This window comes from Lissotriton helveticus, chromosome 9, assembly GCF_964261635.1.
Source record: "Lissotriton helveticus chromosome 9, aLisHel1.1, whole genome shotgun sequence".
NCBI lineage: Eukaryota > Metazoa > Chordata > Amphibia > Caudata > Salamandridae > Lissotriton > Lissotriton helveticus.
Genome location: NC_136070.1, coordinates 359,424,923 through 359,569,101, shown reverse-complemented (window position 1 = coordinate 359,569,101; position 144,179 = coordinate 359,424,923). Strand labels below are relative to the sequence as shown.

The 144,179-nt window shown below is 41.8% G+C and overlaps 1 protein-coding gene across 1 annotated transcript; it reads left to right on the top strand.

The window, feature by feature from the left end:
- The first annotated feature begins 74,463 nt into the window (after positions 1 to 74,463).
- LOC144781328 (alpha-1-antiproteinase-like) lies at positions 74,464 to 125,854 on the top strand. The gene is made up of 5 exons (XM_078660103.1): positions 74,464 to 74,597; positions 107,842 to 108,675; positions 110,017 to 110,287; positions 112,126 to 112,273; positions 125,600 to 125,854. Exons 2-5 carry the CDS (start codon positions 107,859 to 107,861, stop codon positions 125,789 to 125,791), a joined length of 1,428 nt encoding a protein of 475 aa, XP_078516229.1. The 5' UTR covers positions 74,464 to 74,597; positions 107,842 to 107,858; the 3' UTR covers positions 125,792 to 125,854.
- The last annotated feature ends 18,325 nt before the right edge of the window (positions 125,855 to 144,179 follow it).

Sequence of the window (144,179 nt, the reverse complement as noted above, 5' to 3'; positions counted from 1 at the left end):
ATCATTAAAGCCTCACCCTGTACCCCTACAAACCCAACAATCTGCATATAAAATATAACTTAAAAATGTACATATTTAATTATCAATTGAATATTTGATATTAATTATGATTAAATAACTTCCCAACCTGTACTGCTATAAACTTCACAACACGCTACAACACTATAAATTACTGTTAACAATTACATTAAAATTTTAAATAACTTACAATTACAAACTATATTTAAAAACATTAACAACTATAAGATTATAAAAATATTAACAGCGCTAGTCTTAGAAATGATGATTCTTACCTTGAAAAATTGATATTTTTATCAATGATATTACTGCATCACAACATATCTGTGACACGATATTAAAAACTCAATATGAGTATCACTCGATATTTATATCTCATAATTAAAATCCCCAAACTATATAAAACTGAGGAAATGTAATCAACCTATGCCGAAATGCATTACCAACCTGTTCTGGTGATGATTCTGTCCTAATATAGATTTATGAGGTCAAAACGTTGACATTCTGCTACCGACAGCTTTTTATCTTCAAAATATGGGCCAGATTTATCATTTTTTCACACAACACCGAGCAGCAAGACAAGTTGCTGCACTGCGATGCAATGTAATGCACTGCGTGGAAAGGAGAGGGCAAGAATGTGCCATATATTACCGATATATGGAGTATTTCTGCTCCCTGCCTGCATTGGTGCACAATATGCTGCCTAGCGCCATTGTAGGCACAATTGCACCACGATGCAAGGGTGCCTCCTGCAGCACACTCAGAAAGAGGAAAAAAGGGAGAAATAAAGATATTTCTCCTCGTTGCACATCCATTTTTCCATTCTTTGTAAATCTGGTAATTTGCCATTATTCATGTGTGCATGCGTGAGAACACCCATGCTCCAACCAGGGAACACCTTCCCTGGGCAGAGTAACACAAGGTAGTGACTTGTACTGCCTTGCGCTACTCAAAATTTACTAAGCAACGTAGGGCCACTCGTGGTGGCCTTGTGTTGCTTGGTAAGTCAGATTACCCAGTATTGCATTGCCCTTGCAACACCATGTGTGACGCAAGGGCCACACAATACAATAAATCTGGCCCTAAATGTTCTCATTTTTAAAATATTTTGGGTGTTTTAAGCATTTTGATACCTAGGACCTGATTCATTAGGGAAAACTTACACTTTTGTGTAAGTTTACTGTTGTTTTGCTATAAACAAACCATAATTTAATAGTAGGATTCGGAATGCAAAGACTATCTTGTTATGTACATTGTTCTCTGCCCCGACTGCGGAATCTCCGCAGTCATAACCTATCTATTTTCTCATAATGTTATGATTAGCAAAACATATTAAATGTACACATCAGTTTAAGTTTAACTTAGTGAATTAAGCCCCCAATGTGTGTCCTTTCACCACCTATATGTATCAGTGAGCACCATGCAGTCAACACATGCTGTCTTGTAACAATGTCGAAAAAATAGTTTTGAGCTTTAAACACAATTGCCTTCCTTTAATATAAGTGGCTTTTGTATTACACACATAGGTCTTACTAAAGATTTACTCTATCATTACTGCTGTGGTTGTACAATAATACAAGTGATTCCAAGTTTCTTCTAAAATGACACCACTGAGAATTTCATATTTGTGCACATCTTTACACTTTCAATCAGCCATAAATCTATGCACTCTGACTTCCATCCATACACCCTTTCTCACATATTGATTCACCAATATAAACCCTCATTTATCTATTCATCCAACTTTTAAAATGTTTTTGATCCACTCAACCCTACATGTCCATCCAGGTATACATTTGCACCCACCCAACCATCTGAGAAACGATTATTTGTACCTTCCATTAACCCTTATCAAGATTTGCAATCCGTGTGTATATGTTGTTTGCCTCCTAATGGGAGGATAAGTATGCATTCTGTAGCGTTCTCCCCAGACCGATAGTATGCAAATGACCACACCACACACAGAGCTCTTCAGTGTATGTCTTTATTCTTCGGAGTGCAACCGTTACCTAGCTGTACACGTTGTACCATCAACTTTATTAGTCATACCCAGACTCACCCAAACAATTACATCATTCTTCTACGGATGACATCAGGGACTAGAAGGGTCCCGCTATTCATATTTACAAGACAGTACTTCTCACTCTCTGTTAAAAAAAGGACAGAAATTACACATATTCATCATAGTTCCTCAATGAGTCATTGAGGTGCTTGAACCAATCTCCCAGGTCTAGTCATGTGAGGTTGATTAAGCAGAGGAGCAGGGCTTTCCTCAGGCCCTGGGGATGCAGTGAAAGGTGTAGGAGGTGGGCTTTTTGGACTTTCAGGTGGGCAGGTCTCACTTCTGACATCTGTAGCAAACAAACATTGAGGTAGGTGGTTGAAGTGCAATAAAACTCTTGTGATGGCCTTTCCGGCATGCAGAGCCCATGATCATGTGTCCTTTGCTAGTCACAACTTTCAGGGGTTCAGCATCAAATAGAGCATCAGACTTGTGTTTTTGTTTTTGCATGAACAGGTAACACAAAGAGGGTACAAAGTTCCCAGGGAAGAGTGATAGAGAAGAAGTGCGTGTACTAGAAAGAGGGGGGAATCCCCTTGTTGGAACTAAAACCCTCACACACCCAGCAAGTTAGGTGTCATGCTTCATCATATGGGTTCTGCTCCTCGTCAGACTGGCGCTGCAATGTCTGACGGGCTCCCGAAACCGGGGCTCTTTATCGGAGATCTTTTGTTCCGGCCATATGGTGCATGCGTGTGAGAGGGCGGGGAGGTGTGGTCGTGACGTGAAAAGGTGAAGTTAAAAAAGGTAGGTCAGTCCACAATCTAATTTATTCACGTGGTAGACTCCCTTGATTAAAAGGTGGGAGGGGAGCTAAATGCCCTGAAACTATCCGAGCATGTTAACTACTACCCTCTAATTAGGTCGACATGTTTCTTGCCGTGATGGCAATTCCTCAGGACCTCAGTGAATAGTACCACACAGTGAAAAGATTATTAAAACTTGCAATTTGGTATACAACCTTCTTTGGTTAGTAATACAGGAGCGCAGGCCGATTGGTCCTGCTGAAGTAATGCGACCTGTAAGAATAAAGACAATTCACAGAACAGCAAAGTGAATGCAATATTCCCATATGGACGGTTCGCACAAGTCCAATCAAAGTACACACACAAAAAAAGGTGAAGGGTTAAAAGCGAACAGATATCATAGTGAGGCGATAATTGTCTCAAACAATCATCTCACTTATGCAGAATCATACAACAGTAAAATTGGAAGAAGCAAAAGTTACTGCACAAGTGGAGAAGACCGGGTTGAGTTGCTTACCCCAGAGAAATCCCTAAGGTGGGACCGGCTGTTAAGGTATGGTACCTGGTAAGGGGAAATTTAATGGGCGATGTGTAACATCATCATGGTTGAATGGTCAAAGTTGGGAAAGGGGGGGGGTCGGGAAGACCCAACCGGGGCAACACTTGGAGGCAGACAGTCAACCTCGTACCCGGAGTAGCGGTTGTTTCGATAAGGCCTATGTCCCGTAACTTAGTAGGGGCCAGCAGCTGGAGTATGCCCAGGGTGTGCGCGAAAACCAGGCAACATACGCGGCCCGCACCACGCCTCTGCCGGGGTATCAACAGAGAACAGCTGCGCGACACCGCGCAGCGGCCCGGCACTCCGCAGACACCCAGGCAGCCAACCAGTCCCGCAGACGGTACCGTGGCACGTAAACAACTGGTTACCACAAAACCTGGACTCTAGGGTAGACGATAGTCAGAACTGCACAACTCGCCGGTGTCATGATATCAACCGAAGGTGGTTGCAGGATGGGAGGCTTACCTTCGGCGGCGCACGGTCCTGGCCGTTGAACCTACCCCACGAACAGCGTCCGATCAAGGCGCAGAGCAGCTGGTAACAAGACTCGGGGAGAACCGTAGTATAAGTAGCCATCCTTGATGCGCCCAGTCGGCGCTGCAGCGAGAGTAACGCCCCCGTCACCAGCCGCGCATGTGCGATTACTACTAGGGCCGGGATTAGTCCGAATATGGAGATAGAGGCTGTACGGTAAAGGTGGCGGCCATCTTGGAAAGGGAAAAGTGGCATACAATGTACTGCAATGATAGGGAACCATGGTTCGGCTATGGAGTGTTGTCGGTCGCAAATAAAGAAGTTTGCCAATAACGAAGTTTGATTAACCAACAAAAGTAGGAGATAGAAAATGATGGTTATAGACAACTGAGTATTGTTATGATAGACGGATCTGGCCGATAGGTTGATAGGTCCCTTAAGCTGTGAGGGGAATTGCAGGAAAACAAAGGGATTATAGTGGCATATTACCCCACGGTGTGCTCAGTGGAATAGAGAGGGGTAGAAGGTACCTGAATTTCTGAATAACGAGACAGTGGGTTCAACGACCCAAGGATGCCCAAGGGACAGAGTCTTTTAGCCCCACCGAGTCCAGTTTAAGACGATGGACCCATCTCTGTTCAATCCTGAACAGGGCCTGTTTGGAAATGGCCGGGTGGGATTCCAGGACCAGCCATGTAAGACTGTCCTCAGGATGGTTGTGTTGAGAGTAGTGTTCATACAGTTTTGTGTGTGTTTTGCAGCACCTGATGTTGCTTTTGTGCTCCATAATCCTTATTTTGATGTGCCTCATCGTCATCCCTATGTAGTTTTTTCCACAGGGGCAGGTAATCATGTAAACACATCTGGTACTGTTAAAATGTGTGTGCTTGCGGAGCTGCCACACAAATGTATCGGAGATTCTAACCTCCTTACACTGCAGTGTCTGTGGACATAACACACATGCAGCACATGGAAAATGTCCAACCACGGGGGGGAGTCCCCACAGAGTGCTTTGGTTGTCAATGGTGTGTTTCTTTGGACGTGTGTGGATGAGGGCGTCTTTTAAGTTAGAAGTTCTTTTAAAAGCGAACCTGGGGCGTGGGATTTCTAGGCCACCTGAATTCACTATGGACCAGTGTTTATTTATGGTTCTCTTTAGAAATGACGAGTTTTGAGTAAAGCAAGTTACACAAGTTATTTGATCGTCTTCGGCTTGGGGGTGTGACTCTAACAAGCTCTCTCTTTGGTTGTTCAGAGCTCTTTTGCGGGACTTGTTAAGTAGTCTGGTAGGATATCCTCTATCCTGTAGCTTGTGTTGCAGCAGGTTTGCTTCTTTTTGAAAATCAGCCTTGGCTGTACAGTTTCTCCGGATCCTGAGGAATTGCCCAAAGGGAAGATTATCCCTCAGGGCCCATGGGTGGTAGCTTTGGTACAGTAAGAGACTGTGCCTGTCAGTACTCTTGCGATATAGAGTCGTACTAAGGCCAGTAGGATTGAGATTGATGCACAGGTCTAGAAAGGGGATGGTAGTTTCAGAGAGGGTACCTGTGAATTTCAAGAACTGGTTCTGGAGATTAATCCAAGAGCAAAAGGCTTCGCAGGTTGTACGATCACCCTTCCAAAGAATGAGAATATCATCAATGTACCTGCGCCACAGAGTGATATTAAGAAAGTAGGGATTAAGTGCAGATCTGATAGTGCTTTCTTCAAAAGTCGCCATGTAAATGCAAGCCAAACTGGGAGCAAATGTAGAACCCATGGAAGTCCCCTGGATCTGATGGTACAGTTTTGTCCCATATTGAAAGAAATTTTCAGTCAATGCCAGAGAAGCACAAGCCATGATAAATGACACAGGTGTGGGGAGGACCATTCCTCTTGTAGGAGGGTAGACTCAACTGCTTCCAGTGTGGCCTGTTGCGGGATGTTGGTATATAGCGCCTTGACATCCATGGTGAGGAGGAGGTCTACACCATCCCTCCCCTCAATGGATTTGATGAGGCGGAGGACATCCCTAGTGTCTTGTAGGAAGGATGGGATCTTTCTGACCACAGGTTGGAGAAATGAATCACAAAATTTAGACAATGGCTCAAGCAGTGAGCCAATGCCAGAGACAATCGGCCTCCCAGGGACTGGTGACACCCCTTTGTGAATCTTGGGGAGGGTGTAAAAGTATGGGATAACCGGATCTGTAGTAATCAAAAATGCTGCTTCATTTTTGGAGATCCATTCATTCGTTTTACCCTCATAAATAAGACTCGTGATCGTGGTACTGAGTCTCTTTGTGGGATCTATAGCAAGTGGTCTGTAGTGAGTGACATTGGATAGTTGGCGTTTGCATTCAATATCATAATCACTGCTATTTTGGATAACGGTGGCCCCACCCTTATCTGCCTGTTTAATTACAATACTGGTGTCATTGCTCAGTGATAGAACAGCTTGTTTCTCGGCTGAGCTCATATTTTTGTAAGAGGAGGGAGTGGGTTTGTTATCCAGACTCCTGAGCACCGCCCTCTCAAATGTTAATATCTCAGGGGGAACCATTGAGTCTGTGGGGGTGAAAGTGGAGGGTTTCCGTAACCCTGTGTCATGAACAGGACCTGGCCTCCTTCCCTGAAAACTGTGTCCCAAGCACATTGAAGTTTATCAGCATAGGGCTTCATTCTGGAGTTCTGCAGAATCTGTTTTACAGATCTTGTACACATCTGTTGACCTTTGAGTGGTCCATTGCAGCAATTTGGTTCCCATGGCTCTCCCAAACATTAAGGTGGCAGGGGTTTCAATGATAGTGGAATGGGGAGTTGATCGCTAGGTATGAAGGGCTGAACATAGGGCCAATTCGAGATCACTTCCTTTTAGTGCAGCATGCTGAACTACTCTTGTTGGGGTTCCCTTGAAGCGTTCGACAATGCTGATGTCCTGTGGCCAGAAAAGAGTACTTTTCTGATGTGGGAGAGGTGTGGCACAGCAACCAGGGCAAATGACTATGGGGCACTGAGCTCCCAGTTAAATTCCCGGTGCCGGCGGCAGCTCAGCCCAGCACCCTGTCACTCTGGGCAATAGCTTGCTTAATCTCCACGATGGCACCCAGCACCTTGAGACCCTTAGGGGTGATTAGTTTGCGCTTTACAAATACAGGATTGTTGTTATATGTTTGACATTCATGTTAGTGAGAAATATAAATTCTTGACTGTTGAATGGTCGGCCAATGTCAGACTTAAGGAAGGAGGGGACACCACATGTTGCAAAAATGTAGGTTTTTTTTGCCCAATTTGTTTACCGCTTGTTGTTAATGATATGTTTTACACCAAGGAAAATCGAGAGTACTCTTTAAAAACTATTATTAGATGATGTCCGTTGTTAAGGGGCCCAAAGAAACCAACTGCAAACCTCTTTCACACCTGCTTCAGGAGATCAGACATAACCACTGAGTGCTGCATTGTTTTGGGTGACAAGCAGTTGCACAAATGAAGGGCTTTAATTCTCTTCCAACTCTATCATCAAGGCAAGGAAACCACACATGGTCGCAAAGAGCTCTCTTGGTGGCCCTCATGGACTAGTTCAAAGCCTTGTTGCTGCAGGCTCTCTGGAATGACAATTCTAGAACATTGTAAAATAATGCCTTCTTGTATGACAGAGAGTTCCTCGTTCACATTTTTAAACTATTGGTGTTCATCCATAATTTGAGCGTGCTTCTTCCAGGATTGATGGGCAATAATGTTTTGAGAACACAGATCTTGTTCTGTATTTGTAGCAACAAGGATTTGATCCAATGAAAGAGCTGCAGGCATGCTTGGCTTGACTATGAAACTAGCATAGGCCTCCGCCGCTTTAGACGTTGTACTGTGACACTGTGCTGGCACTCATGAAAAGTAATCAGCAGGATTTTTCTCTTTCCCTGGCCTATGCACAATAGTGTAATCATACTCTTTCAATTGTAACCCCCACCTCTCGATGCGACGGGGTATCTTGGCTTTTGGATTCCCAAAAATGGTAAGTAAACCTTGGTGATCAGTAACAAGGGTGAAGTGTTTTCCATATAGAAACAAATGGAAGTTTTCACAAGTCACACGTAGGCTTTCTTTCCCAGGTTCAGAATAAGCAGATCCGTTCTGCGAAAGGCTCCGGATCGCATAACCGATAATGTGCCTTTGAGCATTGTAGTGTCCACTGTGCTGGGCAAGGATCACACCCAACCCCACTGGGCTGGCTTCTACTACATTCTTAGTATGAAGTTTTGGATAAATATTTGCCATTTCAATAGAGTTCTCAATTGCATGTATGATTTTGCTAAAGCTTTAGTGTCACATTCAGGTGACCACTTGAACACAACATTCTTTTTGTCAAGTCTCTCAACGGGGGACTGACTGTGACAAAATCATCAATTCACCTGTAATAGTAAGTGGCCATGCCAAGGAAGGAATCCAAAATGGTTACATCTTACGGTGATGTAGTGGATGATAAGGCTTGTACTTTAGCCAGGTCTGGTTTCATCGCTTCTCAAGAGAAAATATGCTCAAGAATTTGACTTTTTTGTGTTCAAAGTGAGATCAGCATCAGACAGCAAGCAGCATTCTCATGCAAGTGCTTTGTCTTGTTCTTTCATTGAGTCAGCCTAAAGTCCAGTATATCATCACTATAATTAAAAACCTGTGTGACAGGCTGTATCATGCGGTGAATAGCATCCTAGTAAGGTACTGCAGCTGACTATGCCCCAAAACGTAGTCTTTTATATCTGAACGAGCCAATATGGGTCGAAAAGGTGGTAATGCACCTGCAATTTCCCTCAAATTAAAGATACCCCTTGTTCAGATTGAGAAGAGAAAAGACTATGGCACCATTCAACTGGGTAAGCCTATCTGCAATGTGTGGACCAGGATGTTCTCTTTCAATTGCCTTGTTAGTTTGCTACATGTCAACACAGATACGCATGGCACCTCCACTGTCCTTTTTGGGCAATACAACTGTGGGTGACACCCAAGGTGTAGGGCCAGTAAAGCGTTCAATGATATCATGTTTTAGAAGTTTAAACATTTCTTTCTCAGAAGCTTCCTCAATGAAAGCAACTCAAAGATGTCATTTAGCAACAGGGTGAATGTCCTCATTGATGTGAAATTGCACTGTTATGGTCTTAAACTGTCCTAATCCATGAAACAATGGTGGGAAATGAATTACTATGTCTGCATGTGCATTTATGGTATAGTCAATAGAAATGCCACCCATGTCTGCAGCAGTTCTGAAACATGCACTTGACAAAGTACAAAGAACATGAATTGGTGCTTGCACTTTTGGCTTCTTGTGTCACATGGCTGCTAGAGCTGATCCTTAACTTTGCAATGGTGTGGAGGCAGCCTACATGTATACCTTTAACTTTGAAGGTGACAGGGCACAGGTGGCAGTTCTTGTACTTCTCTGCTAGCATGATGTTTATTGATGCACCACTATTGATGAAAAAAGATATGGAACAACCAATCACGTTTAATGTGATCCTGGGACAATTTTCAAAGGAAAGTGGTTGGTTTATGTCGCGATCTCGCACAGACTTGGATTCTTCTCTACATGAGGCTAAACCCACATGCTCACGTCATTCATCAGTCAACACCATCATCACACATCCATCTTCTGCACTGTCGCTCAATAATGACGTTGAAGAACCTTTGGAAGATGAATTTGATGAAAACCGACTTTGTTTAGTTTCCACTTGTCTCAGTTGGTATTGTGGACATGGCTAGATGATTTCTGGTACTTTCTGCCATCCATTTTCTCTTCTTGACATGACGCAGTCATTTTCTCTTTCACTTTGCAAACCGTTACAAAATGTTCTTCTTTCCCGCAAATCATGCACGTTTGTCCAATGGTGGGACATTTACATTCATGCCGAAAGGAGAATCCGCATCGGAAACACAATTTAATTTTCCTTGGAAACATCACATTATGGCCCTTGCCCTTGTATTCTGCTTACCTTTCATGTTCAATGCTGATTCACTCTGGGCTACTCCAGCTTCCACATCAGCCGCTTGCTGATCTGCACGTTCTTCTGCTCTCACATCCATGAGCACTCTCTCCAGAATGAGAGTCTTGCGCAGCCTACGTCATCTCAATGAGTCAGAAAGGCAACCTTTGATGATTCACAGATGTATGGCCTCTTCATCATTGAATTAATTGAACTTGCAATGTCTGATGAGGGTCTACAGTCTTTCAGCAAACACATCCATCATTTCTCCAGCATACTGTCTGACTTGGTTGAAGAAGCACCTTTCATAGTAGGGTTTGGCTTTGGACTGAACTTGATTCCTAATGCCGCCTTAATCTGATGGAAAGTATTTCAACAGCTCGTGATTTTTTCTTTATCACCTTTTACACCATCACCTACAAAGTTCTTTGAGTATTTGATTATCTTTTTGTCATTTGATTCTTCTATCACATTGATGAGTTCGTCAAATGTTTCGATCCAGGCAGTCTATCTGGTGCCAATATTCAGTTTTGGGCTGTATCGAATGGAAGCTGTGGTGCACCAAACATGGGGGCAACATAAACACCTGTGAGACATCCTGCTGTCAAGAGCAGGGCTTGCTCTGGTGCTGTCAGCTGCCCATTTGGACCTGGTCCATTCGTACCATCTCTAAGTCCAAGCTGTATGCTTGCATCAGTGTCATCACGGCCGATGTGCCTCTTTTTCCTCTTTGGCTGTGAGCAACAGTTTTGTCTCCTGATCATGGCTGTCACCACTCTCAATCTTCTGCATTGTACTTGGTCTTCACTGCCATTGGCGTTTCATGGCACCTGGATGATTCTGATTTTGGTGCCCTTTTCCGCACCTGACTCTCACAGCCCTATGTGATTCTCTGTTCCTGGCTGTTGCATCCTTTAATGCATGCTGGCACTGTGTTATGTTGCAGAGCAGTACCTCTTCTTTTTTCCTTACCAGTAGGTTCTGGGCCAACTGTGACTGAACAATCAGTAGGGCCTTCCCCTTCTTTGACAGCTTAGTATTGTATGGAGTGGCACTTTGAATCCACATGCTCCAACCCTCAACCACTTCACTTTTACTGGGGCACGGGTAGCATGCATAAGCAGGTTGCTGGACCCCAGCAGACACTCAGGGCGGGCACTCTTGTTACTTTAGGTTGCAGATCACCTAACTGGTCACAGTTGTGGCGTCCTCTTCAGCCTGGTAGCATCCAAATGACCACACCACACAGGGAGCTTTGTAGTGCATGACTTTCTTCATCACAGAGTGCAACCGTTAATTAACTGTACACTTTGCTTCATGAACTATATTAACCACACCCAGACACAGTTAAACAATTATGTCATTCTTCTACGGAGTCCATCAGGGACCAGATGGGTCCCGCTATACAGATTTACAAAACACTTTGCATGGGTGTCCATATTCATGCTATCCTGTGTCTATGTATACCATTGTGTGTGTTGTCTGTGTATGCCTTTGTGCTTCTCCCTCTGTATGTGGTATTTGTGTGTGTCTATAGATGCCTGTCTGTTCATGTGTGCCTACTTGGCTATTTGTATGCTTGGTTGCTGTAGGCAGGTGTGTTAGTACATTGCAGTGCCTACATGTGAGTTTATAAGTGTTAAGTGTACATGTGTGCTTGGATGAATCCTATTTGTCTCTGTTGTGTATGCAGAGTTCAAAAGGTAAACAGCTTACTTTTTGTTTGCAGGACTGTTTAAATAGGCCCTGCCCTCAATGTAAACATTTGAAATGGACATGTGCTTACTTCTGACGTTTTTAAAATGTCTGCATGTGTTCAGTTCCGGTAATTTGTTGCTGAATGTAATTGTCTATGGCCGCAGTGATTGCGTAACTTGTCAAAACGTGGATGTCACTCACAATTCACCCCAGTAGATCACTTAGTTTCCAGGAATGCATTTGTGCTAGTCACATATTTGAACTAAGAGGTCACGAGGCTGGGGCTTGCAATCGCAAACAAAATAATGCGATATCAGCTCTCATGATTTCATCATTACTTATTCTGTCCTTTGAGGTTCTGAATGCTTAGCTGACTTTTAGCCATAGATTGGCAGCAGTCTACTGCCACAAATGGATTATCGCATATAAAAGAATAATTTTCTCAGCCTCTTGACTATCTTCACTAGAGGGCCTAACTTTACATACTTATTTTAAAGAAAATCTTCAGTAAACATTGTTCCAGGTTCATATAAAAAATATTGTGGTAGAACAAATAAATTACTTTAAGAAATATTGCAGAAAGGAAGTGGAGAAAAAGAGAGGGAGACGCCCTTAAATATGAAGATGGCCAAAAAAAGGTGGGGTGGAGTGTAGGAAAGATTTAACAGAATGGAGATGCCCTTCATTGAAAATGAAATTCTGTATTTGACATACTTTCTCTGAAGAACGGCACCCTCCAAAGTTATCTCAATGTACATTTCACAATATAGATAATTTGGGGTAAATGATTTTACAGTGTGGCACATTATGCAAATGATGATGTGAGTATATAATCTGTGGGGTTGTGTGGTGTTGTATTGTGTGCAGCCTTTAAGTAACACTTTGTACCTCTGAAGGTGTTCCTGGTCGATTTTTTGGAGTGCCTGGATTAAAAAGGTGTTGTTTGCAGATAAGCCGGTAAAGGAGGCGTTGATTGCTGAGCCTGGAGTGTGAAGATGTGCACAAAATATGGTGCAGCGGGATTGCAGCAGATAGTCTCAGGTGCAACCACGCTCTGGGAACAGCCAGCGGTTTAACCCTCCCTTGTAATTGAAGATGTTACTAAATTATTCCTATTCTGCTGCAGAGAGCCACAGTTTGGTATTTGCTGGAAGTATTTAAAAGTCTGAGGGTAATGTAGATCGAAGAGCTCTGGCTGGTGGTAAGTACCAAAGGAAGAGGCCAGGTGCCAGTGTAGGCACGATGATGCATGCACAGTCTGAAGGGAATATGAAATGTGAGTCTGGCAATGAAGACTAAGAAGTTATCTTGCAGCTGTGTCCTGGATTCACAGTAGTTTCAGATTCACATGGAGGGAGGTTTTGAGGTACGTATCATTGGTATAATATAGGAAGGAGAGTACTACGCTTATGGTTCATTCTACGCTTTGAGTAAAATCTAGATAAGAAAATTCGACACAGGCATCTCATTACATACTAATTGCATTTACAGTAGCCTTTATACTTTGAGAAAAATAGAGATTCATGATGGAAGAGCAATACATTATGTGTTCAGAGCAATAACAGTTTGAGTGATCTTAAACATTTGTGATGGGAATACAACTATATATAAAATTGGTTACATAAGAGTAATTCTATGCCTTTTAAGCTAAAGTTCTTCAAAATAGCTCTAACATATAATGGATCAAAACTGAGAGAAAGGAGGGAAAGGCGGATAAGTGGAGATAACGCTGGGCAGAAAAAGAAATGACATGCCCACATTTTTATGTCTGGCTTGACAGCGTTCTGTCCATACTTTTATAAGGATGAGAATGCTGGTGGATGATAAAGAACAACATCACAAAACTGTCAGCCTTCCACATCAGTAACCTGAGAAGGATCTTGCACATTTTCTGGCCGGAAAACCACCTCCAACCAGTAACTTGTAATCAGATGCAAGCAAGAGAGCATGGACACCATCATTATGAGAATAAGATGGAAAAGGATCGGACACAGCGTCATACAAAAACAAGACCCCATCAGCAGAACAGCTCTCCACAGGCCACCAGAAGGCACCTGTAATACAGGCAGGCCGAAGAACACCTAGAAGCGAATTGTGGAAACAGAATTGAAGACTCTGAACCACAGCTGGGGTAGTATACAGAAACATGTCTAAGACAGACAAAAATGGATGTCTTTTGTTGTTGCTCTACATGTCAGTCATCATCAAGGCCAGTAAGTAAGTCATAACTCAAATGGGAAATAGTTGTGCAATTCATTTTTATGCTGAGTTTAGGAATGTATTCATTTGTACACATTGTCAGTGGGGCAGGTTGGGGGTCCACACTGAGATATTGCTATGGAGAAATATATCCTCAAACAAATAATTTACAGTAATTGCCTCTCTCTGCTTTCAAGCTGTGCTGTCTGGAGATCATTACCTTAGAGAAATTCAGAGTTAAATATGTGCATATTAAGCAGTCACTTAAAAATAGTCACCCAGCTCTACTCTGAGCTAGCGCACCTGTTCATGATATGAAATGTTTTCATTGTGGTAAGTTTTGGGCTATGGTATTGCTGTTCAAACATGTCACAACAATAGATGCCCACAGGAGTAACTCAGTCAAAACTGTAGTTGGATTAGGAATGTTCCCTTTGGACGGGCTCTGAGTTCCCGATAGTACAATGGGAATGCTGAGTCTGCCACTTTTCATTCTAATACACTCAGGAAATTCCTGGCTCCTGCGTTAAGAGAAAGATATTTGACCAAGTTTGTCAATTCTCTAAATTAAACTTGTGCCAACCAAGTTGGATGACAGCCTGGATGGACAGATAAAGTTTCATCTCCACTTATGGGGAAATCGTCTATTTGTAGTTAATAATGGATTTTTTTGTAAACAAATCGAGTGGGACCCTCTAATGTCAAAGGACTAGGGTTCAATCAAAACTGAAAAAACAGTGTGTCCTTTGACCTACCAATCTGATAAATCTTCTTCACTCAAACAGTACGTCCATCATTCTGACCCAGTTCTAATTGCAAAAGAAGCATACCATCACACAAATAAAGTGCAATTATTATATATCGATTTATTAAAATAATTAATTGAAGGCTGAGTACTGGAGGGCTGATGGAGGACCACGCCTCCATGTAGCCAGGTGATCCGCGATCCCACCCCCCGGCAATGGCGGTAGCTGTGAGCTACGAGCTGAGCTGGATTCTCGGCGCTGAGCTCGGTGTTTGGCACACCGCTTCTGGAAGAGCTCATTTCCAGCGCTTTCCTTTTCTTTTTCCCCCGGAATTCACGAGGTGAAGAACGCAAGGAGCAACAACAAAGTGTGACCGTGTGGTGTTTTTTTCGGCAGACAAACAGTGGGAGTCAGCGGGAGCCTGCGGAGAAAGAATTTTGTCGTGATTAGCCATGATTAGCCCGGATATACAAGGCTCTATCGGTCCACTGCAAGCTCCTTCCCCCCACTTCTGTGTCGCGGAGCGGCATTGTGTCTGGATCCCTGCTGTTGCTTTTTTTTTTTTTTTTTTTGTTTTACAATGGCTTGAGCTTGCTTCCTGACTGACTGACTGCACCAAACTCAAGTGCCGACTTTAGAAGAAAGTAGGCAGCCAGCTGGAAGTGATGTTGTCAAAGACAGAGGTCAGAGCCAGAGCTAAGGAGACAGGAGAGGAAAGGAGGAGGTGAGGAGGAGATGTGAGGTTTGTGATTGTGCAAGACTGTGGTGGTGCTATTGTATAAGCCTGAGCTGAAAACAAAAACCGGAGAAAAAGCGTAAAGTGGTAGAGAGAAGCAACATTAATATAGAATCAACAACATATTGAAATATATAGCGAAAATGAAGAGGGGGCAAAATGGGAAAGCCCCAGAAAGATGTGAACACCGTGAACAAACCCAGTAAGGCAGAGGTTGCGGCTCACCTTAAAGTAAAAACTAGCCAAGCAGGGGCTAAAAAACGTCACTCCGGGCCATAAAGGACAAGGATAAGGAAATCAATTCCACTTCCCCGGGCCACAATAGCACCTTTGAGAGTTCACAGGATGAGGAACTCTCCCCCACCGCCATTATCACCATCTCTCCACGGGGTGAGGAGCAATTGGGGGTAGCAATATTAATGTCTGATCAGATTATGGCAACATCGGAGCGAGCAGATGCAGATGCTGTCGTGGTTTCAACTGAGCCGACTAGCCCCCTGCAAGACGGCCCAAGTAAAAAACTAAAGGGAATAAAGGAATTCCCACTGTTTATAAAGAAGACTGTCTCGCAACTTTCACACCCACAATCTTCCCCATAATTTTCTGTCTCTGTTGAAATACCTCTTAACACCTCCAACACCATTCCGGTAGCGCCAGGACTGGCTACACCTGATTTACAAGTCACTGAAGCTATTGAAGTTATTGAAGATCAGGTAGCGACATATCACAATCTGGAAAAAGCTTGCCTAGAAGTTCAGCCGGAGCCAAATTCAACTCAAGTACATGTCTTGGTGACGCCCCATGCACCTTCAACCTCCCTATCAGTGGAAGGGAAGGTGCTGTTCGGGCTCTATCCTTCCCAAGATTTGGCTCAAGATTCTGCACAAACCAAGGCTTTGAAGCAGCTTCAAGCCCTTCCACAAATGCTGGTTCCCTTGACTGACCCGAAGTCTCCTGTAGGGATTAAGGTAAGGGATCTCCCTCCCACTGCGGACATACCTCTCGTTTTCTCTAGTCCAAGTAGGGAGCCAGCCGGTGAATTCCAGATGAATATTAAAGATATGTTGAATCTGATCCTGGAGGAAGTCCGTGAGCTGAAAAAAATTCAAAAGGCTAAGCTCGCCGCTCTTAATCAACGATTAGAGAAATTCGTAAAGGCAATGTCAAGCTTTCCAATCAGACTCCAGGAGGCAGAAGCAAGGATTTCGGTCCTGGAAGATCAGATGACTACCGTAATGGAAGATGCTAAAGCGATGGCCAAAAGTAAGAACCTCCTTGAGAGCAAACTGGAGGAACTAGAAAATCATTCCGGGAGATCTAACCTCCGGATCGTGGGAATTCCGGAAGGTATTGGAGCTCCCAAACACTGCTAGGTCAACTCATTCATTAAACAAAAAGTAATCCCAGAGTTTGAAGGTGCTCTTACCATCACAAGGGCTCATCGTGTTCCGGCTCGCCCGTTTCCCAACTCTACGTTGCCAAGGACTATCTTGCTAAACTTTGCGGACTATCGAGTAAAAGAGAGAATACTGACTAAAGCTATTCAACAGAGACAGTTCGCTGTGAATGACTCTGTAAAACGTTGTATCTTCTCTGATATGACTGCTGCGGCGGCTCGTAGGAGAAAGGAATTTGTGAAGATCCTCCACTTATTCAAAGCCAGCAGTCTAAATTGAAAGTCTTAGTTAAGGGCAAATTTATCATGTTCTCTGATCTTGATGAAGCCCAGGATTTGTTAAAAGAGATCTCGCATGGCTCCAGGGCTTAGAAGGAAGTAGTCTGGGTTTAGGGTTATATTCCGTCCACTGTTATTGTTATAATTTTATAATTTGAAGAGTCCCATCGCCTCACACCATGGAAGGTCTAGTTGAAGATTTAGTTGTGTGTTAAATTGTTATTCTATCATAATTGGGGCTATACCCTTAAATTGAACGCATGCTTATATGCTTCATCAAGATTGGATAATATTGAGAATTGCTGGGGGGGTGGGGTAGGATCACACGGGTGTAATCACATGACACCCACGTCAGAGTGGGGGGGTGAAATGTGGTCAGCATGGCAGGTTGGGGGTCCACATTTCAGGGGGGGCTTTCTTTTTAGGGGGGTTGGGAGGGCAGGGAGGTGGGGAAGGAAAAAAAAGAGTAAGAGCAGAAGATATCGAGAATATACAATAGAAAATGTTGCAAGAAAAATTTAATGGAAACCGGTAAATGTAAGATCCTATCAGTGAATGTAAATGGAATTTTAAACAAAAAGAAATATGGTGCTTTGATAAGATGGTTGACATCCTTTAACCCCCAAGTCCTGTTTCTTCTGGAGATACACTTAAAATCTAATTCTCCCAAACTATTTGTTCCCGGGGTCTTCTCTAATGTCTTTTTTGCAACTGCAGGTCTGGCTATGAAAGGAGTTGCCATCTATTTCTCGAAACAACTCCCTTGGGAATTTTTACAAACACATAGGGACATACATGGTAGATGGATTTGGGTGGTACTAAAGCTGCAAGGGAAAATTAAAAATTTCATTAATTACTATGGTCCTGTGTCAGACGATATCTCAGCACTGGTCGAGATTAAAGAGCTTATGTTACGGGTCCCAGGGCAGTTTATTTTTGGAGGGGATTTTAACTTCATACGGGATCTGAGAAAGGATACCTCTGATAAAATTAAAAAACAATTGAAACCTATTACCAAAAAGATAGTGGATGTTATTAGAACAGAATATCAATTGATAGATCTATGGCGAGAAATTAATTTCGATAAAGAATATTATACTTGTTATTCACATTGTTTTCGAACAGCGTCACGGATTGATTTTTTCTTATGTCTAGATCTCTTCAAGTTCTTAAGGCTGATATCGGGTGTAATACTTTTTCAGATCATGCATATGTTGGGTTGGAGATGGTGTTTAGGAGAGCATGTAGGGAGCGGCCTAGGTGGCAGCTGGACCGACTCCTTTTGCAGGATCAGGACTGGGTGAAAGAATTCAGAAAATGGATAACTGAATATTTTAATATTAATTAGAACACAGCAGAGCCCTTTGCAGTTTGGGCGGGGGTTCAAAAGGACTGCACGCGGTCAAATAATCACCTTCACGGCTGCGCAAGTACATACCCAGAGGTCTAAAATAGCCGAACTACAAGCAAAGGTGGAAAAGGAATATGCTCTCCAACTTCGGTCGCTTCCTAATCTTCTAGATCCGGCAAGAATAGCATTGAGGGATTTTTTTGTTCTGGAAGGAGATTTGTAGTTCGCAAATGTTCCAACAAAAGGTTTACGAGGAAAGCCAGTTAGCAGGTAAATTCCTGGCTAACTCAACCAGAAAAAGACAAGAAGCCGCCATAATAACAAAAGTATTCGATCCCCTGACAGGTCTGGATGTAACCGATAGCAGCGAGATTCCCCAGATATTCTTGAAACACTTTCACCGACTCTACTCTACTAAGTATTTGGTGGAGGAGGAGAAGATCCAGCAGTATTTTTTGAATATGGATACTCCCAAATTATCAGAGAATAGGATCAGATTTGTAGGATCAGACGTGGAAGCAGATGAGATCTCGGCAGTCATTAAAGCAACAGCTGGGGCTAAATCATGTGGACAAGATGGATTCCCTATTGAATTTTATACGGTTTTCTTAGGGGATCTGACCTCTCCTTTGAAGAAATTGTTTAATTACGTAAAAGCAGGTGGCCTAGTTCCAACACGTTTTAAAGAATCGATAATTGTATCTTTTGTTAAAAAGATAAAAATCCGGCAGACGTAGATTCATTCAGGCCCATTAGTCTTCTGAATTCAGATTATAAAATGCTACTGAAAATGTGTGCTAAGTGCTTTTTATTTGCAGGAGACTATTGGTAATGATCAGACCGGGTTCATAGCGGGCAGAATAATGACGGCTAATACCCAGTTTTTAATACATGCCTTGGATTTTTTTACTATGAACTCTATCCCGGCCAGTGTTGTTATTGTCGATGCAGAGAAAGCGTTTGAACTCGTGAACTGGAGAACCTTGTTTTTTGCCCTTGATCGATTTGGTTTTCCAGTTCAGGTGGCCAATATGCTTCGTAATATATATCAGGGGGCTACGGCCCAGGTAGACTTTAATTCGGAACAAGCAGGGACTATAAAAATAAATCGTGGGACCAGGCAGAGCTTCCCGACTTTGCCTTTACTTTTTACTTTATCTATCGAGCCACTTGCAATTAAAATAAGTAATAATGTGGTGATTAAACCTCCTGTTCCTGGTATGGCAAAGCTGAAACTCTTTGCAGACAATATGATCTTATATTTGACCCCAGATAAAGAGAATTTTGAAATGGTTCTAAGGGAATTTAAATGTTTTGAGTTCATTGGTGGAAACGCAAACAAAACGGAAGTTCTTGCCCTTAATGCAGATTTAAATTCTTCTCCACCTTGCTTGAGGACGCAAGCAATTAAACCAGACCCAATTAGATATCTCAGGATATATGTATCTAGCCAATACCATCAGCTATTTAAATTGAACTACTTAAGGATGAAGGTGAAAATCAAGAAACTCTGGGAACAATGGCTTTTACTCCCTCTAGCGATAGTAGGAAGAGTTTCGCTAATTAAAATGTCTACACTACCGTTACTTATATTTCTTTTTACTAACGTCCCAATAAGGATAAACATGTCATTTTTTAAAGAACTAGAAAGTTTATTTAGAGAATTTGTCTGGGGAAAGAAAGTACTAAGGGTTAAAATGGCAGTGGTTCAACTACCTATCGCACAAGGGGGCTTAGCGTTGCCCCATTTAAGAACCTACTACGAGGAATGATGGGATCTAAAAGCATTAAAGATAGCTTTTTTTTTAGATAAAATGATTCAAGAAAGCGACTTGCAAACCCCAGTGTTTTTAAAAATGTCCAAACTTCCAAAGAAAACCAGGTAAAAGACCTTGAAGGACGTGGCTTTTAGACTTCAGTCATTTTTTTAAAAAATGGGCTTCTCGGGTCTCCAATATTTAAAATTGAGAGAAATTTCCAGCTGTGGTCTCCAGCTTCAATCTAGTCATATTAGGAATTGGGAAAGCTGTGGTCTACTTGAGTTAAGACATTTTATAATTCAAAATAGGGTGATTTCTTGGCAAGAAGTAGTGGCCCGAGCAGAAAGCCTTCGGTAACCTTCTTTTTTTGATTATTTACAAATCGTCCACTTTTTTAAAAAAAAGAATGGTGTTTTGGACACCCCAGATCAATTGATGGTAGGTCTTTATGGGGCCAGAGTGAGCGGTGTGGGGAACTCGTACCGGTTACTATGTAAGCAGGGCCAAATGTTTGTGTTGGAGAGCCATTTAGCTAAAATAGATCGTGAGACAGGGTGTACCCTCTCGCCGAATGACTGGGAGGCCATATGCCTTCTACGAAGCAAATCTTTGCGTGCAGCAAATTTTAAAAGGATGGCCGTGCTTTCACGATGGCTCTCTTATTTAACCCTGGCCACTCTAGAAAAAAGATTTCCGGGAGTCCAGAATAAACGCTTCTGTTGCCAGGCAGATGGGGAATGTGGTTGGCAACATATTTTTTGAAGTGTTCTCGGCTGAGACCCTTCTGGGAGGCAATTTTTACTGATATTGAGGCAACAATTGGCAAGCACATTCCTCTCGAGGCAGAGGGCACGCTATTGGGATTCTGTCGAGATAGAACGATCTTATCGGAGAAAGAGAAAACATTTGTATTCTTTTCTTGTGCTGTAGCCCGTTCATTAATTCTCCAGAATTGGAAATCTAGCGAAGTCCCCTCGCATTTGAAATGGTTTAATAAAATGAAAAGGACCCGAGAATTTGAAAAAGTTTATGCTAGACAGGTCGGGGCAACCAGGATATTCGAAAAGAATTTGAAGTTTTTTATTGATTTAGAAAGGTTGAAGGAGGGATTATAGTATTCACTTTTTATATCAATGCTGTGGATGTATTGTATTGCACTGCAGAAGCATTTGCACTTTATATAATTGTACTTTATTGGTATTTTAGGAATATTTGAAATGTCATTGTTTATTGCACTTTAGAAAAGTCTTAAGAGGGACTGCAGTACTCTCTTTGCATATTAATGCGCTAGTCGCTCTGTATTCACTGTTTATATCGATGCTGCAGCTGTATTATATTGAACTTTAGAAGCATTTGCACTTTTTTATTCTTGTACTTTATTGGTATTCCAGGAACATTTGCAATTTTCATTAGTTATTGCACTTTTGAAACCTCTTAAGAGTGACTGCAGTATTTACTTTTTATATTAATATGCTAGCTGTCTTGTACTGCACTTTAGAACTATTTCGATTTTACACTGTTGCACTTTATTTAAGCTTGGAACCGCACTGGTTATTGCACTTTATTTTACATCATTTTCACAAGATTATTACTGGAAGATGATGATATATGCTCCTACAGTTGAATAACTTGCTTTCTCGTTTTTTAAAGTTTTATCTTGAAAATGGAAGCTATCAAATTGATTATGCATTACTGGTTTTGTTCATTGATGTCTTTTAAATAGATCATGCATCTATGAATGTATGTATCCAAAGCTCTGCTCAATAAAAAAAAAGACTTAAAAAAAAAAGATTTATTAAAATAATTAAAAAACGTGACAAGTCAACAACACCAAAACATTTAGTCATATGCAATGCATCTATCCATATAGCAAATGATTACACAATAGATCAAGAGATAAAAAGAAAAGAAAAAAGGGTCAGAGTGATGGGCGTACTGTTTGAGTGAAGAAGATGTATCCGATTGGAAGGCCAAAGGACATTCTGCTTTTCCTATGTTAATAATAGATAATCCAAACCCTAGGTGATGTCTTTTTGTAAACAAAGTTTATGCCCCATTGTTTTTCTGATTGAATATTTCTGTATAAGATATTCTGACATGCACCTTCTAGTAGAACACACCAAGACAAGGCTTGGCTGCTCACAGTTGCATTTGAATGAGTTCTCATCAGCCCATTGGTACAGCGCGTTAACCCATAAGGTGCGCAAATGTTTAATATTTTACTTAGGCTAGTGGTGCAAGATTCAATACTAAGAGCCTGAATGATAGTTCAGGGGCTGATTCATAGCACAGCTCATCAGGGTAGCAGAGAACATTACCTATCCCACCCTGAAGGACTGCCCTATCACCAAATGTAAAGATGACCACTGGTCCAGATGTAATCTTTCTATATATTGAAAGGAACTACTGGCAAAGTGTGTTTTAATGCATACAAATGTTTGGTGTAAGTCTCCATAATGGCTGTCCACCAAACTTTTACAAAATGTTTGTTTTTAAGAAACAACTTCCAAATTGAGAGTTTGTTTAAAGAAACAAAACGAATGACCCTAGTCCCTGGGAACTTTCTCCACATTTGTGGCAGTAATTTGTATCCTATCCCTCACCACCATGTTTTTCCTGGTCGTGGCAGACAGGAAAAATAAAGATATTACACAATCCATCTTATGTAGTGCTGGCGGTGTAATGTCATTCCTCCAATCGCACCTACTTTGTCAAATTTAGAAACTTTGCATCATTATGCACCATTTGTAGGAAATATTTACAGCTAAACATGCCACCAGAAAACTCAGATCCTCGGATGCTGGTTGCATTTTCACTCCTAGGATTCGCAAAGCCAGATGGGGACGCAGAAGTCTGTCCCACTGTGCAGCCAAACTCTGGAACCAGCTGCTGTTTTCCTTGAGATTATTGTCCAACAGGTTTCAATTCAGGAAGGCACTAAAAACACAGCTGTTTCCATCTCCTTAAACGTAGTCATGGCCGTAAAATTCCCTTATCTCACCTATCAGCGCCAAGACGCGTTGGCATTTGATCGCTCTATAAAACCAAACCCTATCCTATCATATTCATGGTTAATATTTACAGTGACAGTACGTGAACAACAGAATATGAACGGCTGTTGTTCACAGTGCTCTGTTTAACTGCATTCTTGCACAAACAGATTCACATTTCACATGATCACATGTAACTTTGGCAGAGTTTTGAATAATTACGCAAAAGAAAATTTTACGAAATTAACACAATCCTAGTAGATTTAGGGTTTTTATCGGATTCACAAACAATCACAAGAGTATATATTTTTTTTGTTTAATAAAGTTTTATTGAAGATTTTTGCAAATAAAACAGAGTACATGCCATGAAATGAAAACATTATAAACATGAATAGGGAAATACAATCAGGCATAGTAGTATACGATTAAATATATTAAAAAGGATAGGCAGGGGATAGGGCAGGAGAAAAGAGAGGGAGAGAAAGGAAGAAAGAAAGGAAAGAAAGAAGAAGAAGGAGAAAAAAGGAAGAGGAGAGAAGAGGAGAGAAAAAAAAGCAGATAAGACTCAGGTAGCTAGAGTAGTAGAGGAAAGATAAGAAGTAAAGGGGAGCCATAAAAGATCGGATTTTATTTTTTGAGGAATGGAGGAAGAGGAGACAGTAGCAATCCTATGTTCATCACAAATAAAGTTCCACCACATGGGTAATGATAATTTGGAATTATCTTTCCATGACGATAGAATGACCTTAAAAGCTAGAGCGATAAAAAGGTCAAACAGTCTAGATTCAGATGAGGCTATATCAATATCAGGCGATAAGGATCCTAGAAAAACATGTATAAATGATATAGCAGTATTAAACTTAAAAATTGACATGCAAACCTTCCAAACTGAATTCCAAAAGGAAGAAACAGCAGCGCATTCATATAATAAATTAATTAATGTTCCTGTAGCATTAGAACAAGACCAACATAGGGGAGAGGAATTAGGAGAAAATTTGCAAATGCTAACAGGAGTAATAATCGCTCTATGATAGACAAAATATAAAGATTGAGTTATACGTGCAGCTGCAGAAACTTTAAATAACTTAGACCAAAGTTTTTCCCACATAATAATAGAAAAAGAAACAGATAAATAATTTTCCTAAGTAACTTCAATATTAGATTTGGAACAAATTTGAGCATTAGATAACAATATGGTATAAACAAGAGCAGCCTTAGGTCTGTGGGTAGAGAATAAAGGATATAAAGAGGTCGAAGGAGTTATGGAGGGAACGTCAGTTAAGTAGGATTGGATAGCTGTAGCAATAATAGTGTATTCACCAAAAAGAGCGTCAGGTATGTGGTAACGGAGTTGCAAATCTTGGAAGGGAATAATAGTGAAGTTATGGAGGAATTGGTAAACAAAAGATACATCCTTCTCCTTCCAATATTTGTAGTAAAAAGATTTACCCTTATATTTGAGAAATTTACTATACCAAATAATGGAAGATAAAAAAAAATGCAAGGGGTTTACATCTTTAGAGAAGGTATTGGAGATGAGAGTTTGTGAATATTTCAAAATGGGGTAATGGGATAAAAAGGAACAGTGGACATAAAAGCAACATGTTTGAAAGGGAAATCCTTCAAAAGTGAACGTTCAAAAAGAACCTATTTGGGGACCGGTATGTTTAGAAAGTCATAAGCTAACGAAAACGATTGTTTAAGCAGAAAAGCTGAATGGTAAGCTTTAAAATGAGGGAGTCGGACACCACCTTCAGTTTTAGGACGAGTAAGTTTAAGCAAAGCAATGCGGGGGTGTTTATTATTCCAAAGGAATTTTGTACATATAGAGTTTATTCAGGAAAAATAAACATTGGGAATTTTGAAGGGAAGCATAGAAACTGTATATAACACATGGGGAGTAATCATCATTTTAATAGTGTCCAGCCTACCCCACCAGGAAAGAAAAAGTGGGGAGCACAAGAGGAGAAGGGCTTGTAGTTTCTGAATCAAATTATTAAAAGTAAATTTAAGAGTGTCGGGTAGGGTTGAAGAAAACCAAATGCCCAAATATTTAGTTTTGGAGGGGCACCAGGTAAATTCTGTATCACTGAACATAAATTGGGAGCAAATAGAGTTTAAGGGCAGAACTTCAGTTTTAGATAAATTGAGTTTATAGCCAGAGATAGAGGAGTAGAGTTGGACTCCATTCATAAAATATGGCAACGAATCAATAGGATTGGACATGTAAACTAAGATATCATCCGCATATGCAGAAATTTTTATGTCAACAGAGGAAGATTTAAAGCCAGTAATCAGGTGATTATTGCGGATGCGTTCTAGGAAAGGTTCAAGGCATAGGATAAATAATAAGGGAGAGAGGGGGCAACCTTGCCTTGTACCACGGGATAAAGAAAAGTATTTGGAAAACTGATTATTGACAAAAATACTAGCACGGGGGCAGGAATATAATAATTTAACATAGGAAATAAAGGAGGGTCCAAAACCAAACCATTGGAGAGTCTGAAACATAAATTGCCAATTGATTCGATCAAATGCTTTTTCTGCATCCAGAAAAAGAGCAGCAAGGGGTCTTTAAATTTCTTACTAAGGGAAATGATGTTAGCAAGTATACGTGCATTGTCCGATGCTAGCCGACCCTTCAGAAAGCCAACCTGATCCGTTTTAATCAAAAGGGGAATAATGTGTTCAAGGCGGGAAGCAAGGATCTTAGCAAACATTTTGCAATCATAGTTGATTAGGGAAATAGGACGGAAATTTTTACAATGAGAGTGGTCCTTATCAGGTTTGGAGATAATAATGATTAACACGTCCATGAAGGACCCTGAAGCTTTGGCCTCAGCAATAAAAAAATTGAAGAGTTGCAAAAGTTTAGGGGCAAAAATCGAGGAGAAAGTAGAATAAAATTCGACAGGAAGGCCATCAGGACCAGGAGCTTTAGATCTTTTCAAAGCATGGATGCCAGTGATGACTTCCTGAAGGGTGATGTCTTTCTCTAACGTAGCAAATTCATCAGGGAGGGTTGGAGGGGAAGGAAGACCTGAAAAAAAGGAATCAAGGTTCTGGGTAGATGGGAAAGTGTCATCTGTATAAAGGGACCGATAATAGTCATGGAAGACATCCGCAATATCCTCATCAGATGACACTAATTTGTTGGTGGATTCATTAAGAATGGGCCCAATGGTCTTGCGTTCAGATTTGATTTTCAAATATTTAGCCAACATCTTGCCAGCCTTGTTTTGCCCCCCGTGGTATTTAGATTTGATTTTAAGCAAAATGTTACAAGCTTCAATAGTCACCAATTTATTAAGTTCCGTTTTTGCAGCAATTAGGGCATGAAGGGCAGTAGGAGCTTTAGAAGTAAAATAAGTGTGTTCTAGTTGTTTATTAGTTTGCAATTGAACCTCATATTTCGCTTTAGCAACTTTTTTTCTTCTTTGAGACAAAAGATATGACAAAGGCACGCAAAGCAGCCTTGAAAGCATCCCATGTGTTAGGAATAGATGTATCCGAGGGATCATTAAAAGCAAAAAATTCAGTAATGAAGGTGGTGACATTTTTAATAAAAAGGGGGTCAGATAAAAGGAAGGTATTAAATTTCCAATGGCTAAATATGGAGGTGGTAAGTGTAAAATCAAGGGTAGCATAAACAGGTGCGTGATCTGATATAAAAATCGAACCAATTTCCGATTTCTGAATAGAGAGGAGCAAGGATTTACTAACTGAAATGTAGTCAATTCTAGACCTGGTATGATGCATGTTAGAAAAAAAAGTATATTCAAAAGAGTCAGGGTTACACGTTTTCCATACATCATAAAGTGGAAGAGAGGCAATGGCGGATTGAAAGGATTTGTGAGTTTTGTCAGGTTGGAATTTACATTTGGATAGTCTATCGGAGTAAGGATCCAACCATTGGTTAAAGTCCCCAGCCACAACAATATTAGGGCAATCGATAGAAGATAGGAGAATTTTAATATCCGACCAAAATTTGGGATCTGGGCGAACAGGGCCATAAATATTTATTAGAACTAACGTCTTGTTCTGGACCACAATCTTAGCCATCACCCATCGTCCATCATCATCATGTGCAGTAGAAATAATATGAACAGACAAAGCTTTGTGGAATAATATAGCGACACCAGCTTTCTTATTAGAAGCAGGGGAAAAAACAACTTGACCCACCCAATGACGTTTTAACTTTAACGACTCCACATCAGAAAAATGAGTCTCTTGAAGGAACGCAATTTGAGATTGAAGTTTAGATAAATGGGACAATACCTTTTGACGTTTGACAGGGTTTCCAAGACCACGGACGTTCCACGAGACAAGATTACACATAATGGAGGATCGGATGGACGGAAGACATATGAAGGGAAGACACTTCAGGAAGGAGACTACAAAGTAAAACACAACAAACAAAAATGTTACAAAAGGGCAAATCAGCATGAGGAACTACATAAGTAGAACATGTGAACCCCGACAAAAGCATCAATATTAATAAAGGAGAAATGGAAAAACAAAATTACCAAGAAGAGAGAATGAAGGAAGAAGCAGAGATAGAATGCGAAGAGAAGAGGATGTAGCAAGTGGGAAAAGATAGGGGAAGAAACAGATCAAGGCAACAGAGTCAGATCTGTAGAAAAACGAAAATACAATGGAGATGGAGCATGGTGACGAACGGCAAGGAAGACCACTGGCATAGAGAAAGAGAGAGAAAGAAATATACCAGACACAGAAAGAAGGAAAGAGCAACTCAAGTAGGAATAAGCCAGGATAAAAAGTTATATAAGAGAAAAGACAGCAAAACAAGAGAATTGAAAAGAAGGAATGGTTAGGGAAATACTAGGAAGATGTCTAAGAAAAGAGGGAATAAAAGCGAAAGAGAAAGAAAACCACTTAAACACGTGTATCCATTCCGGTGGAAGGAAAACTTTGTAAGAATAACTTCAGTTTTACAGGATCATCAAAAGTATGTGAGGCCCATCATGAGTAACCTTGCAGAGGCAAGGATGTAGGATGCCATACTGAAGATGAAGATGTCTCATTTGAGGACGTAACTCCAGGAACTCCTTACGGCGAGCATTCGTTGCATTGGAAACATCCTGCGAGATATAGATGGTATATCCCGACCAAATAAGATGACGTTTAAGCTTAGCAGCTTTCAGGACAGACATTAGTTCGGTGAATTCCAGGAATAGCATGATGATGCCTCTAGGTCTAGTAGAATTAGTAGCGGGTCGACCCAATCGGTGTGCTCTTTGAATGTTTAGAGGAGGAGAGGAGGGCGAAAGACCTAAGAGCTCTGGCAGAAATGTTTGTAGAAACACAACCATATTAGGCCCCTCAACATTTTCCAGCAGGCCATAAAGGCATAGGTTATTTCTACGATTTTTATTTTCAAGGTCCTCCGTCTGCAGTTTCAGCTTGTGAATTTCCTGCTTAAGCATCGGTATTTTAGTAGAGACATCTTGAATATTACTGACACGCTGTTCGAGTTCCAGCACCTTACCTTCCATAGTTATCCATCTCTCCTCCATTTGCTTCAATTTCTCGTTGGTTGAAGACATAAAAGGTTGAAGACCACGGACTTCATCCAGGATTGAGCCCAAGACTGGGTTAAGAGAAGCGTGGATAGGGGAAGGAGGATCATTTTTCTGTCTCTTTGGCTTGGTACCGGTGACAGAGGAGTGAACTGAGTGAGAGTCATTAGCCATTGTAAATGGTGGGGACAATACACCAAAAGTAGAGAAGAAGGTGTAGCAACACAAAAGAACCCAACGTGGAGCAATACTCAATAGGGTTGCACTGCGCAAAAGAAGGAAAACATGTGCTCAGCGGCTTAAAAGAAAAGCGGCCGCACACATTCCCAATCGAAGAGGAGTTGGCATCAAAAGATAAGGTGACGAAAATTATCCATCATTATCCAACCGATGAGAGGGAAATCCTTCAATTCAAGAGGCACAGTAGAAGGAGGTTGCAATGAGCATGGCCAGTGGTAGGGAGCAGGAGGCATCGAAATAGAGGGAAAAAAGTCTGGAAAGACTGCAGGTACAAACAGGAGGCGTTGAGAGAAAAGGGCGCGAGATTCAAGGAAACGCCAGAGGAGTAGCGGTAAAATGCACTGTTCAGGAAAGCAAGGGCAAAAAAAGAATAGTGAGCGTTAAGAAAATAGCGTTGCTAGAAGGACATATGAAGCCATGTGGAGTACAGCATTATTATTTCCATCGAAGTTGTGCAGGCGGTAAAAAAGGCTTACCACAGGACGAGGCAGCCTAAAATGGCGGCCGCCCGCACCCGTTCTGAGGAGAGCGCGTCAAAGACGGGAACTATCGCTCCAGCGATGTACAGTAGATGGAAATGCTGCCTATCGGCTCACCGCATGTTCCGGTTGCGGTATCCGTCCTTTATAGTGCAAAACGGGGTGGAGAAACGGCAGGAATCTAAAGGAGAGCCCCGCCGACTTGCGGAGCTCACGCCGGGTCCGCCATCTTGCCGTGGCGTCCATGCCACGCCCCCCCATCACAGGAGTATTAGCGAAAATCATTAATTTACTAATCTACATTTTTCACTGGATGAAAGGTGTCCTTAAATAAATTATGCATAAGTATTCATTGCAACGCATAATTCTCCCCCTGAGGAGAAATACTTTTCCCATCACCTCTATTATGGGCCCCATTACGAATCATAGCAAAGTAGTGTCCCCTGAGGAGAAGTCGTCCCATCCAATTACGATTCTGTGTTCACCTTTTCCAGTAGAAAGCAGGAGGAAAACAGGAAACCTCTATGAAAGTAAATAATATTGAACCCCATAAAGTATATTCCTGCTTGTTTTCATTGATTCTGGCTCTGAACACTCATAATGCCCAGTAATGTGAGAAAGATACACGCCAGAATCTATAACTCTGTCCCCTGTATGCTTCTCTCAAATCACTGGGCTTTCATGGAATACGGAACTGAATGGGCTGTTTACTTAACTTTACCATTTGGAAAAAGTACTTGCACCTTCTTTGCATAGGAGTAATTTTGAGAGGATATAGCCCCTCGAAAACTATCTACAAAAAATATATGAGCACATACAAACCTACAAGTGTGTGGACACTCAACTACTTCTTTAGGAATACATGTTTTTAATCCACCTGGACATCATTCCAAACAGGGTACTTAGGATGGTTCTAATCCATCATATTTGACTTTCGATCAGCCTCTGAGGTGGACTTCATGACAATAAATTATTCTGTGACTCCGGATGTGAAACCTAAGATAGAAAATTGCTTTTCTATGCACTCATATATTGCTCAGATTTACAAAGAGATGTGTTAATAGAGTGTCTGTGGCCGTGGCCGTGGCCTAGGCAAGTTACCTTCTTATAAATATTAGAACTTTATGCCGGGCAGTTATCGTGGGAAAATAAAGCTATGAATTCCTAAGCAGGATCAACTAATACACCAGTAAACCAGTAGATATTTAGGATTAGAAATGTATAACAGAGATTTTTCAACCATTAAATAAATAGGTGGTGAAAAACGTCTGTAAAGATTCTGTCTGGGGACATACTTACCTGATCAAAGTTCTGTAGTTGAGGTTTGCTGAAAGGTGACCTGGCATCCAGCTGAGAATTTCCACAAATGGGAGCAGAGTATCAGGCTGGTACAGAAGAAGGGTGAGTGAGGTACATTGACAGAAAAATGTGGGATACCGGACAGGAGAACAGCAGAGCAGGCAGACGCCAGAAAAAGGGTAAACAGGCAGGAGACATATAAGATCAGGGGTAAAGCCCAGGCAAGGCCAGGGATAGATCAGAGTCTGAAAGTAGAAAGATACAAAAGTTCATCAATCCCAAAAGGTCACTAAACGAAGGAAGGGGTAGGAACACAGGAAATGTGATTAGCTGTGGTGAAGGAGGCCGAATGAAAAGCAAGACAAGCCATGGACAAGACAGATCAGTGGATTTAGGGGACAAATGGACATTCAAAAAGGAAGGGGGAGCAGTGAACGACAAGAGGAAAGAAACAGTGTTCACAGAAGACTACTTATGTGCTGAAGGGTCAATGAAAAGAATGGGACTTCAAGAGAACCCAACAAGACCCAAAAACCCAAGCAGTACAAACCTATCAATGCAGATTAAAATGCAATCATCAATTTTCTCATTAGTGATTTAAGAAATAATTTGTGAAGATTAATTTGTGAGGATGGAATTTAACAATTGTGTCTTATGTTCTCTTCTATAATGTCATGTGTGTTTGTGTTCACCTTTGCAAGACAACATGATGTGATCTTTTCCATTACCTGCACCTGTCTACTATAGGAATCCTATGGGTGGCATTGGGTCACTGTGTCAGAACAGGAGTTGGAATTGACTCCAACCTGAGTTAAGCTGATGCCAACGTTGCTGGTACAAGGAGCTGACAATCAACAACTTAGGTTGGGCAATCCTCCCAATTACATAAAACACATAACCCTTTTTCTTAGGTGATGTTCCTCTTTCCTCCCTAAATATGGGTAGAATCAATCAGACATACTAGACTGAGCACTGCAATGACACTGCATTTAATTTGAAATATGATACACCAGTCATCCCATTCAAGCAATTCTAGAGATATGTTGGTGTCATATTGGGATTTTGTAGCCTGTAAAGAACAGTTTGAAGAATTTATAGTATTTAATAATTTGTTTAAAAATATATCTGTCAAATCATGACAATTGAAAGTGAGACCCACCTTAAAAACCAGCCCTCATTGAATTTCCGCCCAATTATACAATTATCTCCTGGTGTATTGAAACACAATCGGGTGCATTCACTAACATAATTTCACACGAGTAAACCTACACATTTAAGATAACTTTTGTACTTCACTACTTTTGGCTATTCACCATTTCTGAGTGTAAAGCTACTGAAAGGTGTACACGTATCTGCCCCACCTCCTGAAACAGTGTGTGGAGTCACTGAAAATGTAAGGTTACTACTAGTTGTAGATCTCTTTATTCAAAGTGTGGGGAAACCCGGAAAAGTTAATTAAAGTTTAATAAACTATTTAAAATATTTGTACGTTGAATATTATTGTAAATTCATTTGACATGTATTTTAAATTTAGATTAATGCTTAAAATGCTACCTCACTTCTAAATACTTTTTAATTTTAAGGATAGTCAATTAAAATAATTTATTTTTAAAGATTTATATTAAAAAAATCCATAAATCTAAAGTAAAATATTTATATTGATTTATCATGCATTAAAAGTTACTAAAAGTTATATCAAGAATGAATTAAAAATTAATTTAATGTATTTTAGTTAAGAAAGTTATATTTAGTTTTAAATTCAAAAAGGTTATTAATATTTATATTATGTATGATTATATTTTCAACTTTAAAATAAATATATATATATATATATATATATATATGTAAAACACAGATAAAATATATTACATCATCCTACATCGTGTTTAAAACAAGTAAACATATTCAGAGCATGCTAGACAATGTTTCTCTAACATCATATAGTACTGAATAAAGAGCAAGAGAAAACCATAGTCAAAAATCTATCTCGGTCTGCGTGCCCTATAAAGTCTAAATAAGTTCATCAGACCATAATTTACCATTCTAAAGAGAGAAAAGTTAAGCCAATTCCCGTTCTGAAGGTTCACAATATGATACTGCCAATCGTTATTTAAAAACATATCCATAAATCTAAAGTAAAATATTTATATTGATTTATCATGCATTAAAAGTTACTAAAAGTTATATGAAGAATGAATCAAAAATTAATTTAATGTATTTTAGTTAAGAAAGTTATATTTAGTTTTAAATTCAAAAAAGTTATTAATATTTATATTATGTATGTTTATATTTTCAACTTTAAAATAAATATATATATATATATATATATATATATATATATATATATATATATATGTAAAACACAGATAAAATATATTACATCATCCTACATCGTGTTTAAAACAAGTAAACATATTCAGAGCATGCTAGACAATGTTTCTCTAACATCATATAGTACTGAATAAAGAGCAAGAGAAAACCATAGTCAAAAATCTATCTCGGTCTGCGTGCCCTATAAAGTCTAAATAAGTTCATCAGACCATAATTTACCATTCTAAAGAGAGAAAAGTTAAGCCAATTCCCGTTCTGAAGGTTCACAATATGATACTGCCAATCATTATTTAAAAACATATACATGTGATTTCCGGTGATTTCCATTGTTAAAATCATGCAAAGGGGAAATCAATCACTGCAAACACTGTCATATAAAAAAACAAGGAGAGAGGATGTGGCTTAACTGCTATAGTGGTTGATTTCAAATTTTATCCCAAATCTGCGGAACCGGGGACAAGTCTCGGCAATAAATCTCAACATCCTCTGATTCTTGGCAAATCACGTAATCTCCCCTGCCTAACAAAAATGAAAGTGTCCTTCTGAAACGCAACTCGTGCTCATGTAAAGCGCTCTGATACCTAATACCTTCGGGTCAAGTTTGCGCTATGTAAAACTCCTGAAAAAAAACATTTGCCAGTTTTGGTGTGTATTAACAAGCAAACTATAGTAATATGAAGGCTACCCAAACGGGAAGGGGGGGGTGCTACAAATGCCCTATGCTTATAATCTCTGTGCTTTACTCGGCTAATTCACCATCGCTCCTACCCATCAACAATTTGGGAGAGAAACCTGTTTAGACACTTAACATTTAAAACCTGCTGGTCTAAAACATCTGCAATTCAAGAGAGGCATCAGATGAGTTACACTTTAGGATAGTGGAGATAAGAACAGCAAGAACTGTGTGAGGCTTTTCAGGAGGGATACCAGAGAGTGTTTCATTCCAGGGTAGGCAATGAACCCCAACCTGGCAATCAGCCCTTCCCAGTCTCCAGACCCAGAGGATGAACCTAGAGGTAGCGTACATAATCTTCTCATTTGTATTACATCTTAAGGGCCTGGAGCCCTCCTAGTAGTGCGTTGTACCCATGTTCTTGCACACTGGCTTAATCCACCTTCTATGTGGCTGGTAGTAGCCTGGGCACATGAAGAGAAAGTGCTCTGTCGACTCAGGAATCATCGAGCAGAAGGAGCAATTATGGAATGGCCATGTACTTTTGTCCCATCTGCCTATTCAATTTTAATGTTTAGTTTTTTAACTTTAGAGAGTTTGATCCTATCCAGGTATGGCTCAAAAATAGGTCCCTCCTTTCCATCATTCCAGAGGCTAACCAATGTTCTTTCCCCAAAAAGATCCTTTATTTTGGTGGCAGTGGTCTTGCTCATTTAAGTTGGGGAGTGCCGTATACCATCCATTTTGATGGCTATACATAAATGCTTGATCTTCCAGAGCATGGAGTGCATACGTTTTTATCTATGGAAATTAATTTAGCTAATGTGTCCGTATAGTATGCCAGATCCACTGTAGTCCAAAGTCATATCCTATATAGGAGGGGTTTCAGAAGAGCCGACAGATCCACCTTTTTCATTGCCAGGGCAATGCGTAGGGGTAGGAAGGGAGTGCTTGACGATAGGCCATGTACTGAATGAATAAACCTATTTTTAGTTTGCACTAAAGGGGTCATATCCGCGTAACCCAAAATCTCTCCACCTCCATCCTACGAGTAGTAAATGCCATTTGTGAATACCAAAAGTCGTAAAGTTAGACTTTCATCTCATTTTATCTTTGTGAATCTGGCTCGAATATATACTTTTTTATTGTTCATTCGACTTCAAAACTCCCTTGCCTCTACACTGTGCCAGCGGCCTCGGTCATTGGGAAGTGAAGGGGGTGCAAAGATAGAATCTTAGTACTAAGAGCTGGAATGTCATCAGCTGCATTTGACAAGGTCAGTTTCACTGCAGCATTTCCTGTCTCAAAATCTAATAGTTCTCGGTTTTGCAGCTGCATGTCTATGGCGATATCCATAGTAGGAGTCATAGTGCCCCTACTGAAACAGTTACATTGGCATCACAACCTATCATGGAATGGATACTGAGCTGAGTTCCTGAGTCTAATTTTTGCCTAATTGAGGATTAGGCGCTCCCTCAAATAATCACTTTGGTTTTCAAAATGACACAGAATATGATAGGAGCATGGAATCTGCAAGAAGGAATCCCAGGTTAGGAGGAAAAAGCCACAAGGCCTAAAAAAGATGCCGGCAATTGAAGAGCAGCTACTGGAAAGAATGTCTAAATAAGAGGATCAATAAACTGCAACAGTAAATTTGGGCAATAAAACCATCAAGAGTTAAGTACACAACTGAATTGTGATGCAGAGACCAATGGTCCTGAGTCTCTTCATACACTAATGGCCTTATTCCACCACTGTGGTGGTCCTCCCAGGATAGTATGAGTGTGACAGGACCCAAGTGTTTGCCAAGGATCCAGGATCCCGCAGCAGTCGCACAGCGGAAAGGGGCAGCAATACACTGGCGATGCCGCTGCGACACGGCCAAGCATATTACGAGTTGCCTGTCCACCGCCCTTTTCATGGTGGTGGGCCCGCCATGAAAAGGGTGATGGAGAGAAAATGGGCCCCCTGCTGCTCCTGGGCCTGGGTATGCATGTGGGGGGCACGTTTCGTGCCCCACTGGAATTGCACCCCAGTTCTTGCATGGTGTGGCATGCATACCACACCATGCAGGAACAAGCAGTAACCACTGTCACAGTGGCGGTCTGCTGTGAAAGCTCTTCTATGAGCCTAGCATAGCCGTCATCATGAGACAGCTGCAGCATTGCTTGCCTTACCTGGATTCAATTCTGAATCCAGTGGGCAGGTGCACCATGGCCTTGGCAGTCCTCCTGTGTACAGAGCAATGGGTGTTCCACAGGAGGACCACAAAAGTCGTAATAGAGCTCTAATTAAACAAGAAATAGGAAACAGGAAGGGTCAAACAGGAAGTGCTACTAGGTTGTGTTAGAACTGGCTATTTCTGGTAGGCTAAGGCTGACGCCAAAGCCAGGAAGAAACCACCATTCTAGTCAGGGCAAGGGAGTCACACGCAAAGATAACCCCTGCTCACCCCCTTGGTAGCTTGGCACGAGCAGTAAGGCTAAACTCGGAGGCAATGTGTAAAGCATTTGCGCCAGCACACAACAGCAACAACATCCTAGGCACACCACAAAAGGAACTCCACACAAGGTTATATGAAAATAACTTCTGTATTGTCAAAAACACATCAGATAGAAATCACACATGTACATTGTGCCAACTGGCACGGGCAATATTCACCAGGGATTATTTACAAAACAGGGCCACATGGGCCACTGTCAGAATCAACACTTTTAGAAATAGAAATACTGTCAGAAATTAGAATAAAAGGATATAAAATCACTGTAGCACAAATTAGCAAGAATAGCACACAACCAGTAACTACTGGTAACAGGTAAGTACCACCTACGCAACCCTAACCACCTTAGGAGAATATCATGCAGGGGACCAGGACCTCCCTAGGACCACCTGTACTGGAAAGAACAACCACCTAAGAATAAAATACATTTAGGGGTACCAGCAAGAACACATTACACATGATGCATCAAACATTCAGAGGTGTAGGGAAGGAAAAACACATGATGCATCAACCAACACATTCAGAGGTGTAAAATCAAGGAAGACACATGATGCATAAAAACATTCAGAGGTGCCAGACCATAACTCAATAGCGCAAAAACACATGATGCCCAAAAACATTCAGAGGTGTAAGATCAAGGTGCGTAATCATATTAAATGCATTACATTTCCTAGCACCACATCATATTGCGCAAAACTCACATTAGGCAATTACCATCACATAGATAATCACATTGCACCTAAATAAAATCACATACCAGCCCCCATCTAATAAAGGGACTAAAGAGCCCTGTGTCCAGAATGTCAGGGCGCGCTGCCATGCAGCGCCAGTCAGGGGTGCGCCACAGGCACAAAACCTAAACGTTGCAGGTGCCCACTACTTGCTGGGCACCTGGGAACATCACAAGACCTAAACGGTGCAGCTGCCCACTAATTGCTGGGCAGCTGGGAGTCAAAACTGTGACAGGGTCCTCACTAACCCTAGAACAGAACTGCGCCAACTGTTGGAGCCACACAGGCTCTGAAAACACTTGTGTCACATTGAGCAGAACGTTGGAGCCACACAGGCTCTGGACATCACACATGGCCCTAAACGTTGGAGCCCTCAGGCTCTACAAATAACATTGCCCCCAAGAGCCTCTCTGGGCTAGCAAAACAGCAATGTGGGCAGGGAGCATCTCTGGGCTCTAAAACAATCATGTGGGCAGGGAGCCTCTCAGGGCTCTCCGGAACAAAGAACGCCCCCAGAGCCTCTCGTGGCTCTAAACGAAGAAATGCCCCCCTCGAGCCTCTCTGGGCTCGCAAAACCAGGATGCAGCCTCACTGGGCGGTGGGTTCCCTCACGGGGGACCCGGGAACACGTGGGGCACCTCGAGCCTCTCTCAAGGATCTAAATCAGTAAAAATTCCCCATAAGCCCTCGTGGGCTTCACAAGCACAAGGCGCACGAGATCGCGCTACTGGGGGGGGCGGACACCGGCAATGTGTCCCGACGCCCCCCCTCTCCTCACAGAAACATCCCTGACTCACCGGGACTTCGCCTCCACTTGGCGCTCTCTCCTCCCCCGCCCTCCCCTCGGCAGCGCTACTCACCAGCTGCTTCTCCAGGGTGGGGGTGCACCAAGCTTCCTCCGGTCCCTTCCTGATCGGCGCGGGGCTCCCTCCTCGCAGGCTGCATTTCCGGTCTCCCTCCCCACACGGGAGACCGGCAACGAACAAAAAGCAGGCTTCCCCCAGGCAGAGGGAAGCGGAAATGACCGCCTCGAGGCCCCGCCCACGTCGCGCATCTGCTTGCCTGGCTTCCTGTGCTGAGGGCCGCCAATGGCAGCGCGGCCCTTGGCAGAGAGGCGGGCGCAGCACCTCTGCATCGATCTCCGGGCCAGCAGCGGTGATTCAAAGGGGCACAACGAGGGGTGGGCACCCTCGGTTGCAAAATTAAAAGTAGAAACGGGGTGAGCACTAATTGAACAAGTAAATAAATGGGGTGGCACCCATCAATAAAAATAATTAAATAACGGCGCCGGGTGGGCACCGGCACTCTCACATAAAGCGCTCCCAAGCGCTAAAGGACAATCCACAGCGCTCCTAGCGCTAGAACAGCAAACAAAGCGCTTCCAGGCGCTTTAGGCTATAATAAGCCCTGGCAAAAGCAAGAAAAAGTTCCCAGGAGTCTGCAAGCAGGGGACCACAGGCAAAGGTCCCTAGGGAAAGTCCATCAGTCTCCAAGTCCCTCAGGTGTCCAGGACCTCAGCAGTCCAGGACATAAGGTGGAGCACAGCAGCTCCCAGAAAAGAAGGGTCCATCAGGTATCCAGGGGCTGGGCAGGGCCCAGGGAGGCAAGCCTTCCCCTGAGCCCAAGCAGCAGCACGCCCCTGGCAGGATTCAAGTTTGGAAGGGGACACAGCCCCTTTTTATACTGAGAAGTCCTTTGTCTAGCAGGGTGCAGGCAGTGTGAGAACCAGCTAGAACTGGTTATAGGGAATTCCTTTCACTGACCAGGCTAGGGACATCAGACGCACCCCAGGGGGTGGAGCCAGCATTGTGTGGGGAAAACCCAGCCTCACTCACGACCCTCAAACCAGACGGTCAATCCACAAGCAGGCCCAGGCTCACTCCTCCCCTCACATCAGCATGCTAAACACTCCATTCACCACCGGGGCAGAAACAAGCATCCTGGGACCGGTTTCAGAACATCACCCTTCATCAGCCAGGCTAGCTTTAATCCAGCGGTGTAGTGAGCACAGGACCCACGTCTAGGCATACAGTTGCCACTTAGGGCAACATATGCAAAAGGAACAATTGATGGACGGAATGCTGGACAATGCAAACATTCACCCCAGTCACAAGGATATGAGTTTAATCCTTCATTCTTTTGCTCAGCACAACACCCCAGTTTGGATCCAGCCATATGCAAATCAGTCTTGACCCTGTTCCTTTTGGGAACAGTCCAGCCCGAACTGCCAAGCCAGGTCCTCCCTGGACCTGAAACAAGCATCCTGGCACCAGTTTCAGGGCATCACCCTTCATCAGCCAGGCTAACTTGAATCCAGTGGTGTAGTGAGCACGGGACCCACGTCTGGGCATACCCTTCCCACTTAGGGAAACATATGCAAAAGAAACAATTGATGAACAGAATGCTGGACACTGCAAACATTCACCCCCAGTCACAAGTATCTGGGTTTAATCCATCATTCTTTTGCTCACCACACCACCCCAGTTTGGATCCAGCCATATGCAAATCAGTCTTGACCCTGTTCCTTGTGGGAAGATCCAGCCCGAGCTGCCAAACCAGGTCCTCCCTGGACTGGAAACAAGCATCCTGGGACCGGTTTCAGGGCATCACCCTTCATCAGACAGGCTAGCTTGAATCCAGCAGATCAAGGTAACTGCCAGACCCCGGGCAGGGAGAGGCACCTGCCACCACACCTTAAACAGAAAGGAGAGGTGTGCAGAGACACCGAGCCAGTGGGCATCTTCTTGAAGGTCAGAGCTTGGCGCATTGAGAAAGCAAGACGTGTGTTAAACCCGTGCTCACCCTTTGTGCATCTGCTCTAAAGCCCCCCGTCATCTTATTCGCTAAAAGCATGACAGGTGGCCACACAGACACCATTCAAACAATCAAGGTTTGATGTCCCAAGCCTAACCACAAATTGGATAATAAAAGTGGGTGCAACTGGAAAAACCCTTAGCTGTAAATGTTCTAATATAAAAGGCATACATAAACGCTATATATACTACTTTTAAATTGAGTAGTATGTTGCAGCAAGGCCATAAACAATAAACTCCTCTTTCCAGATGGGGCTGTAGCAAATGTTATTGACTATTTCACTGCAGACCCGACCTTGTTCTAAATCGAAGTACTGAAAACTCTAAAACCCATTTCTAGCTACACCTTGTAACCCTTAGTTAGAGCAAAGCATTTTGGAATGGTAAATCCTGCGCTTTTTTATTTTCTAGTTGATTAAAACAAATATTTTTTCAATGTTGTCTTTCAATAAATGTATCATGTACCTTTCATTATTTCAAAAATGTATAGTTCAGGTACTGCTTGTAAAGGATACAAACAGTCCCCAAATGTTATCATGTTTATCCAGCAAATGAATTCTTTTGTTATACTTTCTTTCCTTCACACTTGTATTTTTCGTATTAATAATCCACTTATTGAACTGAGAATTGTCTTTTGCCATCCAATGTTCAGTAATGATAGCCCGTGCAATCATCATAGAAATAAAAAGCCATGGCCTCTGAATTTTCAATGTAATATAGCAATTTCCAGAGCATCTCAGTAGCATTTGCATTGAGTCTGGAGCTATAGCTAATCTAGGCACCTTGTTGATATAGGTTGATATTGAATTCCACAATTGTTGCAGATATTTACAAAGTGTCCATGTCCATGTACCAAATGCTCAAACATCTAGGGTAATGATTCCAAATATTTGCATCTGTTTATGTAGGAATTTTTTAATTGTGTAACATCATCAAGTAAACCATTGATACTAGAAAGATATATTGCCCCTTGTTCAATACCTGCATATTTTGCTTTTGTTGAAAACAAAATCTCTACAATGCTGTGAGATTTCTCAATCTCTTTATTTAGTAGATCGGGAACATTGTAAACATTTGTATATAGGAAAACCTAAACTACTGCCCCTGGGTTTCTAGTATATTGGCTATTTGATCCCATTGGAAGAATATATATATAACTGCATGTTAGACTTGGGGCTCTCTACAGGGTCACACCCAAACCTTTTTTTTCTGAATTCAATTTTGTTGTTGTTCACTCCGTAACATATGGTAAAATTGAATTACATCTGACTGGCATATTACATTTTCTTATGACTCCCTAGTAAAGTAGTATACCATGTACCTAGGGCTGGTAAATGAAATGCTACTAGTCGGCCTGTGGCACTTATTGTGACAACCTCTTAATTTGTGAAGTAGCCCCTTAAATCATGTTTCAGGCATACTATTGCAGCCTGCCAGCAGTTTTAAACTACCAATTCGACTTGGCACTATAAACCCCTTTCCCAAGTACAAAACTCCCTTTTATTAGATATAAGTCACCCTTACGGTAGGCCGCAGACAGCCCATTGGTCTGGGTGCTTTGTAATTAAAAAGTCGGACATGTATATTTAACTCCTTTACCGCGGCACAAATTCCGCAACGGCGGGGGGGTTCTGAAGAGTGGGCAGGGCCGCATCAGTCAACGTACATGCACAGCACTACCGAGGTAGTGCTCGCGACGGCCGTTGGCTGACGCGCACACGCAAGGGGTTACGTTTAATATGCCCTGGTAGTGAAAATCTCCCAAATGTGTTTCTCACTGCTGTGAGACCTACCTCTCCATATGATAACATAGGGTTAAATTCATTACATTTAATATGTGCTAACCTTTTATTGAGAGCCGAAAATAGCTCTTTTAGAAAGTTGCCATTTTCTTCCCCTAACCATTTGGTGCCTGCAACATGTCCTTCGGTTACATGACTAGGTGTGAATGGCATTTAGCCTTTTTATATTCCCCTTATGCAGCCTCCAGAAGTGTATTCCACTTAAAAGAAGGTATCAGGGTTTAAGGGGACCCTCAGAACCACTCATCAGTTCATTCCTGTATCTGTAGAAGGACAACCAGAGGACTGCCTACTGCTTTGGACTGCTGTGTACTTCAGAGAAATGGCTTTTATGCACCAATAAGCACTGTTCTGTTGCCAGAAGCCTGCTCTGAGCCGCAGAGGTCTGCCCTACTGCTTGAGACTTTCTCTACTCCTTGATAGCAGCACTTCCAGAAGTGACTCCAAAGGCTACTTGGCTGGCCTGCTCATCAGAGTTACAGGGACAGAAACGTCTCTAATCCTTTTGGAACTGAGACCTGGGCCCTACCTGATCGAATCCTCTTTCTCCAAGTGGTGCGTCTCCAGTGCTAGTCTCTTGGAAGTATTGCTAAAGGTGCCCAGATGGCCAAAATCTAAAACCTGGGACGTATCCTATATTTTATGGCTGTAAAGTGCTCCGAGAACTGAGAGGAGATGTGAAGGTGAATTGCCATTCAGCTTGACTTCACATCAGCTCCCGCTATGTTTTTCTCTGTATCTGCAAATCCTATTCGAAGACTGCTCGCAGAATTGTTATCTGGCCTCGTAAAGCCCTCGTTGGCTACAGCCTGGTAAGTGGAGACCGGACCCACTCTACTTTTGTGTATCTGAACCATGCTTCGTCATAGTCGGTCATAAATTTCAACTTAGCACCCGTCAAAAAAACAAGTAGATGTCCGTGGTTGCCTCTTTGATCTTTTAGGCGATATTTTTTGCTTTAAACTTTCAAAATTCATAACTCTAGTTCTACTGATAGGATATTTGTTGTTTTGTTATCAAATCATGTATTAAAATGTATTCTATTTATCTAAATTGGGGTAGGATTTCTCTGGTGTTGTGTTTTTAATGTATTACTATTTATGCGCTACATAAATACTTTGTGCATTACCTCTATGTTAAACCTGACTGCTTTTTTGTCAAGCTACCAGAGGGTTCTGCAAAGATGAATCTAGGGACTTTAGTGAGTCACCCTAAAGGGAGATTGTGGTTGTTGCTTGAGAAGTGTGCTCACCCTCCTCAAGCAACAACCCATTTTCTCACACTACTTATCTGCATAAGTAGCGTGTATTCAAGCATTTCAATGTGTGATATTGCACTGGTGTTGAACTAAGGTTTTTTTTTAAATATCAGATGTGTAAGTTTTTTTTCATCCATGGTTGGGTTCAAAAAGATAATTCTCATTATAACTTCTTTCTAAGAGTCTAGTCAGATGTATTCTAACAATTGCCAGATAATGGTTTCATCAATCCACAAGTGCTAATCCACCTTATCCTTAGGTCCACATGCAGGCTTAGCTTCCAAATACTCATTCTTAACTGTTTTTGTTCCAAAAAAGAGCTAACTAGACTCTATAATTTTGTAGGGAAAAATTGTATAGCATACAATGTCAACGTAGAGAAGAGAAACAAACATAGCGGTTATATATTCATCTTTATCCGTGCGTCCTGTGAATTTAATTGGAAGAAGGTGCCATTTTTCTAATAAATCTTCATGTTTCTGTTAATAAAGGCGTGTTGTTAATCCCTTTGGCACTGCACACATTTTCACCCAGTGCGGGCAAATTAAATAGTGGGTGCGATTCAGACAGCCCCCGGCCGTCCACCGCACACGCCCACCGTGACGCATGATGGCCCGGGGCAGTCATGCGCACCGAAGGGGTTAAACTCATAAAGATCTCATAAATTTCAGGTATCCATATCACCCAAAATCACTCAGGTCTTTATAACAAATACTTTGAAAGTGAATCAGTAATACTTCCTGCTTATCTTAAAACGAAAATACATCAGTTTTGATTGTATGTATTTCATTGCCCTTTTCCTCAGTAAATTCTTCTATTATATTTAATATAAAAACTGTATGTTATGCTGTTGAGCTTGTAGCGTCAGCAGCATATCATCCGCATATAATTAAATTATAGGTGCAGGATGGATTGACACTAAGTTAGATTCTTTTCTGCAGTCAATGGCCAATGGTTCAATAAACATAGCAAAAATAATTGGTGATATGGGACAACCCTGTTGTGTCGCATGAGCAATGGTTTTACATTTTACTAATTGATTTTTGACCATTAGACTGGCTGCAGAGTCCTTACATACTGAGATGGGAAATCCCTTCTTGTTAGCACTTTGGGCAAACATGTGCATCAAACAAGCTTGAAAGCTTTTTCTGCATTCTAATATGATAGCAGCAGGAATCTGCATCAGTAAACGATATTCAATTGCTTTTGTTATAAAATGAGTATTGGTAAATACTTATCCGTGGAGGATAAAATTATTTTGATCCCTATGAATTAGTATTGGGGCTTGAGCTATAATGTGCTAAGTTTAAGACTTTAGTAAAAATCTCATATTGTTTTATTAAATCATGTGATAGGTCAATGGGAATTGGGATCTAGAGAGTTGTTTCACAATGCATATTGGAATGCTCTTATGAAGCGAATCAGGAATTATTCCACCTGCCAAAATATAAATAAACAGCTTGGTTAATGTTTTTTTGAGTTCCTTAACAAAGGTTATATACATCTTTGTGGGGAAATCATCCTCTGTTAAAAATGTACTGGGTGGCATGCTGCTCACTGCTGTCTCCAATTTCTCCTGTGTGAATTATAGTAGTAACATTTAGTGAATCTTCCTTGATGAGTACAAGAATTCTTAATTTGTGTAAATATGGTCAATTATTTGCAGATTGGGTAATATTTAAAGACATATATATATATGTTTCAATGGACCTTTACGATCTGGCATAGGTAATTGGATTATTATTGGTTCTTGTATTGATAAAATTGTATTTTGGTAAAAAACTGTTTAGTACACAACACCATTATTCTGCCTGCTAGCTCTGAGAAGTCTGGCTCAATGGTTAGAGCGGCAGACCCTGATGCAGAAGTCTAGCCCGGGACCAGGGTTCAATTCCCTGCCTGGGTGGGTCTTGAGCTCAAAAAATTCCACGGACCTGATAATTCTCGCGTCGGTGCCTATTCCAATCATTGAGTCCCACTCTGCAACTCTGGGCAATAGCTTGCTTAATCTCCACAACGGCCCCCACCTTGGGGGTGCCCAGGAGTGGACACCTCACAGGGAAAGCCAGCATGGGTTCCACAGCAGTATTCGTACAAGCGCCTTGGGACCCTTGCGGGTGAGTAGTGCGCTATACAAGTATCAATTTACCATTTTTACTTCTACTTGCAGCTTCTAGCCCACTGTTTTAAAATTAGTTATTTTTTTTTCTAAAAAATAAACACATAACTCTCTTTTTGCCTCTTTCCATTAGAGAGATTGTGCTTAATTCAATCAGGCAAACGCTAATTTTCTAAATGTTAATTGTCCTTAATATTTATTGTTGTAATACTTTATTCGATAGCAAAGTATCATAAAAGTAAGTACATTTCATCATTTTATGAGATAAAATTTTTGTTAAAAAGCAGAATTCAAAATACAAAAAGCAAGGCACAGAATAAAAATTAAAATACACAATCGCATTAAAAAGCAGATCCAATCTGTTTGCTCTAAAATATTTTAAGTAACAGTTGCTAAAATGATTAAAAAAATGTGTGGCTCTATTCCCTAACCCCACTCTAGGTTGTGCAAGCTTTGTGCGTATCTGCCATGCCTTCCCCAGACATTTCGCTATGCCACAGATGACCATCATGGATTTGAATTTGAATTTGAATTTTTGAAAATTTGTAAAGCGCACGTACACAATGCAGTTTCATGGCGCTAGTGGAGGAACCTGGGCATAAGGAAAGGGGAGGATTATAGGCCGAAAGCCTGCTGAAACAGAAAGGTCTTGAGGGCTCTGCGAAACTCCATGTAGGAGGAAGAGAGTCTGATGTGGGGCGGAAGGGTCTTCCAGAAAGTGTAGTGTCCGTTGTCAAGATTCGGAGAGCCGCTGAGTGGTGCCTTGTTCCCACAGCTCTACAGACTGGTGTTAGCCATCTTCTCCTGGGCCCACTATAGGCCCTGCAGGCAAACAAGAAGTGGGCTAGGGACTCAGTAGGATTTGCACACCCCGGGCAGGTGGCATAATGGTACGAAGAATCTCTCCAGAGTCTGGTAAAAACATTCAGGGGGAGAGTCCCGTACCTTAATTGTAAGAACAAAGTTCTGTCTCTCGGTGATCTAATAAAATCAAGGAAGGGTTCTAACTTCCTCACTGGTTTATGGTCCAGAAATTGATCAGTTAAAACACCCCATTTTGAGCTTTCAAGGTCCCTGGCTTGGATCCACTCCCAATAAATGTTCTTAATAGTTTCTCTTGGGGGGGTGACTGTGACAACCATTCTTCACTTAAGCCCAAGTTGGTCATCAGTACCCTTAGCATATTCAACCAAACAATCTTCCTTGGGCTGTTGAGGGTAATGATTTCATCTAGGACTGCAGCATAGTGTGCCAGCTCCGGAGTCCTTCTGAGGCGCACCCAGTAGAGTAATGGGCGCAAGCCAACTATATCTTTAAGGGAGCGGCGACCCATATCGTGGAGTAATGGTTTTAAGGGGGTAGAACCCGGGAGACCCTCTAGCTCTCTCAACAACTTGTTCTCAGTTTTGACTAGCCTTAATATTTATTAAAAAATCCAATGAATCATTCAATTGGATTTTTATTTAACAATAAAAATAGTGGTTTTAATATTTTTCCAGCTTGTCCCATTTCTGTGATAGCAATATCAGTATTTAATCTATATTATGGTAGTCTTTATTGGACAGCTAGTCCTGCCACATTGAAAAATGCATTTAGGGTTGTGTCATTGTAGAGACAGTGTAACATGATTTTTCTACATGTCTCACTTTTAAATGCTATGCACCCTACCTTGTTATCTACAAGACTTACAGAGGGATGAGTTGCTAATAATTAAAAGTACGTTTTTTATACCTATTAAAAAATAAATTGCGCTGAAGGCTTTCTGCTGCAGCAGTTAAGCTACAATGGTAGGCCTGAAGCCATGTTTTCCTTTGTCACACTAGTGATTGGCACAATAAGCACTGCATTAAACAGGTGACATTCAGCTTTTTATTCTGCGGGTGTATTTCCACACACTATATTAAGCCTCATAGAAAACTTAACTAAGCCAATTGGGGATTAGGCAATTTCTACATGTTTTAAAGGGTCAGAGCACATTGACTGGGAATTTTTTTTTATGATTCTTTGCTTATTCGATTAACGATTACATTATCTGTAAAACCGATTTTGTCCATAGTCCATTTGTCTGTATGCTCTTTCTTGTATGAATTCTATGCTGACTGATAACATGTCTAGTGTTTAGGGTTTTCTGTTTGCAATGAGTCCTGCCATACTTTGTAGTAATCAAACGGTTCGCTGACATAATATCGAAACCTAAAATGATGTGGCCTATTCCAATGGTGGTCGGTCAGACGACCGACAACCATCGCATTGGGAATGGACCGTCCAACAAGGTGTCAGAGGTCCCTCCCACCGAATTACAATGGCACTGCCAGAACAATGGTCAGAAAACTGCTCAATAGCAGTGAGGCCCTGGAAAAGGACCGCAGCACAAGCCGCAGTGTTATTGAGCACTTTGTGCTCATTGATGTGGTGACTGGCACACGGTACCTGAATGTGCGTGAAGGGACCCCCATGTGCCCCAAGGGCCACATTCCAGTGGCCCAAGGGGAACTGGGGCCATGCTTGGGTCCCACAAAGTCCCTTACCAACAGCCTGTCTATGGCAGTGGGAATGCCAAGAAAAGGCTGTCAGAATGGGACATCGTAATCCCTTTGGTGGTGGATGTTTGATACTTAGAGGCCCATTAGGATGGCGGGCAGATCGCCCCCGCCAGGCCGGCGGTAGCCACTGCCAGCCTGGCGGGGGTGATCCGCCCGCCATCCGTCCCGGAATGACCCCCCGCCATATTAGTATGGCTGGGGGGATCCGCGGCGGACGGAAAGACCGTCCACCACTTTTCTGCCCTGGTCGCCTTGCGACCGGGGCGGAAAGGGGTTTCTATGATGCCGGTGTCTATCAGACACCGCCAGCCATATTAGGAGGGGACATTTTAGATGCCTTTCCGTGGTGGCAATGCCGCCTTTGAAAGGCATGCGGAGTCTGCATTGGGGGCCCGATGCGGGCCCCCATGGAATCCGGGGGAGTGGGGGGTGAACATGGGGGGTACCTATGGTACCCCCCAGCAGTTCCATGCACAGCATGGCAGGCACCGTGCGGTGCCTGCCATGCTGTGCAAGGAAGTGCACTGCATGCCTTCCTGCGATTGTGGCGGGCGGTGCTGAGTGCACCGCCCGCCACAATGGTAGGAATGCAGGATGCGCCCGCCACTGTGGCGGGTGCATCCTAATGCCAGGCATGGGACCCCCGCCCTTATGGCGGGCGGTCCCTGGTACCGTGAGGATGGCGGGCGGGCAAAGTCCACCCGCCATCCTAATGGGGGCCTTTGTTTGCATGTGTAACAATGTGTGTGAGTAACTCTATGGATGAGTGTCGGTGTGTAATAGGAAATATAGGTGTATGAGTACATATGATGAGTGAGTACATTTATGAGTGACTGTATAGGACTGTTGGTGAATGAGTGGATATGTGTGTGTAGATCTTGGAATTACTGAATAGGTGTGTTGTAAGTGGTATTGGTATGTCCATTGTTTTGAAAATGTTAGTTTCTACTTTTTTTGAGTGTGTGTATCAAAGGTTATATTAGGGTGAGAGGAGGTCTGCCACTCTATCACAGTGGAGAAGCGTGGATCAATGGCTAGAGCGGCAGACACTGATGCAGAGGTCTGGCCCGGGACCAGGGTTCAATTCCCGCCTCAGCGGCTCTTGGACTCAATTTTCCCGGACCTGATAATTCTCGCCTCGGTGCCTAGTCTAATCATGGGTCCCACTCTGTGACTCTGGACAATAGCTTGCTTAATCTCCACAACGGCCCCAGCAGCGCTTGGATGCCTGGCTTCACCTTGGGGGTGCCCAGGAGTGGACATTTCACAGGAAAGCCAGGATGGGTTCCACAGCGGTAGGAATACAGCGCTACGAGACCTCTTGGTAGAAGTGCGCTATATAAATACAAACACATTTACATTTACAAGGATGATGTCATCAGTGATGTCATTTGAGATCTCATGAGTGATGTCATGAGTGATGTCACTGACCATGCCATGAGTGATGTAATATGTGACGTCATCAGCAGTGCATTGCGGGCGGCGCAAGTTATAGTTAGCTGAACTAACTATAACAGGGGAATTTCTATGGTTTTGTACGAGTAAAATGTCCAACTAACTATAACGCCCCTGAAACCTAAGGTTTTTTTCAGTGAATTTCCAAGTATTTTAAATGTTAATTTCTAACTATAACGTGCCCGAAACCTATAGTTTTTTAAGTCAATTTCAAAGGTTTTATAAATGCTAGTTTCTAACTATGCCTACAGAGATAGGACATGTGAAGAAAGAAGAAAAAACGCACAGAAAGAAAAAAAAGAAATGCAGAAAGAAGCAACAGAAGTCCTCAAAGACAAAGAAAAGTGCAGGAAGAAGGAAGGCATGCAGAAAGAACAAACAAAGGAGCAGAAAGCGGCCTTGTTGAAAAAGCATGCTGTACCCTCAAGTTTTTAAGATGGGTACTGGTGGTAACTGACTCTGACTAGCCAGTCCTAGAGCCAGTGCTATGTTAAAAGACACTTAGAATACAGTGAAAACACCAACATACACTATGGAACACTATGCGCTGGGGTATCCCTGTGATTACCATGGCCTCCTCTGCAAGACCCTAGTTCATAATAGGGCAGGGGGATTAAAACTACCTCTTAAAACGTGCCATGTCACCTCAGGCCCCGCCCCTCTCTTCACCACTGTGCAAACGCACCCCGTGGCATGTTTTAAGTTGGGGGATTAACTCCCCTTAAATCCTGAGGGTCCCTGGGGTGCAGCTAGCCCACCAGGTACCTCCATTAAGCTCCACAGAGCTGCATTGCAGAGAGGTGTAAAAAGGGCCTCAGATTACCTCTCTGCAAAGCAGCTCCCTGTCGCATACTGGAGTTTCCTGGTGGGCTAGTTGGCCCCCAGGGACCCCCAGTATTCAAGGGTAATTATTTCCCCAGCTGCAAACGCGCCAGGGGGCGTGTTTGCAGAGTGCTGCAGGGAGGGGGCGAGGCCTCCTGCGCAATGCCGGTCAATTTTTTTATTTTATTTTTAAGAAGGGGGGGCTGTGTGGCCCCCCTTCTTTTCCTAATTTATTGGCCCTGGGGACCTCATCCCCCAGGGCCTGACCCCAATTTTATGTTTAAAAAAAAATAAAATTGGAATGGGGCTGTGGCACCCCTCCCAAGGCCATAATCGGCCCCGGGACCCCATCCCCTGGGGCATGGCCATTTTTAAAATTTGATTTACATATTATAGGGGGGCTGCGTGGCCCCCCTCCTCAGGCCATTTATGGCCCCAAGGACCCCATCCCCCAGTGGCCCTGTTGGTAGGGGATCGTGGGGGGTCCCCAATCCTCCCACGTCCCGTCTGCTCCCTGCCTCCTGCGGGAGCCGGCATTGCTTTACCACACGGGGAGCTGCTAAGATGCAGCTCCCCGTGTGGAAAAGTAATCTGCTTTGGTATTTGGAAGAGAGAGCAGGTTGCTATGGCAGAGCGGGGGCCACGAGGCTCCCGCCCTGCCATAGCAAACAGCAGCAAACAGCAGTGTCCCGGGGTAGGCACCCCGGGACACTGCAGGAGTCAACCCTGGGGGGTGGCTGTCCCCAGGGCCATCACAGGCTCCAGGAGGGGACTGCACGGCCCCCCTCCCCACATTAGCAAAGGTCCAGGGATGTGGTGGCCCCCAGGGCTGGGGGGTCCGTAACGGCCCCCCCAATTTCCATAATTAGTGCCCTGGGTGGCTGTCCCCGGGGCTTGGGGGGGCCTTTGAGCCCCCACCCATTTAATTCAGAAGCCCCGGGGGTAGCGGTCCCCGAGGCTGGGGGGGCTGTGAACCCCCCACAAATATGAAGCCCCGGGGGTGGTGGTCCCAAGGGCTGGGGGGGCAACAATATAAAGATTGCCCCCAGGACTTGGCCCACCTGGGGGCTAAATATTAACAAAGCGCAGGAGTCCGCTCTTCGTTTTTTTTTCCGCACCCGGATCCGCGGATCCCCATGCATCCTGAGGATTAAAAAATATATATATATATTTTTTGGGCCTTGGGGGACCCCCTGAGCAGACCTAGGGGGTCGTGGTGTTTCTACCCTGCCCCCTTTTTGTGTTTTGCGCGTTTGTTTTTCTCTTTTCTTGTGCACAAGATGGCTGCTAACATTTCCTGGTTTGGAGTGTTGACAGCCAATTAGCATGTAGCTCGTGATCAGGAGGGTGTGCGGATCCTGCGCGCCTCTAGATATCAATATTTTTTCATTTTCATTTTCCCAGCAACTACTTAACGGATTCCACCAAAGGTCGTCAGGAGGATTTAGCGAGACCAGGAAAATCATATCAACAATGCCAAGCCCCCATGCTCATATGACGGAGGAAGCATGAACACCGATCTTGAAAATATGTTCATGGAACATAAACGGACTGGGTGGCAAAATAAACGACGCAGACTTACTACAATTCTTAAAAAAATTTGACATCATTCTACTCCAAGAAACCTGGTCAATTACATCTGATCATATGGACGGTTTCCAAGAAATCCAACAACACGCCACTAAAAGAGGCCTTTTAGGCAGGGCCGCCGGAGGCCTATCGATTTATTTGAACACCAGCATCCCCTGGTCCTACGTCACCATCGACACAGGACAAACATGGATTCAGTACATCAGAATCAAGCCACCACTAGACTCAAATCCAGGACCACAGGGTGCACAAGAGGCACGGTCATTGATCATCTGCAACATCTATTTACATCCGGACCGTAAGAACAAATCAGAGAAAATCCTGACCCTGAAAGCACTTCTTAAATGCATACAACTCATTTACCCATTGGCAGGACTGATTGGGTCAGGTGACCTGAATATGTTTTTACTTCAAAAGGACAACGCACAGAACATTATACAAAACAAACAGACGGGCAAATCTATTCCTCCATTAATAACTAACCATCAAAAAAAGGACAAGCACGGCCTGACGTGTGCTCAAATGTTCGCCGACATTGAAATGATCCCTTTGAACAGCCGATTTCCGCAAGACCAACCAGCATCCTCTACCAGAATCACCAAACAGGCGCAAGTGGTCCTAGGTTACACCATAGTGGACCTAGAGGTACTACAATCAATCACTGCCTTTAGTATAATCCACAAATTGGAGAGCGACCACATCCTGCAGTCAATCGAGTTCAGCTATCAACACACAAGGGCACCAACATGCAAAGCTTTGACTGAACCTCCGAGCCTCTACAATCTCAAACGACTGCAATGTAATGGAAAGAATGTCGACGAAATTATGAAACATGCAAAAAAAGTGCACGAAGAAACCATGGGGATAAGTCCCTCAGAATACCAGCGCATCTGGGAAAAGATGATCTTAAGCTTATCGGGAGAAGATAAGGTAAAGTGCGACGACACCAAGCGACAAATTCACAACTTAAGGCAAAAATACAAAAAAGACGTTTGGTCAGAAAAGTCAAAACACCACACACAAATTTGGCAAAAACTATTAGAATCCAGTAATTCGAATAATAACAGGAAATTTTGGGCAGAAATTAACAAAGTGGCAAATGGAGCGGCCCAGGCATTCAACGCAAACATATTACAAGAAGACTGGACCCGGCACCTAGAGCAAACCCAAAAGAACAATTTCCAAGCATGGAATTTAGACCATCTGTCCAATAAACACCATGAAAAGCAAGAAGCGGACCAAAACCTTGACGAAAATTGGATCACGACATTCCAGGTACAAATGGTCCTAAAAAAATTGAGGCCTAAAGGCGCACCAGGCCCAAACGGTTTACCAAACGGGCTGTTCAAACATGATCAATCATTCTGGGCAGAATATCTAACCCCAGTATTCAACAACGCCTTTCAAACAGGAAGTATACCTCCGTCATGGAGAGGGAGCATTCTGCATCCAATCTTCAAAGCAGGAGCAAGAACTGACCTATCTAACTACAGGATGATAGCTCTCATTGATGTGGAAGCCAAAATATACGCATCAAATCTCCTGAGAGCACTGGAAGACTGAGTCACTTTGAATAAGATTCTTCCAATCACCCAGGCAGGGTTTAGGCTCGGAACCAACACCTCATGCAATCTGCTTACATTAAACCTCCTTGTCGACAGAGCTAAGGCAAAGTCAACAAAACTGTATACCTGTTTTGTCGACCTAAAAGCGGCGTTCAACACAGTCCCAATGGAGATCTTATGGCAAAAGATGGCCAATTGGGGGATACCATCGAAGCTGCTAAGGGCCATTATAAACTTATACACATCAACCTGGGTCAAAATAAAAATAGGCAATGGTGACAGAACAACAGCAAAAATCCCCACCCACGTGGCACTCAAGCAGGGATGTGTACTGGCCCGACTCTTTTTAACATGTTCACTGCCGACCTTCATAAGTATATCTCCGAGACAGAAACTGATCCTCCGAAGTTAGCGTATATACAAAATAAGGAGTATACAGTACACAGATGACATCGCACTTTGCAGCCAGACCCCAGTGGGTGTTCAACGTTCCATCCTAAGGCTGCACGAATACATCAGCGCGCATGGATTGTTATTTAACTATAACAAAACGAAGATCGTCTGCTTTGGATCTCGGTCAGGGCAGCAATCATTTAAATGGCACATAGCAGGCAAGACCATACAGCAAAGCCTCTCTTACAAGTACCTGGGAGTAGTTGTTGACTCAAGGTGGACACTAAATGAACATCAACAGCATAGGAAAGCCCAGTCTAATAAACTACGGTTCGCCCTAAATTTATTAAAAACAAATCTGAAATATCCATCCAACTCACACCTACTGAAGGTGAAAACGGCGAAGTTTTTACCATTCCTTACGTATGGCTCTGAATTATATAGAGGCAAAGACGAAAACTTCCTGAACATACAACAGTCAGAGCTGTTTAAATACATCTTTCAGATCCCGAGGTTTGCATCTCAAGCGCAAGTACGACTCGAATTTGGGTTACTAAATCAGCAACAAGTCAGACAAGCTGCCTTACTGAAAACGAGTTGGATACTAAGAGCAGCACAAAAGGACACGTTGATGGCTCTTTGCTGGTCTGAAATAAACCACCAAAAAAATGCAAGAAAAGCTTGGAAATTAGCACATGAAGAAGCACTGATAAATCTCAATATGCAAGAGGCATGGAACACCAACCACACATTTGCGGCTTTTAAAAAAGTACTCAACAGCGCAGCAAAATTAAAATCCTGGACGATAGATAAAGCCGCCTTAGCAAAGAAAAAACATGGCTGGACGGTGCTCGGTTCGTATGAGAGATGTGCTCCGCAACCTTATTTCGTCACCCACATAACTGCAGCCGTCCAACAAAAGCTCCTAAGAGTCCGGATGGGAACTTACATTTCAAAAAATCAAATCCCTGCATGGAAGCAAACATGGCCGACATCACTCTGTAGACTATGTGGCCAATCAGATGAATCATTGACTCACATATTGTGCATTTGCCCATCTTTGACTAACTTGTGACGTCATTACTTATTGTACATATTTCGTTTATTCCAAATCAGATCATGTCGGCCTGCAGTCATGTTAGCATTGAACAGTGAGCAGCTGCAGACAGCTTGCAGGGCCACCAGATTTTTACAGAAGGCGAGCATTCTAATATTGAAAACTGAACAAATAGTGACCAATGGCACAAAACAGAAGGCATGAACAACAATTAATGGCCAAGAATACAGACTAAGCAATACTGCTTCTTATTTTTTTCTTTTTTCTTTTCTTTTTCTTTCAAAGTTTAAGGACATTATAGAATGTAACCGCATTTTTAATTTTAATCTAAGTTTGAACTCATTTTAATTCTTGTAATATTGTAAAGGTATTGATTAACCATACACAATAAATTTGTTTACCTGTTACCTGTTACTTAACGGATTGACACCATTTTTAAAAAAAGGTAACTTTCTGAACCAAGCACTACCTTTTTGCCAAATTTGGTGTAATTCCGTTCAGCAGTTCGGGCTGTAGCCGTGTCAAAGTTTCCAATGGGAAATTGCATGGGGAAAACATGTTTTGGGACCCCCCTTTTTTTCTCGGCCCCCCATTGATGAATCACCTTGAAACTTTAAAGATAGGAGCGTACCGGAGCAGGCCACAAGTTTTGAAAATTTTGCAAAGATTCGTAAATCGGCCCCAAAGTTATTGGGAATAGAATGTTGCGATGTTCCTATAGTAACTAGGTCCTAACTGATATAGCAACAATTGAGGTGGCAATTCCAGAGCATCAGTGGATAGAGCACTTCTCCACTCTGTATGATGAGCTATCTTTAGGGTCACATGATAGTACAGTTGTTGAGTCGAAGCAAGGCACTTTTTTCAGGGACCAAGGAAAATCGCTACATTTCGAGTTAAATGAGGTAAATCTGGCCATTGCTGCAAGTACGGGTGGAAAGGCAGCAGGGCCGGATGGTGTCCCTGTTGACATCTTTAAAGCCAATATTTCCCTATGGGGCCCAATGTTGACACAAGTGTTTAATGCTTGCATTTTAGCCGGCCTCGTCTCGACATGGCATGAGTCTATTCTGGTGCCAATATTTAAAAAAGGGCACAGGTCTGAGCCGGCCTGCTATCGACTTATATCGATGTTGGACTCATCAGGGAAAATTGTGGGTCAGGTCATATTGAATAGACTCCAGGATTGGGCGGAGGACCGGTCTTTGATAAGTGATTTGCAGTTTGGTTTTCGTAAGAAGTTAGGCACAATTGAGCAGGGCCTTAATTTCAATATTTTATTACATTAATACGTCAAAGCAAAAAAGGGAGCCCTGTATTTGGCCTTCGTCGATTTATCTTCGGCGTTTGATTGCATAAGACGTAACAAATTATGGTTGATTTTAGAGGAGTTGGGTGTCGAGCCAGTTTTAATTTCCTTTTTAAGAGAGGTATATTTAGGGGCAAAGGCAAGGGTACGATTCGGGGCGGGTGGGGAATGTACTGGCCAATTTAAAGTGAGACTTGGCGTGAGGCAAGGCTGCGTCCTTGCCCCGTTTCGTTTTACCTTATACATAAATGATCTTGAAAAGCAGTGCTTAATTTGTGCCGGTACTTTCCGGTGCTGAGCACCTGCATTTATTTCTCGGGCCGGGTCTATTGACAAACTTACATGGTGGCAATGTGTGTTTCATGATGTCAGCACTTCACACTGTCTCCCGGTGAATAGCTGATATCACGCGGTAAATCCATGCCTTGGTTCAGTCAGTATTGCAGTGTGGGTCACTGATTGGACTGGACTTGGTTCTGTGTGAGGCAGCGTAATGTTTTTTAAATTCCATGGGGCCCACCTTATCATGCCCTGGCAGTTTCTGGGACACACCCAGAAACTGCCCGGGTCCCTGTTGCAGCATAACAGGTACATGAATCAGCGTAGCTCTACCAATGACCAGACAAAATACATTATTATCCCGCCCCATCCCTCTTTGGCATTGAATCGTCAATTGTCCTGAGTCGGACTCGGACCAATGTGAATCAGTCTCCTAACTTTTCACCCGCCCCACTGCGCTGCGCTAGTCAGTCAGTTGAAGAAGCAAACAGCATAACGTGCGGTTGCAGGCCTCTGAATCAGGTAGTTAGAAGGCTGTAAATAATGCTGCTTTTATTTGAGCCTGGAATTGTGGCGTGTGGAAGATGGAGACACGTGTGAGCTGAGCTGCTTGCTTTATAGTTCACTCACCATTTCAGTTCAGCATGAGACATCATGTGTGAGGTGACGCAGCGGGTCACACTCACACAGTAACATGAGTAATGGGTATTTGAATCGCTGGTGGTAGAATTTCTGTACAGCTAGCAGGATGGCTCGCGATTTACTGTGCAGACGTAAACACGAGGAGTGAGCATTTTGTATTTTTTCAGCGAATGCTTCGCAAGGGGGAAGATGGGCATATAAATAACCGTCACGTAGGCTTACATTGTAATGCTTGAAAAGATGGTTGGTGAGTAAGCCTGTCAATGGCTATGTGCCTCTAGCACACACAGTCCGGCCTGGTTATTTCAGTGCATTATTGCTAGCGTGTGGTGATTATGAAAGTGATTTAACACACACAATAAAAAGTTTAAGTACCAAGGCCACGTCATAACATCGCTATCTATGAAAGACTCAAGGCTTTTTTTGTTGAAGCACGACCTCTATTTAATAAAATTAGATGCAGACAGGGAGCTTGAAATCGCTAATACTGACAATTTATATCCCGCAGACCAACACCCTATGTTCCTCTTCGAAGGCCCTGATTAGTTTCTATGGGCTTGGGCCTGGGGCTTTGTAGATAGACATTGTGTTGTAACTTATGGTCACCCGGCCGCGCTCAATCCAGGGCTTGGGAAAAGATATAAAGTGTGTATATATGCGACTAATTAGGGATGCTATTGGCTGCAATATCGGCAGGATTGTAAATAATCTCCTGACAGATCTGAACATCTTACTCAAAACTTGACCTGTGTACATGAGCAAATAAAGTGAGTGTGGTAATTTGTCCCAAAGATGCTGAGAGGGCACAGGCCATTAGGCCGAAGATCACACAATTGGATGACTGCAATGTGAAGTTGAGACCTCATATACGAGCCCCTGCACTGCCCCCCACCTACCTGTGCAGCAGGTACTCTTGCAGTAACTGCAGCTTAGTTTGAAGGGTGCCACGTGCTCACCAGGGCAATGTTTTATTTTCAGGAAGTGGGCCTTCTTGTGAGAGAGCATTCAGTGGTTTGTTGATTTAAGTCCCTATTAGCCTTTAGCACAGGCTTCGATGTGATTGGTTCATTGCATGCCCAGTGATGGCAGCAGGGAGCTGTCCGCCACGTTCACAAAATAAAGCATTTACCACATTAAAATCGCTACACGTCGAATCACATTTTTATGTGCATTTACTAAAGGAAAACAACATTGTGCTTGAGATTCGGGCACACCAAAGGAGTTCTAATCTCACAGCAAGGAGACTGCTAGCAGAAGCATGTGGGAACTCCAAATAATGTCTGACCTGCAATGACTCCTGCAAAGTGCTGCCACAGATTCCACACTCATATGTCAAAGATCAAGCCGATTAAAAGTTGTGTGCTACTTATTCCCATAGTGAGCATGCAGAAATACGTCCATTCTGCAGGTCGGTTGACAGTTCAGACATACACTCGATTTCTGAAGTGCCTCTGTTAATTTTAATTTAAGTCAGACCTTATGTAAAGAAAATTGTGCAAAGCTGTATACTTCATTGGTGCAGCATTATGCTGCAAGACGGCAACGAAGTGTTCAGTCTTTCTCTTTCGTGAAGAGCTCCTATGCCTGTCACAAAGAAAATTAATTCTGCCTGTAACGTTCGCAATAATCTCCTTTCAGGACAAAATGTTACCCTTTGAAGTCAGAAAACATGCCCAGTTGGTGGCTGAATTGAGGTGAACATCAAAAACCTGGAATCACTACTGGCTTCCCTGCTTAGCCAATTTGTGTGATCTTAGGCTGATATTTTCTTTCATTGACTCACCCTTTTATTCCTTGGTGTAAACAAGGAGAAAGCTAAAGCAGAGATAGTCTCAGATGTGTGTCCCATTTATACCTCTCCGCACCTCTTCCAGACAAAGATGAAGGTGCAACATGAACTTATCGCTGCTTAGCTCTACTCTATTTTAATAGCTTACACAAAGAAGCACAGTGAATATGTTTATTTTTTGCACTCCATAGTGAAAGAAAAGCTAGAATCTCTTTCTGTATGTTTCCACTTTCTATGTGTTTCAAGCTACTGCAGCTTATTATTTTTTAAACTGACATATTGAAGTGTTTCTAATATCTGTTTGTAACACATATCCAGCAGGTTTTTTATGCATATAGTTTTGCAGCACTAGAGATTTTATTTGTATTCTTCATGTTTGCAAACATGCTCGCTTTATCATATGAAAGAGCTAAGCACCAAGGTTTTAAATGGTTTGTGGGAAAGGTGATGGTGTGATCAGGTATTAAATGGGATAAAGACGTACAACCTGGTGTACATGTTTGACTTTGTTCCCTTTTCATTCATAATTTTTTCCAATTTATTCCAAAATTGTGCTTTGAATGCACTGTTGGTTTCATTTTGAAAATTTTTTTGGGTGGGTGGAGGGAACCTCCTATCCTTTCTTGTGAAAGGCTCTATTGCTAAAATTCAGATCGAGTATTACATCTGGCTTTTAGCGGTGCCAGTTGAGGACGTGGGTGGAGCAAATACAGTAAGTGGGTGGAGCCAGTGGAGGAAGTGGGTGGAGCCGATTGAGTGGGTGTGTCCTCCTACAAAACCTTAGCACTTGGACCTAATATTTTACAAATTAAGCACTGTTGAAAAGGTTTTAGTTCACGAATGTAAGGACCTACCAGAGGCGGGTAAACGCCAAATTTCCACATTTTTATACGCTGACGATGCGGTCCTAATGGGCCGTACACCATTGGGACTGCAAAGAGTGGTAACTAGTTTTGTGAACTTTATGTCAGAATGGGGCTTTACTATTAATTCAACCAAAACTTTTACTATGAATTGTGGAGAAGGATGCATAAAGACGAGATACATTTTTATTGATGGAAAACGGATAGAAAGCACACATATATTTTCCTAATTAGGTATTTTAGTTGACCGTACGGGGTCATGGGTATAGGCAGTAAAAACAAGGAGATTGTTGTATATAAAAAACATTATCTGCACTCTCAAATTTCAGTAGAAATCAGGCAGACGTCCCACGGTGGAAATATTAAACATCTATGAAGCGAAATGTGTCAATGTAGCATCATATGGAGCTGGTATATGGGGGTATGCGGATGTAAGCTCCCTTCAGGTGGCCGAAAACATGTTTCTGAGATTTCTGCTAATGGTCCCCAATGGTACCTCCTCCTTTATATGCCACACATAACTAGGTTTGATATATTTGGAAAACATTATAAAAATTCAACCTGTTCTGTTGTGGCATAGGATATGGACAACAGAGGTAACACAGTTTAGCCATAGGATCTTAGAAGATTGCATGGGCCTGGATAGGCTAGTATATATTGGATGGCTGTCTTATGTTAAACTGTTTTTATGTAATTTAGGCCATCAAGAATTTTATGATGATCCGCTCACCATGGCCAGGTCGTCCAGGAAAAATCTCAAGAATGAATGTCTGAGCTATCTGAGTGAACAGAGACTTTGTGCTGAAATGAACAAAATCATGGTACAAGCACATAATCTCACACTAACAACCTTCAAAATGCAGCCATACCTATGACTGATAACGAATGACTGCCATAGATTTTTATTGATGCGTTTCCGCTTGGGTACTCTGTATAGATCAATAAGTTTTCCAATTGTCAATGACTGGTCAAAACAGTTATGTAAATGGCCGTGCGATGACATTTCTTACCAGTCCACTATACATGTGATATTTTTTTGTAAATTTTACTCCGTACAGAGAAAAATGTGGATCATCCCAGTTTTAAAAACATTTGGTATGAGGTCTTGTCGACCAGCACTTGTGCAGGGCCGAACTGGGAACCAAAACCGGCCCTGGCAGAGTGCTCGGGCGGCCCCCACATCCCCCCGGGGTGCCGCCGAGCTCTTTACCAGGGCCGGTTTTCGGCCGATTTTGTTACAGGGCCGATTTTGCAGCTATGCTGCAAAAATGGCCCTGTAACAAATTCGGCCCCCAGTGGTCCAAAACCGGCCCCCACCCGTGCGGCGCACCGGGGGATTGCCCGGTGCCCGTTACGGCCAGTCCGGGCCTGCACTTGTGGCGTTCCAACAATTAGAAACTGAATTTGTGGTAACATCTTTCATTGCCTTTTTAAAAAATATTTTTAAATGCAGGAAAACGATTGCGATGTGATAAATAAGTTAATGAAATTTGATTAGGTATGTTGTGCTATGTCTATCAGTGTACATATTAATATTCACTGTATATATTTTAACAATGTTTTTTAATATGTGCTTTTACGGTTATATATATGCAACCGAATAAAGTACTATTGAATTGAACTTAATAAATATATTAATTACACAATTGGCATATTTAGTTATCAACAAATAATAATTAATTTGTAATTAATTATTTCATAATTAACTTCCTGCCCTATACCCCTACAACCTCAACAATCTTCAACTAAAATATAACCTTAAAAATATTTGCATAATTAATTATCAATTAAATATTTAACATTAATTAAAAATCTATATTAATTAGTTATACGTAATTAACTTCCATCCTGTACCGCTATAAACCTGACAACATGCTAAAACACTATAAATTACTATTAACAATTACATTAAAATTATAAATACCTTAAAATTACCAACTATATTTAAAAACATTAACAACTATATGATTGTAAACGATATTAACAACAATATTCTTGAAAATGATATTACTTACCTTGAAAAATCGATTTTTTTTGTCAATGATATTCCTGCATCACAATATTTCTGTGACATGATATTAAAAAATCAATATTAGTGTCACTCGATATTTATGACTCATAATTAAAGACCCCCATCTATATATAACAGAGGAAATGTAATTGACCTATGCCAAAATGCATTACCAACCAGTTCTGGTGATGATTCGGTCCTAATAAAGATTTATGAGGTCAAAACGCTGACATACTGCTACAGACAGCTTTTATCTTCAAAATAGGGGCCAGATTTATCAATTTTTCACGCCACACCAAGCAGCAAGACAACTTGCTCACTGCGATGCAACGTCATGCGCTGAGCTGCGTGAAAAGGAGAGGGCAAGAATGTGCCATATTTACCCATATATGGAGTATTCCTGCTCTCTGTCTACATTGGCACACAATATGCTGCCTAGTGCCAGCATAGGCACTATTGCACCACGATGCAAGGGTGACTGCTGCAGCACACTCAGATAGAGGAAACAAGGAGAAATAAAGATATTTCCCCTCATTGCACCTCCATTTTACCAGTCTTTGTAAATCTGAGAATTTGCTAACATTCATGGGTGGATGCATGAGAACACCTATGCTCCACCCATGGAACTCCTTCCCTGGTCAGAATAACCAAGATAGTGACTTGTACTGCCTTGCGTTACTCCAACTTTACTAAGCAACGTAGGGCCACTTGAGGTGGCATTGTGTTGCTTGGTAAATCAGCTTTAGGTAGTGCATTGCCCTTGCAACACCATGTGTGACGCAAGGGCCAAGCAATACAATAAATCTGGACCTAAGTGTATAAATAACATGACTGTACTGCAAGTTCTCATTTCTAAAAATAAAGGAAAACCTACACTTTTGTGTAAGTTTACTATTGTTTTGCTGTACACAAATAACGATTTAATAGTAGGATTCTGAATGCAAAGACTATCTTTTTATGTGCATTGCTCACTGCCCCGACTGCGGAATCTCCACAGTCATAAACTTACTATTATCTTGTAGATTCATGAATAGCAATAAATATTAAATGTACACAACAGTGTAAGTTTACCTTTTGAATTAAGCCCCCAGTGCTTGTTCTTTCACCACCTGTAAGTATCCGTGACCACTATGCAGTTAACACGTGCTGCATATTTGTAAAAAGCACTAAATCATCATCACTTTTCACTATCTTGTATCAATGTCGAAAAAATTGTTTTGAGCTTTAACTACAATTGCCTTCCTTTAATAAAAGTGGATGTTGTATTACACACATAGGTCTTACTAAAGATTTGCTCTATCGTTATTGCTGTGGTTGTACAATAATAAAAGTGATTCCAAGTTTCTTCTAAAATGACACCACTGAGAATTGAATATTTGTGCAAATCCTTGCACTTTCAATTAGCCATAAATCTATGCACTCTTTCATCCATCCATGCACCCATTCTCTCTCATTCATTCACCAATATAATCCCTCATTTACCATTCATCCAACTTTTATAATATTTTTTCTGTTGATCCACTCAACCATCTGAGAAACAATTATTTGTACCTTCCATTAACCCATATCAAGAGTTGCAGTCAGTGTGTATGTGTTACTTGCCTCTTCATGGGAGCATAACTATGCATTGTGTGGCGTCCTCCAAAGCCCGGAAGCATGCAAATGACCACACCACACACAAAGCTCTTCAGTGCATGTCTTTATTCAGAGTGCGACCTTTAACTAACTGGACACATTGTGTCATGAACTTTATTAGACACACCCAAACGATTACATCATTCTTCTACGGAGGACATCAGGGACTAGAAGGGTCCCACTATTCATATTTACAAGACACTACACCTCCCCCTCCAAAGGTACAAATATTAAACATATTCACCATAGTTCCCCAATGAGTCATCGAGGTGCTTGGACTAGTAAATGTAAATGTGGGTGTACTTGTAAAGCGCACTGCGACTCCAAGGAGTATCCTGGCGCTGTAGACCGCTGGGGAACCCGTCCTGGTTTTCCCTGTGAGATGGTCCCTTTCTGGGTATCTCCAAGGTGAAACCAGGCATCCCCAGCGTCTGTGGGGGGCCGTTGTAGGGATGAGGCAAGCTTAATGCCCAGAGTTGCCGAGTGTGTTTCTTGGTTAGAGTAGGCACCGAGGCGAGAATGATCGAGTCTGTTTTGACCCTGGTCCACGACCCTGCCGCATCGGGAATTGAACCCTGGTCCCAGGCCCTTCTCTGCTTACGGGTCTGCCGCCTCTAACCAGTGAGCCACACCACTCCACTAGTTTTCCAGACCTAGTCGTGTGAGGTTGATGAAAAGGAGGAGCAGGGTCTGCCTCAGGCCCTGGGGAAGCAGAAGTAGGAGATGGGCTCTTTGGACTTTCAGGTGGGCAAGTCTTACTTCTGACATCTGGAGCCAACGGACATTGAGGTAGGTGCTTGAAGTGCAACAGAACTCTTGTGATGGCCTTTCTGGGATGCTGAGCCCATGACCATGTGTCCTTTGCTTGTCACAATCCTCAGGGGTCCAGCATCAAATAGAGCATCAGACTTGCGTTTTTGTTTTTGACTGAATAGGACCTGGCCTCCTTTCTTGAAAACTGTGTCCCAAGTACATCAACATTTATCATCATAGGTCTTCATTCTGGAGTTGTGCAATGAATCTGGCATATGGATCTTGTTTACATCTTTTGACCTATGAGTGGTCCATTGCTGCAATTTGGTTCCCCTGGCTCTCCGAAACATCAAAGTGGCAGGTCTTTCACTTATAGTGGTATGGTGAGTTGATCTCTATTTACGAAGGGCTGAACCTAGGGCCGCTTTGAGATCACCTCCTTCTAGCACAGCATGCTGAACTACTCACTTTGGGGTTCCCATGAAGCGTTTAACAATGCCGGTGTCCTGTGGCCAGAGAGGGGTACTTTTCTGATGTGGAATTTGGATTGGTGCAGAGGGAGAGCGGTGGTTTAGGGCCAGGGCAGCTGTTCCCCGGAGCGCAGAGCTCCCGGGTTGAATTCCAGCACCAGCGCAAACTCAGCCCAGCACCCTGTGTCTCTGGGCAAAAGCTCGCTTAATTTCCCCGACGGCCCCCAGTGCCTGCCTTGAGACCCAAAGGGGTGATTAGTTCACACTTAAATACTGGGTTATTATTATTGTTAATATTTGTATGACATTCATGTTAGTCAGAAACTCTATAAACTCTTGGCTGTTGAATGGTTGGCCATTGTCGGACTAAAGGATGGAGGTGCTACCCCATGTTGCAGAAATTTCGTTTATGGCCCAATTACTTTGCCATTTGTGGTTGACGATAGGTCTTCCACCAAGGGAAATCGAGAGTACTCTTTAGCAACTAACATTAGATGATGTCCACTGGGGGCCAAGGAAACCAGTCACAGAGGGGAGATCCTACCTGCGGACCAGTCACTCGCCTGCTCGCTCCTGGGGCCCAAACGCTGTAAGTCTCGCCGCCACTGCATTCCATCCCGCGGCTAGAGACTACAGCTCCCAGGGAGCATAGCGGCCACTTCCTGCATCCGGCCAGAGCGCGCCCGGAGGCGCTACATCAACGGACGCTTCCTCCGCGTCGCGGGACGCGCGCGGGCGTGCGCCGGGCTAAGCCCGGGCAAAGGGCGGGCCCTCTTCGGCCCTCAGAGGCCGGAGGAGGACGGGACGGGCCACAGACCCTGGCTCCAGTATAAGGTCCCAGCTCAATCAAGTGAGACCTCGGATTGTTTATATATTAACTTTATTTGTTTTTAACTTGTGGACAATTGTTGCATCAGACTGAGGCAATACAGGTCTCTCTACGCCTACTGGGGGCTTGGGGCATATTGTATTAGCTATAATGCCCAAAATGATTCCAGATCCACCAACAGCTGGCCTGCTTACCATGGACAACTTTCTAGTAAAAAAAGTTACTCAAATAAACAATGACCGCAGGGCCTCCTTAGGCAGTAAAAGTCTTTCCCCACCCCTGGATAATGTGTCTAGTCAAATAACAGAAAGTCCAGAAGGCACTTTAGAAGATGCCCTACACAGTACAGGGGGCTCCAGCATAGCGGTACAGGTACAGGTACACTCTGAGAAGCCTGTGGACTTGCACAACACTTCGGAGGGAGACTCAGTCGACGAAGAACTAGTAGAAGCCCCTTCTACACAAAGGCCAGTGAGGAAGTGTAGAAAGACTCAAGGGAGGCGTGGGGGGAAACAGTCAAAAATCAAATCCCACATTAATTCACTTAACACTAGTAAAGCTACTAATGCTAACAGCACAAGTAATCCTGACATAGAAGAAACCAACCAAGAGGGCAACAATGAGGGAAGCCTAATTTTATCTGCCGCCAATTTAGAAACTTTGATAAATACAATAGTAGGAAAGTTGGAGGCCAAAATTACAGATTTAATCAGCCCAATACTGTCCAGACTGGAGGTAGTAGCCTCTGAGGTAGAAAGGCTGGGCGGTCTGGTGGCGGTACATCTGACTCCCGCCCCAGCAGTTATAGTCCCTAAAATTATTCCTGTTAGGGGCGGGAAGGAGAATGCAGCCAGGGGGCAGAGCGGGCAACAGCCGAAACCCCAGGGACTGGTAGGCGCTGGGGCTGTGACAGCTACAGCTCCAGTAATCCAGCCAATCCAACAGGTCCCTGCATCCTTGAGTACTCATGCAGCTGCTCTGCAGAGGGCTAAACTTAGGAATCTAAATCTCCCCCCTGATTGTGTGCCATATGTGGTGGTGTTAACCAATGTTCCACGCTACGAAGAAGTACCAGCCCAACCACACAGAGAATCTTTTGACTCTCTGAAAAATAAAACGGTGGCGTGGTTAAACAAAAACTGTGGCTACCCAACTCATTACTATGATCAAATTATTTCTACTGAAAGGGTCAATTGGGTCGGCCCTTCGAGGAAGGCGACTACGGGGGATTTTGTGGTTGTTAATTTCCAGCATCCCCAACATGTCGCGACAGTATTACTGCATGCATCTTCATTGGTATACAATGCAAATAGTGTTTGTGTGCGCCCTCTGGGTTACTTTTATGCTCCTGACCAGAATTCTCCCAAAGGCCCTCAAAGGTATAGGCTCACATCCCATGCTCAGACTCCAATCACGGCAGTACCATACATGCATAATAATAATACCCACGGGCTGAACGGTTGGCAGACACCGGTAGTAAATTCTAACGCTGTCACTCAGAGCATGAGAGGTTACAATGTCCCCACACATAATCGCTTTGAAACGTTTTCAGGGCTGGACGCTTGCGACTGACTGACGGTGCCGGATGGCCAGAGTATCGTACAGTCTTCTGTAGGGCAGCAAACAGAGGTGAATCCACCCACAATATATAAAAACAACGTCATATGCTGGAATGTGGCGGGTCTAGAAAATAAAATGCAAGATGAAAGCTGGTTATCATACATTAGGAGCTTTCAGATTATTTGCCTTCAAGAAACTTGGTCGGTAAAATGTGAAATGTGTATTGAAGGTTACAAGGCATATTTTGTACCTGCTATACCAGTAAACCGGGGAAGGCCTAAGGGTGGCATGGTAATGTTCATCTCGGTAGCACTGACTTGCACAATTGATAGCAGGGCATCAAGCAACCCCGGTATACAAGGCTTAGTTTTATCCGCTGGCAATTGTAAGGCTGGTTTGATCAACTTTTATAATTCTACTAACACTGGCATAGTTCATGACAACATAGAAACTTTAAATGACTATATAGGTAGCTCAATGAGGGATTGTTCACACAATTTATTGATAATGGGCGATTTTAATATTCACCCTTGTGGTGACCCCCTAGGGAAAAACCTTCAGGAATTACATTGCCCCAGACTAAATGGTCTACATCTGGAACATACCGTGGAGGGGGTCCGCTTTAATAACTTTCTTAATGACCATGGTCTTACTCTAGCAATGGCACTCTGTGACCCCTCAAAGCGCTTTGTCACCCCAACTTTTAAAGGGCATGGAAAGGGGACCTTTATCGACTATATGTTGTTAACCTTGCCAAGGCAGGTCTTTGTGCATTCATTTTCTATAGATAATAACGCACTCAGTGGCCATAACCCACTTACCATACAATTAAGGGGGCCCTGGGTGGCTAGCGTAAGTCGCAACTTGGCCAGGGGTAGGGTAACAGTAACGGATGGCAGACGCCACCTAAAATGGTCTATGTGCACTCCGGACTTCATATATCAGAACATCAAAAACACCTGCAGTGATATAATCACCAGATGCACACAGGATGACTCTGCTCCAACTCTGGTTCTGTCTGATTATCAGAGCTTAACTGACAAAATAGCTATTTTAATGACAGAACCATTAAAGAGTAGTGGGAGGGAAGGCCCGAGGTGGTTCAACAAGGAATGCTCTAAAGCTGCTCGTGACCTTAGAGCTGCTTTGTTGGTAACACCAAGAAACAAGGAATTAGTCAAGAGGTCACGTAAAGAGTACAAATCAGTCATTGCCTCGCGGAAGGAGGTACTGAAGAATGAGGCCTGGGCTGAGATCCTGGAATCACAAACACTGCAAAACAGCGCTAGATTTTGGGCAGCGCTTAAGAAACCCTTCTTGGTGCAAGATTCGGGTGAGGGGTTAGAATGTGTTATAACAAAAGATGAATGGGTTGCACATTTCAAACAACTGTATGGGGGTAGTGAGGTCAACGCTGTACTTTCTGAATGTACCATAGGGGGCCCATGCCTTAACGTTAGTATAGGAGAGGTTTTACTGGGAATAGAGGGACTCACAGCGGGAAAATCACCAGGCCCCGATGGGATACCCCCGGATCTCTTCAAATCTGATCCTATTTTTTGGGCCCCGATTATTGTGGCGGTTATTAACGCAGCCGCGAGAGTCGGATGTCAATTATCCTGGGGGCTCTCCACTATTGTGCCTATATTTAAAAAAGGGGATAGGGATAGCCCCCTCTGTTACAGGCCTATCTCCCTAATTAACTCCATGGCGAAACTAGTGGGGAGAATTGTACTGCGGCGTCTCTCTGAGTGGACACGGGACAACAACATCATGTCTATCACTCAATATGGTTTCTGTAACGGTCGCTCGACCACAACACAATGTCTAAATCTCTTCTTAATACTCAGCAAATATACTATTGCACAAAAGGGTACAGTCCACCTGGCCTTCATGGACCTATCCTCAGCTTTCGACTGTGTGAACAGAGGGAAGCTGTGGGGGTCCATGAGGGATAAGGGAGTAGACAATGGTATTATAAACTTCTTGGTTGACCTCCATAGTAACACAAGCGCAAATATAAGTTATTGTCAACACCTGTCAGTAACTGATGATTTTAGAACAGGGAAGGGGGTGCGGCAAGCCTGCATATTAGCTCCATTCCTGTTCAACTTTTACATAAACGAGCTGGATGGCGTTTTACAGGAGGTGAAAGCAGACAGTCCGAGAGTGGGGAAAAGAAGTATTCCTGTCTTGTTATATGCAGATGATGCGGTGTTGTTAGCAAGAACTGAAAAAGGCCTTCAACTACTACTCAATGCATTTAAAAAGTTCATGAAAGATAGAGATCTATTAGTGAACAATTCAAAATCGTACATTATGCAAGTTGGGAAACAGCCAAAGAGACAATACACCTTCAAACTAGATGAGGCAGTAATACCGTTTTCCAACACATTCTCCTATCTAGGAGTTCTCTTTGACTCTAAATTATCGTGGGGCCCACAACTTGCGAAGAAAAGATGTGACGTGACTAGGGTTAATGCCTCCATTTTTAACTTCGCTTCAAAACTTGGTAAAAAGCCCACGGCTGCAATGATAAAGTTATATGACGCAAAATCTGTAGCAACCGCAGCCTATGGTAGTGAGCTTTGGGGTTACATGGCTGTGGATCAACTGCAGATCACAGAAAATTCTTTCTACAAACGGCTTCTGTGTATCCCGGCCTCCACCTCCAACTTTGCAGCTCACGAGGAGCTAGGAGTGGGGTATTTGAGCGATATCCTATCCCTACGACCTCTGACCTGCTGGTTGAAAATGTGGTTATGCAAAGACATCCCCCTAGCACACCTAATTGTTAATGACTTTATGGCTCATGATAATGCGTTGGGCACTCCTTGGATGAAGTATTTAAAAACCTGCTTCTCTGAGTTGGGTCTTCCTGATCTGTTTGAACACCCGTCGGGAATTGGAAAGGGGGACATTGATCTAGTCAAGCAGACCTTTCTTCTACGTAAGAAGGCTGTGAGGGAGGGTGTTGAGTTACAAAAAGTAAGTGTAAGGAAATTTATCATGGTTAAAACCTGCCTGACAACAGAGCCTTACCTACTCGGCACTCTCAGCACTCACGATAAGTTTCTACTAACAAGATTCAGATTTAACCTGTTTCAACATCTGCTTATCAGACCTAAAAAGGAGAGTTTTTGTAAAAATCCAATATCCTGTGGCTGCGACGGAAAGTCTCCACAGGATATGTTGCACTTTATGTTTTTATGCAGATTTTATGAATTCCCGCGTAAACGCTTTTTAATTGCTCTTTTAAAGAAACTAAATTTTAATCAGATACGACCAGCCTTTTTATATTTACAATTGCTGCACAGTGACAGTGTCCTCCAAGTTCTTGAATTCTTAAAACTGTCTCTTAAACTACGAATCTGTTTGGACCAATGAATGAAGTGATTATAATGAACTGGAGCTCTACGGATCTAATGTAGACAGTCCTTTTAATTTCTGCAATCATATTTTATCTAATGTCACTTTATGTATGTCTTGTATGTTTATGCACTTTTATGGTTGAAATACACCGAATAAAGTTTCTATTGATTTGATTTGATGTCCACTGTTAAGGGGCCCAAAGAAACCAACTGAAAATCTCTCCCACACCTGCTTCAGGAGATCAGACATAACCAATGAATGCAGCATTGTTTTGGGAGACAAGCAGTTTCACAAATGATCAGCCTTTAATTCTCTTTCAACTCTATTGTCAAGGCGAGGAAACCACATACGGCCTCAAAGAGCTCTCTTGTTGGCCCTCATGGACTAGTTCAATCACTTGTTGATGCAGGCTGTCTGGAATAACAATTCTAGAACATCGGAATATAATGCCTTCTTGTGTGACAGAGAGTTCCTCGTTCACATTTTTAAACTTTTGGTATTCATCCATAATTGAAGCGTGTTTCTTGCAGGATTGCTGGGCAATAATGTTTTTGAGAACATAGATCTTGTTCTGTATTTGTAGCAGCAAGAATTTGATCCACTGAAAGTACTGCAGGCATGCTTGGCTTGACTATGAAGCTAGCATAGGCCTCAGCCGCTTTAGATGTTGTACTGTGACACCGTACTGGCAATCATGAAAAGCAGTCCGCAGGATTTTTCTCTTTCCCTGGCCTATGCACAATAGTGTAATCATACTCTTTCAATTGCAACCTCCCCCTCCCAATGCGAGGGGGCTTCTTGGCTTTTGAATTCCCAAAAATGGTAAGTAAATCTTGGTGATCAGTGACAAGGGTGAAGTGTTTATCGTATAGAAACATATGGAAGTGTTCACAAACCACAGGTAGACTTTCTTTCCCAGGTTGGTAATAAGCAAGTCCGGTCTACGACAGACTCTGGCTCGCATAACTCACAATATGCCTTTCAGTGTTGCTGTGTCCACTGTGCTGGGCAAGGATCGCACCCAACCCCACTGGGCTGGCATTTACTACAATTTCAGAATAAAGTTTTGGATCCAAATTTGCCATTTCAGAAGCATTTTTAATTGCATGTTTAATTTTCCTAAAGCTTTAGTTTCACAATCAGGTGACCACTAGAACACAGCATTCTTTTTTGTCAAGTCTCTCAATGGGGCACTGACTGTGACAAAATCATTGATATACATGGAACAGTAACTGGCAATGCCAAGGAAGCATTCCACCATTGTCACATCTTACTGTGGTGTAGTGGACGATATGGCTTGTACTTTAGCTGGATCTGGTGTCATCACCTTTCCAGAGAAAATATGCCCAAGGAATTTGAGTTCTGTTTTGTGAAACTTACAATTTTCTGTGTTCAAAGTGAGACTAGATTTAGCCAGCAAGCAGCGTTCTCGTGCAAGTGCTTTGTCATGTTCCTTCATTGGGTGGCACTAAAGTCCAGTATGTGATCACTATAATTAAAAGCATGAGTGACAGGCTGTATTGTGCGGTGAATAGCATCCTGCAAAGGTTCTGCAGCTGACTACACCCCAAAATGTAATCTTTTATATCTGTACGAGCCAATATGGGTCAAAAAGGTGGTAATCTCCTTGCAATTTTCCCCTAGTTCAAGTTAATGATACCCCTTGTTCAGATTGAGACGGGAAAAGACTTTGGCACCATTCAACTGGGTTATAATTTTTGTAATGTGTGTACCAGGATGTTGTTCTCTCTCACTTGCCTTGTTAGCTTGGTGCATGTCAACACAGATGTACATGGCACCCCCACTGTCCTTTTGGGGCAATACCACTATGGGTGAAACCCACCGTGTAGGACCAGTAAAGAGTCCAATTATATAATGTTTTAAAAGTGTTTCCAGTTCTTTCTCAGCAGCTTCCTCAAATGAAAAGCAATTCAACTATGTCATTGAGCAACAGGGTTAATGACCTCATTGATGTGAAATTGCACCTTCATGGTCTTAAACTTTCCTAATCCATGAAATAATGATGGGAACTGACTTACTATGTCTGCATGTAAATTTCTTTTATAGTCAATGGAAATCCGACCCATGTCTGCAGCAGTTCTGAAACATACACTTGTACCTGTAAGAACATGTATCGATGCTTGCACCTTCGTCTTCTTGTGTCACATGGCTGCTACAGATGATCCTTGACTTTGCGAAGGCGTGGAGGCAGCCCACATGTATACCTGTGGCTTTGAAGGTAACATGGCACAATTGGCAGGTCATTATACTCCTCTGCCGGCATGATGTTTATCAATGCACCACTAACAATGAAAAAAGATATGGAACAACCAATCACATTTAATGTGATCTTGGTGCAATCTTCAAAGGAGAGTCGTTTGTTCATGTGGTGATCTTGCTCAGGCTTAGATTCTTCTATACATGAGGCAAAAACCACAGGCTCACGTTGTTCATCAGTCGACACCATCATCGAACAGCCATCTTCTTCACTGTTGCTCAACAATGATGTTGAAGAACCTGTGAAAGAGGAATTTGATGAAGATCAACTTTGTTTAGTTTCCACTTGTCTCATTTGGTATTGTGGATATGGCTAGAGGATTTCTGGAACTTTCTGGCATCCATTTGTTCTTCTCGACATGACACAGTCATTTTCTCTATCCCTTTGCAAACCGTTAAAAAATGTTTTTCTTTCCTGCAACTCATGCATGTTTGTCCAATGGCGGGACATTTAAATTCATGCAGACAGGAGAATCCACAAGTGAAACACAATTTCATTTTCCTTAGAGATATCCCTTTATGGCCCTTGATCTTGTGTTTCTGCTTACCTTTCATGTTCAATGCTGATTCACTCTGGACTACTCCAGCTTCCACATCAGTAGCTTGTCAATCTGCACATTCTTCTGCTCTCGCAACTATGAGCACTCTCTCCAGACTGAGTATCTTGTGCAGCCTACGTCATCTGAACGAGTCAGAAAGGCAACCATTGATGATTCTCAGACTTATGGCTTCTTCATCATTGAATTTATTGAACTTGCAATGTTTGATGAGAGTCTCCAGTCTTTCAGCAAACACATCTATTGTTTCTTCAGCTTGCTGTCTGGCTAGGTTGAAGAAGCACCTTTCATAGTTGACGATTGGATTGAACTTGATTCCTAATGCTGCCTTAATCTGATGGTATGATATTTGTGGTATTTTCTTTATCATATCCTTCACACTTCTTTGTCTATTCAACTATCTTTTTGTCATATGATTCTTCTATCACGTTGATTAAATCGTCAAATGTTTCGATCTGGGCAGTCCATCTGCTGCCAATATTCTGTCTTTGGCGGTATCAAATGGAAGATGTGGTGTACAAAACATGGCAGCAACATAAACACCTGTGAGACATCCTGCTGTCAAGAGTAGGGCTTGCTTTGGCGCTCTCAGCTGCCCTTTTGGACCTGCTCTGTTCGTACCATCTCTAAACCCAAGCTGCATCCTTGCATCAGTGTCATCAAGGCTGAAGTGATGTCTTATTGCGTCTTTTTCCTCTTTGGCGGTGAGTAACTGTTTTGTCTCCTGTACATGGCTGTCACCACTCTCAACCTTCTACATTGTACTTGATCTTCACTGCCATTAGCGTTTCATGGCACCTAGATGATTCTGATTTTGGTGCGCTTTTCTGCACCTTACTTTTGCGCCCTTCTTTGCTTCTCTGTACCCGGCTGCTGCATCCTTTAATGCTATCATACTGTATGTATGCTGGCTTTGTGCTATGTTGAGGAGCAGTACCTCTTCTTTCGGCCTTATCAGCAGGTCCTGGGCCAACTGTGACTGAACTTTCCATAGGACCTTCCCCTTCTTTGAAAGCTTTGTACTGGCTGGAGCAGCACTTTGACGCCACATGCTCCAACCCTTAACCGTTTCACTTTTACTCAGGCATTAGTAACATACAAAATTAGTTTACTGGACCACAGCAGACTCTCAGGTCAAGCACTCTAGTTACTTCGGGTTGCAGATCCCCCAACTGGTCACCAGTCGTAGCGTCCTCCCCAGCCTGGTATCATGCAAATGACCACGCCACGCAGGGAGCTTGGTAATGCACATCTTTCTTCTTTAGAGTGCAACTGTTAACTAACTGTACACTTTGCATCATGAACTTTATTAACCACACCCAGACACATCCGCTATACAGATTTACAGGACTCTACAGATGGGTGTCCATATTCATGCTATCATGTGTTATGCCGTTATGTGTGTTGTCTGTGTATGCCTATGAGCTTCTCCCTCTGTATGTGCTATTTGTGTGTATCTATGGATGCCTGTTTGTTCATGTGTGCCCGCTTGGCTATTTCTATGCTTGTTTGTTGTAGGCATGTTGCTGTGTGTTGCATGATGTGTGTTAGTACATTGCAGCACCTACATGTGGGTTTATAAGTATGACATGTGTATGTGTGCTTGGCTGTATTATATTTGTCTCTGTTGTGTCTGCCCATTTCAAAAGGTAAACAACATACTTTTTGTTTTCATGACTGTTTAAATAGGCCCTGCCCTCAATGTAACATTTGAAATGAACATATGCTCACTTCTGACGTTTCTAACATGTCTGCATGGGTGCAGTTCAGGAAATTTGATGCTAAATTAAATGTTCTATAGCCGCAATGATTGCTTAACTTACTTTCCAGGAATGCATTTGTGCTAGTCACATATTTGATCTAAGAGTTCACCAGGCCGGGGCTTGCAATCGCAAACAAAATAATGCAACATCAGCTCTCATGATTTCACCATTATTTATTCGGCTATTTGAGTTTCTGAATGCTTAGCTGACTTTTAGCCATAGATTGGCAGCAGTCTACTGCCGCAAATGGATTATCGAGTATAAAAGGATAATTTTCTCAGCCTCTTGACTATCTTCACAAGAGGGCTTCCGAGGTAAGCTTTATTTTTATACTGGATCTATTAAACAGCTATATGCTCAAAGTTAGGGTACATCCATGCCTCACTTTACATACTTATTTTAAAGTAAATCTTGGGTAAACATTGTTCCAAGTCCATATAAAAAAGTGGTGGTAGAACACCTTCATAGCTTTAAGAAGTATTGCAGAAAGGATGTGGAGAAAAAGAGACTGGGTGGCACTAAATATGAAGATGCCCCAAAAAAGGGTGGTGTGGAGTGTAGGAAAGATTTAACAGAATGGAAATACCCTTCATTCAAATTGAACTTGTGTATTTGACATTCTTTCTCTGAAGAACTGCACCCTCCAAAGTTATCTCAATGTGCATTTCACAATATAGATAATTTGGAGCAAAAGACTTTACAGTGTAGCACATTATGCAAATTATGATGGGAGTATATAATCTGTGGCGTTGTATTGTGTTGTATTTTGTGAAGCCTTTATATAGCACTTCATACCTTTGAAGGGGTTCCATGGCGCTTTTTTGGAGTGCCGGGATTAAAAAGGTGTTGTTTGCGGATAAGCCGGTAAAGGAGGTATTGATTGGGGTGCCTGAAATTCGGAGATGTGCACAAAATATAGTGCAGCGGGATTGCAGCACATAGCCTCAGGTGCAGCCACGCTCTGGGAACAGCCAGCATTTTAACCCTCCCCGTAATTGAAGATGTTACTAAATTATTATTATTTTGCTGCAGAGAGTCACATTTTGGTAACTATAATTTTGGAAGGAAGGATTGACCAGAGTGAGGGTAGATCGAAGACCACGATGATCCATGCACATGTGCTTTGCACTTTGCTTTGAAATGCTCCTCAGCCAATGCAGAGACTGAAGGGAATATGAAATGTGAGTCTGGCAATGAAGGATAAGAAGGTATCTTGCAGTAATTTCAGATTCACATTGAGGGATGCTCTGAGGTACGTACCATTGGCATAATTTAGTAAGGAGAGTACTACGCTTATGGTTCATTCTACCCTTTGAGTAAAATATAGATAAGAAAAACACGACACAGGCATCTAATTATGTACTAATTGCATTTACAGTAGACTTTATACTTTGAAAAAAATAGAGATTTATGGCGGAAGAGCGATACATAATGTCTTCACAGCAATAAAAGAGTGAGTGATCCTAAACATGTGTGATGGGAATACAACTAAATATAAAAGTGGTGACATTAGTGTAATTCTATGCCTTGTAAGCTAAAGTTCTTCAAAAAAGCTCTAACATATAATGGATCAAAACTGAGATAAAGGAGGGAAAGACTGATAAATGGAGATAAAGCTGGGCAGAAAAAGAAATGACAGGCCCACATTTTTACATCTGGCTTGACAGCGTTCTGGCTATATTTTTGCATGGATCAGAATGCTGGTGGATGATAAAGAACAACATCACCAAACTGTCAGCCTTCCACACCAGTAACCTGAGAAGGATCTTGCACATTTTCTGGCCCCAAACCACCTCCAACCAGTAACTTGTAACACGGTGCAAACAAGAGAGCACAGACACCATCATTATGAGAATAAGATGGAAAATGATAGGACACACCGTCATACAAAAATAAGACTCCATCAGCAGAACAGCTCTCCACTGGCCCCCCCAGAAGGCACCTATATGACAGGCAGGCCAAAGAACACCTAGAAGTGAATTGTGGAAACATAATTGAAGACCCTGAACCATAGCTGGGGCACCATACAGAAACATGTCCAAGACAGGCAAAAATGGATGTCCTTTGTTGCTGCCCTACATGTCAGTCGTCATCTCGGGCAGTATATAAGTCATAACTCAAAGGGTAAATAGTTGTGCAATTAATTTTTATGCTGAGATTGGGAATGTAATCATTTGTACACATTTATCAGTGGGGAAGGTTGGGGTGCACACTGAGATACTGCCTATGGAGAAGTATGTCCTCAAACAAAGAATTACAGTAATTGCCTCTCTCTGCTTTCAAGCTGTGCTGTCTGGAGCTCATTACCTTGGAGAAATTCTAAGTTTAATATGGGATATTAAACAGTAACTTAAAAATAGTCACCCAGCTTTGCTTTGAGCTAGCGCCCCTGTTCATGCTATGAAATGTTTGCATTGTGGTAAATGTTGCGCTACGGTATTGCTGTCCAAAAACGTCACAACAAAACATGCCCACTGGAGTAACACTGTTCAGTTCATGAATCTTTATTCGAATTCCAGGAATTCATAAAAGCACAATCACAAATTTACAATAGTATTATAAAATCCTTATAGAGATATCACATAATTCATTTAATACACCATAATAAACACCAAACAATTTAGCAAGGTTTCGATATAAAATTTTAAAATAGTCAGGGGTTGTTCATCATCTTTCGGGCTCGGGTGGCGATTCTCAAGAAAGTGCAAGTGCGAAAGACTATTTCTTCATTTGCTAAGGAGAGCAGCATCTGATAGGATTTTCCCAAAGAAACAGGTCTAAGTTTTTTTTAAAATGGGGTTAAAAGACATTTCTCAAATTTTAGATAGTATTTACAAAAAAAGAAAAAGTAAAAATCAGTTTGTGTGCTCACTCCATCACAGGGGCCTAATGTATTTACGAGATTTGTTTGATAACCAAGAGGGAAACATAACAAACATTTTACAGTTCCTGCTCTCAACCGGAATAGTAGACTTCTTTCCCAGTTAGTCATTGGCAAGGTAAGATATATTGGTAGGGGGTACCTATACAGATCTTTGCACATATAACTATGAACGGAGGATTTCTTGGATTCCATACTGATCCTTTCTGAATTATAAAGTGTATAAAGTGCATTTTTCAGATCATTCTTGTGAAGTGACACCGCTCTGCTTGGGTCTAAAAAGAGACTGCCTTTATCAATGCTACATAGACTCTGATAGACCCCCGAGAGCCAAGGGATGTCCATTCTTCTCTCAAATTTAAGGCAATCACTTAAAATTTCTTGTGTTAAAGATGCAGCTTTGTTCCTCCAGACTGAGAGCCAAAATAGAGCAGGGCGAGCGCTAATAAAATCACAAATAAAATTTAAGTTGAGTTCCCTGTGGCATATGAACTGAGAGGTGGAGATTGGAACACCCAGCAGCTTTCTACGGAACCGATTTTCTTCCTGCTGGATGCAGTGACTCTTCGCCAACCCCATATCTCGGCCCCATATGTGCCTACTGGAACAAATTGCAATTTAAACGTTTTTTTTTTAATATCTGAAATAGCACCTGTTTTCTTCGGACGGGGGAGACTTAAAATAGAGTTGATGGCCTTTGAGAACTTACTCGTGGAGTGGGCCAAGAGCTCAGTCCACGAGCCGTTCGCAGCAAAGACCATCCCTAAATAGGGGAAAGTGCCAGTGGAGGTTAGTCTATCGTTCCCTACCAATATAGAGTTGAGCTGGCGTTTCCCTAGTCCACATGACATGATAAAGGATTTTTTGAAATTTACACATAAATCCAAGCCGTCCATGTACTCAACAAAGGTCTTAACCAAAATAAGCAAGGAGTTTGGTGTGCGACCTATAAGGACCGCATCATCTGCGTATAGGAGTACTGGTAACGGTTTGCCATTAAATATCGCGACGTCTGGAGTTGACAATTTCAGGGAATTGCTCAGCCCATTGATATAAATGATAAAAAGCTGGGGTGCTAAAACGCACCCCTGTCTGACTCCCCTTCCTACCCTGATGGGTCCCGAGACCTCACAACCCATACCAATCCTGACTTGTGCCTTAAGATCTGTGTGCAAATATGGCAAAAAATGTACCAAGGACTCATCCAAACCATAATTCAATAAAATAGACCAAAGCTTAGACCTATTAACTAAATCGAAAGCGGATGATAAGTCCATGAAGGCTAGATAAACTGGGGAAGATCGGGCAATATTATATTTGCTAATAACCAAGGTAAGGTTTAAGAACTGTTCAGTGGTTCCGACCTTACTTCGAAAACCCAGTTGACATGGCTCTAGTATACCGCTTTCCTCTGTCCATTTTAAAACCCTATTATATATATAATTCGGCCCAGGATCTTTAGTGTACTGTCAAGCAAAGAAATAGGTCTATAATTGATAGGTTCCGATCTAAGTAACACAGTTAAAACTGTAATGGAATTGGGAATGTTCTCTTTGTCCTGGCCCGGAGTTCCCAATAGTACAATGGAAATGCTTGAGTCTTCCACTTTTCATCCTAATACACTCATGAAATTCCTGGTTCCTGCGTTAAGAGCAAAATATATGACCAAGTTCGTCAATTCTCTAAATAAAACTTGTGCCAACCATGTTGGATGACAGCCTGAATGGGCAGATAAAGTTCAATCCCCACTTATGGTCACACATTTCTTTTCAATCTCTGCTTTGTCCGTTCTCTTTTTCCTTTCCACTCAATTTTCTTTGTGCTTTTGTTCCCTTCTCGTCCCTTCCTGTCTCCTTAACCTCTTGTTTTAATCCTATTGTCCCATCATTCACCCCTTTAATTACTTGTGTAAGTTCTTCAGTCCCTGTTACTCCATCTTCCTTTCTCCACTCCTTCATCCTCTCTTTCTACAACCACCGCCTTCCCGCCAGTTATTTGTCTTACTTGTTTCCTTTCTTTCATCTTTCCTTCCTACACTCTTTCCATTGTTTTTCCTCCTTCTTTCTATTTAACCCTACCCCTCATTCTTCTTTTCTTCCTTCTCTCGGAACGTGTATATCTTAATTTCTTCCTGCCCACTTCCTCCATATTTCCTTTTTTTCGTCTTCCCATTTCACCTTTCTCATTTTATTCATTATCGACATTCTGGCGTACAAGTAGTCAGAAGGCGCAGAGTGTGGAGTATTGCAATATTAAATGCCTGGAAATGTAAATTTTTCTGAAATGAATATCTTGATGATGGTGGAGACCTGGCATCGTGGTTTGAGTGAGAGGATAGGACCTTTCAAACTATTTCATTTTGCTTCACTTACATTATCTGATAAGTGCATATTTCTGGCCAATTCTAAATGACTCTTTTGTATCCATGCTCAGATATGGGTTTTCGGTTCATCAGGAGAATACGGCGTTTGTCATGTTATACTTAGGGTGTGTTTTCACTTTTATTATTATGCTCAAGATATTGGCTAGCAGAGGAGGTTTATTTTGCCCACACTGCCTGCCTGCTTGTATTGAGCAATGGAAGCATGCTGAGCTCAGCACTCTCTAAAGGCTTCCAGTGTTGTTCTGCAGTTGAAAGGTCTCTTCACTTCACGATCTTGTGCTACAAGAATGCTGCTGTCGGAAGATATCATCTGACATAAATATTTTCTCCTAAACATAATCTACAAGGAATTCGTCTCTTTGTAGTTAGCAATAGATAATCCAAACCCAAAGGGATGTTATTTTTGTAAACGATGTTTGAACCCCATTGTTTATCTGAGGGGATATTTCTGTATAAGAAATTCTGACATACACCTTCTAGTAGAACACTCCAAGGCAGAGTCTGGCTGCTCACTGTGGCATGTGAATGAGTTCTCATCAGCCCATTTGTACAGCGCGTTGGTCCATAAGGGTCGGAAAGGTTTAATATTTTACTTGAGTTGGTGGCGCAAGATTCAATACTGAGAGCCTGAATGATTATTGAGGGGCTGATGTATAGCACAGCTCATCAGGGTAGTGGAGAACATTACCTATCCCACCCTGATGAACTGGGGTATCACCAAATTTAGAGATGACCACTGGCCCAGATGTCATCTTTCTATCTATTGTAAGGAACTACTGGCAAAGTGTGTTTTAATGCATACAAATGTTTGGTGTAAGTCTTCCTCCGTTTTAATGGCTGTCCATCAAACTTTTACAAAGTTTTTTTTATTTTGAGGAACAACTCCCAAATCCAGAGTTTGTTTCAAATAACAAAAACGAATGACCCCAGTCCCTGGGAGCTTTCTCCACATTTGTGGGGATAATTTGTATCCTATTCCCCACCACCATGTTTTTCATAGTGGTGGCAGACAGGAAAAAGAAAGATATTACCCATACTATATAGGGCTGGTGGGGTAATGTCATTCCTCCTTGTCACCCTTATTTCGTCAAATTGTTAGGCTTTTAGCTTGAGAGAGTCTGCTCCTATCCAGGTATGGCTCAAAAACAGGTGAGCATTTGAGTCAGATGAATTTTTTCCGAAATGCTCCCCCCCTTTACATCATTCCACAGTCTAACCAATGTTGTTTCCCAAAAAAGATATTTTATTTTGGTGGCAGTGGTCTTGCTCATTTTAGTTGGGGAGTGCCATAAACCCTCCATTTTGATGGCTACACATAAATGCTTTATCTTCCTGGCATGGAGTATGTACGTTTTTATCTATGGCAATTAATTCAGCTAATGCATCCCGAGAGGATGCCAGATCCGCTGTAGTCCAAAGGCATATCCTATAAAGGAGGGGTTTCAGAAGAGCCGACAGATCCACCTTGTTCATTGCCAGGGAAATGCGTAGGGGTAGAAAGGGAGTGCTTGACGGTAGGCCGTGTACTGAATGAATAAACCTATTTTCAGTTTGCACTAAAGGGGTCAAATTGGCATAACCCCAAATCTCTAGTTCATATATAGCCTACGTGGGTAGCTTGGGACTTCCTTCGTTCCATTCTATCAGCGAGAACTCAAACGGTCGATCTGGATAACAACAAATCCCAGCCATTCAGTCTTCCATGTGGGGTGCCACAGGGTTTGTCACTGAGTCCAACGCTCTTTAATGTCTATGTGACATCCCTGCCATATCAGATCTTTTGGTTTCTAGTTGACCTCCTACGCCGACTACACTCAAATAGCCCTTTCCTTCAACGACGATCAGATAAAAGAAACAGGTGCTGTTTTCATGAGTGCATGAAGGCGATCACGTGCTGGATGTCGGCGAATTGTCTGAAATTAAACTCTAACAAAACGGAGGTGATTGTATTCGGAAATATTCCGCATGTTTGGACTCAAGACTGGTGGCCTACAGACATGGGAAATTATCCCACCCCAGTTCTCAAAGCAGAAATGTAGGAATCATAATGGACAACAAACTGACTTTCTGCGATCATATCAGTTCAGTTGTCTCCTCTTGTTTTCTTGTTCTTCGAGTCCTTAGGAAAATAAAACCTTATCTCTCGAATGGCAATTTCAGGACGGTAGTTACAGTCCTGGTAATGACACGTTTAGACTACTGTAACAGCATGTATCTGAATGCCCAAAAACAACAGCTTAATAGGCTTCAAATGGTTCAAAATGCCGCGGCCAGACTCCTGTCTGGTATACCTAAATTCGGCTCAGTTCGAGGAGAACTGGGGCAGTTGCACTGGCTCCCGGTAAAACAAAGGGTCCACTTTAAGGCCCTGGGTACAGCTTTTAAAGCCCTTACTGGGATCGGACCCGACCATCTGAGGCAAAGGCTCAAGTAGGACGACACTACGATCCTTGGGGGCTAAACTTGTTCAAACACCTATTTTTAAAAAAGCAGGTTGGGGAGGGAGGAGTTTTATCACCTGCACGTCAAAGGCATGGAATGAGTTGCGGTTCCACCTGAGGAATGCTAAAAATCTGCTTGCCTTCAGAAGGGGACTGAAGACCTGGCTCTTCACACGGTGAGGGCAATGATCGATCGCTTCGACTCACGGTCTCAGACATGCACAGTGCCAGGACACCATTTGGTATTTGTGAGCTTCCTATAAATTCCAATAACATAACATAACTACTGCAGTAGCCCTGTAGACTTCTGGGGCTAGGGTAATTGCCCCACTGTGGGTGGCCATGTGTTTCCTTACCACGCAGATCCCCTTTGGTGGAGTACGACCCTGTGTTTTGCTATTTGGGGGGCCCATGACAAATTGTCAGCTAACCTAATGCCCAAATAATCAAATTGGTTCTCTTTCTCCCGTGGGATCCCCTCCACCTCCATCCTACCTTGGAACAACAGATGAGGGTTCAGTGCCATACATTTGGACTTGGTAGGATTCATTTCTAGCCCCTGCATCGTGCAACAGGAGAGAAAGCGGTATAGAAGTGAATAGAGGCCCAGCGGGGTTCTGGAAAGGAGCAATTTATCATCTGCAAACATCTGAATTGGAGTACCTTTGTTTGAAGATTTGTGTGCGGCTTGCCACAAGCACTCAGCCATTGGGCCACTCCATTTATATACAGAATGAACAGTGTAGGAGCTAGGACTCATTTATGCTTTACCCTGCAGTTTACCGATATGCTTTTAGTGAGTTTGCCTCCCATGTTTCACTTGACTTGTGAACATATATCCCGGTGCTGGATCCCCAGAATTCTCAGACGATCTCCAGGTATGCTGTTTTTCTTCAGGACCTTTCAAAGTCCGCAAGACCATTTAGGTGACAGGAAGAAGTATATTGGTAAGCATGACAACCCCCGAGGTACCGAGGTCCTTCTCCCTCAGCAACTGCCTGCTTTCTGTCCCCTGGATTCCACACTCCATAATCCAGTGGAGATAGCAACCAGACGCAGGGGTAACTAGGATGCCATCGCCTAGATACATTGCTAAGATACAAAGATACAACACATCTTCCTTCCTAATAACAAAAAGAAAAACAATTGATTACAAAAACTAAAAAAAAACAATTCATCCATGTGATACAAAAGGCTGCTGGTGCACAAAGTCTAAGTGCAGATATAATCCTTCTACCAAACAGGTTTTAATCTGACACACACCATTTTCTTGCATTGCAGCATATTCCTAGAACTAGTGTGCTAAGAATTGGAAGGCTGCTACTTCAACCATGCGTCGTGCTCCAAATCATTGCCTCTAGTCACACTTTTCATATTCCACATTTTTCCATCATCCAACCGCACATTGTTGCCCTTGGCCTTTGTAACTTGCTTGGGTTTGGAACATCTTGATAAACCTGTTCTCTGACTGCCACTAAGATGTGTAATTACCCAGTCACCAATTCTAAAACTGCGTGCACAGCTCTTGATTCTGTCATTATGTCTGCTCGTGTTTTTATCTTGATATCCTTGCACCCTGCACACTAGATTATCCCTATTTACTCTTGTGAAACTTGAATTGCTCTACCAGACCGGTGTCACTTTCAGACCCGTGACACGGCCCGTAAGAAGACTAAAAGGAGTTTCCTTTGTGGCCATGTGGGGTGTGTTCCGATAACTTCACAACATCTCCTTCACTGTGTTTATACATTCCTCCCCACACGTATCGGCCAACTGTACACACTCCTTTAACACAAGGTTGAATCTTTCCACAAGACCTTTTTCTTTGGGATTGCAACCTGCTGTGGTGAGATGTGTGACTCCTGCTTTAACCAAGTATCTTTCAAACTCGCCGGCCACAAACTGTGGTCCATTGTCCGTTAAGATCGAATCAGGATACCCCTCCCAGTGAAAAAAGTCTTCACAAAAGTAAATCACATTGGAAGATCTGATCTCACAAATACAACCTCAGGCCATTTGGTAAAAGAATCCTCCAGGACCATGGCATATTTGTTGTCAATGCCCCTAGCATTAAAGGGACCACAAATATCGAGCACAACTTTTTCCCAGGGTTTGCTTCCGTCACGGTGGACGATATAGCTGTTACTTGTGAGATTAATCAATGCACATGCCTGCCACACAATTATGCAGTAAAAGCTTACAGCAGTGTGACCCATATACCTGATTAGGACTGGGTAAGGAAGGTATAATCAAAAAACAATGTCCCAATAGGTAAAAATATACAGTCAATTAATTAAGCATGCACATCGCATTGCTCGCAAGGAAAAAGGAGAACACTCATTGGTTTAAGACAAGATATTCAATCATCTTATTTTATGATGCACATTCATGGTCAGTAATATACAGTTATACGCAGCACTGCATAAACTCAATTTGATGACAACCATATAGAACTTGGTGCTCTATAAAAAGGGACTGTGGTGAAGGTGGCGACACAAGTTCAATGGTGAACAGCATGGACGGGCACTGTGAATAAGGTGCAAATAATCTACAGTGGGTGGCTCAAATCGTGTGACAAAGTGATATCACAGATTAAAAAGATTTATTTCATTGTTTGAACCACATTAGAAGAGTACGCCTGTTAATGAGCTGTAAAGTCGACGGCGTTTCGATCCACGTAAGTCAGGATCGTCATCAGGACTTGGTTTTCTGACTTGGGGCGTGATGCAGAGCATCTTTCTATCTCCTTATCCATGCCAGGCCACCAACTGTCTCACCTGGCTCTCTTCTTCATACCAGACATTATGCTGTGTCCCTCATGCAACAACTTCAAAAGTCTGGCACGTAACCCCGAAGGTACCACCAATTTGTCTCCCCTCCTAATCAATCAATCAATCAGGGGGTATGTAAAGTGCGCTACTCACCCGTGAGGATCTCAAAGCACTGGGGCGGGGTGCAGCTCCATTTCAGTCAAAAAGCCAGGTCTTGAGGTTCTTCCTGTACATGTGCAGGGTCAGGGAGCACCCGATCTTCACTGGGAGCTCGATCAAGGTCTTGGCTGTGATGTAGGTGAAGGCTCTTGCACCTGCTCTGCTTCTGCGGATGGACAGATCTCTGCCAGGGCGAGGTTGGCGGAGAGGAGGTTCCTCTTGGGTATGTGGAATGAGACTCTATTGTTGAGGTATTTGGGTCCGATGTGGAGGGATTTGTAGGCGTGGGTGAGAACTTTGAAGGTGACTTTCTTCTCAACAGGGAGCCAGTGCAGATCTCGTAAGTGTTGGGTCATGTGTTCATGTCGTGGTGTCCCGAGGACAAGTCTGGCTGCGGTGTTCTGGATGGTTTGTGTAGAAGAGTTCTGTTGATTCTAGCATAGAGGGCATTGCCGTCGTCCAGCCTGCTGGTAATGACCGCGTGAGTGACAGTCTCCTGCATTCATGCAGGATCAATTTGAAGGTCCTAATGACACCGTCCACAATAGATAACTCTGACATCACCATCCTGTAGTCTATGAGTTCCCTTTTTACCCACTCTTGTTGTTGTGTATTGCTTGTCAAACTTTACACAATTTGTTGCATCACATCATCCGCCGCCACTGCCCGTTTCCACTCATCTTCGCTCACAGCCCCTTTACACGATTCCTCTTCATTGCCCACAAGTGTCTCCTCCTTATCATTGTGCACCACATCCTCTACATGTAGTAAGGGCAAGCGAGATAGACAATTAGCATTTATGTTATTGTGCCCTGGTAAATATTTCAGCTGAAAATCATACTCTTGTAAACGGTATAACCATTTTGCAACCCAAGGCATTGCTTTGCCTGCACCTTTGGTGGTAAACATGTCGATAAGTGGTCTGCTTTCGGTTCTAAGTTTGAATGCTGTTCACCAAAATGAATGATGCTCTACCAACAGGCTAGAGCTTTTTTTTTCGATTACTGAATAAGTTGCATATGCACCCTTGAGGGTGCATGAGGCAAAGGCTACAATACAATTAATGCTCTCTTTTTTCTACATGAGCTCAGCACATAAACCGTATGTGCTGGCATCTACCATCCCTATAGATTCATCACGTGGATCATATGGTTTGAGACCCACAGCCTTCACTATGTCTGCCTTAACGCCCTCAAAAGCATGTTGGCATTCATCCGCCCATTCAAATGGTGTCCCCTTTTTCATCAGAATTCTTAAATTGTACACCTTGTTCGCAAAATGGTGAACAAACTTTGAGTAATATTCAGCCAACACAAGGAAAGAATGCAACAGATGGCGCAGGAGCTCTCTCACTTGCCTTCAGTACATTTTTCTTGGGCTTGACTCCGCCCCTTGATAATGTGTGCCCTAGATAATCTATTTGGTTAACTCCAAACTTGCATTTCTCAGCACACACCGTCAAACTAACCTCTTTCAACCTCCTCAGGACCTCATTCAACACATCATCATGGTTGCTTAAATCATTGCCCCAAACCAAAATGTCATCCTGAAATACCCTTACATTTTCAATACCCCTCAAGATGCTACTCATGAGTCTTTGAAAAAACGCAGAAGCGGATGCCAAACCAATTGGATGCGTAGAAACTGAAACGCTCTTTTAGGTGTTGAAAAGAGGTCAGGTGTTTGGAATCCTGATGTAATTTCACCTGGTGATATGCATTGGAACGATCGATAGAGGAAAAATACATGGCATTCTTTATGCTTGTCACCATCTCACTGATATGTGGTAGGGGATGGCGATCAACCCAGGTGTTATACTTCAAGTTCCTCAAGTCCACACACATGCGCAACTTGTTGTTAGGTTTTCTGTGCTATGGGACTGAGCCATTCTGATGCCTCTTTTGGTTCAATAACCTTGGCCTCACACAACCTATCCAATTCTTCTTTAAGTTGTGTGTGCAGAACAAATGGTACATGTCTGAACTTATGGACAACAGGAACACTCCCACCCTTTATTACTATGCAGTGTTCAAACTTATTCAGACATCCCAGCTTGTCGCTAAATAACTCAGGATACTTCACATGCCAGATTGTTTTTGCAATATCCTCGGTCAACCTGACTTGGGTAGGGTGATTGGGATCCAGAATTATACCCAAATTCCTTTGTTCTCTCCAACCCAATAGAGCTCTGCCTTGTTCCACCACAAACACTTTCCCATGTGTGCGTCTGCCCATGTACAATAAATGACACATAAAGTACCCCAACAACGGCAATTTTGTACCACAATATCCTTCAGGTTCAACATCTGGTGGTGACAACTCACACTTGCCTGTGGTTTCCCATGTTCTCTTGTCAATTACTGTGTAAGGGGACCATGAATGTGCCCATAATGTGACATCAACTTTGTTCTGTACACCTGGGTGGTTGATACCCCTCTGATATTCCATTCACGTTATTGCCACAAATTACCAAAACCTCAATGTTGTTTTCTTGTTCACCTTCTGAATACTCTTCATTTTCATTCTCCCTTACGAAATTTACCTATCTTTTCCGAGCCTCATTACTACTCGACTTGCACATTCTGGAAAAATGACATAATGACATTACCCAGCATGTTTAAATACGGGACTCAGATTTCTTGTTGGGATAGGAACTAATCTCCTGGAATGCCATAAGAGCAGAGGGTTTTTTCCCTGCTCATCTAATGAAGGAAATGTGCTGTTTCGTCAATCTTGAATTTCACATGGGTGCTGGCATCTGCCTCATTGTAGAGAGGACTACTGGATACTGCAGAGAATTCACTAAAGGCTGAGATGTCACTAGAACACTTGCTAGATAGAACATAGAAGTGAGCAACCCATTCATCTGGTTGGACCACTGACTCTAAGTGATTGTTGATGGTACTATTTCTGATAGTTTCAAGTTTCCAAAATGATTTTGAGTTTCCTTTGTCAAGGGATTCCTTTGGTCGTTCCATTGAGCTATCTCCCAGCTACTCTTGCATTTACCAGGTGTTGCCTTGACAGAGTACACTTGGGTGGTTGATACCCCTCTGATTTTCCATTCACGTTATTGCCACAAATGACCAAAACCTCAATATTGTTATCTTGTTCACCTTCTGAATACTCTTTATTTTCATACTCCTTTACGAAATTTACCTATCGTTTCCAAGCCTCATTACTACTCGACTTGCACATTCTGGAAAAATGACCCCGTTTTTTGCTTTGAAATAAGTGACCTTAGAGGCAGGGCATCTATTGGTTTCAGCAGTGTGTCTGAAATGTCCACACCCATAGCATAAGCATCTTTTTTTGTTTGTTTGTGCTTTTTCCATAAATGGTTTAACTCAATTGGGAGTCTTTACCTCATCTGCAACTTTTTTGACTTTGTGAACCAATTCAATAATCTTTATTTCTATTATAAAAAAACCCATAAAAGATTACATACAATATAAAACAATCATAAAACAAATCTTTAATCCCTCGCCCATCCATTCCGAAATAGTTAAAAGTACTCATCGAAGTCCCAGTGAAGGTTATTATTAGTAATTAATTTTTTTTTTTATTGGATAACTTTATTTCGGCCAAAGACCATAAAAGTGCAATAAGATATATACAGGCACGACAATAAAACCATAAATACAGTCAAGTTAAAAAGTTATTAAACGTTGAGTTATCAAAGAGTGAAAGTAAGATGGATAGTAGTGGGCCATTATTTCATATTGATAAAAAGAGTTCTTCTCCGCCACATGCCGTGTAAAAAACGGGAAACAGCAAAAACAATAGGAGGGGCAGTATCATAGTTTAGAACTCTGGAGGCTTGTGCACATTGTCTAAAACCCAGATTTTTACACAGTGGAAGGATCCAGCATTTCCGAATTTCACTGTATGCCGGACAGAAAAAGAAGATATGTGCAATGTCTTCCCTCCAGTAGTTACAAGCAGGGCAGTTGGCCTCCGTTGAATTTGCCCATCTGGATGTTAGTGCCCCTATCGGTATGGAGCCATGCCTCAGTTGAATGTATAATTTTCTTGCAAGTGGAGGCTGCACCAAGTCCAAAAACACCTCCATCCTGGATTCAACTTTCATCGATAAAAACTCTGTGGACAGCCTGCCCAGGGAGGTCAAGCAATGTAAAGTTTTAAGGTTGTATAACCTTACAGCCGCCACTATTTGAGACTTTTGCGTCCTCACGCCGCTGTCTTCAGGTGCATCCCAAAGTTGGGGCATACCAATTTGGTAGAAGAAAGCCTTAACATGAGCCAACCAGGGTATATTCTTATTCTTTAGCTGTCCCCAAATTGCAATGAACTCTGCTCTAAAGGATACAAGCTCCGGCACAGACCAGAGCCTTCTCCAATAGAGCATAGGTCGTGCAGCTGCCAATTCGTCAATGGGTTCCAAGCCAAGGTCCAAGCGTAGTGGTATGAGGGGTGTACTTTGGGGAAGGGCAACCAGGTGTTGCATGAAGGCCTGTTCAACCTTCAATAAGTTATATACATTCGTGTGTCCCCAGAGTTCTGCAGCATACAAAGCTGCTGACCTGACCTGTGTTTTGTATATCTCAAGGGCAGGAGTAACAGGTTTAAAAGTTGAAGCTCTATGAAATCTACCTATGCCTCCCATAATCTGGGCCAGTCTCAGGGAAGATTTAGAGATTTGGTGGTCCCATGTGAAGTGCTCAGTCAATGTGACCTCCAAGTATACAAAAGTCTTGACTCGCTCCAGGGGAGTTCCGTTCAGTGTGGGATTTGGGCGGGTGTGCCTCGGGGGATTGAAGATCATGAACTTGGTTTTCTCCAAGTTGACCTCCAACCCCCGTGAGGCGCAAAAGGACACAAACCCATCCAGGACCCGCTGGATGCCCGTTGATGTTCGCGATAACAACAGGGTGTCGTCCGCGAACATCAGAGCGTAATTAAACTAATAAATACGATTTTTTAATCTAAAATCAAGGAACATCCATCAGGAATATCATAATTGCAAAATGACAGTATTATCAATTCATTTGAACGCAGTTTTTGCATGATGTTATTTCCTTCTTAAAATATATTTAAGACTATCGACATTACGTGCAGCACTCCATGCCATACCTTTTAAAAATTATCATTATTTATTATTTTCTTTGCACAAGATTGATCACAGAAGTAGCTAAAACGTAAAGCCCCTTCTCCTTATTAGGCTACACAGAAAAGGTATCTGCTTATACTAAACACAATAGATTGGATAGTATCAGTTCGCAGTATTCTTTCTGCCTCACTGCAACGTCTGAATCCCAGAAGACGACAAATTGGTTTGATCCATTTTCTCCTAGCATGGCTATAAGCAGGGCAGAAGAATAGTATGTGTGCTTTATCCTCTTTGGCGCCTATATTACAAAGTTCACAGCTGCCATAATTTTCCTTTCCTGTGTTACACACCCATTTTGTAGTCTTTGCTTTGATTTGCAGGATGCCATAGCGAAATTTTAAATACAGGGATTTGGCAAGACCTGGTAAAATGACATCCATAAAGGACTCAAATTTACTACCTGTTTTTATAGCAAGATACCTCAAGGATAGGGTGCCTAGTTTGGGGTTATCTAACTGGGAGTTTTGAGTATACGCCAAGTAGCTTAGTGTTAGCACTTTTTTACAACTCAAAGTTAGGCCTTCTGGGTCCTCCCAAAAGTGTCTCAGCCCCAACTTAGTGAACCAATCCTCGATATGGGTCAACCATGCCAATTTCATATTGTTTTTTATTCTCAGGATTTCCTGTAGTGCTTCTCTGTAATGGACAAGTTTGTCTGTTGACCACAAGCGGACCCAATATAATAAAGGCTGTAGAGCCGCGTGGTCGTCAGTATGATGGATGTGTAGGTTCATTGTAAGAGGGAGTAAGGGTGTGCACCTTGAAATACTCAATAAATTCCTAAAAAATATGTTTTCTTGTGTCATAAAGGTATGTTTTACTACGTAACCCCATATTTCTGCCCCATAAAGGGAAGCAGATTGGGCCTTATTTTTATAAAGCTCCAATATTGGGGAGACGGCTTTTGATTGACTATTCTTGTGTCTCCTTGCTATCAGAACTAAGTTCTGAATAAGAATTATTTTGCTTTTGTCCAACTGGGGATTCCAATCTAGTTTAGTACCTAGAGTAATGCATAGGTAGTTAAAATTGTGCACATACTCAATTCTTTCTGTGTTAACAGACACAGTTTTTTTAAATGTTTTATTCGGATTGACTGCCATATATTTGGTTGATGAGTTAATCTCCAGTCCTTTGGTTTCACAGTAAATTCTGAAAGTATTAAGTAGGTTTTGTAGTCCTTTGGGTGTCTGTGATATTAAAATGGCATCGTCTGCAAACAGGAGTGCAGGTACATTAGCCCCCCCACCCAACTTGGGAGAATCATGTTCGCAGCCCAAGAGGGAATCTGGAATATCGTTCACATACAAAGAGAACAGTGTGGGGGCCAACACGCACCCTTGTCTGACACCCCTATTTATATTTATACGATCTGTCAATTCACCATTTGGACCCCATCTGACCCTGGCAAAGTTAGCCTCATGCAACCTAATGATCTGAGCTAAAATTTCTCCCCGAACACCCAGGTCCCTTAGTCTTATCCACAAGGCGTTTCTGGGGACCAGGTCAAAGGCTGCCCTGAGGTCAACAAATGCATTGTACAGATGCACCTTTTTTATTTTAATATACTTCCAGATAATACAAAGGAATCTAAACACCTGATCGATTGTGCTGATTTTTTTCCCTAAAACCTGACTGGTACTTGGCTAGGATACTATTTTCCCCAATCCGAGAACTCAGTTTGTTTAAAATTTGTCTTGCAAATATACCTTTTGTAGGACATCGATTAGACTAATTGGTCTGTAATGTGCCGGGGTTCATACGGTCCCCCTTCTTAAAAATAGCTACAATCTCTGCGCCCCGCCATGTATCAGGGATAGGAGCGCCTTTTGCAATGGCATTGGACAAAAGGTTAATATACGGGGCCCAGATCTTCTTCTAATGCCTCCACATGTCCCCAGGAATCCTATCCGGCCCAGGTGCCTTCCCTTGTTTTATTGCATTTATTGCTTCCATGGTTTCTAACATGCTAAAGGACAGAGGTATCTCACTTGGATTGAGAATTAGGTCATCGCCACGAAGGATAGCCTCATTGTTGGTGGCTGAGTACAAGCGAGAGAAATAGGATACCCAAGTATTGGCGTCAAGGAATAAGTCCCTACGGCAAGTCCCATTACTACTGCCCTTAGAGACCAAGTGCCAGAACATAGCTTGGACTTTTGCTTTGCATACGTCAAGCAACTCGGACCAGATATTCTCATCCCAGCATTTCTTTGCCTTAAGCACTACATCCTTGTAGCACCTCCTTTTCTCCCTCAAGACTAAGACATCAGCTTTTAAGTGCCTCTATGAGTTCTTTTTTGGCATTACGGCACTTTTTGTTATACCATGGATCGCCCTTAGGCAATGAATCTAATGACCCCTTTTTTTAAAACTTTCAAATTTTAGTTAGTATTTGTTCGAGTCCCTCTACCATATTATCATGCATCCGCATGATCGGGATCTCTTTTGCTGGGAGATTAATATGTGGGGAGACTATTTCTACGTATGTCTCGTAGATCTTCTTAACAGTGTCTTCATTCCCTAGTACTACAGGCCATTTAAGTGCTCTGCGATTGCTTGACACCACGGGTTCAATTTGGGTATATATAGTGCTATTTTTCTCTGCGGCGGTTAGCTGAAAAAGTGAAGCACAGAGCATCAGGCACAAGGGATAGTGATCACTCTCTATACGGTCTTTGACTACAAGATCACTTACCATAGGCCAGAGTGGAATTGAGACTATTACATAGTCTACATGGCTATTATAACTACCCCGCTTAAAGGTTGGCTGGCTTGGGCTATCAGAGGGTAGGCAACCATTACAGGCACGTAGACCCTGGGCTGCAATCAACCGCAATAACTGCGCTACAGCATGTATGCATTGTACTACAGTGCTACTCTCTATTGCAGGAATATTGTTTGCACTATCCTCCGTGTCAAAAATATTTTCTATCCCTGCTACCGGTTCAAATTTGTGGTTAAAAGCCCCCCCATTGATGATTAAGGCTCTCTGGTTGAGCGTAGATATGATGTAGTGTAATTGCTCAATATCTTCCACTTCTTTATTGGCGACACTTGGCCTGCTATATACATTCAGGATATATACCTCCCTTTTGTTAATCCCTACAAACTTAACTCCTATTATATCCTGGCTGTTGGTATGAATTTGCTTAAAATCAGCTCCTAACGTGATTTTCGTCCAAATAGCAAGACCTCCAGAGGGTCTTCCTTTAGTTAAAGTAGTGGCAGGTATACTAAACGTTTTGTAACCCACTTTGAAAGGACTTTCAACAGCCCAGGTTTCCTGAAATAACACAATTTCACTGCGATCAATATACTCCTGCCACATAGGGTCGCTTACGTTTTTTCTAATACCAGCTATATTCCAAGACGTTAACTTCATATTAGGTTTACCGCCTTGGTCAGGTATATTACCGTTTATCCTTATATTGTAGACTTCCCCTGCCTGTATAGGCTCTATATTGTTACTCAGGTCAATTTTTTTATTAAGATGCCCTGTAGTTTTATCATCTTGATTTTCAATCACCGCATGTTTTTCATGCACCTTCGCTTGGGCTATTGGATATACATGACCTCTGTCACAAGTCCTCAGATTGGTCACAACCTCAATGTTAATAGAATTAGAGGACGGGGCCTCTCTATTGGTTTTGGGAGGCGCCTCTAGGGTCCTGTTGTTAGTACTCAGAGTTCCTAGCACATTGAAATCTTTTAAGGTTCTGACATTATTCGCGCCTACTGCTCTGCCATCCTCAATTTCAGGGCCTGATAGTATACTGGTTGTTACAGTTCGCAGTCAGTCTACTCCTTCAAGCCCATATAAAATATCAAAACGATTAAACATAGGGATGTTAAATTGATTTTTGAGCCCAGCAAAGGTGCCTCCTCGTTGTACCCGAAGGGGATACAAAGTTGGACGATAAAAATAGCTTAAATCAAAAGTTTGTATGTCACTCTCTCCTCTTGGGTGGTATCGATTACAAATGTGGCCAACTACTCGTCTATCCCAAAAGTAAACAATAATACAGTCACCAACTAGGTCCTTTGATCTATGCCCCACCCAACTTACTCTTCGAGCAAACAGGACTTCGCCATCTATATGAGTCGGGAGGGGTCTATTCTTATTTAGCTAAAATGTTACCTTGTTTTTTAATTCAGAATAAGTTTCTATTTTGTCATTATCCAACTCAGAAACCCCAGTAAATACAGCGGCATAGGGAAAGGAATCTGGTGGTAAATCAAGGAATGGTAAAGCACTCTTTTGTTTTAAGGTGTTTGATGTTTCCTTAGCTGCACATATGATTTCTTTGGCCTGCCCCACATCCCCGAGTTCCTGTGCCAACCCACCACCCCCCTCACCCCTGGTCGTCCCTCTCTCTCTCTGAAGTCAATATCCTACTTTCTGAAATTGTGTTAGCTTGACTAATTTTGTTTAATGCCGGGGGAGATATATTAGTTACAGTCGGAATGGGCAATGGGGCAACTATACTTGTGGGCTCTCGTGATATATTATTACCCACTACACTCTGCTTGGGTATACACTAAACCGATTTTTTTATATATATAAAACATTATCTATGGTTGCCTGTTCAAGTTTCCCCAGTCTTTCACTAACAGGGGTTGCATTAAGGACTTGATCAGTTGCTCAACCTTCTCCATAAATCCCTCAGTAATTTTTGACGATGGCAGGGGAGGATCGGCCGTCTTTATAATTGATACCTTCAGCGAAGGAGTGGGTGTCGGTGAAGGTGGTGAGAGCATAATAACTTGTGGGACCGAGGTCGCAATTGCGCCATTCTTGGTTACTCTAGACATTTTTGTTATCTTTGGGCACCTTCCCTTATGAGGACCCCCTCCACGTTTCCTCTTAACAATGGGTCCTGGTCCTAGTGATTGTTTTAGAAGTTGGGAATTAGAGTTGGATTTAGATGTGGACCTTGTAGTGGATGGCAGGACAGCTTTGTTAGATATATCATCCAAGGCACGATCATTAGTTGAGGCAATAAGACTAGCCTCTTTTGTCACGGGTGGATTGGACATCCCCTCTATCTGATGGTCATTACTGACTCCCGCATTAATGGGATTGTTATGTATTTGCGTTTCCAGTTGTTTTGGTGAAATGACCGACATTAAACCTCCCAAGGATGATCGTCTCGAGTACATGGATTCTAAAGAAAGGCGGCGTTCTGTCAGAGCTATTTAATGTTCTAATACTGATGTAGCCCTGGGTATAAATTGGTCTAGTGTCCCAGTAACGGTCCCCCCGTCACTACCCTCCTCCCTTTCCCTGCACGGGCCGCAATTAACCCTATGAACTACACTATATGACGTTAGCAAACTATCCTGACTCAAAAGCAATGCGAGAATCAGTCAGAATAAAACAGGTATTAAGTTCAAATTATTAATGTCCTTACAATTGTGGAGATGTTCAGGGGTGGCCCAGCCCAGCCTCCTCCTGGCTACAACAGGTGCGGACAGGCCAGCCCTCGGCCCGGGCTTTGAATTTAAAGTGCCTCCCGGCGCTTCAGCGGTGACGCATTATTCGGCATCACTAAGGCAGCGGTGGAGGGCACTGGGAGGTGTAGTCCTTGTCCCCGTACGGCGGCAACAGAGTTCGGTGCAGTCCCTCCTGGACTGTTCTAGCAAGAGCCGGCAGCAGCAGCCACCAAGGTAGGGCAGAAACCAATGTTAGCAAGGGACCCACATTTACATTGATTGGATCTGCTCTGTCCCTCCCCTGTTTACTGCTAAGCTCCTTAACATAATGAGAGGTGTTCCTACCCTCCTTCCAATGTTGATAGTCTTTTGCAAGGATGGATCCTTCAATTCAAGCAATCTTTCCTGAATCCTAACATTGTTAGTCTGTTTGATGAACTGATCTCTAGTCTAATTATCTTTTTATGCAAATCTCTAAATTTGCATGTGGCAGTTAAGGTTCTTAAAACTGCTACATACTGTTCTACACTTTCACCTACTAACTGGGCCCTTGAAAAAAAACTGTGCCTCTCCACAACTATGCTAGTTTTTTTTACCATAATTGTCCTCTAACTCCTTTAAGATACAACAGGACCCTCCGTAGGCTGTCCCTAGGGACCAGGTCCAAAAAGGCCAGTTAGAGATGGTCCTGCTTCAAGACAGTGTTTTTCTAGCACATCGTCGTGAAGCAACAGACCTGGTCCACCGTACTAGCCCTGAGCCTGAATCCCACCTTGGAATCTGAGAGGGCATGGTTGTCAGTATACCATGAGTGGAGTCTTGGCAGTCATGTCGGCAAAAGATCTTTTGACTATTGTCAATGAGGCTGATTAGCCCATTGGTGGTGGTGCTGCACCACGGTGGTGGTATATCCTCCTCTATCATAATGACATTACCCAGCATGTTTAAATACGGGACTCAGATTTCTGGTTGGGATAGGAACTAATCACCTGGAAGGCCAACAGGGCAGAGGACTCTTTCCCTGCTCATCTAATTAAGGGAATGTGCTGTTTCGGCAATCTTGAATTTCACATGGGTGCTTCCATCTGCCTCATTGTAGAGAGGAGTACTGGATATTGCAGAGCATTCACTAAAGGGTGAGATGTCACTAGACCACTTGCTAGATAGAACAGAGAAGTGAGCAACCCATTCATCTGGTTGGACCACTGACTCTAAGTGATTGTTGATGGTACTATTTCTGATAGTTTCAAGTTTCCAAAATGACTTGGAGTTTCCTTTGTCAAGGGTTTCCATGAGGTCGTCCCATTGGGCTATCTCCCAGCTACTCTTGAATTCACCAGGTGTTGCCTTGTATTGTCTCCTTGCCGTGACAATGTCTCTGCACTCAACAGAATTGCAAACAGCTGCCTTAGCGGCTCTGCACTCTCCCGAGAACCATTTTGGGCGGTCTCCAAAGATGGTTCTTCTTTTACCCTCCCGCATGATGTAGGATTTTAGGAGGGCCTTGAGATAACAGTGAAGTCTAACAAAATCTATCAGCTCTATATCAACCTTTTCGTATTGGGCAAATATCTCCACAAATCAAAGGTAAACTTTGGATAGGGTTGTAGTGTTCCCTGCGATTGAGGCCCATTTGACGTTTCTTCTATTGCTAGCTGTAACAATTGTGGAGGGACACGTCCTTAAGTGAAAATGTATTTGAAAGTGGACTGGCTTGGAATTAGCCATATAGTGCATCATGTTACTATCTATTCTGATTATGACCACCATGTCAATCAAACAGGTCCATAATCTGCTGTCTAAAAAAATGTAATCTATATGGCGTATGCACAAACCTCTTTTGCAGGTCAAATGGCAGAAATCAGCTGGAAATATTGCCATTCATTGGCCTTAACCTGTGTGTTATCCTTAAATCTGTTCTGCAACCTTTCATTATTTTTGATGTAAGGGCATGGGAACATGGGTTCCCACCAAAGGTTCATAAACTGCTCTTGCTATGGCTGTGACTGCTTTCCCTATCTGGACTGCTGTATTGCAGTCCCTAGCAATTATCTTAGCCCAATCACCAGGCAATTCATCAAGCGAATTATCTAGTCGGTCAACGGAGTCTTCATGAATACTATTCCCAGAAGATCCCTGCTGTCACATGAGATTCTTTTAGTTTTCTTAAACAGCTACATCTTTCATCCCTATAAATACCCCTCCAAAAGCCCTGCCTGCTGCTGAGGGTGTTACGAAAGTGGATGATGGACGGAGCGCTTGAGCAAATCAAACACTCACCCCCTATCAACTGATCTGGGTTTAATCCATCATCATTCTTTAGCTCATTCCACCACCCCAGTTCAGACATGGCCATATGCAATTCAGTATGACCCTGTGCCTCATGGGAACAGTCCAGCCCAAACTGCCAAGCCATGTCTTCCCTTGACCGGAAACAAGCATCCCGGGACCGGTTTCGGATTCATAACCCTCATGGTCTGTGAGTGCGACAGTGGTTGGGAAAAGTCACTGCAACTGCTGTTTGGGGAAGATTGAGTTTCAGTTGAATTTGTGATCCTATGTCTGATTTATACATATGCTTCAGAGCTATAGGCCCTTTGACAAGCTTATCATTTGCAAGGTGGAGCCCTATGTGATCGTACACATGATGTGTATCAGTGTATCTGAAGGTACTCAATATGTCTTCTCTAATGATGGATCTACATCCTCATACTTTCATAAACCAGTAGATGGTTTTATGAACAATTGAAACCTGTGATTCCCTTGTGCCTGGTGCAAACTAGGGGATGTTGACAAAATATATATATTATGGTGCAACATGTGGGTCTCCAGTGCCCGGGGCATTGAATCTAAATTACCACTTGGGGTTCTATTGGAGGCAGGCACATATGAATTACATGTTGATGTGTTGAAAGCTTGGCTTTTCCACCCCTGACCGTTGTTGGCAAAGAGTTGTTCTGTTGGATTGATGGTTGGTCCAAGCCCCTATCTATATAGGGCCTGGGCAGCAATTTTGTAGAAGGAGTTCCAGCCATCCACTGACTATCTGGCACCCCCTGATATAGTATTCCTACTGCTGAGGTCCAGGTTGAAGGGTGAAGGGCGTTTACTCTTCTCAGCTTGACAGGTGATGTGAATCAAAGTCAAAACAAGGAGAGTTAGATCATACATTTCATCATTTAGGGCTTTTGTTAACTTGCCAATTCAATTCTTTAGTGTCTGAATGTCCACTTTTAGTGAATTTAGATACAATTTTATGTTTCCTTTATTGGGATCAGGTGAATATTTGGAGAGTGCAAGGGGTTGCATTAGTTTGGGTACAGAGTCTAAAGGGGACCCCAAGGTCTCAAACCTAATTGTGCATTCTACGTCTGCTATGATAACTGTAGTGGACTTCACCTTTACATTTGTTTTTTCTGGTGGTTGATTATGTGGACTGGGGGCTGTGTCTGCATCAGGCTCGACCTCAGCAGAAGCACGGTTCGGGCCCAGGTATCACCTGTTTAGTGAAAAAGGATTTAATATCACCCTGTCATTGTTCTGCCTGGTTCTCTTGGTTTTCTCAGATAAAAGACCCTCAACTTCTTCAGTTAGCACCTTGATTTTGTCCATTGTGCAGTTTTCAGCTGAGTGTCTGAGCAGCTTCTTAACTTTCCCTAAGTCTGTGAATTTATCATTGGCCTTACGTTTGCCCAAGGTGTCAGGCTGTAGTTCTTAGGGATTATCAGAATACCTGTAAGGGCCTGATACTCCTTGGGGGATGTGAGAAAGGGGGATGAATACCACAAAACAAAAGGGAACTAGCCGTCGCCAACCACTTAAGCTGCACTAGTTGCTAGGTTAAGCATGACAATGTTATACACTTGGTTGCACCCTGATTATGTTATTCAACAGAAAAAGCCACATTAAAAGCGCTCAATATTATCATACAATTGTTCGTAGAGATGATCATAAGAGCTGAGCTTTGATCCCTCTCTTTTTGTCAATAAGCGGCCAATTGCTCCATTACTTGATCACACCTCAAAGGAGCAGGAGTCAGCATTAGATATTCAAGGCGCCCATAAAGACTCACTGAGTCAAGCAATAATCAGATCTAAACTCACGCAGTGGCCACTCTCAGGGAGTCCTGGACCCTGGTGCCAAATTGACATCCAAAGAAGTAATAAGTCATAATAAGGAGACAGATGGAGTGTGCTTATGGGTTCAATCCCGTCAGTGGCTTATCTTGATTTACAGCAGGGGGTGGTCCATGCCCACTGAAAGCCCCAATCAACACCGAGGAGTTAACAAAACAGCAGAACCAGGTCAGTGGCATTGATCTCACACAGAAATTGCATTAAAGTTCTCATATCCGGTCTGACCTCGCTGGACACCCAAGTGTGGTGGTGCTTTTCTTTTAAACCTGACATTGCCTATGCAATTGAACGCAAGAACGGGCGGGCCATGGGGATGATTTTTAGTGCAAAGTTAAGATGTCCCACCATTTTTTGTAGCTCATGCAAAGTGACCTTTTCCCTCAGGCACTCCTGTAATGCTAAAGTGAAGGCCACCACTTTCCCTTGTGGCAGTCGTGATACCCAGTTCACCGAATCCAATTCTAGGCACAAAAACTCATTGTTTGTGGCTGGCCCTATTATCTTTACCCCAAATTGGCACATGAGTGCGCAAAAAGCTTTGGACCTCTGCCATACTCCTGGGAGGCTAGTGCACCCAAAATAATAAAATTGTCCAAGTAATGCAGCACCAATCAATGCCGAGTCACCTGTCTGAAAACCCATTGAAGGAAAAAGCTGAATTTCTCATAGTAGGAGCGAGAGACGGAGCACCCCATCGGCATGCACTTGTCCATGTAATTACTCCCCTCTAGTTGAAAGGTTAACAAATGGAAATCCCGTGGGTGCACCAGCAGTAGGTGGAATGCTGATTTTATGTCAGACTTTGCTAGCCATGTGCCAGGTCCCAGCCCCTGCAGCATTTCTATCGCCTGATCCAAAGATGCGTATTCCATGGTGCACAGGGCCCCATCGATAGCATCATTCAGTGGTTGGCCCCTTATTGGGGACAAGTTATGGATTAAACGGAACTCCCACAATTCTTTTTTGGGTACAATCCCCAGCAGTGAACAAACAAAACCTTCCACATTAAAGTATCAAATGGGCCAGCTACCCTCCCCAATTGCAGCGCCTTCATGACTTTGGCTACCGCTACTGCCCTGTTGTACCTTACTGACTGCTAATTGCGGAAGTAAGAGACCCCTTTGTAGCCAGGTTCAAGAATCCTAATGTCATCCCTGAAGCTTTCCAAAAGAATCTGTGCTGTGTTTGGGCAACTATATCTATTCAACCATGGTATCAATGTGGTTGTCCTTGTCTGGGAGTGAGCCTTGGTGAGTAGTAAATACTCAATCTTGCTTTTTACCTTGATTTTTTAAAGCATTTGGATTCAGGGTGTGAGGAGAGGCCTCAGAAGGAACAGGTGTGCTTGAATCTGCATGAGCCCATGGGCCTGGTGCAGGTTTGCCTATGGAACTCCCAGAATGCCCCCTACTTCCCTCCCCCACCCATGTTAGCCGGTGGGCCTGATCGAAAGGACTGCCCTTGTGTATTCTTTTGAATTAAAGTCTTCATGTGACGCAACCACATGATGACATCCATCTGATCCCAGGTACAGCCAAGGTCAGTTGCTTTTGCCCTCCTGAACTCCTTGTCATATTCTTTCCATCCCACTACCCCTTACTCATCAAGGGCACAGGCGATCCTATTCTGATAGCATGCCATCAATGCGCCTAAACCAGGGAAACGCTCCACCATGATTGCATGATAATTGGAGAACCCTTTTATCCAATTCACCAGAGTTTCCTCAATCTTATTCTTTGGAGACCATTTACCCCAATCCCTGGGATGGGACCACTCTCTAAACTTCATTGCTTCTTCCATCTCAACTTTATCAAATAATAACGAAACATATTCACATATTCCCCTTTCTAGTTTTTTTCTTTTACTTCTTGTGAATTGTCTCTACCAAGATGGTCTCTGGAGGACCGTAACTCTCCCAAGCCTAAACTTGGTAACACTTGCGTCATACCTGCTGCCGTCGCATCCCGGTTCTTGGCGTGCTCTCCATCCTTTGTTTCACTCCCTTTTTGTAGTTCAGGTCCACCCCTGTCTTTCATTGGACTGCTTTGCTCAGCACCTTCGGTTGCCAGACTGCCCGTAGCTGCTGGACCTGCAGCTACTCTCTGTGTCCCCAAATGATTTGACCCTTCCACCTGTGCCACCAGTTTCCTGGCCCTCTCTAAGTCATCTCCCTCGTCTAATAGGGCCCCACTACCCGCTGAAGGGGTCCATGTCCGTACCTTAGCTAGCCACCGAAGCACAGCTGCTAAACTGGTCACCAAGTCTGGGTGCCCAAGCCCAACACTTACTGGGGCCTCACAGGGGACCGAAACTGGTTGGCTCGGGACCCCTTCTGAGCAGACTCCTCCCGCAGGCACTGCCACAACCAGTTGACTGGGGCCCCCGTCCCTCCTGGTGTACCCCTGCTGGAGTTGCCCCATTCACCCCTTCAGATGGGAGTCCTCCTGCCGGGGTGGAAGGCCCTGCCAATATCAATGTCTGGTGACCTAGGGGGCAAGGGCCCCCCGCTTGGGTTTAGACTTTTTGGGTGCCGGAGGAAAAGCAGCTCTGGGAGTTACCCCTCTCGCCTAGGCCTTTCCTCTGCTCCATCCTGTCCCTCAATTTGGTTCCTCAAGTCCGTCAATGACTGCCCCATATCCTCCATCCTACGCATCATCGCCTCCATCCATTCCTCAATCCGTGAGCGTTTTTCACCCCTTTTCACTTTAGGCACCATGACCACTACAAGTTTACCGCACAATAAAAACATAGTCAATAAAATGACCCCGCACCTGTGTACCCCTCAAACTGACTAAACCCCAAAACCAACCGGATACAACTGTCCCTCACAGTTGGCCAGCCTAAAAGTGTAAAAAATGTGGCCCCAGCAAAACAACAGATGTTTGCCTCTAAGGTCAGAATATTGCCCCTCACCTGCCAGCACTCACTAGATGAAAGCTTTGGTGGCTCCTCAGCTGCTCACAACCTCAGCAACAGGCAATTCAGTAAATATCATTAGCAGCTGGAGCCACCACCACAGTATCAATCATGCGGAGCAGGTGAGTATGCACTCGAAACTGTGTGGCTCCTGGCTGCTGTGCCAATCAGAAGAAAAATAAACTGCTGAATCCTCGTTTTTCTCACCCCATCCACAGACCTGCAGTGAAGATAAAACACAAAATTAGGTAAGAGAGCGGCCAGAGCCACCACCGCAATACAATCATGCAGGGCGGGTGAGTATGCACTCGAACTCATGTGGCTCCTTCGCAGCTGCAATCCAATTAATCCCCAACAACAAACAGCTGATCCTCATTTCCTCTGGGACGAGGGGAAGCTGAATTCCCCAAATTCTTTTTAAATTGAAAACTCCATCGCATGGACGGAGTAGCTTGCAGGCAGGGGTGAGAAGCGGTGAGGAAAGAGACCATCCCGCTGCTCCGTGGCCTCTTTTAAAGAGTCGCTCTCATGACCCGCTGCAGCCAGCAAGATCCAGCTTTGCCCAACCCCAGTGCCCCGAAAGCACTTGAAATGATTCTGGGGCATGCCCCTTGCCTACCAATCAGGTGCGAGGTAAGGGGCCGTGTCACCTGTGCCTTCACCAGCCCGCCCCTCAACGGCGGGTATCAGGGACCCACTAAACCGAACAGATAGAGGCGCACTCAGGTCATACAAGTTTTCTAAAGATTGTTGTTCTCAATTTATACATAAAGGGTGGTACACTACTATCTTGCGTTGGCTACACATTCAGTGAAAACTCAATGGCTACAGGATACACCCTGCCTGTAGTGTGCACTGTTCCTGCTGAACAATTTGTTCTCAATCTTAATATCTTCATATACACTTAAACACAAAACATTTACACACCATAAATCATAGATTCAAAAAATAATTTTTATCTTAGTTAATCTCAACAAGTCATGAATCACAAAAAAATGTTTGTGTACTTCATCGTATAGATATACATATATACACTCATCACTATTGCCCTCCTAGGGACAGTAAATCATTCATTTCAAAATTCGAATACAATTGGATCCAGCACATATCTAACTACATAAATTGTAATACATATGGTTTGGAAATCGCAAATAACATGGTTACTAACAATCCAGAGCCCGATGCATTTTGGGACTTCCATGTCCCTTCGTCAGGGGAAAAATCCTGTAACAAAAATTAAATATTTGCATACAATATATGTGCTTCTAAACATCACAGAGGTTTACAAATGGGAAAGGTCCAGTGTCTAACAATGATAAAGAATGTGTTATTCATAGATAAAAGGTGGAAAAAATGCAAATAGTAACAGTCGGCTGTTTAATAATTGGTGCCTCGTCGAGTGCAAATAGAAAATTGGGCGATAAATGAAAAAATCAAATGTGTAAGTATGCGTACCCCAAGAATAACCAATTATTTGCACATGCTCGCACATGACTTATTATCAATGTGATACCAAACCGTGAGGAAGAATCTCTCACTAATACAGAGGTTAGTGTGTACATACAATCTACCTGAACTGTGTGGCCCAATGCACAATTCTTTGCGTTATGTGCTGAGCCAGGAACCAGCCCTGATAAAAATGAGAACCTAATGTAAACAAGAAATAATAAATAACGCGCATGTTCTCAACTTCAATGCCTCATATAACGGACTGCTTGTATACTCAAATTGAAAAACCCCTGTTACAGTAGTCACCTTCAACCTTACATGAATCCCTTATTAAGCTCATGACATGCACGAGAAAACTGCATGGGAGCAACTGTACCATCTTATACGTCACAGCTGCGAAACATACCACATAGCTGATACTCTACTTCTACTCTGGATTTGCTGCTGTTCTTGGATAAGCGAAACATTATAGAGCCCAATGCGAAAAACCAAGTATTAAATAATACTAAAAAAACGGTACTAAACTCACCGCTAATATTGACTAAGCGGTCAAAGATCCAACCACGACCTTCCACTTAAATAGTCCCGTTCTGGATTCTCATAAGGTCAATCAACAAGTGTCACATAAATATAATGTAGTACCCTAACTCACAACCACTATGTAAGGAAATCAAGGCTTAACCTTACTCTGGACCCACCCCCCTTCCAAGTACTCGTCCGTTTATCCGCCCATGACTTGCATTTCAACAGTGCTTTAACAATATGCTCGTGAAGAAGAATATCTACAAACAAACACGTGAACGTATTTATAACCTGCATGGAAGTCCCATGTTAATTACCCTGGAGTAAACTGTGTTCCCTGAGCGTCCCATACTTCATCCCTTAAAGTTTGATCCTCTCGGTTTTCGTTAAACGGATAGCGAAGGACTGCCTAAAAGTATATGGCCTGGCACTCCCCCAAGTCCCCTCTTTTTCTTGTTTTACATACGGCCTCCCTTGTTCCTGGAGACGGGCTCGACCGCCATAAGAGCGGCACGCACTATTCTAGTGCTTCGCCTGTTTAACTGTTCTCCATAGCGTACAGCATGCAAATGTCACGTTCATCTACCGCGGAAGGATACCATTATACACCCATTCTAGACGCAAGACTTATAACAACGGAGATTCTGCATAGTTGCATGCTGGGAATTGTAGGACATGCTGCCATTGCTGGTAATACCACATAACCTCATACAACCCGATCGGATTAAACTTAATTAACCACCACAGTCTCACTCTTTAACTCACGACGAATCATTTCTAAGGCCAAACAACAATGAATATTAAAAAATTAGGGTACTAACCCCAAACGTATCTATTAAACATACTCAAGGTGCTTACAGTTTTGCCTGGGAATATTAACTTTATTGAGACCCATGGATACGTACACGCTGATGAAGTATACCTGAGTTGTCTACCATAGAGTACGCTATTTGTCACATGGCGAATCATATATAACACCAAAAAGACTGCGGATCTTTGAGAGTTGGGACCGGCACAACCACCATAGCTGCAGCGTGCCCGAGTTCCCAGTTGGCGTCTTTTGCATGTGCTTCTGGTTTAAATACCGTCACGGGTTTATCTTGAGTTACAGCAGGGGATGGTCCATGCCCACTGAATGCCCCCAATCAACACTTAGGAGTTAACAAAAAAGCTGTACCAGGTCAGATGTAGGAGAGACAATCTGGCTTCACGGGGCCAAAGTAGCCCTTGCCTCTAAGGCCAAGAGGGGGGCCCAGCCCATCCTACTCTGGGCTCTGATGGGTGCTGACATGCCTGCCCTTGGCCCGTGCTCCGCCTAGGTACAGCCCACATCCGTCCCACACTGCGGGCTTGCAGAGTGCTTTTAGCACATGTCGGAGCAAGCCCCACCCCCTCAGAAAGTGGCAGTGACAGAGGGTGCTGGCACAATTCAAGTTGGGAGATGAAGTCCATTGAATTTGCGTGTGTCCAGAGGGCTCAGGCACCCCAAGACTGCCTGGCCAAAATGTATTTTCACCTTTAAAATGTTTAAATAAATTGATTTTTAAAATGTTTATGGGGCTTTACTTTTAGTCTTTTAAGTCACTACCTCCATTATTTTCAATGGGAGCATGTTGTAGTACCTGTGAGTGGCCAGGTGTAGTGCTGGATGTTCTCCAACTCTAACCTGGAGGACTTTTACAGCTATTTTAGGTAATTTTTAGCTGTAGTAACAATAGAGGTGCAGTTTGTGATTAGAAATCAGCTTACACGTTTGTGGGTGGACGCATGTTCCTCACTAACCCCTGCTTATCCTCCATTAACCCCTTCCTTACTCCTCCAAAATGTGCTCCCATTTAGTGATTAGTGTTCCCAATTTACCAACCCCTCCCTGTCCCTCCTGCTACTACTACCAAAATGTATACCTACATGAGCAGAGATCTACACATTTGGCTTTGACATCTCCCACATAAGAGATAAAAGAGGCAGAGGTGTAGATCTCTGCATGTAAGTCAGTGAATAACATTCTGTAGTACATTGGTGTAACTATTGTAGTGTCACTAAATACTATATAATGCAGTTTGTGATTAAGTCCCATTGTATTTAAAGAAAGAGTTGATGAATGGTTATGATTCCCTTGGTGACTATAAACTTGTCATCCATTCACAAGGGACTGTAACTAAAGATGATGGGAACAATTGTTAAGCAAAACTTTCCTCATTGTTAACAAGATTTCAATATTGAAAAAGTATATTTATAATTTAACCTCTTCACTCTTCTTTTGAGGAACAGATGAGTTATTCATCAAGTCAAATTCATGTTCTGGAGTGCCTCAGATAGGATTTGGGTCAGGAGTCATCAACTCCCAGACTGTTTTGTGCGTAGGCCACCTTAGAAAATCTGAAGGTTGTCATTGTGAAGCTGGGGAATGTTATTTATGCAAAATGTCTAATTCAAATATCCAAAAACAAGTCGTTTTAAATTACCTGAGCATTATCAGTGTCTTAATATGGTAAAAGCACTGTTCCTAGGGCCAGAGGTACAAAGGATTTTGAAGTTGCAAATGAATTGGGTCGTTTGCCACCTCAGAAAGCTTATTTAAATGTGCAAAGGCAAAATGTGATATTGTAACTTGTTACCGAAATGCAATTTGCATCGGCGATTCACTATTTGGAAAGGACGTGTTTAGGGCATCCCCACCAAATACCAATTTCCAGTAGTATGTATTAATGTTTTCTGACCAAATTGTGGTAGTTAAACAATAATACTCTACCACCAATTGAAAGACTGTGGTAACCCATTTTCAAATGGGAAAGGGCCCCTACAAGTGTAAACATAACAATGTGTTTGCTGTGGTACTCACAATTTCTCCTGGCGTTTGGGGACAGGCAGGGGGCAGAACTAAATAAAACTCTGACACTGAAACAAAGTAATGTCCCCCAGTTTAAAAAGCATTTATCAGTTTTGAGTGATAAAACCTCCTCAGCTCCTTGCAATAAATCATCCCCTTTCCATCCGTAGCAAGCAATGACATTTAAAGCGTATTCTTTTTTATTTTTATTTTTCTGCAACCATATTTCTGATGCTGGTTATTCCATATTTGTTTTCACTGCAATTGTTGCATATGGCCATAAAAAACACTTTCCACTTAACCTTGAAAAGGTGTTGACATATATTGGGAATACATTCTTCTTTTAGAAATGACAAATAGTTATACAGGCGAAGGAAAAAATAATATTGCTTCTCGAATGCATCGATGAGACTATAGTTTTAAAACATTACATAATAAATGAAATATTAATCAAAAACCCTTGTTATGTATCTATCATATTGATAAATATTATTCTTTTACAGGTGTCTTCCATATAAACATGAGACCTTCCTTGTATGTCTGTGGGATAATCACCCTACTTATTGGTGGGATTCACTGTGATCATCACCCGGATCATGTTAGTGAAGCCAATCATACAACTGTGGATGCTCATGGGAAAGAACACCACCATGTGGAGCATCATGGCAATGGACACCATGGCCAAGAACATCATGATGAGAAGCATAATGAGAAGAAACATCATGGAAAGGGGCATACTGATGGGGATCATCATGGGAAGAAACTAAATGACCACAAGCACTCCGGAGAAAAACACCATGAGCAAGAGCAGCCTGAAGATGTAAACATATGTCAAAAAATTACATCTGCCAACACAGGTTTTGCTTTTAATTTCTATAAACACCTTACTTCCAATGGAAAATCTGGCAATGTGTTTGTGTCTCCGATGAGCATCTCCACTGCTCTCAGCATGCTATCTCTTGGTGCCAGGTTTATAACTCACAAGGAGATTATTGAAAGTATGGGGTTTAACCTTCGTGAACTCTCAGAGCAGGATGTACATGCTGGCTTCCACCACCTCATGCAGAGTTTGAACAAGTCCGACAATGAGCTGCACCTGAGCACAGGCAATGCCCTCTTCATACAAGAGGGTCTACCAATACTGCCTCAGTTTTTACAAGATGTCAAAAGTCAATATGATTCAGAAGTCGTGCCTTCCAATTTCAATAAGGGTGAGGAGGCAAAGAAGCAAATAAATGATTATGTTCTGGAGAAAACGCATGGAAAAATTGCCGAATTGCTTCCGAATATTGATCAAGGAACTGTTCTGGTTCTCGTCAATTATATTTTCTTTAAAGGTAAGATATTTTATTGCAGAATAAAACGAATGTATTGAAATGTGAGAGAGCTAAACAACCCCAGAAAAACTCAGCACATCATGGTGCAAGCAAACTGCCATAACATTGACATACTCTTTTTACAAGTGATGCAGCTTTTCTAAGGGAACACTAGTAAAGTCGTCCAAAAATGGGAAACATAAAGGTATTTCATGACATTCTCATTACAAGCTAGTCGGGTAGCGATTGTGTTCCAGGTCCATTTCAGTGATTTTCAGTAGTATGACAAGTCCGATCCGACAAAATTTCCATATGGCATAAGCATATTGCAAGTCAAACATGAGTTGCGTGACTAAGTACAAGTATGAGCTCAAAGGCTTAGATGCTTCATAAAGTCAACTAACTTCAGTTTGACTTTGGCTCTACCTATAATGTAGTTTGTGTAAATGCGTCACATTATAAGTCGTCCTTCTACAAAATCTTATATACATTTTAGCTCTTTTCCTTATGTTCTTGTTAATGAATGTCAGACGTGAATGAGGAAATGTACTGCCCTAGCTGTTCTAGAAAAACATAGGGCCTGATTCACAAAGGCAGAATTCACTAACATTGCTTTCACTGGTAATTTACCATATTTCAAGGGACAACTTCTAATCCCAGGAAACTTCTCAGTGACCAGCTGACGATCCTGGCAACAGCAATTCTGAAGCCACAGATAAACTGTTCAAAACTATTACAGTACAAATGGAGGTGCAATTTATTATAAATATGTCATAAAAGTATTTATTGATTTATTAGATGATTTTGTGGCTACGGCAGCTTCTGTGTATGATGTAGCTCTGCTATTGTACCCTAAATATCTCCTTGATCTCGATTTCCTACTGCCTCTGACATTTAGACAAGGGGCTAAGACTAAGGAGGCCAGTTATTTATATTTAGATGGCTGCAATAGGTGGTCGTCAACCGGGCTCTAGAGGTTGCACTGCATAAAGTGAGCACTCCATGGACTAATTTAAGACATGAGATCGGATCACAAAACCTTTTTGACTGGTACTATTTCCTGTCCCTGGTGGTAAATCAAAACAATGCTTGCTGCAAAATTCTTTTAACATTGTATTATGAAAGCAGATCTCTGGAGGTGGTATTTGTTGCGTTGCATTTTATTACGTTGGTGATGTTTTCTATGCTTGTTTTTGCAGCTTTGTTTTCGTGTTGTATTATTGCAATTTGATATTATTGGGTTGTACTCTTGTCAACATTTTTTGTGATTGAACAAATGAGGACTAAATGCACGTCATAATACTGGTGGTGAAATTATACAGTGTTTGCACATCTTTACCTTATACCTTAATCTCTTCACAGGATCATGGACACAACCATTTAATTCCAATTTTACGGCAGAAGGGGATTTTTTTGTGGATGAGAACACCACTGTAAAAGTACCAATGATGCGCCGCTACAGCACTTTCAGCTCATATCGGGATGCAGATTTGGGTTGTAAAGTAGTGCAGCTCGACTACGCAGGAAATGCATCTGCAATGCTAATATTACCCAACAAAGGAATGATGAAGCAGGTTGAGGATGCATTGTCAGTTGCAACATTGGAGAAATGGACGAAGTCTCTTTCACCACAGTAAGGCTTCAGCATTTTTAAATCGTCCTAATATTTAATTAATTGGAACTCAGAAGAGCTGAGACACAGGGACTGCACCCCTGTAGGTTTTGCAGTTTTTAAAGCTTACTTGCTGACAGCAGCGTAGCGTGGGTTGCCCGCGCGGGGCAAGGCAAGTATCCTTCCACTTTTCTTTTAAAATGTTGCGCCCCTAAGAATGCCTCTAAGAATTTTGCAACTGGGGCAACCACCCCTGTGGCCCCTCCCACGCTACAGCACTGCTTGCTGATAATCATTATCAGGCCCACTTGAATAGTGCAGCAGTGATGGACCAAATAAAACAGAAGGTTTGAGTGAATCATGTAGTAAGGAACGGTACCTTTTTGCATAAAACATGCAGCTCCTTACAACATTTAGTACATTTTACCATCTCCGTCTGATGTTTAGGCAACATTAGGCTCTTTTTCTAACACAACCATTATGGAGTGTAAGGCTGAGTCACACATGTCCTAGGGAGTAAGTACCACACACTGGGGCAGTTTGGGTAGCAGAGAAGGAAGAAAATGCACTGGGGCTCACAAAGACATCTGGTATGAAGTAATAAAGGAAGGTAGAAGGCAGCAAACCCCGATGCTTGTAAGTCTATGCCTGTCAGTGGGCCTGTGAATGCTGCCACAAATACTGCTAGGAACCTAGAGATTGTCTGCTGATCAGAAACAAGTTCACTCATGAAATCAGCCACAGTGGTGTGCTATGGAGATGGTGTTGGGTAAGACAAGCGAATGTATCGATGTCTCGCCCTCACTCACTGATATTCCTGGCGGTCACTCTTAGGAGGAGGAGGGCTCACAGGCAATGCAGCTACAGGTCCAAGTCCCGTGGGAGTCTCACGACTGGTAAAGAGGTGGCTTAGGAGAATCCCCATCAACAGACTTTTCCTGGAATGTCGTGTCTAACACTATAAATGTATCTGTTGTGTCCTCAATCTCCACTTGGTGATGTCACTCCTTGGGTAGGCATACTATCCTTATTAGTCTACTCCTGCTCCTTCTCAGTGGTGGTGGTTTCCCTTGGTGCCAAGCTGGGTGTCTGAGGCCTTTGTTTGTCTTTGTCCCCGGTCCTGATGGTTCCCACTTTCTTTTTGGCTGTTGCTTAAAAAGTCATGACGAGAGAATACTATAAGTGCATATATTCACTATTTCATGTACATTATTACAAAGGGCACTGTTACAAAGATTCACATTGTCACATACTTAATTCTACCGTCACTAACAAGTTTGATATTACTGTGACAATTTTAACTGTATGTTTTCACCTGAAGAAACATGCTGCAAACTTTCTCACTGTACAAAGGAGCTTTGTGTGCAATAAGGTTAGCAATGCTTTGTTGTGAGTCTCAGACTATTTTACACTTCCAATGACAAAATACCACGAATGACCTGAAAATGCAAATGCGTGCCTAGTCATGATGCAGCTTGCTTTGTCTTGGAGGAGTTGTACACTGGTCTGATGATTTAGAGGGCTGCTTAGATATTGCTGTATTGACAGGTTGAGTTGTGTGATGAGACTGCTGCACACCTGGCAGTTGCTTGTTCCTATAATTTGGAGACTATGCTGCGTAATGGGCGGTTGGACTTTATCAGAGGACTATATCATCTTCACTTACTAAAATTGAGATCAGGTGCAAAATATCAGTAAATTATCATTAGATTTTCAGCATGGTTGTGAGTAACAAAAAACATTTTCAGATTACAGTCATGTTTTTTGGCTACTTTATAGTCTTGTCAAAGAAGAACGCTATGATAAGGATTACGTGAAACAAAAAAGACAGATGTGCCATGTGTTTATTTTTCGTGCAGGGTTGTGAATTTGTATGTTCCAAAATTCTCAATCTCAGTGGCCACTGACCTGATGGAGACGCTGAAGGAAATGGGAATCAAAGATGTTTTCTCGGATAATGCTGATCTCTCTGGAATTACTGGAAGTCGTGGCCTTAAAGTATCACAGGTAAGATTATTAAGTAATGTATAATTCACCAAAGAGTTGAAAGAATCTCTGTGCTACCTTTCCATGATGTAGCCTACAAGAGAATTTGCACCAAGCACAGAGGAAAACATCCTGTTGATTTTGCCAAATTCTGCTGGGCACATTCACTATAAACATGTATTGACAACAGTTTGATTTTTGCACACACACACACACATGCACACAAGCAGGCTCACACACACTCACACTACATTAATGAGTATCAATAACCCCAGGCAATAATCATTCTCAATCCCCCCTAACAGTTCTGAGCCTCTATGGCCCATTAATAGTATAGAATATCAATAGAATCAACCAATAATGTAGATCAAAGTCTAAGGAAGTAATGAGAATTAGTGCGAGAAGGCAGTAATGGTCATCAACAGCCCCAGTGAGTCATAGCCCCAGGTGATAATGCACATCCATTGTCCTAGGCAGTGATAAACATTCAATTGCTTCAACAATGAACCTCAGAGACCCCTGCAGTAAGGAGCATCATTGGCTTACTAAAGCAATGATCGCCAATGGCCTCTTACAGTAATGAATATAAATAGTTCCCGGTATTTTTTGTTCCCCAAAAACTTCTAGTGTTGGCTATTTGTGCATCCTTTGTACCGGTTTTTCTGTGCCATTATTGCAGCTCTAGAATTTCGGCTGATATCTTAATTTCATTATGTGTAGGTAGTATGGGGTCCAGAATGTCCTGTGTACTAACATACATTTAGTCTATGCTAATGATGAAGTGATTTTATTTTTAAACAGAGAGCTCCAGATTCTCATTAGTTGAAGGAACTCTGCAACTCTCAGTTTAAAAATAAAATCACACTATCATTGCATGCAAGATTTATTCATAGTGCAGTAATTTTTCCATTCAAGCTGCCCTTAGTAGGCGTTTTGTAGCATAGTGATATAGGAAAGAGTAAGTTTGGAAACTGTATGCCGTTTTTATTATAGATTGGTGGTACATTTAACAATGGGTAGATCAGAGTATAAAGATGATAGCTTAGCAAAGGAGGCTGAATGGTGTTGTTTAGGGAGAATATATTCTAGAGGTTTCAAAAGTTAGAGATTCTTTTAGAAAGCCAAGGTTTATAACCAAGGGAAGCCTTTTAATATCCACCTATCCCAGTCAAGAGCGTGGCCCTAAATTTCGATTTTTTTATTTCACCTAATTGGGGAAAAGTTGATAGAAGAATTTTCAGTTTTTCACAATGGCAGGTGATCTGATTTAAATGAGGTAATACAACGTGTTCTCTGTTTAAACAGGAAGGCCGACTGATAATCTTAAACACTTCTCACGTTTATTCCTCCTTATTCTTTGGGAAGTCTACATTTAATTTTTAAGGCAGTTTCATGGTCGTTTATTTTTCTAGAGAAAGAGATTTACTATTTTGGCCAATTCGAGGAACAATTAATTGGAAAGTAGAGAATGGATTGCGCTCATGAGATAATTTACCGCAGGCACTATCCTTATATGTATAGTATTCCCTCTTCCCCACCACATGGGATATTTGGGTGACCAACCTTCCATCTAATCAGATATTTTGTTTAGTGTTTTCTTGTCATTATGTTTAATGTATTCTTATAAATTGTCATTGGAGTCAAGGTCTAGATATTTAAAAAAAATGGATTGCTATGTTAAGCTAGAATTGCCTAGAATTTTAAGATCATATAGTGTTCAAAGATCTCATCTCAGATGTATCCTTGTTTGAGGTGTAGTTAGACATGTTTGAGTAGGAGTCCTATGTTTCTGTTATGGTTTGTATGGATGTATTAGCGTTTTTACAACAATAAGGGCACTATTAGCATATGCTACTGCTTTGACTGTGATGACTTTACATTTCATATATAGCAGTAGTTTGGTCATTAATAAGAACAAAGCAGAAAAAAGGTGTCAGGCCTCTTTTTAAGTAAAGTAGTCTGATATCACTCCCCTTGTTCTCCCTCTGTTATAAAGATAAGTGTAAAGACCCTACACCATTTTAATGAAGTTGTCTCCTAATTTAAATTTGTGTTGAACCCACATTAGAAAATAGCATGGAATCTTGCCAAAGGCTTTTCTGTGTCTAGCGCAAATGCCTCTGCTGGTGAGTTTTCCTGTTTGGCCTCTTAAATGAATTGGCAGAAAAGTATTTTGTTATCACTGGAAAGGTGATTCTTCAGAAGGTCTACTTCTGTGGGTCCTATTAACCTTGATAATATATTTTGTAGCCCATTTGCCAAGACCTTACCTTACATTTTTCAATCTATGTTTATTAGTGATATAAACCTTTAATTTTTGGTATGCATTAAATCTTTAGCTTCTTTGGGCAAGACCTCAATGAGAGGATGCCCATGATTTCTTCTATATTTTTATAAAATTGTAGCGACTGCATAAGGATAGGGAGCCTTCCCTCTGTTTAACTTCCCTTGGTTTTACAAGTGCACTAAGTAATTGTCCCTCAAGTTCTAGTTAAATCGGAGGTTCAGATTGGGTACATTTTGTTTTTAAACCTCTAGTTTTATTTCTTTGTTGTCTGACTAGAGTTTGGAACCGAATGCTTTGAAGATATAAGGGGCGATTACAATGGTGGGCGGATCACCCCCACCGGGCCGGCGGGGGTGATCCCTCAGCCATCGTGACAGCAAAGACCCCCGCCACATTATGATGGCTGGGGGGTCCGCGGCGGATGGAAAGACCGTCCACCGGTTTTCGACCGGCCGAAAACGGGTTTAATATGGTGCCGGTGTCTGGAAGACACCGCCATCCATATTACGATGCAGGCCATAATCAGCCTTTCCATGGCTGCATTGCTGCCATGGAAAGGCAGGTGGTTCCTGCTGTTGGGGGCCCGTTGTGGTCCCCCAGGGTGTTGGGAGGGTGTGGGGTGCACATGGGGGGTACCTATGGTACCCCCCTGCGTTTGCATGTACAATGTGTCAGGCACTGAGCGGTGCCTGTCACATTGTGCATGTAAAAGCACAACATGTATATTTTACGTTGCGGTGGGTGCTGCTAGCAGCACCGCCCACCGTAATGTAAAATATACAGGATGCGCCCACCACACTGGCGGGCACATAATAATTCGTATGGTGAGACCGCCGCAAATATGGCGGGCGGTCCCTTTTGTAGTTGCAATGGAGGGCGGACTATGTCCACCCACCATCGTAATTGGCCCCTTAGTTACTGTTTCCAGTTTAGGGGCACATTACGATGTTGGGTGGAAAGCCTCCGTCCAACAGTAGGAATCTTCATGACCGCGTTGGAGCCCTTCGGACCAACTTGGACAGTTTAAAGTCCGACTGCCCGATTACGATGTTCACGGTCGGAACGTAAACCAGCCGATCATTCTGACTCGGTCCCGACCGACTCACGGAGTATTCCTGTCTGTCGGGAACCGCATTATAACCCCCTATAGACAGCATTTACACCGTCAGGATTAGAATGCTGGTTTCCAACAGCCTTTCCGCGTTGGCTTGACCACCACGAAAAGGCCCATTGGAAAATTAGTTTGGGGGCCCTTGCCCCCATGGCCTATGGTTGGGGGTCGAGGGGGTGGGTAAGGTACCCCATGTGAAACACTACACTGTGTGGTGGGCATCAAGGGGTGCCTGCAACAGGGTGCAGTGTTTTCCACACACACTCTATTTCCCTATAGGAGCTTGTGTTATGGCCGGTTCTCAAGAGTAACATGAGCTCCCATAGGAAACAATGGGAATCCAACCGAACAGTGTTCGGAAGCATCGTAATCTGGTGGTTGGAACCGTTGACCACAATTCGGTCAGTCCCAAATCAGAGATGGTGTCAGCCAGCATCGTAATGAGCCCCTTATTGTGGCTTACACCGTTTTCATCTTTGATGGAGGGAATATTTATTATGTAAATCAGATACAAAACAGGTATCTTCCCCACTCTTTGTGCTTCAAAGAATTTAGTACCCTGTTGTTTGCTGACCCATATTTCGGTACTATGCCCTCCAACTTTAGAAATTACCTTTGGCCCTGTGGTCCTTTCTTTACATTAAAAGAAACCGCCATCATGGAAGTTCCTTTCAATATACCAGCAGTTTGGTGAACAGCCACCATTAGATTTGAACAAAAAGTGGAAGTTTGTTTTGAAAACCAAAAAACGAATGACCCCCAAACCCTGGGAGATTTCTTCCACGATGTGGCGGCAACTATTGCTTTCTCCTGTGCCTCTTTGCCACAGGTAAAGAGGTGGTTCAGTTGCATAATATCGAAAAAAAATATTGATCACAAAAATATAGTTTTAAGAACAATAATATTGAAAACAAATATTGTTTTAGACTCCTATAGAAAATTTTTTACAAAAATATTGTTTCTAATATGTATAGTGAAAAATAGTAAATATTAAATATTTTAACATATAACATTAATATAAAGTAAATTAAATATGTTCAAATATTATTTGAAAATATGTATATAAATATACACTTATTTAGAAAAACAAACACACATATATATGTATGTATGAATGTTTATATAAATCTCACAAGGAGGGACAGGGGAGGTCTAGCATACAGGCCCCATGCAGTTATGATGAAAAAGAATATGCTGTTCTTATTTGAGAAAGGGGGAAGAAACAGGAGGGAAGACAGAGGGGGAAAAAGACCTGGGTAGCAGGCTTGGAATGGTATGTTAGTTATGGACAGGTGCTAGGTAAGAGGATGCTTGATTGCAAAGGGATACCTCCAATGAAGAGCAAGGGCCCTCACACACCCAAAGGGTGCCATGCTGCATCATAGGGCAGCTCCACGTTGGGCAGGCACTGCAATGCCCAACGGGCCCGCACAGGGCTCTTTGCCGGAGGACTTCTCGGTTTGCTGTCGTGAAGTAAAACACCGACTGGAAAGTCATATATATACTCATCTACTCCTAGGGGATGGCGTGTACTGTGTAATGAAAAAGGAAGTCACGTCCCCTAAAGTCTGGACTCAATTGCAGTCCTATTAAGTGGTGAAAACAAGAGGTGAATTTTGTACCTTCTGGAAAAAGTGCACCTAAATAGGGGGCTTGATCAGCCCCAACTGAGACATGCCGGGCTGCTCGCTGGTGTTGCGAGAGAGACCAAACTTAGGGGCCGATTAGCATGGTGGACGGATCTCCACCGCCATGGCGATCCGTCCGCCATCTGTGCCCGACCGCACCAATTTCCCCCCCCGCCATATTACAATGGCAGGGGGGACCTTGCGGCTGGGGCAGAAAAGGGTTCATATGGCTGGCCAGCCATATTACGATGGCCGGATGCAGATACCTTTCCGTGGCGGCAATGCCGCCACGGAAAGGCATACGGGCTTTGCTTTGGGGGCCCGTTGCGGGCCCCCAGGGTGAAGGGGGGTGGGGGGGTGTACATGGGGGTACCTATGCTACCCCCTTGCGTTTCATAGTACAACATGGCAGGCACCGCGCGGTGCCTGTCATGTTGTGCTGTGAAACGCACAACATGCATTTTCGACATTGCGGCGGACGGTGCTTTCAGGGCACGGTACCTCGCCCTTGTGTCGGACCGTCCCTGACGCAGACAGGATGGCAGACGGACTTTGTCCGTCCGCCATCCTAATCCACCCCTTAGTCAGAGTGTCTGCTAACACAGGACCTACCCATGTCTGTTATGTCCTGTTTCTTTCCCCTCTCCCAAATAGGACCAGTGTACTCTGTATGTTTATATACACATATATAATGTAAAACTATTACTAAAATATTCATTTTGATTTATGTTATGATTTTCAATTTTTTTATTTACTAATTTAACAAGTATATATATATATATATATATATATATATATACATACACACACAAAGAAAAATTAAAAAGGCAACAATTAAACTGGAAAACTTTTAAAATATTTCCCAATTTAATTATACACTAAAAAGTAAACAAAATAAAAAATAAATTTTGCAAAAAATATCCCAAAAACTACAAATATTTCTTCAAATAACAAATATCAAATTAAATGCACAAACACCTAATAATAATATATATTTAAATAATATTAACAAAACTATTAAACTCTAGGAATAATAAATATACCATTCTAGTCTGTGCAACAGTAGGGAAAGCGTTGGACTCAGGGTGGATAAAATGTACTATTCCCACTCCAGTCGGTGCAACAGTAGAGAAAGTATTGGAGTGGGGAGAGGTAAAATGTACCTTCCCCACTAAAGAGCATGTGCAACAGTAGGGAAGGCGTTGCACTCTGGAGGGTTACAATTTACTATTCCCACTCCAGTTGGTGTAATAGTAGGGAAGGTACTTCACTTCAAACACATACCACATTATAACAGTTATTAACCGAACAAAAATATAAAACCATTAGTATAAAAATTATATATATATATATATTATATTAAAATATATATATACATTTAAAACACATTTAAACAATTTACAGAATTATACATTTTAATAATTAATATCAATAAAAACAATGCTATTGATTGATTTTTTAATTAAATTCCAACACTATACTACCACATACCTAGCAGTCCACATTTAGAATATATTTAAAATAAAACATTATAAAACAACCAACATATTAGGTAATAAATATTATAATTAATAAAAAAAATTATAATTAAATAATTATGACTTAGATAATGCCTCGTCCAATTCCCCTAAAATCATAGCAACACACATCTAATATAGAACGTAAAAAAATGTGTATTAAACAGTTTGCATAATTATCAATACATTACATATTTTGTTTAATATTAACAATTTATAGGTATCTAATATTTACCTACTAAGTTCCAACCCTATACCCCTAACAACCCAAGAATCAGCACATAAAATATAACTTAAAAAGAAATACACAATTTGCAAAATTAATTGTCAATTAAATAATTTATAATACATTAATTATTAATTACTACAACTACTATTAACAATTAAATTAACATTATAAATACCTTAACACTTAAAATTACAAATTATGTTTAAAAACATTAACAACAATTATACAAACAATATATAACATATACAATTAAAATATTATTAAAAACAAATAAATCCAATAAAATGATATTTTACAACTATAATATTGATAACCACATTAACAACATCACTATTCTTGAAAACAATGTTACTTACCTTAAAAATAGCTTTTTTTGCCAACAATGATTCTGCAATACAATATTTATGTGGCACAATATTTAAAACGTGATATTTGTGTCAGTCAATATTTGTATCACTCGATATTTATGTCTCAATATTATGTCCAAATACCAAAACAGCATTACACCATCCACTCTAAACAGGGTGCATGGTGTAATGTTCTTCCTCCTGAGACCCCCACTGTGCTAGGCCAACAGAGGAAGCATTCTGTTGTTGGAGCCAAAGAGGGCTTCACCGACGGAACACTTAAGGTCTGGCCATCTCTAAATGAGGTGGGGCAGACCAAGGGTTTGGCAGGCAGGGTACTCTGTAACATATGTGTCGAAGTACCCTGTCTGCCAAAATATAAATAGAGGCCTTAGTATTTCATCATATTTGCATTTTGTTGTTCACTTATACTAGCAGTTACACTGGTATATTATGTTTAGATTGTCAGTGATGGATCACTAATTGTGTTATTTCATTTGCTCGATTTCCCAGGGTACTGTTTGTGATTTTGTTCAAATTTGACCTTCTGCTCACTAATTTACCTCTTATAGGGGCCTGATGGCCCTCCTAAATAAGATTTGATGAAGTAGCATTGTTTTTCCGATATGTTAAGCACATCTCAAACAGAAGCACATAATCATTAATTTGGAAAACACTGAAAATAAATGAAGTTATCAAGCTACAAATTATCACGATCCAAAACTAGGTCACTGAACTGGAGAAAACAAATGAAAATGAAACCGAAGATATTTTGGCTTCCATAGTGAAGAGAAGACATTACAAGTTCATGCATTAACTTCCCAGAAAGCAAAATACCTAAAATGAAAGGCAAAAACTTTAAAAGGGACCTTGAAAGTCTTGAAAGTCTAAGAAAGTCTTTTTCATGGCTAAACTTATTTTGTATTTTTTGTCTCAAGTCCTTGCTCATTGAATCTCATGATCCTCTGGTAACCAATGAAGGAATATTAGTGCTCACATTTTCTCTTTCATGATGCAAATCTAGCTGTCAGTGAAATATTTTGTTGTTAGTGATAAAGTGGCTGCTTGAGGTGCTCCTGAGAGTACGGCTTAGCTTAAGCCCACTGTGAGGTAGTTTTGTTTTTTCCTGAGCGAGTGTTTTTTCTGATTTTGTTAAGAAAAGTTGAGAGGGACATGCTGTTGTCCAGGATGAATCCTAGAGAGATTGCTTGAGGTGATAGGTTTGTGGGGAATTCATTAAAATGCAGTACAGCCAGTAATCATGGATCATATTTGCTATGATACTTTGGTGGCACCTTAAGTAATCAGGGGCTTCCTGTACAAAAGTTTCTAGCATTTACAAATTCTCTAATTTAGTAAATAAGTGGACTTGTGAATGCTACAGCCCTTTTTTAAATATACTAAACCTATTTAATTAATTTGAATAGGTTTGCTGATTCATTAAATTAGTTTAGGAATTGGTATTTTGAAGACGTGTGTTGAGTGCTTCCCATTCAATCATTGATTCCTTATGGCATACATAATGTTCTGAGATCAAAATCTGTTTGCAAATCCTTAATATTTTGCCATCTACACTAGGTAAATTCAAACGGAAATACAAACTTAAATATAACAACAAGAAGATCAACAATAACACTGACATGAATAGTAATAATAATACAAATATTAATAAGCATAGTATAATAATACTACTACTACTACTACTAATAATAATAATAGTAATAATAATATAATGCAATGATAATAGTGGATTGCTTTAAACAGATCTTCTTACCACGGTTTTGATAATTATAAGCATTGTAAACTGCATTGCTATGTACTAACACACACTAATGTTACTCAAATCAAAAGACTTTATTCGGTTATGTTTTCATAAATAACCATAAAAGTACATCAAATCACATCAAGTTAATACATCTTCATAATTAATATCATAAAAACAGGAAACACAATATTTATCATAGGCTCATATCTAAAATTTTACATAATCAATGTCTTACGTAGATAAAAAATACTCTTAAGAAATGCCGAGACAGAGGCCACTGAAAATATGTAATCTAAAGTTCGTATAGCTAAAAAAGCTAGGCGGCACTGTCTCATATTCATGTATTTTAAAATAGGCATGATCCACCTTTTCCTAGATATTGAATAAAATCTACAAAAGAATAAAATATGGATATCCGATTGAGTGGAGAGATTATCACACGGACATTTACAAATTTCCTTAGTCCAATCATTTGTAACAGGAAAACTCAGCAACCTAAACAGTATCCCAAATCTAAATCGAGCCAGCAGAAACTTTTTGTGATCTTTCATTTGGAGGTTTAAGTATGGCTGAATAACCCTCGATATTAAAATCAATTGATGGGCGATCACAGTCTTTTTTAACAGTTCTGTTTGATCTCTTCGGTTCTCTAAGAGGATTAAGCTTAGCTGTTTCAGTGCTTCCGACTCCCCCCTTTCTACTCCGAGTCCACCGAAGTCATCTGCGGCGTACCTCAAGGCTCCTCACTCAGTCCCACCCTCTTCAACGTCTACATGAGTCCCCTCGCCTCCATCGCACGTCAACATAACCTCAACATCATCTCCTACGCCGACGACACCCAGCTAATCCTTTCCCTCACCAAAGACCCCAACACCGCCAAAAACAACCTTCACGAAGGTATGAAAGAAGTAGCCGAATGGATGAAACAGAGCCGCTTAAAACTCAACTCAGACAAAACGGAGGTGCTCATCCTCGGACCCTCCCCCTCAGCCTGGGACGACTCCTGGTGGCCTTCCGCTTTGGGATCAGCGCCCACACCCACAGACCATGCACGTAACCTTGGCTTCATTCTAGACTCCTCTCTCTCAATGTCCAGACAAGTCAACGCTGTATCGTCCTCCTGCTTCAACGTCCTTCGCATTCTCAAAAAGATTTTCCGCTGGATCCCCCTCGAAACAAGAAAGACTGTCACCCATGCACTGGTCACAAGTCGACTGGACTATGGCAACACACTCTACGCCGGAATTACAACAAAATTGCAGAAAAAGCTCCAGCGCATTCAAAACGCATCAGCGAGACTCATATTAGACATCCCTCGCCAAGAACACATCACCGGTCACTTAAAAAACCTCCACTGGCTTCCCGTCAACAAAAGAATCACTTTCCGCCTTCTTACCCACGCACACAAGGCCCTTTATAATCTAGGACCCGAATGCCTCAACACCCGACTGTCCTTCTACTATCCCACCCGCCAACTAAGATCATTCAATCAAGCCCTCGCCGCAGTCCCGCGCATCCGAAAAACCACCATGGGTGGCAGATCCTTTTCCTTCCTGGCTGCCAAGACCTGGAACTCACTCCCCACCCACCTCCGCCTTACTCAGAATCACATCTCCTTCAGAAAAGAACTGAAAACTTGGCTATTCGATAAACAGTGATCCCCTCCCCCTAGCGCCTTGAGACCCTCTGGGTGAGTAGTGCGCTTTATAAATGCCTGAACTTGAACTTGAACTTTTCTGGAGATATTTAACATCGACGGGGATCATCATAAAATTCAGGGTGATTAATGCTATCACAGAATGACTTAATGTAGCACAGCCATTTTATCTTGTTCACGCCGTCTAATTTCAGGGCATCCCCCAAAATGAGGTGATTTAGGTGGCATTTTTCAGTGGTCCATACCCAATGCCACAAGAGAATCGGTTGAACCTTTATTAAGTCTTCCAGATAAGGGAAACCCAGTTCAGTGTGACAGTTGTAACTAGACGTACTCTCTGGGACGGCTAGAAGGTATCTCAGAAAGCCATTTTCAGTCAGTTGTAAACTAGTGGCATTTGAGTCACTCCAGATTCCCGCCCCGTAGGTTGCCACCGCGACGCAACTAGCTTTGTAAATGTGTAATAGCTCCTTAACCTTTTTTCCCCCATATTTTTGCTGAAAGATTTGAGGGCCATTATAGATTTGGAAAAAAACAGATTTCTAGCTTTAATTGCACTGCCCCATTTACCTGTACGATCAAACAAAATCCCCAAATATGGGAATGTTGGGGTATGGTCTAGGGGTATGGAGCCAATGAACATGGTTTTTTTCTTCAGTTTCACATTACCGCCACAGTTCATAGAGAATGTTTTAGTGCAGTTTACCCGTAAATCTAGTTTGGTTATAAAGGTGCTAAAAGAGGTAATCATAGTCTGCATGGCAATGGGGGTTCTTGCCATTAGAACAGCGTCGTCTGCATAAATAAGAACAGGTATTCGACGAGCTGAAGCAATTGGCATGTCAATGCAGTCCTGTAGCAACGTTTCCTCCAGATTGTTTATATAAATAGAGAATAAAAAAGGTGCGAGGACACACCCTTGCCTCACACCCCTCGCTATATTGAACGCTCTTGTACACTCCCCACTTTTACCATATCTAACCATTGCACTAGCCCCATTATACAATTCTCTCAAGAATTTTATGATATTTTCCTCCACACCCAACCGGGTTAATATTAACCATAGTTTGCCATGATTTACGCAATCGAAGGCAGAAGTCAAATCTAAAAAAGTTAAAAACAATCTTCCTCCCTTAGCCTTAGTGTATTTCTCTAAAAATATGGATAGGTTAAGTCCTTGTTCGATGGTTCCTACTCCTTCGCGAAAACCATATTGGAGGTCGCTAATGAAGTTGTGTTCGTCTGCCCATGAGTGCAATCTGTCTAATATGACTCTACCGATAATTTTAATGGTGGAGTCAAGCAGAGATATGGGCCGATAACACACACAGCTTGCTCTATCTCCCTTTTTAAAAATAGGGATAATGATCGACTTATACCAGGTGCTAATAAGTCCTATTGTACAGGCAGCATTAAAAGTTCTAGTAAGAAGTGGCGCCCATAGAGATACATTATTTTTAAAAATGTCCACCGGGACACCGTCGGGGCCAGGTGCCTTTCCCCCTAGACTGGAGTTAATGCCCTTAGTAACTTCGCCCAAGGAAAAATTAAGTTGCAGCCCTTCATAACCCTTCCCCTTCTCTGGTAATTCACTTAATATATCAGTGGTGTGTGGTACTGGGCTGTAGAGTGTTTCGAAGTGCTTAACCCATTCATCCTCGGTGACAGCAATCTCAATCCGAGCCTTTGTATTGTACTTGAAAAATGGGCCATTAACGGGCTTCCAAAAGGCCGTCATATCCTTTAATTCAGAGGCCTCCATAATAGCAGTCCATGCTTCCCTCCTCATCAAGTCCCTTCGAACTTTAAGTGTGGTTTCGTATTCTTTACGTAGGGCCCTTATCTGGGTCTGATTTCTATCATGCCTGTGCAAGGCCAGTTTTAGTTTGTTGTGTGCCTTACTGCACGCTGAATCGAACCAGCCCCTTGTTTTCCTCTGGGTCGTATTGTTCTTAGCTTTTACCCACAATCCTCCCTTAATACATGTCGTTATTTCTCTAAAATTAGTTATGATATCTGTATCATCAGAGGCCATATCCAGACAGACAGAAAAACTCTTATTACAAGCTTTAAATAGGTTGCTAAGAAACTCATCGGGAACCACTTTGGACCATTTTAGGGCATATCCATTCTGCCTGGCGATTTCAATATCACTGGAAGAAACCTATGGTCTTTTGTGCACAATCGCCTGTGGGTCTGATATTTCTACCCTAATAGGGAAATGGTCGCTAAGGGGAGATTTTAATACATTATAGCTGGCAACATTGCCCCCATAGCACGAGGAAATCAAAATGAAGTCAATTGTAGCGGATAATCCTCTGCCATTGAAAGTAGCAGAGAAAGGTACCTCTGTGCTACACAATTCGTTCGAGAACCCTAAATCATTTGTAAACATGATCTCATTTAATGCAGTCCCCACTAATGTTACTCAGTTAATTACCTTCAGAACGGTGAAAGTTTTAGTTTGCCATCTCAAATTAGTTATTTCGACCTGCACATCACATCAGATGTAGTTATCTTGATTTCACACCGCATCATTTTAATGCTTGATTTTGTGCAGATGTTACATGGCTTTCAGTTTTGATTTCAGGCGACAAGCAGTTTCTCCATGATTGTATTGTCTCAAGATGTAATGTCACAACATTTAGCACATGTTTCAAGGAAGAATATTTAATACTCAGTTAAACTGTGAGATTAAACAAAGCCTGTGAAAACAAATCAATTTAAAACTACCACATTTTAGTCATAAACAATGTCATATAGTCTTTGTTATTGACTGTAATGTTTTTTCTCACTTTACTTCCAGGCTGTTCACAAGGCAGCGCTATCCTTGGATGAACAAGGCACAGAAGCAGCAGGAGCCACAGCCATTGGGATTATGCCCGTATCATTTGTTTTTCCAACAAAATTCAACTGCCCCTTTTTTGTATTGATTCGTCACCATATAACTAATAGCGTTCTTTTCCTCGGAAAAATTGTCAACCCAACTATTATGTGACGAACAATTAAACATGCATATTGCCACTCATTCGAATTTTCTGAATAAAGTTGAAATACACTGGACGGTCTCTTTGCTTTCCTAATTAGGTGGAAATAATAAGTAATTGTTACTTGTGAGAGACTGTTACCGCTCCCTCCATAGTCAGGTTGAATAATATATTCAAAGTAGAGATACATATATATGTAAACGTGTATAAATGTATATACTTGCCTTTATGAGATTATGGTAGTCAATATCCTGCACTTGAAACATAGTCTCGATGATTATTTTTCACTTAGAGGCTGATTTTGATGTCAGTTGGAGTTGCCTCCGACCAACAACAATTCTGTATGAGAACTGACAGACCATGGGTCGGTGGTTCCGCACACCTCATTACGATGCAACTGCAGATGGTGCTGTTGCAAACTCCCATTTCTCAATGGAAGCTTGTGTGGCAGGCAGAAACCCCGCCAGCACAGGCTACCATTGAGAAATGGAAGTATGTGTAAAAATCCCTGCACCGTGTGGCATGCACCGTAATGTGCCTTCCACATGGTGCAGGGATTTTCAGAGGGGGGCCATAGGTACCTTACAGGGCCACCACTGAAGGTCTCAGAGAGATGGGGGCCCTGCAAGGGGCACATAAAGAGACTTTCCAACAGCAGTGCCATGTTGGAAAGGCCAACATGGAACTGCTGTCGGAAAGTGCCATCATAAACCCGATGGCGCAAACGCCATCCATTACGAATTATGAGGCCCGTCTGACTGGCGGACGGGATTCTTGAGCCCGTCGTAACCAAATCGGATTTCCCAGCTGAGTTGGACTCTGACCCGCATCATCCTAATATGTTGATCAGAATTCAAACCTACGATGTTGGTCGGAAAGCCTCCAGCCAGCGGTTGGAGGCTTTCTGACCAACATTGAAATCAGGCCCAAAATGTTGTGCAATAGAATAGGTATGTAAAACGAGTAGCATGAAGGAAATGCTGCACACTGATTGTTTTAAAGTATTTTCAAGGTATCACATGTTGGTATATTCTGCACATGCAACTATCTGCAAAACCTACAATGACAAATTCTTAAAAAAGTATGTTGTTCAACTTTATTTCGGTTCTTTAAACCATAAAAGCATGTTAGACAAAAAATGTATACAAAATACAATCACTACTTTGTCAATTATGATATAAATCCAAAAGATTATTAATAAAAATACATAATTCAGTGATTACCAGAAGTAAATCATTGAAAATTAATGTAAAAAGTGCTCCCAAACACAGTTCACCACCAATTAGGGGGATTAATACAAGAGCCAGTATGAATTACATTTTTCTAAATAAATAAATATAACAGCAGTCACATTGAAGGGAAAGCCTACGCCAGTACTCTACTGAAGGAACTAAATGAATGGATTAAAGGGAACGAAACCCTCCCCCACTATCAGACTGGCTTCCGTAAGGGATGCTCTACAATTGATAACATCGTGGCCATGTCATATTTGAGCCAGCAAGCTAACTGCAAAAACAATAAACCAATTTTCGCATTTTTTGTACACTACTCAGCCGCCTTTGATGGGGTACCCCGACACAAGCTCTGGAAAAAACTGAGCAACTGGCACATCCCAGCAGGACTCCTTAACGCCATCTTTTCATTATATATTAATACCTGGATCCAAGTAAAACTAGCGGACAACACTATAACAAAGAATTGCCGGACAAATCGTGGACTAAAACAGGGCTGTGTACTCGCCCCCACGCTGTTTAGTCTATACGCTGCGGATCTGGGGACGAAGCTTCTGAATGCCAGCCTTATAACCCCAAAAATCGGCAGAAACAATCTGCAAATTTTACAATATGCAGACGATTTAGGTGTAATGGTCCACACAAAAATTGGCCTGCAAAGAGGTCTGGAAGCCCTAAATAAGTACAATGAAATCAACGAGCTTGTGATCAACTCGCAAAAAACTAAAGTAGGTATTTTTGGCCACTTCCCAAAAAAAGCCTCACTGAAATGACACGTGGGCAAGGAAATTATCACAACCACGAACTCATATAATTATCTTGGGTGCTGGCTAAGTGAAACTGGCAAAGCAACATCACACACGCACAAAATGAAGGCCAGAGCACAGGCAACAATTTTTTCGATATGCAAATTAAATGAACTCATGCAGAGTCCAACGTCAGCACCTATTAGAAAAGTACTACAAGCTAAGATCAGGGCAACCGCAGGATATGCACATCAGGCATTCCCAGGCAAAATGGAGGTAATGTTGGATAAAGTACAATGCCAGGCCTACAAACGCATCTTTAAACTTCCAAAACACACCCGTAACAGTTTAATTCGTTTGGAGTTTGGCCTAAAGCAACAAAGTAAGGAATGCTTGGGAACACATGCTAAATACTTTTACCAAGTCATAACAGCCCCAGCTGGAAGCGTAAAATGTATGTTTAAGCCAATTTACGGAGAGACCGCTAACCCGTGGCATAGTTACAAGGAAAAAGCAGTGGAAACCTTGGGGCTGGCAATTGAAAATTGGAAGGATGCACCAACAAACTACCTGGCGATTAAAAATGCAATAAACAAACAATGTCTTCATCTGTCACACACACATGACCTAGCAGAATTCGTAACAGGAAGAGGGCCACCCGGGTTGGCAACATCATATATAGGGCATAAATCACAGCCCTATCTTAGCCAAGCACTAGGAAGGAAAGCACTCAAAAACATTATAGTGGCCAGACTACTGCCCCTTCAAATCAAAGAGCTAAACCCTGTGTGGAGGACCCTTGAACACAAAATAAGATGCAGACTCTGCAACTACAAACACGAATCTCTGCTACACATGATTTGCTGCTGCCCTGCGATGCTCTTGCCCCAACAGATCTTGTTAAAACAAATTTGGCTACGACACGGGGTTCAAACAGTAAAAAAAGCTGTTTCTGTACTTTTCTCCTGTACTCTTCCATCGGACCTGGCCAGGTTTGGGAAATATATGGCCAAGCTCCGAAACAGGTTTATGGAAGACGAGGGGTCAGGCATGATGAAAGTCACTTCAGTCCAATAACCCAACTCGCCCCATTAACCAGATGGAGAAGATATCATTTTAATAACTAAAACATCTAAAATCACGCACGAAACTTACTAATGAGGACACACTGGTATACTCTTGCTGTTTTTATTTACGAATGTATAGACACAAATATTTATACATCTATTGACTTTTATATATTGTTTTTGAAAGTCTTGTATACAAATGTATTTTTTTTAGGATTGTGTTTTTTTTCTTTCTCTATTCTTCTTTTAACTGGCATGCAAGATGTATTGCAAATGGTTTTAAGTAACTGTGCAATATAAATAAATATATATTCATAGTCTTGAAAGAGATACTCCATAAAACAGCAGTCACAACTCTTGTCTAAAAGAGGTCAAATAAACTATGTTACATATCTGTGAATTGGTGAAATACGGCAAAAGTGAGTATTCATTTAGAACAACTTTTTTCCTATATATCCACACTGTGTAAAGGTATCGGCTAATTCCAAATACATAAAATCTGTAATGATTTTGAGAGGAACTGTATCAAAGAACATCAGTCAAAAGGAAAGCAGCCAAAGGTCTAAGAAATTAGAAGAGGGATATACATTCAACATTCACAGATTACCACATCACACCTCCTCACTTGTTTCCATCCAGTGTCTAGCATTTAGAGGTAGGCAAAAAGGTGGCTAGGTAGAAACAAGTCTTCTAACTATGTCAACAGACATTTCACTCACTTTGCAATATTTATACATTTTCAGTAATTTACAAGGCTGGTAGCAGTAACATTATTATACCATTGCATTAATTAACAGAAACATTTCTATACATAAAAATGTCCTGGCATGACAAAGCAAACATTACCCTCGACGACAATGCTGCCACTGTATGTTAACCCTCTGAATGTGTTCGTAATGCTGAAAAAGGTGCAGTCACTAGCACCATATTTACTGTGAATTCAAAATCAGAGCAAACAGTTACTATGTATCATTTAGCTCTTCAAATTTGTCATGTAGATGGAAATACATTATGAATTTGCCTACCAACTGTTAAACTCAGTTTGTTTTGTTGTAGGGTAGATAATTATTGTGGATTGTCTATTTCAGGTGCCATTTTTGCAGTTGAATGTGCTATGATTCTCTTCATTGAGTGTGAGGGATATGTCTTTGTGCAGTATTATGGAAATTTGTGGTGATCATGAAAAATAAGTTAATTCCCCTTTTATCTAACTTTAAGAAAAGATTGGGAACAGAGTAACAGGAACTAGTCCAAAATACAACTTTTGAATTCTGAAGTTCCTGAGCTACTGCTGCTCAATGGAATCTAATGTAGGAAAGAACAGAAATAGGGGGACAACGTTTTCATATGTAATCTGAGGGTGTGGCTTTTGAACCTCGTTCGTGAGGTGAGATGAGCAAGTTCATAAGTTGAAAAAGGTCCGACTTCAAAGTAGACTGCCAGTTCTGGGAACAAGAAGTGTAGAAGGAGAGGAGTAAACATGGTGGAGTAGGAAACAAAGAAGATCAGGTGAAATGTCGACTTTTGTGTGTAGTTTTTAAGTTAAACACTGCTACTCTGTTAATATTCTGGGAACTCTCTCCACAAAAAATCCAATCGATAAAATAAGTATATTTTATGTTGTGGAATTTGTGTAATAATACCCCTCCAAAAGGTAACCCTTTTTTCTTTCACCCATATGTATGAGTACAGGGCTAAAGTGCATTTTTGGTTGTTACGGGGTGTCCTGCACATGCAGGTTTGGTGTGTGGTGATGGGGGAGGAGTGTCGAGCTCAGATATAATCCTGTTTGACCTGGAAAAGCGCAAATGTGGGTTCAGGAGAGGGGAACACAGACCCTGATGCGTGGCAGTGGCAAATCTCCCAAATGCGTAAGGTCCATGCACAAGTAGTTGGCCAGTTCAGGATGTGTCATTGCATTATGGGTTCTCGTAGTGTTAATTTTCAAAAAGAATATCTTTGAAATGCAGAATGAAAAGAAAAAGCATGGTTTGCATGAGCTCCTCACATATGGAAATGAAAACTTAAGATTTTGCAGGCATTGTGTGAAAATCTTAAGACGTGTCCAGTACTGACCCACGGTCTCTAAAAGCTCTAGCTGTGAGGGTCTCAAAAGGCATTGACAGATGGAAAGGCTAGCCAGATTTAGACCAGTCTCCCAAACTGCACATAGCATGGATTTCCCAGGACAGACCTTGTGTGCAGGGGCAAACTGAGACAGACCTACATGATGGGAGCTTCTGGCACAAGCTTTTGTGCAGCAAACACCGGAAGCGGGCCTCATTTGCATGGAGTACCTGTCAGGTAGCACCAGGGACAGGAGTTGTGCTGGAGGCAAATCCCCGTGAGCAGGTGTGTGTCATAAATGCATCTCAGCCTCACTGTGTAGGACGTATGCCAGAGGACATGACTTTGATATTACACATTAAATAGCTCTGTGCACAATTCTGTTTGCTGTCTTACGTTTAACACACTCTCAGTGATCAACAGAAGGCATGGATAGGATCTGACAGCAGCTGATATCTAAATAAAAGGATGAACCATGTATTACTACTGGAGCAGCATAATGTTGGCTCCAGCCTTTCATGATTGGTTAGGCCACATATATGTTTACTTACAGCCTCATGTACTTGTGTTACTTAAAGGGATTAATGAAGTAAAGTGCAGTTGAAGTAATACAGAAAGTGCATTTACAGATTAACCTAATTTATATGTGTATATATTAATGTTTTCCTTCCCATAACAGAAATTGCAGTTCTCATATATATTTACATGTTCGTGGTTTGAATAACACTGTTAGCACTCATGCATTCACGTACGCATTTAAATATTTTGCATCCCTTATATAATGGGAGATGTATCTACTAGAATTACAATTTGCATTGATAATGTGACTGTCTATGTATCTGTAATCACTCACATACAACCTGTATTGAAATGCTTAATATACTGAAATTGATCAAAGGCCTAAGACTAACGAGCAAAGGGAGTACTACTGTCTGTGCAGAATGGGTTCATAGGTGGAATCCAAGGTCATGAATGTGGCTTGCAAAGAGTATTGTTTGAAGTTGGACAATAATGAGACCTTTTGATATGAGATTCTAGAGGGCTCTTTAAGTGAGTATAACTAAGCAACACTCTTTAGCTTTGTTCAGATTCTTTTCAGGCTAGGAGAGGTACAGATCTCTATGTGCAACTGTTGCTGTGTAGCGTTATGCTATGCAATATGGTTTACTTGAAGAACTTATACAGAAGTTCTACTACGCTGACACGTTTCTACTTTATTAAATGTAATTAGGGTTTCCACTAGCATTCATTAGTGTATGTTAGTTAAGGATAATTAGAATTTCTCAGGCATTATAGGCAGGAGGACCCAAGCGTTCAATCTAACCCACAAACAGTGTGTCTTATACTTTGTTCTGTGTCCGCAGAATGCCTCATTTGCTTTCTGTGATTGAGGATAACGTTTGGGCGCCAATTCAGCTTTCAATTGGTAATCTTGTATTTCTCAACTAAGTTTCTGAGACTGATCTATATTACTTTGGCTCTAAATCTGAAATAAATCCAATCTTAATCCCACTTATTGACTCTGAGCTTCACTGTGTGACCAAATGGTTGCACTGTAATTGTACACTGAAACTGTTCCTAACTCCTTTTGTTCATCAGGCACCCAAGAAAGTTCCATCACAGGAGGTAAGGTAGGAGGCCCAACTCTGATGCGTTATCACATCAAATGTATCTAGTTACAGCAAAAAACAGAAATAGACAAGAAACAACAACTGAGTAACTAAGAAAAAAACTTTCTGCGCATGTACAACCCCATCTTACTGTCAAAATGCTATTTATTTTTTAAGCTATTCAGTAACACTGAGCCTATATTATGTACCTTGTTGCCCACACTGTTGGGTGCATTTTATGGGGACTATTATTTTTACATTTACAAATACTTTAAATCTAAAAGTGCAGGTGATGTCAAGTGAAAACTTTAAGTCTCATGTACTTAGAATGGGAAGCATCCTTTACCCCGCATGCGTTACTTCGCAGTGCCATTACCCTGCAGTTTTTACACTGCGAAATCTTTTACAATGCAGGGCTTTACATTGCAAACTATTACAAAGCATTCCGCATTAAAATAGTAAATTGCATTGTAATGGGGAATGCATTGTAATAGTTTGCAGTGTAAAAACTGTGGGGTAATGGCACGCAGAGTAAAAGTGTGCGGGGTAAAGTGTCCAATTCACTTAGAATTAATTTGGCAAAAGTTATTGTAATGTTTGCAACAACATTTACAGAATTTGTTGGCATTTTCCAAATGAACCTATATACTAACAGGTCGACTCCCAAAATATTGAATTGGAGTAGCCAACAGCACTGTGGTGGATGAGTTACTGAGTCAACAGCATGCATAGAGTGGAGAGTGCAGTTTCGAAAAACGATGACATAGAATGTGAGGGGACAAGCAATGTGAGAAATGGGATGGGAGGGCGTGACACGAGGATTGAGCAAGGAGGTGGTAATGTGTAGGAGGACAGCAGCAGAAAAGTATTACACAGGACGGTTCAGTGTCACAACAATGTCACAGGGGCATCACTGTTGTACTCACACGGCACAGCAATTCCACTACCTTTGGTATCTGGATTTCTAGTGGGATCTCAGGCAGCTAGCAACCAGTGGCCACAACTCCTTTCGTCATTCTTGTGGTTCCTCTCAAGATGAGAGAGGGATAGGAGGCAGGTGGTCTTGCACTGGCCACACAGCCCACCACCATATACTACTACAGTTGTCATTGCTGTTGCTTCTGCTGCCCTTGATATCTGGCAACTCCAGCTAGATTTCACCTTTTGCATTCAGCTTCTGTGGTGTCATCATGAATAACCATAACAACTCCACTTTGTATGCTGCTGGTACTTTGTACCAGTGCTTTGAGTGATTGGGTGGCATTTTCCAGACAGTGCTACAGCAAATCTTGGCGGTGAGCAAGAGAAGGAGCAAGAGAAGGATAGCAGACATTGTTGCAGAACAGAGTGGCAGGTGTAGAGGGAGCAGTTCAGTTGGCATTAGGTGAGCTAAGGCACACAAGGCACCATGGTGGAGAGTAGGAGGCTGGTAGCTCTTAGGCGACTGGTTTAATGACTGATGCTGTTTGTGCAGCAGCTCTCCATGGCCAAGCGTGTTCTTCTTGCCCACCCTTCTCTAAAGCAGATTCATACCTGCCCTGATATAACATCAATCTTATTTTCTGGGCAACCAGATTCACCTCAATCAATGAGGAAGTAGAAGTGAACAGTGACTGTGAATCAGTTACCGTATATGGCTTCACTTTTTCTTCTGGCTGTGGCCTGCTCGCACTTTTCTAGTTTGTCTTCTAAAAAAACATAAAACTACCCAAATAAAATCCTGACCGCAGTAGATGGACCCCTTTGCTGAATTCTGCTGACCTGCTAAACTATTGATCTGATGAGACCTATGTTTCGGTACCATGGTGACTATTGTGACCATCATGTAGAATGGAAGAGACAGAGGAGAAGAGCGAACTGTGTATGTACCAGACCAACTTAGCAGGACACCAGTGCTTTGGAGCACTTGTGCTGTGTTTACCTCTGTAGTGAACGACCCATGTTCCCTAACAACTAAGACCCGAATTGAACTAGTTGTTCCACTCCCAAACCCTTATTTGCTAGTCTGACCAGTTGAGCCTGCTTACCCAGTCTGTCAGCCTAGTCTGCCCTGAAGTCTGGGTCACACTCCAGGTTATTTCATTGGAGCTCTCAAGGTGAGTTGGCAGGATGAGAGTTCCAAGCAGGAAGCAGCCAGGTGTGACAGAACTGTAGTAGGGGGTGGACACAGACTTCAGCAAGGTTTGGGTGAGGTTGTTGAGTAGGGACTAATCAAATACGTGAATGGCTGGGGGTTATGTATTGCCCTTTTTGCCTTTGTTGCCCTCATCACCCAAATCTCAATTTGGTATGTCCTAATGCTGATAACCACTTTTTTCAAAAAGTGTAATCCTACTTCCTACTTCAATATTCAATCCTACTTCAATGTCAGCTCTACTTGGCTCATCTATTTTGGCGTTTAACAGAAAACATCAATAGAAACACCAATGGAAATAGAAAATTTGTTGAGTAACATCCGGGCAACATTGAAAGATTATGAAATGCAAACAATTATCAGCAGGAAAGATCTGCCCAAATGTCATGTTAGTAATATCGCAAAATAACATCAACAATTATGCTGAGGAAGAGCAGACAACAAAGAGCAAAAGCCCTATAAAGATCCTTAAAACAAGGATAGTGAAAAAGAAGGATTTAGCGAAAACCAACATTGTTTTAACAACAAGCAGGCAGGATTAACATACTGCCTATATTCACATGGACTCGGACCTGTCAGGTAATGTTATAGATAAAACTAAGGGGAAAAAGTTGCTCCCAGCCAATAATAACAATAAATGAAATAGGTGTTCATCAATCAATGAAGAGTATTTAAATTAGCCAAGATTTTTACTCTGATAATACTAAGCAATAGCCTTTGGGGAATGTAATAAAGTATCAAATTTAGAATAAAAGGCAGGTGGAACTGGATCCAGCAACAATGAGCAGAAAATGCTAAATTAAATTGTCTATTTGTCCTTAAATATGGTGTAAGAGGGCCGCCCAGAGAAACTGCCCAAATAAGGCTCAGGAGTCAATATCCCATTCAATCTGAAATGCAAGTAAAACATTTCTCTTACAAGAGATTTCTAAAATAATCACTCAATGAATCACAGGAAAACTAACTTGAAAAACCAAGGATAAAAAGGAATTAGATTGATGGAGGACTATTATGTGACTGGAGCCCCACAGGGGAATTCTGCCCCCTCTTCTTTCCCTAATCAACATGCAATCCAGGATAAGATCCATCTCCCAATTATTATTCATGGAATTTTAGATAATAGTACCAGTGTAATATATGTACCGCCATCATTAGCACCCAAAGGTAAGCTGCTTTTAAGAATGCTTTTATGAAAGTTCAAAATCTAATAATACTAGGGTTAACTAAGGCATTCAGTCAAATGTTATAGAGCAGGTAGCATTTATTAGGCAGGAGGGAGGTTTTGTAATCATTAAGAATAAAACAAAGGAGGCCAGTGTACATGGAATCCAACAGGTTACATTTAATGTGTTAGGTGATAAATCTATCTTGGAGATAATAGGAAATGCTGATGACATAGCCTCAAAAACTCTAGAGCTTTAAAAGATACACCATTATGTTCCATGCAATTGTAGTCCCATATGAGATATGAGCCACAATCAATTGTAGGGGCTATACTCCTGTAGGAACCAGAGAAGAATATCCCTCTCATATACAGAGGATAATTCACCATTGTGTGATATTAATGATATTTTCTGTGAGACCAGTATACCAGCACAAAAAGGAGGCATAAACACTGAACACAGTAAGATGGGCTGTACAGGTGAGATAGTACATATGGTTACTTGGTTAGCCCTATTAAAAAAATGGAATCTATGGTCCAGTTACTGACTAAACTAGTAAATGACTCTGACCGCAATGTAGATGCAAATCTTCTTGTATCACAGCATCCTCTAGTGTCTTGAACCAGGGATAGGAGAATTGCACTGGAAACCCAAAACAATATAGTAGGTAGAGTTTACTCTAGTGAAAGACATGTTGAAATGACTGAAATTATTGTGACTGATATTCATAGTCGCTCTCTGAAAGTGAGGAGTAAAATAAGAGAAAAAACTGTTGATACCCCTAAAACAACTGATGCGCTCCGTAAGGAAGTAGTATCCCCAGAATTTAGGAGAGGTGAAAGTTAGATGCATCATTCAACCCAAATAATAGATTCTAAAGTAGTTAAGGAAGTCTTTTTCAAACACAAAAACAAAAGAGGCACTACTTAGGACAAAAGAAACATACGAAAATCTCTAAGAAAGGCAGAAGACTTTTGAGGTTCCATTTATCAACTTTAAATGATGATGAGTACCCACTCTAGACTAAGAGATTGCACTTGAGAATGTGGAAAAAGGTCCAAAAACCTGAAGAACTGGATCCAACTGTAATGGAATTATTTTCTGGGGGAAAAGAGTTACTTGAACAAAGATCAGGGATAAAATCAGAAGCAGTTCATCACTTAAAAGATGCTGTATCACAAACCCTAAAGCTAGAATTCATAACAGTAGAGCACCTATCTATTTTAGCCATTTCAGAAAACATCAGTGAACAAATGGGGAAAATACAATCTCTAAATGTACCAACAGAGCTAGCAGCTATTAATTTACATCCGATGTTGTCGATGGAGCCTATCCCAGTACCTAGTATGCACCCGATTATCCAGCAAAATATCAACCAGGTTTAAGGGGAGTTCAATAGTCAGTGGTAAGTGAATGTGCATGAGAAGCAGAATGTGTGAATCATTTAGTAATTACTCAACAAAAGATTGTGTACTTCAAATAGTGGATAATACGTACTTAAATAGATAAAAAATGCTGTCTAGTTTTAAATCACTCCCAAAGCTTTCTAAAATAACTTAAAAAGACATAACATTGGGTCGCGAGAAAGTGAGCAATCGATGACCTGGCCACATGCTCTAGTCTGCTTTCACTCAAGATCTGTAGTAAATGAGGTATTAGCCTCATCTAAAGATTTGAGACATTCAGGTAATGATGTATACAAAAAGTTTAAATGAATGGGCATGACCCTCCTTTGGTTATCGATGAAAAATGCTGTACTTCCCAATGTTGGAGGCATACTACGGATCATAGATTAGGTAACAACATTTCAGCTATTAACAGTATGCCTATGAGTGAATAAATTATATTTACAAAATATGCATCTGGAAGACATATCTATATTAATAATAATGAAAGTGCTCCAAGTAATCAAGAAAAAAACAATACTATTTTGGAACTAACTCAATTATTTTTTAAAAGCCATAAAATTAAAGTGCAGTACACAATTCAGTGGGCTAATGCTTTTAGTTGATGTCAGGAAATCATTGTGAAGCATGAGAATAATACAAGAATTTCTCCCTGCTCCTTATTGTAATAATATCAGGGACACTGTTTTAAAAGGTAGTATGACATCCAGTAGAAAGGAGATAATATTTGTGCATGCATACTTTGCCCCCTAGAAAAGCACAAGAGAAGTTATTTAGAGATCTAACACATTTAGTAGAGAAAACAGACCCCATATTACTGCTGAGTGATTTTAATGCGAAAGTACAGAGCAATCCAACTTTCAATGAACTCCTGCAAGGAAAAGAGAGGGGTCTACTGAGCTACTTCCAAAACAGATGTTAGTAGATTAACTGGGTGATCAAAAAGTAAACCGCAGATCCAGCCCCTCACTCAGCGTCTTGAAGACCTTACGGTGAGTAGTCGCGTTTTATAATAAATGTGATTGATTGATTAATTGACTGAAGAGTGAAAAGATTTAACTGATACCCTAAATCTTATAAAAATAAAGGAAGGACAAAGAGTGCTCAACCTTCGAATCACACATTTGACAATGGTAGAACTATGTCGTTAATAGATTATTCAGTAAAGTCTACTGAATATTTCCATTTTCTTTACAATATGGAGATTGAAGTCTTGTTAGGAAGTGATCATAAGTACTTGAGTCTAACTTTATGACATACCTTGGACATGAGGGAAAAATGGAGCAAAAGTGATCACATACACTGCAAGAATAATAGAAGGATTGTAGAGTCCTCAGCAGTGTAAGGGCAACATTGACAGGCAATCATCCAATCTCTCTCAAAGAGAAGAATAAAAAAACTCTCTTTGAGAAATACTAAAAGCTATTTGTGCTATTAGACAGATACCATCCTCATGGAATGAAGAAGAATATTGCTTAAAGGATCCAAATCGGTCTTTAAAAGAGAAAGCAAATATGCAACTAAATTATTAGGAAGGCTTTTAAAAGTGTGGTGAAAATGAGAGAGCATCTTATTAAACAATTTAGAAAGGATTATAAGATCAAATATAAAAAGATTTTCTAAGAAGAAAAAGAAGAAATATGGATAAAAGCGATAGCAGTTCTCAGACTTAGCAATCACAAATTGTTCTGGAAGGTTATAAGTAAAACAATAGAGGGATGGAAGGATATTGAAGCCACTTCAGTTACGGAAGACGAATATATGGAGTAATAAATAACAGCTATGATCACCTGAAACACACTGGCATTAACACAAAACTTAAGTTGCCTTATGTTTCAAGCTGATTTGGAAAGTTCAATACCATCTGTAAATGAAATTGAAATAATCTTTAAAATCGAGCGAAGTTCATTGACCTAAGGTCCAGATGGGCTACGTCCAGATATATTACAGGCTGTACCCAAGGAATGGGCTGAAATGTTAACCCCAGTCTTTGCTCCATAATTAAGGGTCACAATGCATTTCAGTATTGAAAGAGCAGTTCAAGGCTGCTAATATGTAAAAAGGTGCATTCGTTTCACCTAAAAACCATTGTATGATTGAATTATTGGATATACCAAGTAAAGTAGGTCTACGCCTCTTTTACACTTACTAGAAGAATATGTTGGAGAAGAATCAGTCTTACCCGTTGACCCAGCAGTGCTTTAGGAAAGGCTTCTCTATTGTGGAGGACTATACAGCCAAAAGGAGGATGCCAGTTTATGCCTCAAATATTGATCTATCTATGGCGTTCAATGCAATAAATTGTGACCTCTTGTGGTCGAAAATGCTAAATCGAAATATCTAACAATTCCTATTGAAATTGGAGACGAGTGGTAGTTGGAAATAATGGCTGACTGTCTCAAAACTGTATAGGCCAAACAAGTTACATCAAAGCGGTATGCTGGCACCTCTCCTCCTCTATATATAATGCAGAGGTAGCCAAAGTTTTAAATCACACATGCTCCTTCCCCCTGAAATTGGGGTGTGAATCTATATAACCTGGGTACTGACACAAAAGCAGAGTTGGGCAAAGGATCCCCTCAATGGAGGACCAACTATGAAAACATTGTGTAGATTAAAATCCAAAATAAAAGATTTAGAGGACTGTAGAGCCTGGCCTTAACGTTCTCACCTTTTTGATTCAGATTACATGTTTGCTCTACGAACATATTTGAAATACAAAAAAAGATATTCAGTGATTAGATGGATGATGACACTCTGACTGGATCAAGTCCCGCTTTTATTGTATGGGAGCTGATGGCTGGAAATGTTGTAACTATAATTGGGAATACAAGTACATGTGCGTTATACCAAAGGAACACCCTGTCACTTGCACACTTGATTTTATTTTTCAGAACGTTTGAACAAGTAAGGAAAAAAATATTGCTTACACTTTTTAGAGAAAGGACTTCTCTAGTGAAGGAACTGATGAGTTTAGTGCAGAGATGTCACAATTAAAGTCTGGCTTAGCCTGGGAACATTTTTGCTTACTATAAAAGACATACTGGCTAATTTAAAATAGTATGTCACCATTTACTTATTAGTCAGAAATACGTTTGATTCAGTTTTTACTTGGCACTTTGTATTTTATCATACAGTTTTTCTCTTATCAGATCAATTTTTATCTACTAAATCGAGCAATATAGAGGGCAATGCTTGTGTACATAAGGCATTTGCACTAGGCACTTTTATTCTTTCTTACTGCTTAAGTTTTTAACTTTAAAACTGAACTGCATAGAGACTCGATGATTCGTTTGATAAACGAGTAAAAGAATTGCACAGCTAAAGAACATAAGGAGTTAGCATTTGACATTTTGCACGTTTCTATAATGCTTTGTTTTCTGATTAAATATGTTTAATCTTTTAAAAAGGTAAAACAAGTGCTGGATTTGATATGTGCCTCGATGATGAGCTGTTACAATATATTTATCAGTTACAATATAATTATGTCTTAACAAGACTATACAGCTTACATTATCTGAAATCTTCTCCATGCTCACTGCTGAAAATAAATTTAATATGTATTCTAAATTACAAGTATATGTATTTGGCACTTTATTCAAAATTACTTTGGTATTGGTATAGATTTTTGGTGCTTCCAATTTTGTTTAACTGCTAAGATGGGCAGAAGGTAGAGTGTAGAAGAAACTCTATTTAAATCAATTTGATATCTGGAATTTATTTTATTAAGAAGGCCTCTCTGTTTTAATGGACAGATGAAATGATAAATAGAGATGGTTCCTACTTGGTCAGCTGGCCACATTTTTTAATTGTATGTGTATGTATTTGTTTGATATATTGCCAAGTCGGCAATATATCAAACAAATACATTTAAACTGACTGACTGAAATGTATTAGAATGCAATTTGACCTTCCTATGAATATTACTGTTTTTCAGCTAATTGTGACCCATTATTGCCCGCTTCCATCACAGCGATGGTCCCTACTTGGTCAGCAGACCAACATGTCTGTAATCACTTCCAAATAAAGCAGTCTTTTTTTTTAAACGCAGCTTGTTTTCCTTACAGGAAAATGGGGTGTGTTTTAAAAAAAAATTATGTTTTTCAAACCATTTATAAGAGTAGGCAATAGAGATGCACTATACATATACCCAACGGGTGGTACTTACTAATTAGCCAGTAGAAAGTACTCCATTTGGGAAGAGGTGTTGCACAAAACGGTGACGTCTTGGACAAATAAGCAGAGCAGGATTCATTCTGGCACAATGCTCATTTCACAGAATTGAAATCTCAACAGGGTACAGTTAGGAAAAAAAATTAAATTCACTAACAAAGCCAAAGGTTACATGGATGTTACAGTTAGGAAAAATAATTAAAAAAAACCTTAAAAATTCAGTGAAAAAACCAAAGGTTACCGGGACTTTATAGTTAGTGAATAGAACTTTAAAAAACTTTAGAAATTCACAGAAAATTCCAACGGTTACATTTATGTTTTAGTTAGGAAATACATTTTAAAAACCTTAGAAATTCAATGAAAATACCAAAACAGGGATGTTATAGTTAGGTTGACATTTCACTCATACAAAACCAGAGAAATTCAACAGTTATAGTTACCTGAGCTAAGTATAACATGCCCCCGCAATGCAATGCTTATGACATCACATATGACCTCACTGATGACATGGCCGGTGACATCACTGATGACATCTCTAATGACATCACTGATGACATTGGGATGACATCTCAAATGACATCACTGATGACAGCATCCAGGGATTGGGAACGTTTTCAGAAAGTTTCTTAGTGTAAAACATATATAGTAAGCTAAGTGGCTGTGGGAGTGCCAGTATGGGTGAGTGAGTGGGTGTGTACATGGTGTATAAAAGAGTGAATGGATATGTGAAAGACTTTATACATGAGTGAGTGGCTGTGTGATTTTTTGTATGAGCTCAATTCACTCCAACCATGACTGCTCTAAACTCAAAACAAGGAAAAAATAAAAAAATCTTACAGACAAAAAAAATGTTATTAGAAATAAAAGAAATGCAATACAGTCATTGAACTCAAGGGAAATTAAATAAATATATAATATTTAGTTTTAGAAAAAGTACTGAAAAATATAAAATTTGAAAAAGTGATTGTTTTAATCTAATCAATAATACATATCTCATTTGTATGCCTATAAAGTTAAACATGTATTTGTAAATGAATAATGTGAATATACCAAAACTCCTAAAACATACAGGAAAATATTATTAGGAAGTGTACAGTATTATAAAAAAATACATCTTAAAAAATTGCTGCATGTCAGAAATGTAGTGGTATACAAAGTAAAAATGTTTCAATAATATTTAAATAGTATTAAAAGAATTTTAAAATATATATGATAAAAATGTGTTTCAGTAAAAGAGTGCATGCCTGTTAAAAATTACAAAATTATTTTAAAACTATTTACTGTACACTAAATATAAGATAAAAACAAGGATTGATTTCTTAATGTGAATAAATTTAATTTGATAAACAATAGGAAAGGTTGTAAATTGTGCTTCTTTAACATAATGCTGAATAAATATATTTATAAAAAACATACCCTAGATCAAAAATATGGACTTTAAGGGTTTTACATGTACTATTCTGACTCTAATCAAAGGCACCTTGTGGAAAATGTTGGACATTAGAGGATTAACATTTACTGTTCCCACCTCAACCTAAGCTAAGACGGGGAAAGTGTTGTGCATTAAGGTGTATATATGTATTATTCCCACTTCAACCTACATTGGGGAACGTGTTAGACACTGAAGGGCATAGGTTTACAATTCACAATCCAACTTAAGCTACATTGGGAAATGTTTTGGACATTGAAGGGTCATCACTGGATCTTTGCATCGGTGGTATACACAGGCTGCCGCTTTCAGGGTTAAGTGCAGGTACCACTGAAGCTTCGCATTGGTGTTCTTCATGGGTGGTGTCTTGTCGCTAAGAAACTACTTTGCAGTGGGAAGGAGCCTGAAACTTCTGTATATCAAATGGAATTCATGAGTACACTCTGATGCCAGCCAGCAGTCCATGACCTAAAGGGCACGTCCTGGGGAATCAGGACTCACTTTAGCAGAGGCCAGCAGTGGTGCTCATGCAGGTCCAAGCATGACCAATTGGTGCTGGTCATCGGGCAGTTTCAGGCCTTTTGGAGCTTACTGTGTTAATGTAGCTCAAGCAGGCAGTCAACCAACTAACCCTTGGAGTCACTTCTGGGAAGAATGGAGTTACGTCTCTACAGAGAGGGCCACATCCATCACTCCCTTTACCTCCACCCACCACTGAACATTAAAAGCTTCTCTCCTTCTTTTATATCTACTTTCCTCATACCCTAAAATTATTTGCCTCTCTTTACCTCTACCTACCGTTAAACCCTAAACAACTCTTACCTCTCCTTACCTCTACATCTACCTGCCCCTGAATCCTGCAAATTCCTCCTATACCTTTACCTCTATCCACTTCTGAACCCTAAAAGCTCCTTGTCTCCATTTACTTCTACCCTCCCGTGAACCTCAAAAATCCTTTACAATTTTTTTTATTGATGTTATCACTGTAGAACATGTACAAACTTACAAACATCCCACACAATCAGGAGTGTCATGGTAGTATATCAAAGCAGTACACGTCTGTATAATACATGGAAGACAACAGTCAAGATGTAACTTACATGATCATAACAGTATATTTGTTTAAGAGTCCAGAGTCTTTAGATCCCCTGTTGCAGGGATTCTGCTTATACACAGAACTGTGCACAGAGACCCAGGACCTCAGTGAAATGTGGTGGACCAAAAAACTCACCTCAGTACCTAGAACACCTAACCGACTAGCATCAGTGTCACATTAGCTCTTCGTCCTACAGCAAAGGTACCAATGATTAGACAACCCAGAACATGCGACTTAGGTTACTCTCAGGAATGGTGGGAATCAAGAACACTCTTT

What these genes read in the sequence shown, in the direction of transcription:
- LOC144781328 (XM_078660103.1), top strand. Translation starts at nt 107,859, where the DNA reads ATGAGACCTTCCTTGTATGTCTGTGGGATAATCACCCTACTTATTGGT. An exon ending in CAATTATATTTTCTTTAAAG is followed by an intron (nt 108,676 to 110,016) that starts GTAAGATATTTT and finishes ATCTCTTCACAG; the next exon opens with GATCATGGACACAACCATTT. An exon ending in ACGAAGTCTCTTTCACCACA is followed by an intron (nt 110,288 to 112,125) that starts GTAAGGCTTCAG and finishes TTTTTCGTGCAG; the next exon opens with GGTTGTGAATTTGTATGTTC.